Raw genomic sequence first — 144179 nt, 5'->3', positions numbered from 1 at the left:
GAAAAGACCCACTTGCAAGGAAATGGAGCACTGACAGCACCTGCACTTGAGGGGGGATTCCTGTGGGATGGCGGATTGCTGACATCAGGTCTGGCTCCAACCGGGTACCCAGTTCCTGGATTGTGGCACGGTCAAGCCTGTAGGTGATTATCAAATGTCGCTCCTCCATTGTCGACAGGTCCACCAACGGTCGGTACACCTGGAGGATGCCGCCATCTCCTCACATGTCCCAGCAGGCGGTGCCTATGAAGGACAAAAGCAAGCACAGAGTCAAACAACTCAGAGGTACGTACCCACAGTTTACACAGAACACCAATCATACACAAAAGGTGGCCTGTATTGGTGATGAGCCTAGGCCTAGGTATGTGTGACGCAGTTGAAAATGAAGCCATGTGGGCCCCTGAAATGGCGGCTGCCTGACCTGTAAAGTGGGACAATGGGATGTGACGTAACTGCGCTGGCGTTGTACACCGTCGCGGTAGGCAGTCTGAGACCGCGGCGCAATGCTGCATTGGTTAACACTGGACCCTATGGGTCCCAGGAGCCAATGACGATGTACGCCGGCGGTGATGGTATGCACCGCCGCGGACGTGACCACCATTTTCTATCTGTTCAATCACTCGATACCTGATCTTCGACAGGAGAGGACCTACACTGCAAGTGCTGCTGTGACCTCGGTCTGGAAGAGACAATGGCTCGAGTGTCTGGGGAAAGGGCTCCTGTCTTCACATCGGAGGAGTTGGAGAAGCTTGTGGATGGGGTCCTCCCCCAGTACACCCTACTCTACGGTCCTCCAGACAAACAGGTAAGTACACAGGGATCATGTTGTATGGGCTATGCCTGTGTGGAGAGGGCTGGATGTAAGAAGGAAGGGGACAGAGTGCTGCGTGCATGAAAGACAGTGAATGCATGTGCCACATGGCAAGGGTAGGGATGGGGGCCAACCACTTTGACGGTGCAGTTGGTAATTACTTCTCTTCTTCCCCTGTACATTTCATGTAGGTCAGTGCCCACCAGAAGAAAGATATTTGGCGTGCCATCGCCAAGGACGTCCGGACCCTGGGGGTCTACCACAGACAGAGCACCCACTGCCGGAAAAGATGGGAGGACATTTGCCGCTGGAGCAAGAAGACGGCGGAGGCTCATCTGGGGATGGCCTCCCAACGTGGGAGGGGTGCCCATCGCACCATGACCCCCCTGATGTTCAGGATCCTGGTGGTGGCCTACCCAGAGTTGGATGGGCGCTTGAGGGCATCACAGCAGACACAAGGGGGTGAGTACACTCTCATTCTGCTGACTTTGCGCGCAGTGGAGTTGTCTTGGTGGGGGAGGAGGGCTGTGGGTTTCGCTAGGCCAGGGCGAGTTCCGTAGGCAAGGCCCCTCCACAAGGCAGGCCCACCCCACCTCTGTAGACTGCCAAGTACAGCTATTCATGCCCCTGTGTCATCTATGTGTGCAGATGTCATCCATAGCCTTGTAGACCATTTCCCAGGAATTGAACAGTGGAGCCCAAGAGCGCGGCGTAGTGCAGGGGGCTTCTGTGTCTGTCTTCTCCGCCAACAGTAGCGGTAATCCATGCACTCAACATGTTTTTCTTCTGTCCCCCAGCCCCTTTTTGTGGTCTCCCTGTTCTTGTGTGCATTAGCATCATCAGGCGGAGGAGCAGTGGCACCAGAGCACGAGGGAGCTGCATCCCACATGGCCCTGGAGGGTGAGACTACAGACTCGGAATTCACCAGTGGGACGGAGGGCGAGGGGAGCTTCACAGCGGGGACAGGAGCTGACACCAGCGACACGGACACGTCCTCTGATGGGAGCTCCCTTGTGGTGGCGGCAACATCTGTGCCCTCCGCATCTACAGGTACAGCCACCACCCCCCCTACCAGCACCGCCCTCCCAGCAGCCCCTCTGCCTTCGCCCCGTGCCCGCTCACCCAGGAGGGTGGGCATCACCTTCACCCCAGGCACCTCAGGCCCTGCCCCAGTCACCCCTGCTGCCCTCAGTGAGGAGGCCATTGACCTCCTTAGGTCCCTCACTGTTGGGCAGTCTACCATTTTGAATGCCATCCAGGGTGCAGAAGGACAGTTGCAACAAACTAATGCATTCCTGGAGGGCATTCATTCTGGTCAGGCGGCCCTTCACCGAACTTTTCAAACTGTGGCCTCAGCACTGATGGCAGCCATTTTCCCCGTCTCTAGCCTCCCCCCTCCAACTTCCTCCACCCAGACCCAATCCCCTTTACCTCTGCCTATCCCAAGCACACCATCAGACCAGCATGCACACACGTCAACACACAAGGGAAGCTCAGGCAAACATAAGCACCACTCATCCCACAGGCACTCACACAAGCAACATACACATGCAGACACACCAACATCCACTGCCTCCACTGTGTCCCCCTTGTCGTCGTCTCCTTCCTCCCTCCCAGTCTCATCTACACTCACACCTGCATGCACTACCTCTTCAGCCACTATGTCCCTCACCAGCACACCCACCAGCACACCCCGCTCACGTGCAGTCACCACCCCCACTACCATTCACACGTCCTCTGTGTCCTCTCCCAGTGTGTCTGTGACGCCCCCTCCCAAGATACACAAACGCAGCCACACACCCACCCAACAGCCATCCACCTCACCACAGCCTCCAGCGCATGCACCTGCACCCAAAGTCACCAAACGTACACCTCCTACTACCACCACCTCTTCCTCCACTCCCAAACCCCCTCCAGCTACCTGTCCCAGAAATATTTCATGTCCAGCCTTGACCTTTTTCCCACACCTCCCCCACCCCGTCCATCTCATAGGTCCCAAAGTAGCACCTCAGCCACAACATCTCCGGGACCAGTGGTGCCTGTAGTCACCGGTATGTGGAGTGCACCGGCCACCAGGACAGCCAGTGTGGCACGGAGCCACAGCACAGCCAGTCCCCCACCTGTGAAGCATCAGAAGTTGGCCAGTGCCCGGCGGGAGAGGGGGAAGACTCCAGCCACCAAAGCCGCTCCCAGGGGTCCCGGTGGGAGTGTGGAGTCAGCTGTGACACCTCCCAAGGTGGGGAAGGGCCACAAGAAACCCGGCAAGTCAGGGAAGAGCAGCACGGCGGAGAAGACCGCCATCATCCCCGCTGCCCAGGAGGCCACCGCCAGCCCCAGCCCAGCTGCCCAGGAGGGCACCGCCAGCGCCAGCCCAGCTGCCCAGGAGGGCACCGGCAGCCCCAGCCCCGCTGATCCATGAAGGACCGCCAGCACAAGCCCCGCTGGGCCATGAAGGACCGCCAGCACAAGCCCCCCATGAAGGACCGCCAACACAAGCACCACTGGGCCATGAAGGACCGCCAGCACAAGCCCCGCTGGGCCATGAAGGACCACCCAGCACAAGCCCCGCTGGGCCATGAAGGACCGCCAGCACAAGCACCGCTGGGCCATGAAGGGCCGCCAGCACAAGCCCCGCTGGGCCATGAAGGACCGTCAGCACAAGCCCCGCTGGGCCATGAAGGACCGTCAGCACAAGCACCGCGGGGCCATGAAGGACCGCCAGCACAAGCACCGCTGGGCCATGAAGGACCACCAGCACAAGCCCCGCTGGGCCATGAAGGCCCGCCAGCACAAGCACCGCTGAACAGGGCACCGCCAACTCAAGCACCGCTGAACAGGGCACCGCCAACTCAAGCACCACTGAACCGGGCACCGCCAACTCAAGCACCGCTGAACAGGGCACCGGCAACTCAAGCACCGCTGATCCGGGCACCGCCAACTCAAGCACCGCTGAACAGGGCACCGCCAACTCAAGCACCGCTAGCCCATAAGCGGCAGGGGCACTGACTCAACTGGGTCCTTCAGGGGGTGAGTGATGCACTCTGGGCACCAGTCCCCCTCCAGAACCAGTGGAGAGATCCATACACTACCTCTGTTCTTCACAGGATGAAGCACTCTGGGCACCAGTCCCCCTCCAGAACCAGTGGAGAGATCCATACACTACCTCTGTCCTTCACAGGATGAAGCACTCTGGGCACCAGTCCCCCTCCAGAACCAGTGGAGAGATCCATCCACTACCTCTGTCCTTCACAGGATGAAGCACTATGGGCACCAGTCCCCCTCCAGAACCACCTCCACTTGAGAGACTGTGGCTTTGCACTCCCCAGGATTGAACAGTGGGCAAACCACCCACTGTAGAGACTTGAGAGACTGTGGCTTTGCACTCCCCAGGATTGAACAGTGGGCAACCCACCCACTGTAGAGACGTGAGAGACTGTGGCTTTGCACTCCCCAGGATTGAACAGTGGGCAACCCACCCACTGTAGAGACTTGAGAGACTGTGGCTTTGCACTCCCCAGGATTGAACAGTGGGCAAACCACCCACTGTAGAGACTTGAGAGACTGTGGCTTTGCACTCCCCAGGATACATCAGTGGGCATTGAGCCCCCTCGTGGATCTGGCGTTGTGCACTCATCTGGCTAGGGGGGTCTCCCCTTCCCTTCCCCCTGAGGTGCCTGTTGTATTTCTATCTGATGCCCCTGCAGTGTTTTCCCCGTTTTGATCGGGTATCGAGTGTGGGCCTCGCCCATGCATTTTGGGCCCAGTGGTCCACGGACTATAAATGGTGCAATACCTGTACTTGTATTATTGGTGTATATATTTGTTTATAGTGTATATATATATTTTGAAATACTGGATTTTAATAGATTACAATCGTTACAATCATTTCCTTTTGTCTTTGCATTCTTCCGGGGGGCTGGGGGTGTAACTGTAATGTATCAACATGTATTAGTGTGTGTGTTGTAGTGCGTGAGGGTGGGGGTGTTGCGTGTGGCGTGTCCCTGTTTTTTCCCTCCCCTGTGTCATAGGTGCAGTACTCACCGTGGTCTTCGCCGCCGGCGTTCGTGCTCCTGGTAGAGGAGCAGGAAGACTATCGCAGGTAGAATTTGGAGTTCCGGTTCCATGGTGTCCTCGTTCCTTGTGGGGTGTGTAGAGGTGAGCGTTTCCCTTCGAAATTCCTGTTTCCGCCGTGTTTTTATCCGTGGTGAATCCGCCCCGTAAAAGGTGGCGGATTGGCCTTTCATAATAGTGTGGGCGGTACATTGTCTCCCACCTGTCTGTTGGCGGTGACCGCCGCGCTGTTTGTTTGTACCGCCGTGGCGGTCTGAGTGTTAAAGTGGCTGTCTTTGTTGGCGGTTTCCGCCATGGTCGTAATTGCAATTTTGTTACCGCCGGCCTGTTGGCGGTCTTACCGCCGCTTTAACACCGTCCGACAGGGTTGTAATGACCACCTTTATCTGTTCCAGCAGTGGTTCTTTTATCTGACACCTTCTAAAGATAAGACAAGCCTTTCTTAATCTACAGCAGTCCAAGCAGAGAATGAAGGCCTCCTCTGACGCTCTCAATGACAGTCCCATTCCTATCAAGTGGGTGGCAAGGTTTGGCCATCTTCCTCATCATCTCTCTCTAAATAAATGTAAACTGCAACTTCATGAGCCCTTCAAAATAGTGCACATCACAAACCTAGTGGTCTTCCTACTTTAACTGTTACATAAATTAATAGGTAAATCCTGTCTTTCTTACCTCTTCAATGAAGACCTACATTCCTGATCCTTACCACCGTGTTTTCTCTCAACCTCCACCAGCCTTGGTGGATGATGTTCCTGAAAATGCATTTCAGGACATTTGTGTCTCTCGGTTCTCTTATTCCATTTACAGTTTTTGATTAATTGGAAATGGCATACTCCTAGCAAGAGGTCTTGGGAAGATGTTGCCTCTGTTCATGCTCCTAGCCTGGTTCACCAATTTTTTCAGCAATTCCCAGATAAACCCGCGGCCTCAGATAAGCCCAGGGCCTCAGGAGGGGGCATACTGTCATGCCATGTGTTGCTGCATGACCTGAGGCTCCCTCCCTCCCTGACATCCAGCGTTACATAACAGGATACCCTAAGCACTTACCCACAGCCTACAAGAGTACAGAGGAGGCCGTGGAGGACCATTATTTGCCTTGCTTGGATTGGAGGCATTTCTCTCCTTGGGGGCCATATTCTTGCTCTCTGTAGTTTCTTCTTCCCAGAATTTCTGAAGAAGGGTTTTTACTTACCCAACCCATCATGAAGGCTCTATCATATATTCTTGCCAGCATTTCCAAATCCATCATGGCGGCCTTGATTCTTCATCTATGCCACTTCCTGTTTTTGAGTATATAAGGAGCAGAACTGTGTTCCTTTTTGCGTCACAACACTCTTCGTTCCTGCTGGGATGTCCTCACTTTTGTTGGTGTATTTTTGCTCCTGCTGGCATATCTTTGCTCTTGCAGATGTCCCCTCGTTCCTCCTGGCATATCTTAACTCCTGCTGGTGTCTCCCCGCTCCTGCTGGTGGTTCTTGCTACTGCCACTTCCCTTCTGAACCTTTCTATTCTCCTGATTATTTGCATTCCACTAGCTTTTTCTGCACATTCTGAGCTTTGCTGCAGTCCAGGTCTTCTACCATCAGTATTAATCCTCGTTAGCCTCCTGGGAGTCTCCAATCACCATCAGAGGTGTTTCCCCTTCAGGGTTTTTCCTCTTGGGAGCTCCTTCTGAACGACAGTATCTGCTTAGACATTCCATTGTCAGCGGCATTGTGGCTACCAAAAGGCACCATTCCTCCCTTTAGAAAGACAAGGAAAGTCAAAACCTGGACTTACGGATTTTCCCATCACTCCAAGTATGCAAATAGAAGTGTATGCTAAGGAACCTGACAAAAACTGCATGACCTATTTCCAACCCAGTAGATTATGAGGATGATCAGCACGCAACACTCAGATGACCCGCAATAAATTTCTTAGCCACAGTTCTTTGACTAGGGGTCAGGTGAACGCTAGGCCACTCCCGCCAAATCAAAGCCCATTAGAAGTGAGTAATCATTTGGAAAATAAATCTATATACCCATACCGAAAACCCAGGCTAAAGTTCATGTACTCCAGTAAAGAGAATCATATGCTTTCTTCAAATCCACTAGGACGAGCACACTGCAGGGTTTGAGAAATCTACTCACCCACTTGATATGGTTAGTTACAACGTATCAGAGCAAGCTACTTGTACAGCCCGCTGGCCCAATATGGAAAAGATCAAGCTGGCAGAGAACAGGGTTTCTGTTCATTGAGAAAGTGAATGAGCCTTAAAGATGCCTTTAAACCTTGTTTTCTATTGTCACATTTGTTGTGCATTTAAAGACAGAGGTCAATTGACATCTTCTATCTTCTTACAAACTGTTAATTATTTTATCCTGGAGATTGGTGTTTACTTTTCTTTCTCTGCCTGCAAAGTTAGAGGTTTTTATAAAGTCAAGTGTCTGAAAATCATGCTGGGCACACAACATTTAAATAGTTTGTAAATGATCTGTACACATATTTTAATATATTGCAGTGGTAAGGAAAGCACTTTTTTGTAATTCTTAAGTCAGATGGAAACAAAGATTATAGAATAGGATCAAAGTAAATCAGAATACTTTACTTGGTGATGTACAAATGATAAACATTTGCTGAATCCCAATTTCCACACATTTACCTTAGTGCGCTATATTGTCTTATCAGTAGAATGGCATGTCTGTGATAATGCTTGTGCCAATTTCAATGGAAAATGTCTGTCTTAAATGATAAAGTGCTACCACATCATGATTTAGTAATAAAATTATTAAAAGTGACTGTTTTTAAATTTGAACTGAGAAATGTTCGAGCCCCACCCTGATGACAATGCTATTAGTGAACTATAAGGCAAGTCAGGGGTCACATGTACCCTATATGTGGGCTAGATTCTTGCCTATGATAACACAGCTTGAGACTAGTTTATGGATCAAGCGCATTACAGTTAAGTTGGGTAAATTACTTAGGGGCGTGCTCAGCAAGATGGCCGTTTGGTAGCACTAAATCTGAGCTCCTGCTCCACAGATGGAATCTTACATAATCCTCCCACCCGGGGGCGCATCTGAGCCCTGGACTGCCTGGGATGTGCTCTGTATACCCGAAAAAGGTGTGTTGTGGCTTTTTATCGTGCACCTCACTGCCTGGGATTCAACGTTTGTGTTGCCGCATGTGGGGAGGTAGGAGAGGGCCTGGAGGTGCCCAGCTGTAGACATGGCACCCACCCCAGAGCCCGCACTTTGGCCCGCTTGTGCTCCTCTTCCATTCAGGGATGAGGTGTCTCCCTCCTGGTGGAGGGAGACCTCCAGCATTATGCTGGTGGTGTGGATTTACAGGCACTGAGGTGCGGGCCCCAGCAGTAGACGGAGCTGCAGAGGCCCAATCTCCAGCTCTGGCATGCTGTGGCCTGACCCCCAGGAGCCGCAATTGCCTTGGTCCACGGCCTGGGGGAAGGAGCCTACGTGGACTTAACATCGGGGAATGGCATGCCCGTGATCAGAACTGCCACTTGCCCTGCCTCCCTAGCCGTCACACTTCGAAGTTATTGGGTGGGTCTGCCGGAGCCTCTCACAGCTGTGCTGGCCTGAGGAGTTGTGGGGATGGTGGGCCCTTGCCCCGGACACAAGAACCCCAAAGGGCAGTCAATGAGGATAGCCAGTGGGCGCTAATGGGAGTGGTTAGCACCCCACGTGAACTCTGATTGTCGCAGAGACAGTTAATCTTCGCTACTGAGGTATTCCCCAAAACATTAGTTGGATCATAGCAACAGCCTAGACATGAGGCAATCTGGACTGATTTGTTGCTCTTTTTGGGTCAGTGAGATTGCTAATTGTGGGCCCTTGGCGCAGACCTGAAGGGAGGCTATTACCATGCGTTTGCCACTTCCTATATTGCAGAACTCATTGCCTGTCTCCTGCTGTTGGCCTTTGGTAGAGACTGACAGAGTGGCTCCCAGTGGCCCAAAGGTGGAGACACTAGTTGCCAGACCTTCAGACGCTGTTGTGGCAACCATTAGGGAGCATTGGACCAATAGGCCAACATGGTTAAAGACACGAAACTCCATACCGCGTGGCAGTAGACCAGTTCATTACCCATGGAACCGTGGGGGCTAGCAAGTGGATGGCATGGAGGGACTACAGGAGCCACAGGACCCAATGGGAGCCTAGATCCTTGCAGCCATTGAGGCCTCAAGGACTGCAGTGCAAGAGAAAATTGAAACGATTGCTGTGGATGTAAATCTACTACAATCTGATGTTTGTAAAGTGATGGAGCAGACAGTTGCCAGGGAACGACAGGTTTGTGACCAGCAGACGGAAATGAAGGCTCTGAAAGCCACAGTGGCAACATTGGAAGCTCAGACGCGAAAACTGGAAATGAGAGCAGAAGATGCAGAAGAAAGATCTTGAAGGTGTAATCTGAGATTTGTGGGATTTCATGAAAACGCCAAAGGCACTACACTGGCACTGTTTCTGGAGGACTGGATAAGGGCACAGGTCCCGGACATTGGTTTGTCGCAATTCTTTGTAGTGGAGCAGGCCCACAGGTCGCTGGCCTCCTGCCACCAACAGTGGGTGCCTCAAGGACCCTCATTGCAAAGCTCCTTAACTACAGAGACTGAGACGCAGTTTTGCAGGGAGTGCACCATAGGTGAAAACTTCCCTATGACAGCCAAGTGATCCTGATATACGAACTGTCCAACAATAACAACAATCTTTCAACAGGGTCAAGCAGAAGTTAAGGGTGATGGGCCTCCAGCATATGCTACTTTACCCAGCCAAGCTCAAAGTGCTGCTCGGGGGGACGCTCGCACTTATTCAGGACAGCAGAGGACATCTGAGGAAGTCTGCTAAGTAGTCTTATTGAAGAGCAGACTAACACAGTGTTCCCCCGAGCTCGCATCCCAGCAATAACAAAACAAAGAGCCTGGTGAGGCTACATTCAATTCGCACAGGCACCAAATATGGCTGGCCCAGAGGGAAATGATCCATGACTACTCAGATGTAGGAGGGTTAATGGTATAAACTATGAAACCTGGGGAGACCATAACCGATTTTCTGGATAGAATGAGAGAATGATGTGGACAAGAGACAGGACAGCCATGGACTGATACGGGCCCCCAGGTTGTATTCTCTTACAATGTCCTCAAACCTAGTCTGCCCACTGAAATATGTAGGGGGATTAGACAGCATAGTGTGGCTAGACACCAAGCCCTGGTGGGAGATACAAGCTCATATATTACACTATCACATAAAAAAAACAAGAAAAGGGCAGGGAAAGACAGGAGCAAGCCGGGAGGGACACGTCTAAGTTGGTCCAACACAAATTGAAAAAGACCGCACTCGAGGGTGGCCGCATTGGCCGAGAGCGTGGCCCTGTTCTGACTGGAGCTCCACTGTAAAACCCCAGAAAGATTCAACCTAGGAATAACGGCAGAAACCGGGAGGTTGGCAGTAGCCAGACCTTATAGGATGTCACTATCACCACAGAATCGGCCACATGGCCGACAGATGCCCGCTAAAGGCATATCACAAACAGAAGTCGATGAGCTTGGGCCAGTCCCAACCAAGTTTCCATCCACTAAACCAAGTCCAGGGAAACTCAGATGCTACTTACACTCAGTGCAGGGAAGTCAGTCTACCGCCACAGCAACAGGGGTCAGGTAGTTGGACAAAACAGTGGCAATAGCAACCACAGACAGCAAACCCAGCCCGATAAGGACTGAGGCCACAACCATGGCAGGGAGAGGCAACTGTTTAGGTAAGCAATGTCTTCACACAAACACAGAACCAACTCTGCAGTAAAAGTTAACACCCCAATGCACACCTTAAAACTCACTGTACTAAACCTCAAAAGAAGGACCAACCAGACAACATTAGTGATTCAAGCCTTTATTTTCGTTCGGTAAGCTCAGGGCTACTGTGCATGTTTTGTCGAGCAGGTATCCTCACTAATGTCCGTCATTGAGGGTGCCTGCAGAAGCACGGGTCCCACTCTGCTGCTGATCCCAGGGGGGGTGGCTGGCCACACCCCAAGGGGAGGGCAGTTTAACAGGAGCCAGCATGCCTCCTCTACAAGTGCCTAAAAGCCACCTCCCCTCCAAGTGCCTAAAAGCAGGCACCCAGGGCCCCATACCCACAAGTACATTGGGTGGGTTCAATGACAAAGTCTCGGGCACCCAACCCAGGACCAGAGTTCTTTAATGGCGTGTGGTCCCAACAGTGCCCCCAGAAAGCTAGCTGCCTCCAGCCAAACGGAGGTCCACATTTTAGTTCCAAAATGAAGCTGTTCTTCAGTGTCAGAAGCCAGGTTCCCCACATGATTGGGATAGTGAAAACCCCAAAACCTCCACAGAACACACACAAATTCCGACAGATTGCGAAGCACCGCATGATGCTGAGTCAACAGGGGAAGGGCAGTTTTCACCAGAATAACAAGCCGTCCCAGTGCATTACCATCATTTGGGCAAAAGTCAACACGTTCTTGGCTTTGCACTGGACTCTCCATGCAGCGATATTTTGCCTCCTCATTCCCTCAAAGTTTTAAGATGCGGTATGAGGGATATGGGGTGCTGGGGAAAACGGAGACAGAAAAGATCCATCAGAGCTCTGAGCAGAATAGAACGCAGAGATATGCCCAACCCCATATCAGGCCTAGCAATCAGCCACACACAAGACAGACCCTACATGCACCCTCTGGAGGAAGCAATGGTCCCAATGTCAGACACTGAAATACTGGAGGTACATGGGGGCTGCAGGACAACTCTTCAATCCCCTCGGGTCCATTTGAAGATAACAGATCATGTGAAGCACCCAAAGACCAATAAAAAGAAGCCCAAAGCTAGTCCAAAAGAAGTATCTATAAAAAGTATGTAGTCAAGACAACTGGCGTCACCAGGGAGGGGCACGTCACACACCACATGCCGGGACTAGATCGGTATACACATGACCTCAGGACAAATTGAGATTGAAAAACAATGTTCAGTTGCAACGTGCCTCCCTTTTAGACATCACCCTGCGCCCAGGTAGCTAAAAGGATACCAGCCGCACCCATGACACCCCATACACACACTAGAAGGGATAGGATACTGAGGGGATGGCGACGCCCACAGAGGGCGAGTTAATAACTAAAAGCACCCATATGCCCCAAAATCACCCCATAAAAAATGCTTTACCGCCGTACACCCAGTCAGGAACTGAGGGTTGGAGGCCTAACAACCCATAAATCAACTCATAAAAATGAAAACACTCATGAACAATAAACCATATATATATATTTTTTTAAAGGTACCCCAATTGGGACCACCCTCCAGTGCCCCACGAAAAACTGTACGAATGAAGTGTGCAAAAAACACACCCCAAAGAAAAGCACAGAAACCTCTAAGAAATAATTGTCAAAACTGCATGCAAGTATGCAATGTTTTTTTTAAAATAACAAACGAAACCTAGCACTTATCCAACAGGTCTGTAATCGCTCCGCCAAGTGCACCACCTTTACAGCAAACCATCACTTTTTTAGCAGCCACATCAATAATCCCAAGAGGATCCAGAAGTCCAAACTGCTCAAATAACTTTTTTCAAACTGTTAAAACTAAGAAACTCCCATCATCAGAGGACCACAGACATCTCCCCCGGACTCATCTCAAGACCCACAATGTTCTATAAGTTATGTGATGTTGTACTTTTGTATACCCTCTGTTTATTAGGGGTGCATCTATTTATTGCCAAAGAAAGGTCTAGTCTAATGGAGTCTGTCTAGAAATTGTCATCGCGCTTGTGTAGCAATTTCCCCCATGTCACCTATAATTACTCCGCACTCCACATTAGCATTCCACAATCACAGCACAGCACCCTCTTACACAAAACATGGTATCAGCACATGACTGCTGTGGGTTCCAAAACACAATGCCACAGATAGGCCATTCTTTTCCAATACAACACCAAACAAAGGTACTACATGTAAAATGTAATTAACTGTAATACTACGTTTGTTGTTTACTATATCATATGACAATGTCAACAGATCTATGTGGGCTGCACTATAAGACTGTTCAAAGAGAGAATACAAGAACATATTAGGGCCATCAGAAACAATAATACCAACTGCCCACTTGCTGTCCACTACACTGTGCACCATGCGGGCTCTGAGATCCTTAACACTGATTTCCATGAGATTGCGGTGACTGGACCTACGGGGGGGGGACAGAACTCTGTCTCTCAGGCGAATGGAAACAAAATGGATCATTAAACTATGGGCTGTGGAAAGGGGCCTGAATACTGAGAGGGAATTGCATGTTATTCTTGCTGACTAATGTGAAGTAGTAGTATCGAATAGGTACGTAAATGGACAACCAGTTATTTATTCATGTACAATATGCGTATTCGTACCCATTCCAATTTATGTCCAGTGTTTCAAATGTCTTACAAGAAATTGACAATTTTCTTATGTAACCCGTTTACTCTGCCCACCAAAGATTAACTAAAGGTGATCTTGCAGCCCATTTACATCTCAGCATCCCACTTGGGTTTCAAATCTTGTTGTGTAATCTACTGTCCTCAACGATGTACATAGATTTGAGAACTTTCACCAATATTTTGTTTTTACAAATGCTCTCATATAGTATGCTGCGAAATGCATAAACACAATTGAGAATGCAATACTGTATTAATATGTAAATAGTTTAACTTTCATGACGTTGGTTCTAACTACTTTTGTTATCATTTACTAATTTTGTCTGTATTGATAAATTCACAGACCATATAATTTGAATTATCCTTTAGGACCAGATGTGGGATATTTAGAACTATTTAACATGTTTTGTTTACCATGTATATACTGACTGTTAATTGTTACACACTTTTACCATCTAAGAATATTCTAACCTTGGTCTTCCTTCTCTTACTCCTTGGATGCTTACTACTTTGGATTACTACTTTGTAGAATATTTACTCTGACTCATGATCTACATACATGTACATAGATTCGGTGACTGCTCAAGATCTACTCTCTCGTTAAGGAACAACACCTCCCTCTTCAGTCTTATCATTTGTATGGTTGTCTGGTAAACTTTGTGAATCCTTCTTCTGGTTTTAAATTTAAATCAGAGGGTGGCAGCGTCGGGATTTGGAAGCGCACTTGAGCGTTCCAGGTTGCTCAGGCTCAGTTAAAATACAGTTTCCCTCTTTTCTCTTTTTCAGGGGCCTTTTTTCACTAGTGATAAGACACTACATGAATTTAATTCATTTTGTAATGGTTACCACTACAATATGGCCCCCTGGGGACACCTCAGGTGAGTACTCTCTCTATATATCTACTGCTGCATGCACTACAATATGGCCCCTGGGGACACCTCAGGTGAGTACTCTCTCTATATATCTACTGCTGCATGCACATTTAAACGGTAGGCTCGTCAGCATCCTGGGGTTTACTTTGAATGCAGATGCGAGCGGTTTGAATCACTGCAGGTAGTCTTTACATAAGGGGGCCTTGGTATTTTGTCATGGATGGTTATATCTAATTAGCTATTCTATTTTTACAGAACCAGCTTTTCAAGGCTTTTTTTAACTTACGCAGAGGCCTTTAGTCTACTACTAAGAGGTAACCTTGCTTTACACGCACTGCTGGATCCTTAGTGTAATGGCTCTTTCTTGTTCGTTTGCTATACGTTGACCTCCCTTTGCGAGCTTTCTACGTTTTCTACCCCCTCACCGCCATCCTGTTCCTGGCGGTTCCGACCGCCAGGAACAGGATGGCGGTGAGGGGTGTCGTGGGGCCCCTGGGGGCCCCACATGCATTGCAGACACTGAAATTCGCGACGGGTGCAACTGCACCCGTCGCACCCTTCCCACTACACCGGCTCCATTCGGAGCCGGCGTCCTCGTGGGAAGGGGTTTCCCGCTGGGCTGGGGGGAGGCCTTCTGGCGGTCGCCCGCCAGCCCAGCGGGAAACACAGAATGGCCGCCGCGGTCTTTTGACCGCAGTGCGGTCATTCAGCGGTTCCCGCCAGGCGGGCGGCTTCCGCCACCCGCCGGGGTCTGAATGACCCCCTTAATCTCCAACTTGTTTCTCACTATACCACGACTCGTCATGGCACACTTAACAAGGTTGACGGCTTGGCGAACGGCATGTGATTGTGGACATGTGTGTGAGCACGATGAAGCATTTAATTACCAGCCTAATTTTTACTATACCGCAAACACATCTATCTGTAAGGGTCTGTATACTTACCTTAGTATACTGCGATTATTCACCATTTGTTTTATTACATTTTGGATTACAGATTTCTGTAATTTACTAGGATCACTGAGTTGCTGGTTTACAATGTTATTCTTACTTCAGCACCCTTGTTGGCACTTTATTGCACACGCATCAGGATTACAGGCTTATCTTACTATGTGACTTGATACAAATATGTATCCCTCCTCCTGCCTTTACACCTAGTTAGGCTTACTAGTGTATCTTGCTTTTTAGTGACTTCAAATTTCATATATTGCCCTCAGCTATGACATGCCTGGATGGCACTTGTTGGCACACTATTGTGCAGGCCTCAAGACTACAGGCTTACCTTACTATGTGACTTGATATAAATTATTCTTTCATTCTCTTGCTACTAGAGCTGGTTAGGCTGATTAGTTTATTTTATCTTTTAGTGACTTCAGCTTACATGAATTCTGCTCAGCCTTTACGTACCTGGATTCAAGAAAGTACATCATCTTTCTAATTTAGTCTACCCTTTGACCTGACTACCGTGCAATATCTACACAGGTTAGTTGTACCGCAGTTACTTTACTAGTGTCACCTTTAACCATACTCCATATCACTACATACTATTACATTAGGTGTTCTCCCTCTTTTTCTCCTATAGCAACAATTGATTCACACATAGGGATCAACCTATATTATTAGCTCTGGATGTACAATATGGTTCTCTTAGGCTAGTCTATTATATCCCTTGATAAACACTTGGAGTGTATCTCATCTCTTTGGGTTTGTTGCACATTATACTCTCTTTACGAGTCTGTTATTCTTGGTGCTTTCAGTATTTGGTAACAGATCTTCCACTAGGATCACTTTTGTTGTGAATACCTTCCACTCTCCCTTATTGCTTGGCACATTGAGTATTCTGCTAGTTCTTTCTCTGTTCACTTCTTGGCATGTGGGGTCTAATACTACAACCTTCTCTCATGTAAACACAAGTAAAAAAAAACATAATTCCTGTCTTTATATGTATTTAAACCTTACCTATATGTTTACAGCCTTGAACTTGCTGACCGCCGGGCAAGATGGCCGCCACTTAGTGAGGCTCTGCCTGGCCCGGGGCCGTTTATCCGATAATTTCCACATCCGACGGTGCTTGCGGGAGTGAGCCTGGCGCGCCCGGTTCAGAGAAACCCCTGGGCTGCCTTCGGCGGCTCAGGAGCAGCGGAGAGGTCGGAGCAGCGGTAAAAGGACGCAGGCGGGCCTGCTGACGGCCGCGCTCGCGCGGACAGACCGCAGTGCGGGCGAACGAGAGTGGAAGCCTCGGCGGCTACTGGGGGGTGCGACCGTGCGTGGAGCTGCGCAGGGCGCAGGGCGGGCGGACTTGAGGCCCGCGGCTGCCCCCGGAGGTAGGAGATCGGGCGCGGGACCGCGCCAGGGAGCCATTCGGCGACGTGGTCGCGTCGCGGCCCCACAACGAGCTTGGCCCTGGTGACGCTGGTGCAGGGGAGGCTCCGACGGGCCCTGAGGCGGTCTCTGGGCCCGGCGGCTTAGATGGGCGAGAAGGAGGCCCGTAAGGAGACTAGCCGTCGAGGCAATACCTTGAAGGGGCCCCCTGGGCTCGTAACTGCACTTGCTTGGTTCTGGAAAGTTGTCTGAACATTCGGGTGGGCCCCTTGGGCCGCCAATTCAGCGATGTGAAGTGAGGCTTGGTGGAGAGCGGTGAAGGCTGTGACCGCGGGGGCCCCAGGAGGGTGTACGAGTGGCGACTCCCGGATGGACAGTGTGGGCTGACTTGGCCTGCGAGGATAGGCTGATGCTCTGGGACCCCGTTGCTTGACGATCCCTGCTCCTGGTGCAGGAGCCCACGGTGAGCCCCACGCTAACTTGAGAGGTCTCTGAGGTCCGGATCTTCCTTCGCTTGGCTTTACTCACCTGGACCTGGTCGGAGGTGTTGGAGTAGGGTCATATCAAATCAAATCATTAACATTTATAAAGCGCGCTACTCACCCGTGCGGGTCTCAAGACGCTAGGGGAAAAAGGGGGGTTATCGCTGCTCGAACAGCCAGGTCTTTAGGAGTCTCCGGAAAGCGGAGTGGTCCTGGGTGGTCCTGAGGCTGGTGGGGAGGGAGTTCCAGGTCTTGGCCGCCAGGAAGGAGAAGGATCTCCCACCCGCCGTGGAGCGGCGGATGCGAGGGACAGCAGCGAGTGCGGGGCTAGAGGAGCGGAGGAGGCGGGTGGGGACGTAGAAGCTGAGGCGTCTGTTGAGGTATTCCGGTCCCTTGTCGTGGAGGGCTTTGTGTGCGTGGGTGAGAAGTCGGAAGGTGATCCTTTTGCTGACTGGGAGCCAATGCAGGTGTCTCAGGTGTGCGGAGATGTGGCTGCTGCGGGGTATGTCGAGGATGAGGCGGGCCGAGGCGTTTTGAATGCGTTGCAGGCGATTTTGGAGTTTGGCTGTGGTCCCGGCGTAGAGGGTGTTGCCGTAGTCCAGGCGGCTCGTGACGAGGGCGTGGGTCACTGTGTTTCTGGTGTCGGCGGGGATCCAGCGGAAGATCTTGCGGAGCATGCGGAGGGTGATGAAGCAGGCGTAGGACACGGCGTTGACTTGCTTGGTCATGGTGAGAAGAGGGTCCAAGATGAAGCCGAGGTTGCGGGCGTGGTCTGTGGGGGTCGGTGCGGTGCCGAGGGCCGTGGGCCACCAGGAGTCGTCCCAGGCGGACGGGGTGTTGCCAAGGATGAGGACTTCCGTTTTTTCAGAGTTCAGCTTTAGGCGGCTGAGCCTCATCCAATCTGCGACGTCCTTCATACCCTCTTGTAGGTTGGTCTTGGCGCTGGCAGGGTCCTTGGTGAGGGAGAGTATAAGTTGGGTGTCGTCGGCGTAGGAGGTGATGATGATGTCGTGCTTGCGTACGATGTTGGCGAGGGGGCTCATGTAGACATTGAAGAGTGTCGGGCTGAGTGATGAGCCTTGGGGTACGCCGCAGATGATCTCGGTGGGTTCTGAGCAAAACGGAGGGAGGTAAACTCTTTGGGAACGGTTTGAGAGGAAGGAGGCGATCCAGTCCAGGGCCTGGCCTTGGATTCCGGTGGAGCGGAGGCAGGTGATTAGGGTGCGGTGACAGACGGTATCAAAGGCAGCCGAGAGGTCGAGCAGAATGAGGGCGACTGTTTCACCGTTGTCCATCAGGGTTCTGATGTCGTCAGTGACTGAGATGAGGGCGGTTTCAGTGCTGTGGTTGGTTCGGAATCCGGTTTGTGAGGGGTCGAGCAGGTTGTTGTCTTCCAGGAAGGTGGTCAGCTGTTTGTTGACGGTCTTCTCTATTACTTTGGCTGGGAAAGGCAGAAGAGAGATGGGGCGGAAGTTTTTCAGGTCGCTCGGGTCAGCCGTAGGTTTCTTTAGTAGGGCGTTGACTTCGGCGTGTTTCAAGCATTCGGGGAAGGTAGCAGAAGAAAAAGAGGAGTTGATGACGGTCTGGAGGTGTGGGGCGATGATGTCGTCGGCTTTGTTAAAGATGAAGTGCGGGCAGGGGTCCGAAGGGGCGCCGGAGTGGATAGAGTTCATGATGGATTTGGTTTCTTCCGTGTTGATGTGGGACCAGTTGTTGAGGGTGATGGCCGTGGATGCCGGTTCGGTGGTGTTTGGTTGGGTCTGGTGTCCGAAGCTGTCGTGGAGGTCGCTAATCTTGCGATGGAAGAAAGTGGCGAGGGTTTCGCACAGATCCTGTGAGGGCGTGACGGCGTTGGCATTGGCGCTGGGGTTGGAGAACTCCTTGACGATGCTGAAGAGTTCTCTGCTGTTGTGTCTGTTTTTGTCCAGTCTGTCGGTGAAAAAGTTCCTTTTGGCAGCGCGGATCAGGTGGTGGTGTTCGCGGGTAGCGTTCTTGAGGGCGGTCATGTTGTCAGCGGTGCGGTCCTTGCGCCAGGCTTTCTCAAGGGCGCGACAAGTTTTCTTTGATTCTTTGAGGGTGTCAGAGAACCAGAGAGGTTTTTTGGTGTTGGTCTGTCGATGCGTGCGTTTGAGGGGAGCAAGGATGTCTGCGCAGTTGGAGATCCAGTTTGTGAGGTTGAGGGCTGCATCGTTGGGGTCGGTGGTGAGGGTGGGTTGGTTGGCGGCGAGTGCGGAGAAGAGTTGCTCTTCGGGGATCTTGTTCCACTGTCGACGAGGGATGGGTTGGGTGCGGAGGTGGCGGGTCTCGCGTCGGAATGTGAAGTGGACGCAGCTGTGGTCGGTCCAGTGTAGGGCGGAGGCGTGGCTGAAGAAGACGTGTTTGCTGGCGGAGAAGATGGGGTCAAGCATGTGTCCGGCGATGTGGGTGGCGGTGTTCACCAGCTGTTTGAGGCCGAGGTTGGCGAGGTTGGCGAGCAGGGTGGTGGTGTTGGGGTCGTTGTTTTGTTCCAGATGGAAGTTGAGGTCACCTAGGAGGATGTAGTCCGGCGAGGCGAGGGCATGCGGGGAGATGAAGTCGGCGATGGCGTCGCTGAAAGGGGCGCGTGGCCCGGGAGGACGGTAGATGAGGGATCCTCTGAGGGTGGTCCTCGGATCGGTGCGAATCTGAAAATGCAGGTGTTCAACGGCGAGAGGGGTGTCTTCGGTGGAGGTGGTGACGCTGATGGAGTCTTTGAAGACGATGGCGATACCTCCTCCTACCTGGTTGGTGCGGTCTTTTCTGGAGATCTTGTAGCCTTCGGGGATGGCAGTGGCGATGTCAGGGGCGAGGAGGCGTTCATCCAGGTCTCCGTGATGAAGGCGACGTCCGGTGCTATGGAGTCCAGGAGGTCCCAGAGTTCAACGGTGTGTTTGTGGACGGAGCGAGCGTTGACTAGGATGCACTTGAGGTGGTTGATGGCGCGTGGGCTTGTGGTTGTGGTTGTTGCGTGGTGGAAGGTGCGTTTACAGGAGTTGCAGGCGAAGGGTCCATGGGTGTGTTTGGGGTGAGCTTGGAAGCAAGTGTTGGAGCGTCCTGGGTTGAGGGCGTGGAGGGTGGTGGGGTCGTAGCGGGTCAGCGGGGCTTGGGAGAGCTGGGGACCAGGGGTCGTGGCGCTGGGCGCGGGACAGGCGCGGACGGGCGCAGACGAGCTTGCCTCTGGCGCACCTCCGGCGCCCCAGCGGCGCGGTCGTGCAGCGGCCGCCATATGAGGTAGGAGGGGGGGGAGGGGTCAGGTGGGGGCGAATGGGAGCTGGGGGGCGGGGGCGTGCAGGAGGTCGCTGCGGGAAAGCGCGAGGGAGGGGGGGACAGGTAGAGTGAGAAGAGCTGGGGGAGGGGGGTTTAAGGGTGGATGTGGGTGAGTGTTAGGAGGTTTAGGAGATAAGGGAGAAAGATAGGAGTAGGGTTGAGAAGATAGGGGAGGGGGGTTGTAGAGGTGGGTGAGGGTGAGAGGTAGAGTGAGAGGATAGGAAGATAGGTAATAGAGGGGGTGAGGGGGGGAGAGATAGGGAAATAGATAGAGAAAATGGATAGATAGGGAAATCGATAGGGAAATAGATAGAGAGATAGGAAGATAGGAGGAGGTGGAGAGAGAGGGAATTAGATAGTGGGATAGAGAGATAGAGAGATAGGTAGATAGGAGGAGTGAGGGAGGTAGATAGTGAACAGGTTAGATAGGGGAGATAGAGAGGGGGATGCGAGTGGGGGAGGGGGATGAGGCAGGAGCAGGAGGGCAGGCGCGGGGAGAAGAGGACAGAGGAGGCAGAAGAGCCGAAGGCAGAAGACAAGAAGAACAGAAGACAAGAAGAACAGAAGAACAGAAGAACAGAAGAACAGAAGACCGGAAGGAGAGAAGAAAGGAAGATCAGAAGACCGGAAGGAGAGAAGAAAGGAAGACCGGAAGAACACAGAAGAACACAGAAGAACACAGAAGAAGATACAGAAAATGAAGAACAGAGGGCAGAAGACCACAGAAGAAGATGAGGAAGAAGAGAAGAAGAGTGAAGACGGGGGAAAGAGGAGTACAGAAGAAGATTACAGATGAGGAGCGAGGAGGAAGAACAGAAGAACAGAGAAGAAGAAAAGAAGAAAAGAAGCAGGAGCAGGAGAGAGGGTGAGTATCGCGGGGCAGAGTGAGGGGCTGGGAGGGGGGGTACTTACTGTGAGGTGGGTCTCAGGAACTCAGGAACCTGGAGGAGCTGCAGCGGCAGGGGGAGCGACCTATGGGCAAGGCGGATCAACGTCAGGCCAAACTTACCTTCGAAGGGAGGAAAAAAAAGAACGCTGCTGCCAGCTCCCAGCCCTGTGAGGAGCTGAATGGAGGGGATAGCACTGAGGCATTGGTGAAGTCCATGTTTTTAGACCTTAAGGCCAGCCTGGCGGGCATTGACACCAAACTGGATCATATCACCGAACAACTTGATCGCATTAGGGTGCGCGTAGACGATCACGACACCAGGCTTGAGGCCTTGGAGTCACGTACGTCTGAGATAGAGGATGCACGCCAGGGTGACAGGGATCGGATTGCACGTATAGATCGAATCCTTGAGGTCATACGTAACAAGAACGAGGACTTGGAATCAAGATCACCTATATGTTTACAGCCTTGAAAAAATCACTTGTTGTGACGAAACACGCATTGGCTGCCTGTCTAGATGATGTATCATGCTCTGATGCACATTAAGAATTGCACTACTACTGAATAAACACTGGATTTATGGACTATTATTGACTCAACTTGTTGTTAACTACCTTCATTTCGATAAGTGAACTGATTGACAACTGTGCTGTGGTATCAATACTGGCATTCTAACCCAGTGGGCTTGGTCTCTCTATGGATGGTATCTGGGTAGTAGGATACCTGTTACCACATTAACATCAACCTCTATACATACTGCTGTAGCTTGTACTTTGCCCTTTGTTAACTCGTAATTAGGTGGGGCCATCTGTAGACTACTACTACCCCTTTAGTTCTGTTATGAAGTATGAAGTAGATTGAGTAGTTGAAAATTCAACTAGAGGGGTGAATGTTAATATTGGAAATTTTGATGTTGATGCGCACCATGATACTTTCACGTATCAATCAATCAATCAATCAATCAGAGCATTTGTAAAGCGCACTACTCACCTGTGATGGTCTCAAGGGGCTGATGGGAGAGGGGCTGCTACAGCTCAAACAGCCATGTCTTGAGGTGTCTCTTGAAGGTAAGTAGGTCCTGTGTCTGTCGCAGGTGGGTGTTAAGAGTTTTCCACGTCATGGTGGCAAGATGGGAGAACGATCTGCCACTGGTGGTCGTTCAGTGGATGCGTAGGAAAGTGGCAAGTGCAAGGTCGGCGGAGCAAAGCTGTCGGGTCAGGGTGTAGAAGGAGAGCCATCTGTTGAGGTAATCTGGTCCGATGTTGTGCAGTGCCTTGTGAGCATGGGTGAGGAGTTTGAACATGATTCTCTTGTCGACAGGGAGCCAGTGTAGGTCTCTCAGGTGGGCTGTGATGTGGCAGTGGCGGGAGATGTCCAGGATGAGGCCTGTGGAGGCGTTCTGTATGCGTTGCAGTCTTTTCTGGAGCTTGGCTGTGGTTCCTGTGTAGAGGGCATTGCCGTAGTCCAGTTTGCTGCTTACAAGGGCTTGGGTGATCGTCCTTCTGGTTTCAGTGGGGTTCTATATGTAGATCATCCAAAGCATGCAGAGGGTGTTGAAGCAGGAGGAAGTGATGGCGTTGACTTGCTGGGTCATTGAAAGTGATGAATTCAGGATGAATCCCAGGTTGCATGCGTGGTCGGTGGGTGTCGGTGTGGGTCCCAGTATAGCAGGCCACCAGGAGTCGTCCCATGCGGAGGGGGTGGAGCCGAGGATGAGGACCTCAGTTATGTCGGAATTCAGTTTCAGGCAGGTGTTCTTGATCCATTCAGCGATGGCCTTCATTCCTTCATCGGGGTTGGTTTTGGCAAAGGTGGGGTCATTGGTGAGGGAGAGGATCAGCTGGGTGTCATCAGCATATGAGATGATGTTGAGGTTGTGAGATCTGGCGATGTTTGCGAGCGGAGCCATGTAGACTTTAAAGAGGGTCGGGATGAGGGACGATCCCTGGGGCAAGCCGCAGATGATTTTGGTGGCTTCAGAGCGGAATGGAGGGAGAGGGACTCTCTGAGTTCTGCCGGTGAGGAAGGAGGTGATCCAGTCCAGGGCTCTGTCGCCGATCCCTGCATCGTTGAGGCACGTGCGTAGGGTGTGGTGGCCGACAGTGATGAACGCAGCTGAGAGGTCTAGGAGGATGAGGGCAGCAGTTTTGCCATTGTCTAGTATGGTCCTGATATCGTCGGTGGTGGCGATGAGGGCAGTTTTGGTGCTGTGGTTGCTGTGGAATCCAGATTGGGACGGGTTCAGAGTGTTGTTCTCCTTGAGGAAGCAGGTCAGTTGTTTGTTGACAATTTTCTCTATGACTTTTGCCGGGAAGGGGAGCAGGGAGATGGGCCAGAAGTTCTTGAGGTCCTTTGGGTCCGCCTTGGGTTTCTTGAGGAGGGCGTTGATCTTGGCGTGTTTCCAGGTCTCTGGGAAGGTGGCGGTCTCAAAGGAATTGTTGATGATCTTTCAGAGTTGGGGTGCGATGCTGGAGTTTGCTTTGTTGAAGATGTGGTGAGGGCAGGGGTCGGATGGTGAGCCGGAGAGGATGGTGTTCATGATTTTGATGGTGTCGTTGACGTGGGTCCAGGAGAGCAGGAGGCAGGTGGGTGGTGAGTCATATTAAAATGAAGTCACATCACTATTGTTGAATTTACCTGTCATGAACTCTCTGTCAACCCGACTCAAAAATACGTGGTCAGGCAGGCTCTGAGACCTAGGCCTGAGGTTATTGATTGACAGGTCACAGGTGTGGCACCACATAGCCGGCAGACAAATGCGTGAACCGGAAACTGTGATCAATCACAAAGATACATGCAGCAATACCATAATGGTCCCAGGAGATTAACCCCAATAAAGCATACATGGCCAGAGGGGTGTGCACATTCCCACACACCATAACGTTAGATGCCACATGTAATTAGGAACACTAACCAATCAGAACACAGCATGCACAGTAACACGCAGCGATCACCCGCCCTGTCATGCTGAACATCTGGACACGTCATCCACTCACCCTCATTGTGTCCACGTAAGGTCGGAGCCCACCTGCATTTGTTGTCAGGACCTTATTTACAACTCCAAGACAATTGCTTACATTCTTGACCAAGAAAGGAATGTTTAAATTGTTTTATGGTACTCAGAGAAATGTATAAAGCTACATTCAGATCAATTATACCTTGAGACAGCCATCAGACCCCGTTTCTGAAACTGTTCTCACGGGCAGAATGTTTAATTAAACAAACTGTTCCTGCTTTGCCAAATGGCTCTTGTCTTTCTCTTTTTCAAGGTAAATTCAAATTCAAACAAAATCAGGGTTCCCATTTCACAATCTTAGTCACACAGCAGACATAGAAGGGAGATATGTCCTATTGCACGGTCTACTGGATGGCATAAAAATGTGTCTCCTTAAAATCTACACTCCCAGTATTGAAGATGGTGCCTTTTTTTTTTCATCACTGGTGGCCAAGGTTTTACCGTACATGGATACCATCATTTGGGTGGGGGATTTCAATAGTGTTCTTGATGGCACTGTCGATAGGCACCGGCCCACGTTGGGAACCAAATCCAACATGACCAAACTATACACAGAAGGCAGTGTGTTGATGTATGGTGAGAACTCCATCCGACGGGTGTGGAATTTTCTTGCTACTCCCCCACGCCCCACGCCCCATGCTATAGTAGGCTGGACTGATTATTCTTGAGCACAGACAGTACGCTGATCGTCCAAGCGGTGAGTTACCAGCGGTGATTTCTTTTGGATGACACTCCTCTCCTATTAGAATGTGGACTATGGAGACACAAACCTTGTGGACCTCTGTGGAGAGTCATTGGGAGGGCTATTCTGATGATAACTGGAATTCTATGGAGACGCAGGCACTGAATGAGGTGCGTTTAAGGTGGTCCTGCGAGTAGAGAGCCTTGGATATGGCACCCTGAGGAAGCGGGAGTTGCTGGAGAAGAGGCCCATCTGGCCCACCTCCAGCAGCAGATGGTGGGATGGGAGGGGGAGGTGGTGGACCTCATTGATGCATACAGACAAGTTGCCAACATTTGGGACCGGCTAGACTGTCATGTGAGATGGGATTACCGCTAGAGAATGCACAGATAAGGGGACCGATCAGGGAGTATTTTGGCGTGGCTTCTAAAGCAGAAAAGGACACCCCGGTGATCCTCTCCTTGACCAGGGCAGACAGGACAATGGTTATGGGTAAGCAGCAATCAACTTGACTCTACAAGAGCATCTACCAGATGTATACGCGGTTCCTCTGGAAACAGGTTACCCAATATAGAGGTGTTTCTTGATAAGGTTGCAATCCCTCACTTGTCGGCAGAGTGCAGAAAGTACCTGGAGGGAGAGATACAATTGGGCGAATTACAAGATGTGGTCTGAGACATGGCCAGGGGAAAATGTCCGGGTGCGGATTGCTTCCCAGTGGAGTTCTGTCAAGCATACTCTGTTGATCTTCTCCCTAAACTCCTGGAAACATTCCTGGAGGCGAGCTTGAACAGAATCTTGCCTAAGCATATCTGGGAGGCACGCATAATTATGCTGCTTATACCCAGTAAAGACCATAGAGACCCAGGATCGTACTGCTCATTATCTATGCTCAACGTATATGTTAAGTCGATTGAGAAGGCTTATGGCAAAGCATCTGAGCCAGTAGGTTACCCACTTGATGCATGCTGATCAATGTGGCTTTATGCCACAGAGAGGCACCCACATGAACTTGCGGAGGCTCTTGCATGTATTGTCATCCTGACTGCGAGGGATGTGGCATGTTGGTGGTCTTAGACATAGAAAAAGTTTTTGACACCCTCTCCTGGATGCATTTATGGGAGGAGCTGCTGAGAAAGGGACTAAGGGACTCGGTTCACAATACAAGTCTCGGTGGTGCCTCGGAGACCAGGGCAAGAGATGCACTGGCTAAGTGGTTTTGTACACCTTTAACGTCAGAAGAGGAACAAGACAAGGGTGGTCTCTGTCCCTGCTCCTCTTTGCTCTTGCCATGAAACCACTGGCAATCTATCTGAGGCACAGACTCAGTGACTGGGGAATTTGACTGGGGGAAATGACTCACATAGGGGGTCATTCTGACCCTGGCGGTCATTGACCGCCAGGGCCAACGACCACGGAAGCACCGCCAACAGGCTGGCGGTGCTTCCTGGCCAATTCTGACCGCGGCGGTAAAGCCGCGGTCAGAAAAGGGAAACCGGCGGTTTCCCGCAGGTTTTCCCCTGGCCAAAGGAATCCTACATGGCGGCGCTGCAAGCAGCGCCGCCATGGGGATTCCGACCCCCTTCCCGCCAGCCTGTTCCTGGCGGTGTAAGAGGCTGGCGGGAACGGGTGTCGTGGGGCCCCCTAACAGGGCCCCATTAAGATTTTCAGTGTCTGCTTTGCAGACACTGAAAATTGCGACGGGTGCAACTGCACCCGTCGCACCCTAGCAAATCCACCGGCTCCATTCGGAGCTGGCTTCATCTTTGCTGGGGCTTTCCCGCTGGGCCGGCGGGCGATCTTTTGAAGATCGCCCGCCGGCCCAGCGGGAAAGTTAGAATGCTCCCCGCGGTCATTTGACCGCGGGGCGGTGTTTGGGCGGTTTCTGCCCGGCGGGCGGCGCCCGCTGCCCGCCGGGGTCTGAATGACCCCAATAGTGTCCATGTACGTGTTTGACACTCTCCTTTATGTGTCTGACCCTGAAAGATCAGTGCTGCACCTTTTGTGGCTTATGGCAGATTTTGCCGAAGTGTCAGGCCTTCATGTCAGCAGGCACAAAACAGTACTATTTCCTATGGCATCCTTGGCACTCTGAGCAGCGACTAACCTCCCAGAGGTGCGACTCTCCCAGGAAATTAATCATTTTCGATATCTTGGGATTCAAGTAACGCATGACTAACACATGCAATATGACTTGAACATGGGCCGCATTGCCGAAGGCCTCACTAATTCTGTTGCGTTCTGGAAGACCGTCTGTCTGGGGCAGGGTGGCACTTAGTAAAATGGTATTGCTACTCAAATGTCTCTACGTCATGCAGAAACCCTTTTGTATTCTGCTGACTGCTCTATTTAGACAGTTGGGGCGGGATGTAGGTTGATAGATATATGGAGAATGTAACTGGAAGGGAGAATAGTGACTGTGTGTTGGGCCCCTCGCCTCTTTCCTGGCCCCTGCCCCTCCCTGTGGACTACGGGATTTATAAATGGTATCACCTTGTGGAGGGTGAGTGCAGTCCTATGTCTGGATCCCTGGGGTCTTCACCCCCCCATCCCCACCCCCACATTTCCCTTCTGATTCCTTCCACTGCTCCACTCCACAGACGGACAATAATATATGATGTTTGTATTTCTAATCACTGGCAGAGTGGAGGACCAGCTGTAACAATACTGAAATTGTTTAAAATGTTAATAAAGAAATATATCAAAAAGTTGAGTAGATTACTCAAGTCACTAAACCTGCAAGTCTGGTAACATTTTTCTGATTTTTTTAGGCCTGCACTGGCAACAGTATATTCATGGGATGGAGAAAGTGAGATGCTCACTCATCAGGGGCATGTAAATGAGAGAAATAGGTGATGTGAGATACTGTAGTCATAGAGGCATCAGGGCTTCAATATAACCATGATTGTGGCCCCAAAGAGTTCTTCCTTCAGGGATTTGGTTTGCACTGGGCCACTGTACAGGTGCAAAGGGGCTGGGTCAGGAGGGAGGCACGTTTTCTGAAGAACTAGAGAGTACAGCCTTTCAGGCCAGTGTCTTTCCAGACTGCACCCCAGGTATGGCTTCCACAATCTATTCTGATTTGAAGAGCGGTCATGCATCTCAGGCTGCAGACCACAGAATATTCTCATTGGTAAGTTGCTCGATAAAGGTTTTACGGCTGAGGACTCTGACAAGGGATGGGCAGCATAAAGATGTTTATAGTCCTCTGCAAACACAGAGGTTACTTCTCCAGCATTTGAGACCAGTGATCCAGAGGAGGCTTTTACCACTACAAGTACATTAGTGGATAATTCTAATTTTGCTGGTCAGTAAAGAAGCTTGCTTATTTTATCTGTGTACACATATATATATATTTATATATATGTATATATATATATATATATGTTCCTTTATTGCCTGCCAGACTATTTAAGCCTCATCCTTGACATGGTCTTTTAATTCTAACCTAGCAGATTCCAGTTGCAGAACCAGCATGGCCTCTTTGGTGAAGGTTAAGTCATGCTTCAGACTAACGATTTTAGTTTTCAGGTTCAATTCCTTCTCTCCTTCTCGTCCTTCTCTCAAGCCTTTTTGCAGAGTTACTTTCCCCAAAACTACTACATTGAAGGCCTCCCATCTTGGCCAGGTAACAAGAAGGCTCTAAACTTAAGCTATAAATATGTCTCAATTTCCTACTAAGGAAAGCAGAAACATCCCCATGTACCAGATGTTGAGTTGCCAGATATCTCTGAGGCCCTGTTGCATGCAACGTTTGCACAATTGCTCGACAAATCACAAAGAAAAATAATCAAGCTAGGTGGCAAGCATTTAAGTGGCCGGCAGGAAAATAAAATCAGTGAGAGAGAGGGAAAGATGGGGAGCTGAGTATAAGGTGTCGACTCTTTTGACTCCAAGCCATGCGTCACACAGACCCAATGATGCTGCTCAGAGAGGGAAGTGAACCTCTATGCTGCAATGGCAGAGGTTCAGGCATATGTCCATGTCACTGTCTATCGTGGTGTTGAACTCTCTTCGTACCAAAGTGAGCCCATGAGGCATCTCAAACAGCATGTCACCCAGCACTTGCATAGTCTCATGTAGAAGAGTTCGAGGTGGGGCAAAGATGCTCAGCAATGTTCACGGAATACTCTCAAATTGTATTGTAATGTATTGTAAAGCACACTAAAGCCTTAGCATCACTGCACACTTACATGTATTTTAAATGCAGTGGCCCATTGCACACTGTACATTTTGGCCTAACTGTTCAAGTAAGCATAGCCTTGTTATAACTTTGGCACAACCCAGCATGAATTGCAGATTAAGCTAAACCAGCCGTTTTACCAGTTTGTTGCACCCCTTCTTCAAGATCTTGCATTGTTCCAATGAGAAGAGCCTGGCACCTGCTTCTTAGTGTTTACATGGAGTTTCTGTTTTATCATATGTCCTTTCGTGTGCTCGCTGTATTGAGAAAAATGGTAGAACTGTAGCACTGAAATGTAGAGAATTTAGCATTACATGCTGCATCAGATGACAGGCCAAATATATAGGCCCTCACTATGACATTGGCGGTAACTCCCACTTACCGCCATGCCGACTGCCGCTAACATACCGCCGCCGCGGCGGATACCCACCAACCATATTATGACACACACATACCAATCCGTCACTATACAGCCACACACACAAGTCCGCCAGACCAACGGTCAGTGATAAACTGGCGGTAGCAAAACCCACACCATTACGCCCACAGAACTACGCCCACAACATTATTACCCACGAATCAATGCGGCGGACATTCAATGGTGGTAAACCATTGGTGGTACATACTGCTGCGCTCAAAATACACACAACCTAACAAAACAACACTACATTGGTCAATTCAAACTACACACACCTTACACGTATACACACATCACACCCACACCACTATACAACGCACACGCACATTACCCACAACCCTTTACGAATACTAACCATTGCCAACAGAGAGAGAGACAGCAAGAGCACCCACACAACCAGAGCCACATACCACCATCACCTATACACCACCCATGCACCTCACAACACACCCCAACACATCACCCTACACAACCTCACCCACACCACTCACACCACACTCATGGCACCACAACAACACCCCAGGTTCTCTGAGGAGTAGCTAAGGGTCATGGTGATGGAAATCATCTGGGTAGAGCCACAGCTATTTGGATCACAGGTGCAGCAAGTATCCATTGCTGGGAACTTGAAGCTATGGCGGAGGATCGTGGACAGGGTTACCGCAGAGGGACAGCACCCCAGATCAATGGATGACATCAGAAAGAGGTGGAACTACCTACAGGGGAAGGTATGTTCCATTGCAGCAAGTCACCAAAAAGCTGTACAGAGGACTGGCGGTGGACACCCACCTCCTCTCCAACAACTAACAACATGGGAGGAGCAAGTCTTGGCAATCATGCATCCTGAGGGCCCGGCAGGAGTAGCAGGAGAACTGGACTCTGGTAAGTCAACTCTCTATTACTACCAAACCCCTACCTGCATGCCATCACATATCCACCCTCACTCCCATCACTCCACCACCCCCCACACATCTCACCATCACAACCCACTCATCCCAATGCCAAGCCCTGCATGCAACACAAATGCATGGACACCACTCACAGACCTGCATGGACACCTATCGCCACAGCATGCACACTAGAGAGAATCACCTAGCCCACCACATAACAACACAAGGAAAAGCTGCCAGGGCAAATCCAACCAAAGAGGGCAACTCACCGATACACAATATGTCACACACAGAAACAATAACACTTCATTAACATCCCCACAGGTAACCCGGCCAATGTCACCGGCGAAGAGGTGCCAGCAACATCCAGTCCCCCACACAGAAGAGGCCCACAGTGATGACAGCAGCTCTGGTCACCTGGCTCTGGATGACCAACCTGGTCCATCTGGGACCTCTGGACAGTCGGATACCCAGGCACACTCTCACACCACCACAGAGACTCCCCCCTCAAGAAACACCACCACAGCACCCACCCAGCGGGCCCATACCTCTGTCCCCAGGACACGTCAATCAACAGTGTGTCCACCACTACAGGTACCCCAGGGCACACCACAAACACAGGACAATCAGGGACCTGGGGTCAGTGGCAGCGGGCATACAGTTCAGGGGACAGAGGCACAGGACAAGATGGAAGCTGGGAGGACTGCTGTGTAACAGGGGGAGGACAGGCCCAGAGAACCGACCCTCCAGGAGGCAGTCACCACGATCCTGGGAGCATACCAACGTTCCCAGGATACGCTGGGCCAGATTCTGGACAAGTTGCAGGAGAACATGCGGCTGCAGGAGGGACAGTACCTGGGGATCAGGGAGGACTCAAAGGACATCAAGACCACCCTGGTCTCCATTGCAGGGGTGCTGGCAGACATGGCCAACAGTATGAGGGAGGCAGTGGCACACCACCGGGCCCCTGACATTAGCCAAACCACTGAACAGCCCTCCATCTCTGCTGCCGCTAGTGAACAGGAGGCCCCGCCACAGGACCAACAGGCCACCAGCACCCGTCCCCCTGCAGAAGAAGAACCACCCCGCAAACGTTCCCTGCGATCCAGACAGAAGCCAGAGACTATTGCCAAGACCCCCGCTAGGAAATGAGACTCTACTGATTGTTACCCTTGTGTCCCACTCTGTCACCTTGTCCAACTTGAACTGCCATTGCTCCACCTTCCTATGCCCCAATGGACAATGCACCTGTGATACAAATAGACTGGACTCTAACCTGGACTTTCCTCCACCATCACCCCAGCCCATTCCACTACCCCCTCTTCTTCAGAGCACTGCAATAAACACACTTTGATATAATACAATTATGGTGTATGTCAAATGTTTTCCAAATTAATTCGTTTAACCATGTTCAAATATTGCAATTCAACTGTACAGTAATGTTTACATTGGAAAGGCCTGTAGTTGGCTGCACTGACCACACCAGGAGCAATAGTGGGGCACCAACCTCTGCAAAAAAGAGATGCCAAAGGGTACAGTGAGTGGGCATAGAAGTAGGAATACATAGCCTGCCAGTGACAATGTCACCCATCAAACTGCCAATGAAATGTGTACTAACACTGTCTTCCCTGTGTCTCATTGGAATTATTGATGAATAATTGCCCTTCTGTTGTCCTCATCCTCATCCTCGGCTTCCTCATCTTCACTGTCCACAGGATCCACTGCTGCCACACGGCCATCTCCAGCCTCCTCCTCCTCCTGCAGAAAAGGCACCTGGAGGCGCAAGGCAAGGTTGTCCAACATACAGAATGCCACGATGATCTGGCAGACCTTCTTGGGTGAGTAGCACAGGGATCCACCTGCTAGATGGAGGCAACGCACCCTGGCCTTCAGGAAGCCGAAGGTCCTCTCTATAATCCTTGTTCGCCCATGTGCCTCATTGCAGCGTTCCTCTGCCCTTGTCCTGGCATTCCTGACAGGGGTCAGTAGCCATGAGAGGTTGGGGTAACCACAATCACCTGCAAATATCGAGGGACAACTGTTAGCCACACCATACCCATACACCAACATCCACTGGGTGGGAACCAGGGCTCACCTATTAGGCACACCCTTTGCCTCTGGAGTTGGGCCATCACATTTGGGATGCTGCTATTCCTCAGGCTAAAGGCATCATGAACAGACCCAGGATACTTTGCATTGACGTGGGAGATGTACTGGTCCGCCAGGCACACCATCTGGACATTTATGGAGTAAAAAATCTATCAATTTCTGAACACCTGTTCATTTCGCTGGGGGGGACAAATGCAATATGTGTTCCATCTATTGCCCCAATGATGTTGGGGATATGTCCCATTGCATAGATGTCAGCTTTCACTGTGGCCAAATCCTCCATGTGGGGGAAAACGATGTATCTGCACATGTGTTTAATCAGGGCAGACAACACTCTGGTCAGCACTATTGAGAACATTGGCTGTAACATTCCTGCTGCCAAGCCCACTGTCACTTGGAAAGAGCCACTTGCCAGGAATTGGAGCACTGATAGGACTTGCACAAGGGGGGAATCCCGGTGGGGTGACGGATAGCAGATATTAGGTCAGGCTCCAATTGGGCACACAGCTCTGTGATTGTGGCCCTGTCAAGTCTATAGGTGAGAATAATGTGCCTGTCCTCCATTGTTGCCAAGTCTACCAGGGATCTGTACACAGGGGGGATGTCTCCATCTCCTATTCATCTTCAGCGGTTGCAATCTATGGGGCAAAATAGGTCATTATCTCTACAATCCAACCACTACAGTTCAATGCATATTGTGATTGTAACATTATTTTGTTGCAGCTGTCCAAATAGTGCATTTGTGTACTGTGACGCAGTTAGGATCCATGGCCTGCACCCCCCCTCTGAAATGGTGTCTGCCTGTCCTGTGTGGAGAGACAGTTGAAAATGAGGGAATTCTGCTGACGGTGTGTGCCGTCGCGGGAGTCGGTCAAGAACCGCTGTGCAACTCCTCATCGGTTATCATTGGGCCCTATGGGGTCAAGTGGCCAATGGTGGTCTACGCCGGCGGTGACGGTACGCACCACCACGGACGTGACCGCCATTTTCTAGCTGTGCACTCGCTTGCTACCTGACCTTCAACAGGAGAGGACCTACACTGCAAGTGCTGCTGTGACCTGTGTTTGGAACCGACCATGGCTCGTGTGACTGGGGAAAGGGCCCCTGCCTTCACCTCAGCGTAGTTGGAGCAACTGGTGGATGCAGTCCTATCCCAGTACCGACTGCTGTATGGCCTCCAGACCAACAGGTGAGTACACTGTGAGTACGATGCATGGGGCATGAGTGCATGGAGTACGGTATGTGAAGGCCTCATGTGGGGGGGTTTGGTGGATGGGCCCTGGGCAGCGTAGAGCATGTATGGTGGGCCATGTCTGTGCTAATGGGTATGGGAAGGGGCATGGTGGGCCATGAGTGTAACAGGCATGACGGTCAGACTAATACCTTTCCCTGTGTCTATTTCCCTGCAGGTCGGCGCCCATCAAAAGAAGGGTATATGGCGTGTCATCGCCAAGGACGTGCGGACCCTGGGGGTCTACTGCAGGCAGAGCAACCACTGTCGGAAACGGTGGGAAGACCTGAGACGCTGAGCACGGAAGACGGTGGAGGCCCAGCTGGGGATGGCCTCCCAACGAGGAAGGGGTGCCCGTCGAACCCTGACCCCCCTCATGGCCTGCATACTGCCGGTGGCCTATCCGGAGCTAGATGGGCCGTTGGGGGCATCACAGCAGCCACAAGGGGGTGAGTACAGTGCCCTAATTTACAACTTAGGCCTGGTGGGGTGGTATCCAAATGGGGGTGTAGGCCCTGTGGCCAGGCCTGGCATTGCAGAGTAGGTCCCATGTTGTGCAGGATTCTGATGTGAAACTCCTCCAACCAAGCTAGTAGGCTTTCGGCAGGGGTCTGTGGGTCTCAGGTATGTTGCAATTTGCGTTAGATGTCCCTATCCATGGGCTGGTGACTAGCATTGTGACTGGTAGTGCATTGCCTAATGCGTAGGGCTGTTTCCTGTGTGTGAGCGTGTTGTGCTGGCTTGGCGGCCCAACAGAGATCACTCCAGGCTCTGGTCTCCTCTCTGAGAGCAGCCATTGTCCCGGTTTCCACCCTCCCCCTCCAACTTCCTCCACCCAATCCCATTCCCCTCAACCCCAACCTATCCCAAGCACACAGGCAGACGGGCAGGCACCCAGGACAACACACAAAAGTGAACATGGCAAACACAGGCACCACACTTTACCCCACAGGCACTCACACAAACAACATCCAGAATCAGACATACCAACATCCAATGCCTCCACTGTGTCCCCCTCCTCCTCATCCTCCTCCTCGCTCCCAGTTGCTTCTACACCCACACCTGCATGCACTAGATCCTCATCCACTACCACCATCACCAGCACACCTATAAGTACACACCCCTCACTGGCAGTCACCAACCCCACATTCATGCATATGTCCCCTGTGCCCTTTCCCACTGTGTCTGTGCCCTCCCTCCCAAAGTACACAAACACTAGCACTCAGACACCCAACAGCCATCCACCTCACAACAGCATCCAGCCCATGCACATGCACCCAAACACAGCAGACTGATACCTCCTACCAGCACTCCCTCTTCCTCCACTCCCTCCTCCTCCACTCCCAAACCATCTCCCTCTTCCCGCCCCAATGTCCCTAAGAAGCTTTTCCTCACCAACATTGACCTCTTCCCTAGCCCTCCCCCATCCCTCACGTCAGGCCAAGGTGGTCAAAATCCAGGCACGCACCTCAGCCACCCAGTCCACGGGCGCAGTAGTGTCCCCAGCTACTCCAGGTAGGAAAGGATCCTGGCCATCAGCCAGCCAGACAGAAAGGGTGCCTGTTCCAAGTGTGTCAAGGAAGGGCAAGGAGTCAGCCACAGCTGCAGGAAGGAAGAGCAAGGAGTCAGCCCCAGCTGCAGGAAAGAAGGGCAAGGAGTCAGCCCCAGTTGCTGGAAGGAAGGGCAAGGAGGCAGCCCTAGCTGCTGGACACGTCTAATACCCTTCTTTTGATGGATGCTCACCTGCAGAGGAAATACACACAGGAAAATAGTATCAGTCAGACAGTCCTGCCTGTTACACTTTTGGCCCACCTTACCCCTTCACATCACCATTTACACACACATGGCCCAGCACACAACCAATACGCTGCCCAGAGGACATCCACCAACTCCCCTACACAAGGCCTTCACACACACCACTTCATGCATTAATGCCACATGCATTGTGCCCACAGTGTATTCACCTGTTGGTCTGGACACCCATACAGCAGTCGGTACCGTCACCACCGGCGTACATCAACATTGGCCACTGTACCCCATAGGGCCCAATGTTAACAAATGAGGAGTTGCACGGCGGTTCCTGACCGCCTCCTGCAACAGCGCACAACGTCAGCGGAATTACCTCACTTCCACCTGGCCCTCCACACAGGTCAGGCGGACGCCGTTTCGGGGGGGGCAGGCCCTGGATAATAACTGCATCACAGTTAAAATTTGGACATACAAGACAATTATCACTGACCCATTACAAATTGACAGCATGCATTGTACTGTTGAAGCCCCAGTGTTCAGTGTGTAACCGGCTCCTCGCTCTTTTGTCCCTTAGATTGCTACCGCTACGGAAGAATAGGAGATGGAGACACCCCCCGTGTACAGACCCCTGGTGGACTTGGCAACACTGGAAGACCAGCACATTATCCTCACCTATAGACTTGACAGGGCCACAATCACAGAGCTGTGTGCCCAATTGGAGCCTGACCTGCTATCTGCTATCCGTCACCCCACTGGGATCCCCCCCTCTTGTGCAAGTTCTATCAGTGCTCTATTTCCTGGCAACTGGTTCTTTCCAAGTGACAGTGGGCTTGGCAGCATAAATGTCACAGCCAATTTTCTCAATAGTGCTGACCAGGGTGTTGTCTGCCCTGATTAAGCACATGTGCAGCTACATTGTTTTCACCCAGGTGAAGGATTTGGCCACAGTGAAGGCTGACTTCTATGCAATGGTACATATACCCAACATAATTGAGGCTATTGATGGAACACATATTGCATTTGCCTCCCCCGTCAAAATGAATAAGTGTTCAGAAATCGTAAGGGTTTCCATTCCATGAATGTCCAGATGGTGTGCTTGGCGGGCCATTACATCTCTCATGTCAATGCTAAGTATCTTGGGTCAGTGTGTGATACCTTTATACTGAGGAATAGAAGCATCCCAAATATGATGGGGCAACTACAGAGGTGTATAGGTATGGTGTGGCCCATATGGGATAGTGTGTGGCTAAATGTTGTACCTCGATATTTGCAGGTGACTCTGGTTACCCCAACCTATCATCTACTGATCACTGTGAGGAATGCCAGGACAAGGGCTGAAGAACGTTACAATGAGGCATATGGGCGAACCAAGGATAATAGAAAGAACCTTTGGCCTCCTGAAGGCCAGGTTACGGTGCCTCCATCTAACAGGTGGATCCCTGTGCTACTCAGCCAAGAAGGTCTGCCAGATAATAGTGGCATGCTGCATGTTGCACACACAACCTTGCACTGAGACGTCATGTGCCTTTTCTGCAGGAGGAGGAGGCTGGAGATGCCCGTGTGGCAGCAGTGGACCCTGTGGACAGTGAGGAGGAGGAGGCAGAGGATGAGGATGAGGATAACAGAACAGCAGTGATATGACAATACTTCCAGTGACACACAGGTAAGACAGTATTACTTCACATTTCATTGTCATTATTTAGAAATTCTTTGGCACTTGCATGCAGCTATTTCCCACTTCTATGCCCACTTACTGTACTCTTTGGCAATTTATTTTACAGATGTTGGTGCCCCACTATAGCTCCTAGTGTGATCACTACAGCCAACTACAGGTCTTTCCTATGTGCTCATTTACTGTACAGTTGAATTGCAATGTTTGTACCTGGTTAAATGTAAACATGCTTGAAAAATGTGACATACCCCATACTTGTATTTTTTCCAAGGGTGTTTATTGAAGTGGTAAGAAAAAGAGGGGCAAGTGCAATGGGATGGGGTGATGATGGAGGAAAGTTCAGGGTATTGTTACAGTCTATTTGTAGCACAGATGCATTGTCCAAAGGGACATAGGAATGGGAGCTATAGCAGTTCAAGGTGGACAGAGTGACAGAGTGGGACGCAAGGGTGACAATCAGGAGAGTCTCATTTCCTGGTGAGGGTCTTGGCAATAGTCTCTGGCTTCTGCCTGGAACACAGGGAACGTTGCGGGGTGGCTCCTTCTGCAGGGGGAGGGGTGCTGGTGGCCTGTTGGTCCTGTGTCGGAGCCTCCTGTCCTCTAGCGGCAGCGGAGGTGGAAGGCAGTTCAGATGTCTGGCTAGTGGCAGGGGCCCGCTGTTGTGAGACTGCCTTCCTCATAATATTGGCCATGCCTGCCAACACCCCTGCTATGGAGACCAGGGTGGTGTAGATGGCCTGCGAGTCCTGGTACTGTCCCTCCTGCAGCCGCCTGTTCTCCTGCACATTGTCCAGGATCTGGCCCATTGTGTCCTGGGAATGTTGATAGGCTCCCAGGATCTCTGCAAGTGCCTCCTGGAAAGTCGGTTCCCTGGGCCTGTCCTCCCCCTGCCACACAGCAGTCCTCCCAGTTTCCATGTTGGCCTGTGTCCCCTGAACTGTGTGCCCACTGCCACTGACCCTAGGTCCCTGATTGTCTTGTGTATGAGGTGTGCCCTGTGGGCCCTGTAGAGGTGGAAACACTGCTGATTGATGTGTCCTGGGGACAGATGTATGGGTACGGTAGGTGTGTGCTCTGGTGGTGTTTCCACATGGGGGAGGCTCTGTGGTGGTCTGTGACTGGGCTTGGGCAACTGACTGTCCAGAGGTCCCTGATGGGCCAGGTTGGTCATCCAGATCCAGGCGACCAGAGTTGCTGTCATCACTGTGGGCCTCTTCAGTTGGGGGGCTGGATATTGCTGGCACCTCCTCTCTGGTGACATTGGCTGGGATACCTGTGGGTATGTAAATGATGTGTTATTTTTGTGTGTGTGACATATTGTGTATCAGTGAGTTGCCCTATTTGGTTGTATTTGCACTGGCAGCTTTCACTTGTGTAAGTTGGTATGTGGTGGGCTAGCTGATTCTCTCTAGTGTGCATGCTTTGGTGATAGATGTCCATGCAGGGCTGTGAGTGTTGTCCATGCATTGGTAGTGCATGCAGGGCCTGGCATTTGAATGAGTGGGATGTGATGGTGGGGTGTGTGGGAGGTGGTGGAGTGATGGGAGTGAGGGTGAGGGTGGAGGTATGTGATGGCATGCAGGTAGGGCAGTAGTAGTAGTACAGAGTTGACTTACCAGAGTCCAGTCCTCCTCCTACTCTGGTTAGGCCCTCAGGATGCATGATTGCCAAGACTTGCTCCTCCCATGTTGTTAGTTGTGGGGGAGGAGGTGGGGATCGAGCGCCAGTCCTCTGTACAGCGAGTTGGTGTCTTGCTGCAATGGAACGCACCTTCCCCCGTAGGTCGTTCCACCTCTTCCTGATATCATCCCTTGTTCTTGGGTGCTGTCCCACGGCGTTGACCCTGTCCACCATCCTCCGCCATAGCTCCATCTTCCTTGCAATGGATACCTGCTGCACCTGCGCTCCAAATAGCTGTGGCTCGACCCTGATGATTCCCTCCACCATGACACTTATCTCCTCCTCTGAGAATTGGGGGTGTCTTTGTGGTGACATGGGTGTTGTGTGAGGTGTGTAGGTGAGGGTGTTTAGGGTATTGTGTTGGGGTGTGTGATGTGGGGTGCGTGAGTGGTGTATAGGTGTCAGTGGTGTGTGGCTCTGGTTTTGTCTGTGGTCATGGTGTCTGTCTCGCGCCAATTGTTTGTAGTCGTAAAGGGTTGTGGGTAATGTGGGTGTGTGTTTTATAGTGGTGTGGGTGTGGTGTGTGTATGGGTGTCAGGTATGTGTAGTTTGAATTGTCCAATGTAGTGTTGTTTTGTTTGTGTGTGTATTTTGAGCGCAGCGGTGTGTACCGCCAATTGTTTACCGCCATTGAATGTCTGCCATTGTGACTCGTGGGTCATAATGTGGTGGGTGTTGTTCTGTTGGCGTAACGGTCTGGGTTTTGATACCACCAGTTTATCACTGACCTTTGGTGTGGCGGAATTGTGTATGTGACTGAATAGTGACAGATTGATGTCTGTGTGTCATAATATGGTGGACGGATATCCGCCAATGTGGCGGTATGTTGGCGGCAGTCAGCATGGCGGTGAGTGGGATTTTACGCCAATGTCATAATGAGGGCCATAATGTCTCTAAAAATAACTTATGACCTATATATTGTCCTTTAAGTACCTGGTTTTCTGATGGGGGCACATCCAGTGCCTGGGAAGATCAAAAGGGGGCCCCGGTGCTCCTCTGCGTGAAACCAGTGCCCTCCAGTGACTAGAGGGATGAGGGTGGTGACACACACCCCCTCTGGATTAATGACGGGCCCCTCCAAGGGGCCCGGATCTCTGGGGGCCCCCTGTGCCTCAACTGGCCCTCACGAGGGGGGGGGAAGTCCCAGCCAAACTAATTGGGAAGGAGGGGGGTGCCATACCCCCTCCGATTTGTAATGGGCCCCCATTGGGGCCCACAATCTCTAGGGGCCCCCTGGGCCTCAACTGACCCTCCACCGAGGGGGGGCCAAAACCAGCCAAGATGATTGGGGCCACCGGTGGGGAGCCTCACCTGACTCCTGTGGGGGCCCCCAAAGGAGACCTGTGGTGCGGGGCCCTCCGACGAGGCTTCCGCTCCACCGCGGTCTCCAAAAACAGGCCAAGGGTTTTGTTGGGGCAGGGAGAGCCTCCGGCGAGGCTTCCTTTCCCCCTGCCCGTCCAAAATGACAGCGAGGGGCCTGGTGAGGCGGGCAGCCTCCGATGACGCTTCCTTCCCCGTCCGGCTTCTGGACAGAAGTTGCGGCCCGCCGAGCCCGTAATGAGCAGCAGGCACCAGAGTGGGTGTCTGCTTGTGCCCAGGGGGTGCTCCTCTAAGCGCGCTTCGCCCCGGGGGCATGGTAGGAGCGCACTCGCTCATTTCTTACTTAATGGTGCCCCGGGGGACCCCGCACAGCGTGTCACTCGAGCTTCTCCCAAAACAGCCCGGGTCGTGGCGGTAAGGTCCGGTGGCACAAAAATACGCTTTCCAAAGGTCCAACCATTTATGGCAACAGCGCGCCCAAGGCACTATAAGGCCTAGTTGACAAGCGATATCAAGCCCTAGGGCAATCAACATAAAGCGCTTTCCAAAGCGCTGGGGCGAAATGAAGCCCACCTCGTGTTTTTGGTGGATGCAGGGGTCAGGGGCCACTGCACCCTGCCCCTGGGGGACGAAGTCAAAGGTGCACAGTGCAGCAAAGCCCAGCAGCAGGCCAGCACAAGGTAAATGCAGGCAGCCAGCAATTTCTCCATATGACCAAGCAGGTCACAGGTCAGCACAGCAGCAGCAGCCCATGGCAGTTCCTGGGGAGTCATTCCAGCAGTCTGTGTCCAGTTCCAGGTAAGTTTCCAAGTGTCTCCCAATTGTGGGGAAAACTCCCCTATACTTATACTCAGTTTTTACAGTGTTTTACAAAGGAAGGGGAGAGGAGGTTCCAATCAGTTACAACTGGTTCTGGGAATGCCCCCTCTCTCCTCCAGCACAGGCTCCAAACATCAGTTGGGGGTAAACAACCATACTGTGTAAGGCCAGGGCACACCCTTTACAAATGCAGGTGTGCCCCGTCTCTCCCTTCTCTCAGCCCAGGAAGCCTATTCAGCATGCAGACTCCTCCACCCTCCCTGTGTACAGGCTGTCTAAAAAGTACGCACAAAGCCCAACTGTCACTCTGCCCAGACATGGATTGGAGTGAAGTTGCAAAACACCAGAGTCATAAGCACAGAGAAATGTTCACTTTCTAGAAGTGGCATTTCTGTAATAGTAATAAAAAATACACCTACACCAGTAAGCAGCATTTCTTACCACCATTACAACCATGCCAAACATGCCTATGCTACCCCTCATGAATCAGACAATACCCCCTACATATAAAGCAGGGAATTTTTAATGCAATCCTATGAGAAGGCAGCACTCACAGCAGTGAGACACCAAGTTAGGCTGTTTGTCACTACCAGGACAGCCAACGCAACCTGGCACATGTCCTGCCTTCTACATACACAGCACCCTGCCCATAGGGCTAGCTAGGGCCTACCTTAGGGGTGGCTCACGTATAGTAAAAGGGGAGTTCTGGGCCTGGCAAGTAAATTTAGATGCCAGGTCCCTGTGGCAGAAAACTGTGCACACAGGCCCTGCGCTAGCAGGCCTGAGACAGCTTTGAAAGGCTACATCAGTGGGTGGCGCAAGCAGTGCTGCAGGCCTACTAGTAGCATTTAATTTACAGGCCCTGGTTATAGAGATACAACTGTACAAGGGACTTATAGGTAAATTAAATATGTCAATTAGGTATAAGCCAATCCTACCAACTTTAGATGGGTGAGCACCTGTACCTTAGCACTAATCAGAAGTGATAAAGTGCTCAGAGTCCAAGAGCCAACAGCGAGAGGTCAGAAAAAATAGGATGAATTTGGCAAAAAGTCAGGGGGTGAACCTACCACAAGGGCCAGGTCCAACAGTGATTGAAAAGGCAAGCGCTGGACAGTACTCCACATGACAACCACATGCTTGAGGTCCAAGGGAAATATTTCTCCAGGGTCGGAGGTGGATCAAGGCCCAGTGCTGGACCAATTTATTTTGCAAAACATTCAAGCACGTTGAACTAAATTACTGTTAAGTCGAACATTTGTTTATCATGTTTGTGTGTACTGTGTAGTACTGTTTTTGATGGTTCAAAAAAAGTGCACAAAAGAGTCACCTGGTTAGGAGACAAGACAGAATTATAGACTCGTTCATTAGGTAGAAATGAGCTGGAGTCTTATAATTAAGATGGTCTGTGTAAAACGCATGTAATATAATGAGCGGTCTCTAGAAAGAAGCGCAGGAATGGGGAAAATAATGAGTGCTAAGACCTGAAGGACAGATGCTTGAATGATAAATATGTGTGAGAAAGAAGCTCTCTGATCTTTGGGTGTTAGTGCACGTTAATGTTCTTTCCTCTCTTTACGAGATTAGTTAAGAGAAATAATGAAGGACCCTTTATCGTACTTTCCTTTTCCTTCCCATCCTGTTCCAGGATATTAGATGTGGGCACAAGGCTGGTAGACCCTTTCTTGTTTTTTCAGGTGTATTAATGAAGGAGCAGTAATGGGGACAGAACCCCAAAGAAAGGAACTACTACCCACCCTATATACACCATTATTGGAAAGTCATGTGCACATTTCTGAAATAGTGGCCAGGACTCACTAAGGAGGATGCAAATAAATCCTTATCATAGCTGGTACCTTTGATCTAGGCAGGCTGTGCAACTTGAAGAAAAAACTGAGCACCCCTAAAAATATGACAGACGCTGACCAATGGCCCACTTTTTAAAATTAGTACGAAGAGGCCAATAAACATGAACATAAATCCCAAATCTGTGGAATAAAACAAGCCCCGCAGAACCTTGAATGCCAAGTAAGCCACCTAAGGAACAGAGTTAGGGTGTGTGCTCCTTCTGTCCTGCATCCATTTTATTTAGCCCCCTTCATAACTGAACAATAACATAAAGAAAAGAAGAGTGAGGATTTAAGAAAGGAGGATTTCCTAGATATTTTCCCCATGCTGGATGATGAAGCTGGGAATGCACCCACAGATATACCTAGAAGTGGGGCTGACCCACTGATAGTAGGAGTACAAAGAGATAACACACAAGGAATGCAGTGATGTGAGCAACTGACAGCTGGGTACTAGCCAAAGTCAAGAGAATAGCCAGATGGAATGCAGACTCCATTATCATGCAGGAGTCTAGACCAAGAGTGCATTCAATCTCAGCTAGGTGTAGAGATCCCTGCAACCACAATCGAACTATTACATAAGACAGTTTAAGGAGGGCCACTGATCAACTGGATAGCACCAGAATTCAAAGAGAAATGGTAGAGGCCAACCACCAATGTAGGGACAAAGACCTCATTATATTAGTTTCCGACACTCTCCTTCCATTAAGAGACTACCCTGCTCACAGGGGTAAAATTGTCGTGTAAAAGCCCTTCCCTTGACCATTAAGGATTTATTATGTGTTGTAATGTGTGATATAATGCAATAAGAAACGCATATGCAACACTACACTACTCTTGACAACAACAATCAGAAGCAATCACCTGGGGCTCGAAACCACATCTCAGTTCAAAGTCTCTGTGCGTCAATGGAAGAGCCCGGAGGGGTTGGAGGTTATATTGGTCGTGTTCTCTTGGAGAACAGCGTGCAGGAGACACACTACCTAAGGTAGCAAGGGATAACACCTACTCCAGTGGGCTATAATCCGACACTAGCCATGGTATCCTGCCTCAGCCTAGAATAATCTCAATTTTGCAGCACCACTCCCTGTGCAAGGGAGGACAAGCAAGCTCTCTGGTGAACTCTCACTGGCCGACAGATGTCTTTTAAAAGACTGGGAACCTTGGTCTATCTCTTGGAGTTTCATGAAGAAGACTGGTCATCACTCAAAGTGATGGTGCCGAGCATGAGCAATATGTATACTTTAGACAGAGTTCACATAAAACATTCCATTTCCCATTGGCCTGTGGCCACCAGGGCCTAATCTTTCTGTGCGTGAGTCTCAGAGGTCTAAAGTAATCTGCTATTTCCTGCCCCTAAGAGGGCACCCCGTTGTCGATTCGTAATTCCTGCACCAACCACTGGGTGGTTGTTATCTTTTTGAGTGTTTTTATGACCTCATGAGTGGATGTGTTGGTCGTAATATCTACTTTGGGATACTTTTAATATTATCCACCACTACTAACATGTAGCAGCCTTCAAGGGAATGCCAATCCCAGCAATAGCCAATAACCACTGGGAGCAGTGAATATCTTCTACAATGACAGGCGAGGAAGAATCGGTGCCCCCAGTCGGTTGGCACATCATGCATGTGTTGACCACCTGCTCAATCATTTCGTTCAACTGTGGAAACCATACCTTACTCCTGATTCAAAACTTTGTTTTTATTATCCCCTAGCAACCAATGTGCCCAAGCCAGACTACTTGCATGATGAGAGAGTGAGGGATCCGTAGGCGGTGTCCTTAGAGATGACACCCTTCTTCTAGCACTACTAATTATTACTTTACTTTGTAGAGGCCATCAAAGACATGCTGAAATTCCTGTAATCAGTGGCCACATGTGCTTTCAGGGCCACCCAGTTTCTACTTTGACTAGCTCTCATAGCTATCTGCAAGCAATCATCTTTTTCTGCTGCTTTCAGGATCTCAGTCAGTGATACTGGTAATGGTCGAGACCTTTCGATGATTAGTAAGAGTGTACAGTTTGGGTGGCAGTCTGAGCGTGTCAGGCAAACAGTCTGCAGGGTTCTGGGATCTTGGTTTGTACAGTATCACAAGTGAGTATTCCAGCAGCTGGAGCACCGACCTTTCAGTTCAGGAGGTGATTTTGATGCTTTTCCTGGAGGAGTGGGATTAGGGGTCTGTGGTCTATGTGTACTCTGAGCAGATGCCCATACAAATAGATGTAAATGCCTATATCTCCTATAGATCACAATAGTCTCTCCCTCAACTTCAGAGTACTTTTGGGTGGTGGGGGTGAGCACTCTGTCGGCACAGACCATAGGACCTGCTCTCCTCCTGTTAGCTTTCATCACAACACTATGCCCAGCCCTGTTGGGCTGACATCTACTGAGAGTTCTTTCTCTTCAGTCGAAATAGGCTAACATAATGGTAGTCAAAAGGGCCTCCTTTGTGTTCTGGATTTATTTTATATGACTCCTTCCACAACCAGGGAGAGGCCGTCTTGGTGATCTCTCAAAGGGGAGCAGTGATAGGAAACAACTACAGTAGTTGATCATCCACCGGATGTTTTGCAGTTCAGAAACTTGCACTTTTCTTTGCGCAGTATGAGATCACGATCTCAAAGCCTCTGGAATACTTTCTGGAGTCGGTGTGGTATTCCTCCAAGGATGGGACACATACACAAAGATATAATCACAAACATTGATGGCACCTGTCAGTCCTGATAACACCTCCCAGGTGGTGTTCTGAAAGACCTCCACATACTTGGGATACCTTTTGTACCAGTGGAGGCCAATGCATGTAGAAAAAAAATCACAGGATATTCAGATTTGGGGTCTAAAATTATTTGATGGTACTCAACCAAAGGCCCATCTTTAAGAACCAACATAATCCACGTATCTGATTTATTATGTTGTCTACTGTTGGAGTAATGTGCCTCTCCTGTTTGATTGACGGATATGGGAGTTGCATGTCTATGCAAAATGTAACCTCCACAGGTTATTTGGAATTCTAGGTCTCCACGATCAGTGAAACCTAGGGGGGTGAGCCCTTCACAATTTAAATGATGTCTGCATTTCCAGTTTCTGCAGCTCTTCCTCGACCTTTGAATGGAGTTGAAATGCCACCTGACGCAACATGTTGGGTTGGATGGAGTGGTCAATGTGCAGCAGTGTACCAACTTTCCTTTTATCCATCCTATCCCTTGCTGGTGGATGGCTGAGGTTGTCATATGTCTTTCGACCATTACGTTAATGAAGGCACCAGTGTTGATGATGGTCATTACCAGCCAGTCACTAACCCAGTATCCGGCGCCTCATTAGAGAATTGGTTTTAAACGAGACTGGTCCACAACACACACTATGGGTACTGTGCTTTCCCCTTAATCGTCATCCATGTCTCCCTCTCCGTAATCATCTGGCGTCCATTACATGAGCTCACTGTCATTTTCTGGAGTACTTTTTGTGGGAAGGATGTCTGGCACAGGTTTGCTAAGTGATTTGGCTTCACACACACCTGACAATTCTTTAATCTGGCTGGCCTCGCCCCTCAAAGGTGAAAGTGTCCTTCACAATGCCTACAGGGGCGCGGTCTATGTTGCCCTTCATCGCAGGGCTGTACTTGACGATCTGCTTTACTGGCTCCAGCATCCATGTACAAGGCTCTTGCTTTTAACAGTTCCTTAGAACACTCTAGCGTCAAAATGTCTTCCAGTCCCAGACCTCCTCCTTAACTGTCTTTCTCAATTCCAATGGGAAGTCCTCCATGGTGATGACAGTCTAAATCCTGACAACAGGTTCTGGGGACTGCAATTCAAACTTGGCAGTGGCCACCTGCATTTCAGTCCCGACCCGATCCTGCATGTAATAGCTGACACAGTTGAATTTTCAGAGAAGATCTTGTCCTACCAGGTGTACATGGCTATAATAACAAATCACAAACTGATGCTGTCCTCTGATGTCTCCTATTTTACCTGAAGGGGGTCAGTGATTTGGTTGGTGCGTTGTTAGTTTGTACTGCCTACAACTTAAACTTCTTTTCCCAAGAGGGGTAGCTTAGGGACCTCAACTGTTGGACGAGTGGTTGCTGTGTCTATTGGGAAAGATACAGGATGTCCATTAACCTCTCAGTCCACGTAAGGTCCACTCTGATCCACTTTCAGGACTGCTCCAAGCATGCACTCCTCCTCCCCACCTCAGGCACTGTCATTGGCCCGACTGAGATCCATGGAGGTCTTGAACATCATGAGGACTTGACCTCCTTGTGTCATCATCAGATTCCGGAATACTCTGTGGCTTGGTTTGAGGACTACCCCCCTGCATCAGCATTGGGTTGAAAGAATTTGACAATAATTTGGATTTAGGGAACTTCAGAGCAGCCATAGGGGGTCTTGGTACTAGGGGAAGCTCATCCTGGCCTGCTGAACCACCCCTTGAACCTCTGTAACAATCTGGTCTGGATTATAATGGCAGTCCTGCTTCCAATGCCCCACTCTCTTACAAATGAGACATTGGGTAGTCATCTTTAGGGCATTTATACTGGTCCCTGCCCATCCCACAGGACATTCCCACTATAGTTTAAGAAAACTTCCTGCATTACCGTTCCAAAACTGGGGTCTAGCTCAGGTCCCTGGAACAGAACCTTAAGTTCCTTATCCCTTCCTTTCTGTGCCAATTGTGTTTGGGTTATCATGTACATCTCCTTAAGCCCTGTTCATTTCGCTTCCAGCATGTTACTAATATATCTTGCATACTGTAAGATCTTGTCAACCAGTTTGCTCTGCCGGCAAAGGACACCTTGTGTGATTTGATTATTAATCTCTGGTCTTAGCCCTTACATAAAAGGCGTGAGGAGCCCTCCCATGTTGTCTCCTATGGGGCCATTCATCCCGCTGTGCTCCCTATACACCTGCATCAATCTCTCAACGTAAGCATATACCAATTCTTTGGGCTCTTGAGAAGTCCTAAAACAATCTTGGGCCAACTCACCTCCTTCTGGTGAACCTTTGCCTTTGGCTGTTTTATGACCTCCTCATAGTTGGATTTAATGGTGGGGGGAAAGGGCACTCGTCCCTGCCACTCGAGGCGGTTGCTGGGTTGGCCAATCAACTGTACACCCAAATCTTCCCTCAAACTTTAGAGATGGTCACAATCTGTTCCATCTGGTTATATCACTTGTCAGGATTTTCTCTGAGCTTTGGAAGGGTTTTTGTGAAATGAAAAAGGTAATGTGGGACCATGGGAATTGTAAATAGGCTCCTCCTTGTAATTTCTGCAAGGGATACCCCTTCTTGTTCTTCAGCTCCTTCCTTGTCTTCCTTTGAACCCTCTCTCTTCTACTTCACAGTAACCTTCTCTATCCGGGACTACAGCTCTCTAAATTTCTCAGATTCACTCCTCTCTCTAATGTTTCAAATCAGTTCTCTCACATGGGTTCTTAACCCCTTTAATTGTAACATTCTTAGCTCCTTCTCAACCATTGCCATCCTAGCATTCTTTTGCAGCTTGTTTTGATGAGTGATATCAATTCCACATTCATCCGCCACCTTTTCCATCCTTGTGTGCACCTTTCTTGCCACTCTTGCTGCCTCTTTGCTCATATAATGCAACTCATTCTCCCCATAAGGTCCTTGATAATTCATCCTCCCATTTCCCTCAGGATTGTCCTCAAACTCAGTTTTCAGCTGCATGCGGTTTATTCATTCTGAAACTTGCCCTATGACTGGCGAGTTACCTGATACATCTCTGCAAGTTGTTTGATCACCTATCCCACCACTAACTGCGTTCTTTTCTTGTAGGGGTACTAATTGTGTCCCTCAAGGCCTCGACGTTGAGTCCTGTGGTATACTCGGGATAGGTTGACTCAGGATGGAACCAACAAGTCAAAAGGAAGGTGGGACTGGGAGATTAACAGGTCCAGTGTACACTCTCCCAAAGCGATATATTGAAAACATAAGGTACACTGTTCCAAAGAAAAGGAAACCACAGGTCTCTCAGGCATTCGTAAATGCAGAAGCAAAGGCCCTCACATATCTGTGGGATGTCATGCTTCATCACTGGGCTTGCTCCACGTCAGACCAGCACTGCAATGTCTGTAATATGGTCAAAAAAGCAAAAAATGTGTGAATCATTACTCCCGAAAAGGCTTTTTGGGAACGCGGCCCTGGTATAGGTTTCCGGTGCATGATTACCCTTGCTAATAAACATTGATAATCTACAGGCCTGCTTTTTCCCATGGAGCCCTGTCCTTAGTTAAGGATGGTTTCTCCCAGTTTTTATCTATTTGACATAGAACTGATGTGAGTAATGATTCACACATTTTTAGTTTTTTTGACCTTTTTACCACCAAAGAACAGAGTGTAGTTTACACTGGAAGCCTAGGAGAAGGTTATTTTGTCTAGTCCTGATGAAGCGCCAAGTGATCCGTTTGGACTTTGTTAAGGTGCGAAACATGTTGACTTTTTGGTAGCAGTTAAAGACAATTTTATTTTTCTACTCTTTTCGGAGAGTGTGGGATCATTATTTCCTTCTCACTCTACATGGTTTTTAATCTTGACCGGCCCCTTTTTCACTTAATAAAATGTATGTTTTGATTAGGTGACCAAGCCAATTTTATATACATTCTTTTCTCTCCAGCTCTTTTTTTCTGTACCCAATAGGTTTAAATGTATTCCTATTTTGCTATACTTTGGTACAGATTTTCACAAAAGCTCTCCGGCAAAGAGCACCTTCGAGGGGCTTGTCAGAAATTGCAGTGCCGGTCTGAAGTGAAGCAAGCCCAGTGATGAAGCATGACATCCCATAGATGTGTAAGGGCCTTTCCTTCTGCATTTAGGAGTGCCTGAGAGACCTGCGGTTTCCTTTTCTTTGGAACAGGTACCTTATGTTTTCAATGGTACCAACAAGTGCCTCAGCCAGGGGTGAGACGCTTGGATCAGCAGCTATTAAACTGAATGAGGCTGTCTTTCACTGAGGAGTTTGTCAATAAAGGTGTCCTTGTCCTCCTCCTCCTCACTATCTGGGTCTGTTTCCTTCTTTGATTTTTCCTTTTGCTTCTCCTCACTCTCTATCAAGGTGTAGGCTCCAACAGTCTCAATGACTTCCTCTCTCCACCTTCTCTGCCTCTCCTTGTCCTGCATGCTTCTCCATGGAATACTGCTAAATATAAATGCAAATTTCTTCCTTTTCTTTTCACTTGCCATTTGCTCCCAAAGGGTTAAGGCTTCAAACTGTGTGTGCCTAGACTAGGGTTTTAAATTGTACATTCTTCTCCTCAAATTCTCGATTCAAGGGATGTGGAAATTACCACTCAATGTGAATCGGAGTTCCCCAGCTTAGGAAGTATTTTGGTGCCCTTGACTTAGCCACTTACACTTGTGTAACCCTTCCTTTGCCACCATTACCCTGGCTAGAGTACCTTTGGAAGGAAACTGTTCCTCCTTATATACGTACCTCTCTTTCTTTGGCAAGGGATTCCCCATTCTAGCAAAGTCTTACTCACTCCTTCCTTCAATCTCTCGCCTTGTCTGCACCAACAAGTTCACAGTCCATCCTCCAATACAGGAGTGTCTATGTCAAATGTCACACTATCAAAGTACGGCTACAGCGTCTGCCAGCCAGGCAATGTGCGGCCCCTTAGTGACGCAATGCTCCGATACCACAAGCAATTTCTGAGCCGATCTACAACTTTTTCACCAAATGTCTGCTTCGACTACACAGAAGTTTCTATAGCAATAAGAATGCAAGATACTTTCACTAAAAAAAGTGAAAGCCTAGACCTTTGAAAGACATTATACTCAGTATAATGTAAATGTACTATGGAGTGAATGTTCACCAAGCTCAGTTACTACACTAATACAAGAAGATTATACCTCTATCTTAGTGTAACTTCTAGCGCCTCACAGCACACTTCACCTAGCAGGCAACATCAATAATTTAATGTTCAACTTGAGGTACCTCTCTTTATACCCTATGTGTATTGACTCCAACATTCGTCCCATTCAAAAGTCCAAGAATAAAATCAAAATCACAATAAGCAGTGTTTCTACAAGTCTGGGAATCAAAGCCACATAACAGCTACTCTGAGCTATTTTCACAACCCATCCACTGCATTCCACCACAATATGCATACCACAATTCACAACATACACTATGCCACAACTACTTTGTCCACATTTTGCATGCCTTCCCTATTGATACTCACATCTTTGTTTCTTCTCTGGCCACCTCATTTTCTCGGTACCAGGATCGAGTTGGAACGGGTCATTTAGATCTCAGGGGGGAAACGCCTGGACCATGAAGGTGCAGTACTCAGTTCTACAGCAAGTTAGTTTGTCATTGTTGGGTTGGCTCCAATAGGACCCATCACCTCTACTACCAGATCTGTTGGTGTGCAAACTTATCCTAAAATCTGACTCATGAAGCACTCCAATGGCTAGGAGTATGTGTTGTGTAGTCCCAATACAGATTTTGGTAATCCCTGACTGGAGCTGTTAATTCTGTTAAGTCAAATAGGCTCTGTACCAGGTGATAAACATTCTTGTAAGGATGACAGACATAGGGGGTCATTCCAAGTTTGGCGGGCGGCGGTTGCCGCCCGCCAAACGGGAACCGCCAATTGGCCGCTCTGCGGTCAGAAGACCGCTGGGGCCATTCAGACTTTCCCGCTGGGCCGGCGGGCGCCCGCCAAGGGAGCACCCACCGGCCCAGCGGGAAAGGGCCTGCAACACTGAAGCCGGCTCCGAATGGAGCCGGCGGTGTTGCAGGAGTGCGACGGGTGCAGTTGCTATGCAGACAGTGAAAAGCATGCTGGGGCCCTGTGAGGGGGCCCCTGCACTGCCCATGCCCATGCCATGGGGGCATGGGCAGTGCAGGAGCCCCCAGGGGCCCCAGGACACCCGTTCCCGCCAACCTGTTCCTGGCGGTAAAAACCGCCAGAAACAGGGTGGCGGGAAGGGGGTCAGAATCCCTATGGCGGCGCTGCTGCTGCTTGCAGCGCCGCCATGGAGGGTTCGCCCAGCCGGGGGAAATCCGGCGGTAAACCGCCGGACCCGGTTTGCCGCGGTCGGAATGGGCAATGAAGCACCGCCAGCCTGTAGTCGGTACTTCCGTTGCCCGCGGCCCTGGCGGTCTCTGACCGCCAGGGGCAGAATGAGGGCCATAGTGTTGTTGCCTCAAAGATTAATATAAAGAATTAATAGGCAGTTTACATAGAACATGCTCTAAGTAAATTCAGTAGCAAAACATACAAATCACAAGTACATAGAAACTCAGTGAAATCCGGCATAGATTCATTTTCTAAAGGTGGGAGAGGTGTATCCTAAATATAGAACTCTACACGTCCTTTTATAGGACTTTAAACAAAGACATTCATCCATTTGCATACAAGTACACGATTGTCAGAATATGTCTCAATAGGAAACAAGTGAAAGGAAACATTTCACTATAGACATTGGAATTATGAGATTGTGAGGCGGCATCCATTTTCATATAATTTTAGATTTGCTGGATTTGCTACATAACCCATCAACTGAAGCATAAACTGCAGATTTTAACCCAAAAAAATCTTCCTAGATCAAACTGTTTAAAAGTTATTAAAAAAACACCAACAAGTGTTGTTGCGCAGTGGAAAGCCTTTTGACTGGTTGTCACCTTTCTGTTGCTTATTGTTGTATTTGCAAGTTAAACTGATACTAATGAGGTGCAATCAATGCCCAGTGTTAACAAGTGTAAAACAATACAAAATAATGAAGTAAAATGTGCTGTATTATGCAACTAATTTCGCTTTTCCTGCTGCATGATTTACTCAACTCTGCCCCATAAATTGGCCCTCCCCGTCATATAATTCCAGTTGCCCTGACTATAACATACATTTCCAGTTTCTCTCATGGTGGTAATGCGTAGGGTCTATAGACATTCTTGCAGTTTATTCTAGCAATTCAGTTGATACATTGTATAGCAGTAGCCTGGGACTGTTGAGATGTCCTTGGGTAGGTACAGTGGAAGAAATGTCTGGGGACATTCTCTATATGTTAGTAGGAGTATCGCAATTATTTATTTAGAAGCCAACACATGAAATTTTAAGAAGGCAATGGAAGATGAGACACTGTAAACACAATCTAGGTTAGCGTAATGCTATTTAATGATGCGTTTAATGTGCAGGGAAAACAGCTCTTAAACCATTATCGCTTTCTCGTGGTTGTGATTAAATGTTCTTCAATTACAGGCCCGGTTCTAGCAGGTGGGCCAGGCCCACCCAAACATGACCTTTGGCCCTCCCAGTAACAGCAAAAGAAGCCACAGAGAAAGCACCTATTAAGTGCTTCCTCCATGTTGGCAAATGTGATTTTTTTGTTTCACTTTTGTTTACTTTAATTCTATGTCAGGACCAGAGGCTTCGGATTAGGCTTTCTCTTTCTTTACTGAGAAAATATAGCAGCCAATCAACACAAGTAACACAAAAAAACTACATATCCCAGCAACCCTGGAAGTCCACATTATCCAATCCCAGACCTGTACACCATATAAAAGTCTCTGGTCCAATAGTCCTTCCTCTTTCTTTGCTGCTTGCAGCCATGAGCTAAGTACCTGTAAAAATTGTGTGACACTAATTATATTGTTAAAGTTCATGTGACTGTTTAGGGGCCGTGGAGTGAGAGCAGGAGCTAAACTGCACCCGGAACTGGTGCTCCCAGTCTTTGAAATACGGCGCACCGTGCTTGCTTGCCGCTTGGTTGGTTCCCTTGGTAACGGGTCCATGCAGTGACCGCGGAGGTGCTGAATGCTCCTTTGCGCATCGGGGACATCCTGAGGGATGTCCCCGTTGTTCCGGCTTTTTAAGCCGTATGAGTGCTGGAACAGAGAGGCTAGTCCTCTCTCGATTTCTTCAAAACACGCACACGTGCGCTGAGATCCAGGATTTCCGATTTCGGATCTCACTGGCAGGCGCATGTGAGGTCATACAGCAGTTTTCCCCTGAGAATGCCTGAAAAGGCTATAAAAATGGATTTAGAGCTTTGCCCAAGGGAATTTGGCAGGTACTCCCTCCCCATCTTATTGGGCCCGTTTTTTGAGAGTTTTGCTCTCTCATTTAATTGGAGTTTCTCCGTTTTGATACCTGCAGGGGTGATTCACCACCATTGAACTCCTTCTTAGCTCTTCATCTCTACTGAGATGGCTTACTACGCAGAAGAGGATGAATATTATCAAGGTAAGGCCGAGGAGCCCTATGAGAATCAGATGGAGGAAAGATTGGTGTCGGCCCTAGATCATCACGTGCAAGATAGTGTGATCAGGCACTTGTAAGGGCTTTAAAACCCTTTAATCAGCCCTTAATGCACTTTGGACAAAGGGAACTGATGGGCGGTAACTCTGATAATAGGAAAACCGACAATCCTGATGTGGATCGAACCTGAATGGTTCCTAGAGGACATAGATCCTCTACGGAAATTTTGTCCCAAATGGCCTCATCAGTCCTTAGAGACCACGAATATGAGCAAGGTATCACTGACACTTCTAAAGGGTTGTCTTCACATGGACTGTTGTGGCTTGAGGATTCTTAATCTTCCACTTCTCAGTCTTCGGACTCAGAGAAAACGCGTGACAAACCCAAAAGTTCGGGTAAACGGAAACACAAATCACATCATTCGACAGAAGAGTCAATGGTTCAGAGGAATCTTCTATTTGATGCAGAGAGTATTGTCCATTCGAGATCTACCAAATGGGTTCCCTCAGTCGAGGTTGCGCACTATGTTCAGGACAGATTGCACAGGAGCTTTGATAAAGACGTGTGCAACACTTTGCGCTTAGAGTGACCTCTCCCTTCCCTAATTGGCAAGGTAGCAGATACCCCGGAGTTAGATCCTAGTATGGCCACTTTTCTCAAAAAATTCTCAAAGGGCCCTAAAAAGGGACTGGCACTGGTAGTAGGAGAGGCTGCCAGGATAAAATGTTTTATATTTCCGGTCCAATTACAAAAATCCTTCAGTTGGCGGTGTAGGCCAAGGAAGATAATTCCTCCTTGGACCCGGAGGAAGTTTTGGAATGGGCACAAAGAGCCATTTGCCTCCTTGGAAATGCCAATTACGCCATGTCTACGGAGCGGCGCAAGTCGTTTTTGATGAGAATTGACTCTAAGTTGACTTGGCCTCTTCTGAACTCAGTTCGATGGCTAATGTCCTCTTATTTGGTGAGAAATACGTGAAGGATCTGAGTAAATATGTCTCCACTTTCTCCACCCTTGTTAAAGCTCAGCTCTCCATGAAAAAGATGTATAATAGCTGCCTTTTTCTCAGGGCCGGATGCTATAAAGCCCGAGCGCCCGGCTGTGGATCCAATCAGGCTTCCTCCAATTACTCACAAAGAGATCGTGGCTCTTATCAATCCTCTTCTGGATTCTACCCCTCCCACAGGCTGGACAGAGGTCATTCCTATCAAGGCAGAAATACAGGCAATTTCAACAACCCGACTTGGCAACAACAGGTTAGTATCATTCCTTATTCCAAAGTGATTTTGGGGACAGATTAAAAGAACATCTTCAGGCCTGGACCCAAATATCTCAGGATCCCTGGGTTCTTTAGACTGTTCAGGGCTACCAGTTGGAGTTTTACTCTCCTCCCAGGCAGACATTAATTCCTTCTCCTCTTCATTTTTCCCAAGCAGAGAACAATTTCATAGACGTTGAGGTTGCTTCGCTGTTTCAGAAGCAAGCAATATTTCCGACAGATTTGCACCCAGCAGGATTTGTGAGCACAATTTTTCTTGTGCAAAAGAAAAGAGGAGGGCATTGATTGGTTCTCAATCTCAGAGAGTTCAACAATTTCATAATCTATTGTCATTTCAAGATGGAAGGTATTCACCTTCTAAGAGATCTTTTGCAAGAAGGGATTGGCTTGAACGGCTAGACCTGAAGGATGCTTATTTCACTGTACCGGTTTTCACTCCACATCGCAGATTCCTGCAGTTTTGTTGGCGAAACAAGTGATTCGAATTTGCGGTTCTCCCCTTCGGTCTGTCCTCGGCCCCTTGGTGTTTCACCAAATTGCTGCGGCCTGTCATGCAATTTCTTCGAGAAAGAGGCGTTTGTCTAATTGCTTATCTAGATGACATTCTCATTATGGCTCAATCCCAAGAATTAGTTCTGGTTCATCTAGACTGGACCATTCAAATTTTGCAAAATGTGGGATTCTGTTAGATTCAGACAAATCTATCACTGTACCGTCACAGGACATAGAATTCTTAGGCTTTCAAGTCGATTCAGTCAAAGCACAGTTAAAACTTGCACTCACGAAATGATCTATGATCAAGAAAAAGTGACGGAGAGCCCTTGCCTCTCCGAGTAAATCACCGAGGACTTTAGCAAGATTGGTAGGGCTTCTAGCCACGTCTATCCAAGCGATATTTCCGGGTCCCTTGCACTACAGGGCCCTTCAACGCCTAAAGATATTGCATCTTCGCAGGGGTCTGACCTATGCGGAGCAGATTTCTCTGACAGACAAAGCCCGGACAGAAATATACTGGTGGTTGCAACACATATAGATGCATGGAATGTCAAAGCCATTTTTGCCTCTGTTCTGGAAATAGTCATAGAAGCGGATGCCATTCAGTGGGGATGGGGAGCACGATGCGGGATTGTAGAGACGGGGGGCAGGTGGTCCCCAGAGGAGCTCTCCCTTCACATCAATTGCTTAGAGCTGACAGCAGGAGCTTTCGTGATTCCTCCCCACAAAGCCAGTTGTTGCATACTATTACGGATGGACAACATCTCGGCAGTGTGATATATCAATCGACTGGGCAGAACCAGGTCGCGAGTTCTGGGGGAGATTGTCAAGGAGTTCTGGCAGTTTTGCCTTCAACATCAGATTTCAGTGATGGCGGAATCCATTCCGGGGTGTTCCAATGGGATAGCGGATTGGAACTCTCGATTTTTGAGGGACGGCAGTGACTGGAAGCTTCACCGGTCTGTATTCTTGGCTCTTATGAGACAGTGGGGCAAGTGTGCGTCTTGCCTCAATTCTCAACACCCTCTCTTTTACAATTGGAGACTGGACCTATCGGCCCTAGCAACAGATGCATTTCTTCAGGTCTGGACAACATCTCTTTCGTATGCCTTTCCCCCATTCTCCATGATTCAGAGAGCATTCTCTCAGGTTCGGAGACAGGGGGCGGAGATCATTTTAATAACTCCTCTGTGGAAAGCTCAGGTGTGGTTCCCTGTGGCGATGGCACTATCATGTGCTCCTCCGATTCTTCTGCCATCATTCCCTTCCTTACTCCTGGATCTGGGTCTCCTCTCTCATTCTCTGATAATGCAGGGCTTATTGTCCCTCATGGCGTGGAGAATCTCAGGGGACGCAGGCAAATGCCAAATGTTTTGAGAGAAGCTAACTTCTTTTTGTCCCAATCCTGGGCGCTTTCCACCCACAAAGATATGAGGCTTCCTGGAAGCGATGGTTGGGTTGGTGCGGTGAACAAAGTGTTGATCCCTTGGGGCCCCACATTAAAATGATTGTTAATTTCTTATCGGAATTGGCAACTCAACGGTTGGCTTATAGGATTATCAATAATTTTAGGTCGGCTTTGTTAGCTGGACATCCTCATATTGAAGATAAACCGGTGGGGGAACACCCTTTGGTTTGTAAGCTTTTAAGGGGAATCCAGATGGTTAAACCTCCTCTGCCTAAATATACAGCTGTATGGGATGTTGATATTGTGCTTTGTTTTCTATGAAATTGGCCACGTAATGAGGATTTATCACGCAAACAGTTGTCGGCCAAACTCACGGTTTTATTATGTCTCATTTCATGCAGAAGGGTTTCAGATGTGAGAGCCCTGGATAATGCAGGCAGAGTATTTACTCCTTCTGGAGTTTTCTTTTCCATTTCAAAACGTACTAAGACTGCTTCTAGATGTGTATTTTATCCAGCATTTCTGCATCATCCTAACCTGTGTGTGGTTAAATGCATAAAAGCATATGAAGACTGTACTCATGAATTTCGTATAGATATCAGAGGACAATTACTCATTTCATTACAGAAACCTTTTTCTCCTGTCCCTTCAGCCACATTGGCTAGGTGGGTTAAATTTTTGATGGTGAAGCAGGTATTGATGTCTCCTCATTAGGAGAGCACTCCTTGAGAGGGGCTATGGCTTCTAAATCTTTTGGAGCTGGTTCTCGTTTAGAGGACATTATGAATGCTGCAGATTGGTCTTCTGATAATACATTTAAGGTGTTTTATCATAAACCCATTGTAGATGTAGCTTCAGTGGTGGTAGATCGGCTTTGAACTAGTGTAATCCGAAGCCTCTGGTCCTGACAAAAACATAAAAAAAATTCTAGCTATTGCGTCAAGAATTTTCAATTCTATTAAGGACATGGAGGCGAGGATTATCCCACCCTGTTCTGATTATACTTACAAAAGTTTCTGATATTATTTAATGTTGAAGGCATTAATACTGATGATGCATATTTTGATATTGGCATTCAATCTAAATCCCCCCCCTTTTTTCAATATGTTCTATGGGATATTACCAACATGTTTTTTTTCTCCATTAGGAGCTGATAACAAAGGATCATAAGGATCGGATGTTTCCTTAACCAGAAGGATCAGAGATTAAGGCGTTTGATTTCTTCAGAGTTTTCCTAGGGGACTGTAGACAAAGTTGGACTCTGTCTTCATCTGTTCTTTTCGTTGGAACTTTGGAGAATCCAGTTGGAGATCAGGTTGTTTTGTTCTGTTTATTTGCAAAGAAAGAGGAAGGACTATTGAACCAGAGGCATTTATATGGTGTATATAACAAAAAGTATACTGTTCCAAGGGTGTCTGCCTATGTTAATCATCACGGGCAATTAGTGTCATCAGGAGTACCCTCAAGCATCAATTACGATGCTGAGCATCATCATCGGGTTGACTCCTCGCCGGACCGGCACTGCAATATCCGACGGGCCACCACTCGAAAGTGGTAGGCTCTATGACCGAAAATGATGTTACTGATCAAGTAGAGTCAGTGAAATATGATAATGTGTGGTGATAAGAAAGGAGAGTAAACGGTGTATTAAAATTGGCTCTGAACACCAAAATGTCTTTAATACTATATGTAGGAGTCAGGCCAAGATTAAAAAATTGAATCAAGGAGTCTAAAGGGGAGTAATGTGCCCCACACTCCTTAACATAAAGTGAGGAAAGGAGGAGAACTGCTCAATCCTAACATTAAGGGGTCGACATGTTTCACGCCTAAATGGTCTGTTAAAGATCCAGCGGCGTTTCTTCAGGACCTTAGAAAAGATAACTTCTCCTTAAAGACAAATAACAATAAGTGCTGGAAGGTCACTTACAGTGTATGCATTAAATAGTCGCTGTCAGTCGTCTATTAGGTCGCCCTGAAATAAAAAAGACACACAGACAGACATAGAGGACAGCAAAATATGCATTGATATATACAGGTGAGTCAAAAAGCCCAGTATCAATACAACAAAAATTCAATGAATCCACCAAATAAGAGTCCGGGCATTGGACATTTGAGATAGACGGGACTTTTCTGTCTATGGCTGGATACTTGCATGTCGACTATCTGTTTTTAAAGACAAGTGTGGGCCATGAGCTCACTTGTAGTTCAAGTTGGGGTAATGTACCGAATTCCACCTTCATACTACAATTTTTACAAAGTGGTTTTGGACTATGTGACAAGATTAAATGTATGATCAGATCTGTTTAACAATACTTTTGACTTAACTGGTCCCTTGTCTATACTTTGTACCCTTCTTTTACTTACCTTTGATAGAGCGGTTCCGTCTCTGGTCGGGATTTTAGCGTCCTCATGAGGCCCTTTCTCAAAATGGGATGGTAAGCCCCTCTTTTCCATGCTGAATGAATTTGATCACGTTTTTTGAGCGACAATGGATTCATTGAATTTTTGTTGTATTGATACTGGGCTTTTTGACTCACCTGTATATATCAATGCATATTTTGCTGTCCTCTATGTCTGTCTGTGTGTCTTTTTTATTTCAGGGCGACCTAATAGACGACTGACAGCGACTATTTAATGCATACACTGTAAGTGACCTTCCAGCACTTATTGTTATTTGTCTTTAAGGAGAAGTTATCTTTTCTAAGGTCCTGAAGAAACGCCGCTGGATCTTTAACAGACCATTTAGGCGTGAAACATGTCGACCCCTTAATGTTAGGATTGAGCAGTTCTCCTCCTTTCCTCACTTTATGTTAAGGAGTGTGGGGCACATTACTCCCCTTTAGACTCCTTGATTCAATTTTTTAATCTTGGCCTGACTCCTACATATAGTATTAAAGACATTTTGGTGTTCAGAGCCAATTTTAATACACCGTTTACTCTCCTTTCTTATCACCACACATTATCATATTTCACTGACTCTACTTGATCAGTAACATCATTTTCGGTCATAGAGCCTACCACTTTCGAGTGGTGGCCCGTCGGATATTGCAGTGCCGGTCCGGCGAGGAGTCAACCCGATGATGATGCTCAGCATCGTAATTGATGCTTGAGGGTACTCCTGATGACACTAATTGCCCGTGATGATTAACATAGGCAGACACCCTTGGAACAGTATACTTTTTGTTATATAGGCTTATATGTAGGGAGCACGTATACTGGACCTTTAACTCTCCCAGTCCCTCTTTCTTATTAGCATTTATATGGTGTTCAGGTCTGGGATTGGATAATGTGGACTACCAGGGTTGCTGGGATATGTATTTTTTTTATGTTACTTGTGTTGATTGGCTGCTATATTTTCTCAGTAAAGAAAGAGAATGCATAATCCTCCCTCTGTGTCCTTAATAGAATTGAACATTCTTGACGCTGTAGCTATAAAAGTTTTTATTACCAGTCAGGGGTCAATGACAAATCTCTAGAATAAATGTTATATATTAATATTTTTTTAATAATACCTGTTTTACTTGTGAACTGATAGGTAGAACAATACCACCTATAGATTATTTTCCCTATTTTTCCACTGCCTGAGACAAAACTCTGGGCATGCCCGTAAAAAGAAAACAGCCCAGTGGTGAGCTTAGCTCATGTCTGAGGCAAGTTGCAGTGGGGAGGTGGGTGATGGGGAAGAGGAGACAACCTGCCAATGATGCAGCAGGTGCAGTGGCACCAGAGCCCAGGTTGTAGGCTACCTCCAGAATTGTCGAAAATTTGACACACACTGGCCCACCCAAACGCACTCTTGGACCATCCAGATATAAATTCCGGGAACCGGGCCTGTACAATTACCAATGATAAGGATTGCTACCACGAGAATTGAATAGGAGGGTAGTTAAGTTGCCAAAAGAAGAAAACTAGGCGTGAGCATGAGAAACAGTTAAACAGTACCAGCCTGTGCGGGAGTTTCATGAAAGTTTACTAGTCTACTCGGCTAGCTGACTTCTCTTTCAGAAGGGCGAAGGGGTCTACAGTTTCATGCAATTAAATTGAAAGTTGTGTCGGCGCGTCCACACTGCACGTATTTTTTAATATCTACGCGCGAGCGCTTTTTTTTTCCTTTCGATAACTCTCATACATCACGCAACAGAGCTTGCTTGCCTCTGTTTTACCTCTACAAACAACAAACATTTCTTTCCGACACATCTAGAGTTTTCTCGGCCTTTCTAGTGAGCAGGCTGGCACCGCCTCCCTGTCAACTTCATCCAGATTGCTCCGCCCCTCTTGACTCCCAACCAATGGGATCCAGGTTTGCAGCATCTGTTTTCTGAATGGCGGAAGTGAATGCTGGAAGGTGACGCATGCGCGCTCGTCTCCGGTCGGTGCCGGTAACCTGACATTTGTGTTGTTAATGCTTTGTGTCGCTTATGTTTAGTTGCTTTTCTCTGTGCTGCGGACCATGGAACTTCTGTGTTACAACAAGGGTTGCGGGCAGCGTTACACGCTGGAGCAAAACAAAGATGGTAAGCGAAGGCTCTTTTACCCTTATCAGGGTTATCCATCGTGCTCTCTACTCATCCCTGCTTCCTCACATAACTACTCATTGTCGGACCTCACTCCTACTCCGCTACTGGCGGCCTTGAACACCCACTAGAACTTTGCTACACTAGCTCAGTTTTTTTTCTCCAACTTCGCCCTACCCCGTCTGCTGTGTCCCACCAATTTAACCATTGACCCCTTCTGTAAACTTTGCTCACTTCTTTAACTCTTTCGTCCATTTTTTTTTTTTTTACTCTTTCCCCCTCCTTTAACTCTCCCCCTCCCGTATGCCTGGCCACTCTCTTTATAATTCTTAATTAATGGGCCTGCACTTGTTGCCTTCCTTGTGAAATTAAGGAGAAAAGTGTTTTCCTCCTTTCCCTCACTCCAGCGATTTCTTTCCTTTCTTGCCCCTTCGCCTCTCCATTTCTTCCCCCTGCGCTTTCCTCCCTTTCTTGCCCCGATACTCTTCCCTTTCTTGCCCCGATACTCTTCCCTTTCTTGCCCCGATACTCTTCCCTTTCTTGCCCCGATACTCTTCCCTTTCTTGCCCCGATACTCTTCCCTTTCTTGCCCCGATACTCTTCCCTTTCTTGCCCCTGTACTCTCTTCCCTTCCTCGCTCCTGTTTTTTTCTCCCTTGCCCCTGTTTTCTTCTCCCTTGCCCCTGTTTTCTTCTCCTTTCCTTGCCCCTGTTTTCTTCTCCTTTCCTTGCCCCTGTTTTCTTCTCCTTTCCTTGCCCCTGTTTTTTTCTCCTTTCCTTGCCCCTGTTTTTTTCTCCTTTCCTCGCCCCTGTTTTTTTCTCCTTTCCTCGCCCCTGTTTTTTTCTCCTTTCCTCGCCCCTGTTTTTTTCTCCTTTCCTCGCCCCTGTTTTTTTCTCCTTTCCTCGCCCCTGTTTTTTTCTCCTTTCCTCGCCCCTGTTTTTTTCTCCTTTCCTCGCTCCTGTTTTGTTTTCTCACTTGCTCCTGTTTTGTTTTCTCACTTGCTCCTGTTTTGTTTTCTCACTTGCTCCTGTTTTGTTTTCTCACTTGCTCCTGTTTTGTTTTCTCCCTTGCCCCTGTGCTTTCCTGCCTCCCTCGCCCCTGTGTTTTCCTGCCTCCCTCGCCCCTGTGTTTTCCTGCCTTTCTCGCCCCTGTGTTTTCCTGCCTTTCTCGCCCCTGTCTTTCTCGCCCCTGTGTTTTCCTGCCTTTCTCGCCCTTGTGTTTTCCTGCCTTTCTCGCCCTTGTGTTTTCCTGCCTTTCTCGCCCTTGTGTTTTCCTGCCCTTCTCGCCCTTGTGTTTTCCTGCCTTTCTCGCCCTTGTGTTTTCCTGCCTTTCTCGCCCTTGTGTTTTCCTGCCTTTCTCGCCCCTGTGTTTTCCTGCCTTTCTCGCCCCTGTGTTTCCCTGCCTTTCTCGCCCCTGTGTTTCCCTGCCTTTCTCGCCCCTGTGTTTCCCTGCCTTTCTCGCCCCTGTGTTTCCCTGCCTTTCTCGCCCCTGTGTTTCCCTGCCTTTCTCGCCCCTGTGTTTCCCTGCCTTTCTCGCCCCTGTGTTTCCCTGCCTTTCTCGCCCCTGTGTTTCCCTGCCTTTCTCGCCCCTGTGTTTCCCTGCCTTTCTCGCCCCTGTGTTTCCCTGCCTTTCTCGCCCCTGTGTTTTCCTGCCTTTCTCGCCCCTGTGTTTTCCTGCCTTTCTCGCCCCTGTGTTTTCCTGCCTTTCTCGTGCCTTTCTCGCCCCTGTGTTTTCCTGCCTTTCACGCCCCTGTGTTTTCCTGCCTTTCACGCCCCTGTGTTTTCCTGCCTTTCTCGCCCCTGTGTTTTCCTGCCTTTCACGCCCCTGTGTTTTCCTGCCTTTCACGCCCCTGTGTTTTCCTGCCTTTCTCGCCCCTGTGTTTTCCTGCCTTTCTCGCCCCTGTGTTTTCCTGCCTTTCTCGCCCCTGTGTTTTCCTGCCTTTCTCGCCCCTGTGTTTTCCTGCCTTTCTCGCCCCTGTGTTTTCCTGCCTTTCTCGCCCCCGTGTTTTCCTCCCTTTCTCGCCCCCGTGTTTTTTTTTCTCCCTTTCACGCCCAGGCGCTTTCCTCCCTTTCTCAGCCTTTGTGCTTTCCTCTTGCACTTTCTTCCCTTTCTTTCCCCTTGCACTTCCGCCTCTCTCGCCCCGTTTGCCTCCGCCTCTCTCGCCCCGCGCGCTTTCCTCCCCCCCTGTCGCCCCATGTTTCTTAGTTAAGTTCTGTGGTTTAGGCACAGGTAAAAATAGCTTCCTTTCTCTCACTGGTGTAAGCTTAACTTCAGTTAAGTGTCCCTTTTAGTCAAAAAGTAACAGCAGATGTGTAGGCACATGTTCAGGCTTAATTCGCTTGTGAAGGCTCAGTCCCATGTTTTTACCTGATGGCTTCTGTAGCAGATTGGCAATGCAATGGAAGAGAATCTGCTGCTGCCCTCAGCGCATCAGCTCTTAGAAGTAGGCCATTCCAGGAGCCTTTCCCGGGACAAAGGTCTTGGAGGTAATTGGTGGGGCAAGCCTGTCCAATGCTTGGTCTTATAATAAGTGGTTCTCCTGACCATCTACATTGGCATCATGGTGTGAGAGTTGCATCCTCCGCCCCAATCTCCTAGATCTTCTCTGACTATTACAGCCCCTGGGTCGATTAAGGTTTCTCGCTATATTGTGATGTCAGATGTGTAGAATTTAATAAAATATCTACTTGTCCATGGGACAGGTTACTTCATAAATCAACTTGTCCTATAACAATATCCGCTTGTCCTTTGGTGCCATGTAGTGTGGCGACAAATTATGGCAGGTTTCTCATTATATAAGGGCTCTGATAATAGCCTCACTGAATATGCCAGGACTTGTACTATAGTAGGGTTTGAATACTAGTAAATCCCTTATTTTTCCACCTTTTCACAGATGTACATACTGAGGCTGTAGTTAGCAGTAAGCAATAGTTTCAGGTTTGGAATACTCTTTTGAGTCTGTGTAAACCTACAAACTTGCACTTTTTTAGGGTTTTTTACAAGCTCTTCTCTAATTGTTTTTCATACTGAGAAAGCTTTAAAATTTATTCCTGACAGTTGGAGGGGAGGGAGGTGTAATTGGGGGTTAGTCAACTTGTAAATGCTCAAGAGATTTTCACATGAGCATATCTAGACATACATATTTTGCTTGAGCTAAAATGTAGTTCACAAATATTTTCTAGGAGTACCATTTCCTGGCCAACTTCTGTAAATACTTGGGAATTAAGGAGTTGTAAATCCGCACTAATGCAAGGACATATACCATGGGTGCACTTTTGTGACTTCCTTTAAGAATTGGGCCCCTAATTAGGGCTAGTGTTAACCAAGACCCTTTTTTTTTTTCTCTCTCTCTCTCTCTCTCTCTCTATCCCTCTCTCTCCCTCTCTCCCTCCAGCATTTTGCTTTTTCACAGGGTGCATATCAGCACACAAAGTAGTTTTGTTCAATGCCAGGAACTACTGTGGCAATGTGTGCTTTTTGAGACCAAAACATACTTTTGACATTGTTTGATATAATAGTGAGGGCCCGGCAACTCCCACAACAATAACGTTTTACAAAAAACGCATTATCAAAACCAAAAGACTATTGGCCAAGGTCGAACCTACTGACTTTGACAATGCTTGTTTATTTTCATGTTTCCCGTAATCCTGATGAAACTGGATATATTTTTTAGAAATACTAGCATGCATCAACACCTTTTACTAAATGAAGCTTCAAAGAAATGGTACTTAAATTTTCACAGCAGTTTAGCAATTGCATTTTTTTAATGAACATTTTGATTTTGAAAACTAAGAATCCTCAGTATTGTTTTCAAGCGTCCGTAAATATTTGTAACTAGTCAGAGAGCATTTTGGAAGCATTGTACCCAGCCTTATATTGTTCAGCTTTGCAAACATGTGTACACATTTTAATACTGGAACTACTATCAGTAGTGATGTCCAATCTTACAACATTTCCTTAGTGCATGCTTACCCTAATTAGGAATTATGGTATTGATCTCACGCATGCCAAAAGTCATACTGGAAGAAAGTGCAGCAGATATGAATGATTATACTTTATCCATTCTACAAAAGTATTTAAATACCAGGTGCAGACGGTACATATAGCAAATGCGGTTAATTTACAAATATATAGATTGTTCATCTCAGTCTCTTAAAAATGCTGAAATCCATGATCTGTATTATGGCCTGGTTATACCACCTTCAGTTGCAAAATCCAAAGGACCTCAGTCCTGAACAGCACAAGCTCTTTATACCCCTCGTCAGCCTTGTTTGACTCCCTGTCAAGCAAGTAATTTCATTTCACAGCTAATATTCTTTTTGTGGTACAATGCATAATGTATGATCATAGATATTAAATGAAAACATTCCTAATAGTCATTATATATTTCTAGGTTGTTTCACAAAAGGGTCTAATTGTGCTGCTGTTCACATAAATAAGTTTGCAACCACAAGTCAGATTATAAGTTTTGATTTCCCTAATGTGTATCAACTGCAAACTAACGTAGGTGCTGCTGCTACCATTGTCAAATCCTTGTTTCTACCCATTTATACTTTGACCTTGAATATCTGTGATTAATCAGATTTCTAGTTCCTTATCTGGCCAGAGGCAAGGATCATGCTTTCTATCTCCGGTTTGTTCTCTATGTGCAGGACAAGGTAATAACAAAATCATAACAAAACTATGTTTCCCATGAGAACTTGTAATAACAGTAGTACAAAAAACAGCCAATCATAATTATTCGTGGTCCATGAGGTCATCTGTCCAGTGAGTTTTCCCCATCTTTCTTCCCTGCTCCAGCAGCAAGATAAGTACGCCTCCTCATTTGGGTTTTGTTTTGTCAGAATTGCTGGTTGTCTGTTTTTAAGTGTGCAGTTTGCTAATGACTATTTAATGCTCTGTTTAAAGTGGTACTGCTTGTGAGGCCTCAGTCTTAGGGCAGCACAGTGCAGCGCAATAGGCAGTTACCTTTACCTGTGAGGGCAGAGTACCACAGCGGATGCAGAACCGGCATGCTTTGTGGTTTAGTCCTCTGACCACATGTGGGGTGTAAGTGCAGTCCTGTGAGGCTGCTTCTTTTCTACTTGGCTCCTTCCATAGCGATGCTCTGCTTCCTTAGTTGGGCAGCACAGAGCTGTACAAGATTTGCTTCTGAAGCAAGGGAACAGATTATGCCCAGGCTGGGGTCTGTATTCTGGTTCTTGTGTTAGATGCCTTGTTGGGCCTCCCTATTTGAGACCATAACTGCAACATAGCTTGTAGGAGGCCTGCAACAACTGTAGTGTATTTACTGTGGCATAGTCTTACAAAAACTCCATGCAAAGAGCCTCACAATTGTATGAGGAGGAGGTGGAAGAGATCACCCCTTGGTATGTTAATATTTCAGAGATAGTTGCTATCTCAGTGACGAAAGTGGCAACCAGTGACCTGGAGCCTTTTTTGGAAGCAATTCGTACTGCTGGCCAGACAGAACCCCTCCATTGGGAAGAATACCTAGACCTCCTAACAGGAGCCCTTGGACCTTGTAGGCAGCAGCCACAGTATTGCCAAGACCAAATGAAAAGGGGAGTGGCTGGTGAGGAAGACACCATTGATAGGCTATTCAAAGCTTTGTTTGCATGGTCCAAAACTGCACAGGAAGACAAAAGGGGCATAGACGACCCAGCCCAAGGAGGATAATGTGAATGTGTCACTATTGGCTTCAGCCCTGACCCACTTACGCTCCTGCGACTGACAATAGCTCATGTGAGGTATTCCATGGGTGATCAGACAGTGGTACAACTCAGGCTGGCCTGGGTGCCTGGCTCCTGACCCGAAGCGTCTTAAGCCAGATGACTAAAGTCAGTGGGACAAGATACTCCCTGAAATACTGAACATTAAAGATGCCTTTCACCCCAGTTCCTCAGAGTAGGCACGAGCTGACAAGCTGGTGCAATGTGGCTGGTGCCTCAGTAGGCCTCTCGACAATAAGATCACAAATTAACTGAGGGCTGAGTGCCCCAGAACTACTCTAGGGGGCAGTTTGGCCACAACACCAGAGGTCGATGATACAATGGCTAACATTCTCTGCAAATTTGTTAAGGACCTAAAGAAGGGTATTGGCATCCCAGGCCTAGGTGCTAGATGCAGGGGGTTCCCTCACAAATATACTGGACATGACTGAGGAGGCCAGACACTCTGGCTCTTAGCCAGAAACGTTAACAGGGTGAGCTCAGATAGCAGTCATACTCTCGGAAAAAGTAAATTGCACAATTTTACCTAGAGACCCAGATCTCTCCCTATCAAAGTAGACCCCTAAGCTGGGGAATATGCCTTGTCTCGGAAGCAGTCATCGTGCCCCAAGAAGGCTTGTTTGGGTACCTATTCCTCCAAGAACTAAGAAAATATGCCCGCACGTTCTCATCCCTGCACACAGCTTAGGCATTGATTAAGAAGATCTTTAGACAGACATTTTTCAGATGGTCAGAAAAGTATGCTTATCCAGCTGTTTCCCCGGCCAAGGTCTTCAATGGGAAGAGCCATCAAGAAGAGGCCAGTGGCAAGACCACAACCTCTTGGGCAACTACCTCCCTACCTGTGAAACCAGCCGAGGGCACACGTAGGGAGTCCGTCAGGGGAATTGGTGACACTACTGGAGGATACTCCAGTAAGTTTGATCTCTTCCCTCGGAGGTGAAGGTAGGGGTGAGATTGGCCCTGTATGTTCACAAATGGCAAGAACTATCCAATGACGTCTGGTTGCTCCAGACAATAAAGGTATTCCAGATAGTTTTACAGTTCACTCAAGTAAAGGCAGAAACTGATGATGACCATCTTCTTGAGCTCAGGCTCCGAGCTGGTAGACCAGGAGGTCAGTGCAAGACTCAAGAATTGGGCAATTGTTTCTTAATAACTCGTCCGTGAGGTTTCCTGAGCAACATATTTCTAGTGACAAAGAAAGACAAAGGGTATTGGCCATTATAAATCTCAGTGAATCTTCCAAGTGATTGGTTCTCACCATTTCAAGATAGCGGGAATCCAACTCCTCATAGATTATCTCAGAACAGGAGCCTAGGTAGTGCACCTGGATCTGAAAGATGCCTACCTGACAGTCCCCATTTCTCTCCCTCATCACAACTTCCTGCAGTTCATTTGAAGAGAAGTGGTCTTGAAGTTCAGGGCACTCTCTTCGGTCTGTCTTCAGCTACTTGGTGCTTTATGAAACTGCTATACCTGAGAATGGATTTCCTCAGAGTGTGGTGGGACTTATCTTCTATATCAACCACATCCTGAGCATGGCCAGTCAATCCTAAAGGCTCAGACAGCATCTATGGATGGCGACATCTCTTCTACAAGACTTTGGCTTCATGATCAACTAGGAGATATTGCATCTGGCACCATCACAGCAGATAACCATCCTGGACGTCATGATCTACTCTTTCTATGAGATCCTGAAGCTTCCCAACAAGAAAATGGGTAGCCTCAGGAAAGAGCTCAAATGGAGTATGTTGCATCTCAAGATCTCCTTTCAACAACTAGCCTGCCTGATAGGTCTCCTGTCGCTGTCACTCAAGGCAATCTTATCAGGACCACTATATTACTGATTTCTCCTGCATCTGAAAGCCTTCCATTTAAGGAGAGGTCTCATGTACTTTAGATTGATAGACCTCTCAGTGGATGCCAAGAAAGAGATCCTGTGGTGGCAGCAACATTTTGAGACTTGGAACAGGGGGACAATCTTTGGGCCGGCTCTGGATCTAGAGTCTAATATCAGCAAGTTGTGCTGGGTTACCAGCTTTGGCAATTCTTGTATATAAGGAAGGTGGTCAGAAGAGGAGATGACTTCCATATCAACTGCATGGGACTGTTGATAGCGTCTTTCATCACCAAATGCTGGAAAAAAGGCAAAGTGAAATGCTGTGTGCTACTGAAGATGGACAAGATCTCAGCAGTGCACTACATCATCCACCTGGGAGGAACAAGATTGAAAGCTTTCTTGGCTTTTGGCAAAATATGTCTGGAATTTTTGCCTGGAGATTAAAGTTCCTTCTCCTGAGCCAACAATGCTTATTGTAGACTCCAAACCACTCTTCTTGGTTGCCACACCAAGAGTCACACTTGCAGTGTGACTGACAGCACAGGGCCTGATGGACCCATGACCTGTCAATCACACTGAAAGTATGATGTTTGGCATTGCTGTCTACAAGAGCATTGTCATGCAATGCTCCATTGAGAGCTGTGAAGCTGTTGAGAAGACCTGCCTATACTCCAACGTAGCACCGCTTCACAGCACTTCAATGCACAGGGCATGATTACTTGGCGGAATGTTCCTTGACGGCCAAGATATGCGTATCTTGTGTATATTTTTATTTTTATCGCTCCAAGAGTCTGAAAGTGTAAACAGCAGCGTCAAACCATCAAAGTTCCATGGCAAACCATCATTGGCAAAGCCCTTAGGTCTCACTTGTGTAAAAACTATTGGCTTTGCCAATGTGTTTCAGCCATGTTGCACCCCAGCATGTCTGCTGTTCAGCATGGCTAAAGGTTAGTGGTGCAGAGAAAAGTCACATGCAGTGTCATTGAGTGGAATGGCGAAGTGTGGAGTAGAGTGGAGTGGCAAGGAGTGTTGTGTATTGAGTGGCATAGTGTAGAGTGGCATACACTGGAGTGGCATAGTGTTAAGTGGACTGGTGTATAGTGCATTGGTATAGTGTTGCAGAATATAGTGCAGAATATAGTGCTCTATAGTGCAGTGGCATAGAATCCAGCGGCATTCAGTGCAGTGTCATAGAGTGTAGTGGTGCAGAGGGCAGTGGTACAAAGTAGAGTCGCATGGCATAGAGTGCAGCAGCATTGAGTTGAGTGGCATAGAGTGCAGTGGAGTAGATTGGAGTAATGTAGGGTAGTGCATAGTGGAGAGGCATAGAGTTCAGTGGTGGAGAGTGCAGTGTTACAGAAAAGAGTGTCCGGGCCAGGAGTAGCATGGCATAGAGACCAGTGGTTTAGAGTACAGGGTAGAGTGCAGTGGTATATTGTGGAGTGACATAGAGTGCACTGGTCAAAAGTAGAGTGGTGCAGGGTAGAGTGCAGTCACGCATACTGGCATAGATTATAATGGCGTGGAGTAAAGGGGTCTAAAGTGCAGTGGTGCAGAGTACATTAGAGTGGCGTACAGTGGATTGACGTAGAGTGCAGGGGCATTGAATTGAGTGTTACAGAGTAAGGTACATTGGTGTAGAGTGTATTGGTGTAGAGGGCAGTGTTGCAGAGTTGCATAGAGTACAGTGGCATAAAGTGGAGCTATGCAGAGTAGGTTTGTGTGGCCTAAACTGGAGTGGTGTAGAATACAGTGGCAAAAAGTGCAGTGGTGTAGAGTAGCGTGGCAAAGAGTGCATTTGCATAGAGTAGAGTGATACAGAGTAGAGAGGAGTAGCATGAAGTGGCAGAGTGCAGTAGAGTAGAATGGTGCAGAGTGGAGAGGTGTGAAGTGGAGTGATGCAGAGTACAGTGTTATGGAGTGGTGCAGAGTAGAATGAAATGGCATAGAGCAAAGTATGTATGCTATGGTAGCACACTACCATTAGACAACACAATTTCAATTGAAATGGCCATTATATTTGCACAGACATAGTTTTACTAACAAAACTATACAGTGCGCAATCAAAAATAGGTGGTTTAATACATTCTTGACCATATTAAAGTATTTGTTTCCAGCACACTTCAGAAATAACAATAAATAAATAAATGTGCTTCATTTTTGTTCCTATGTTCTGATATATTCTGAAATACTTAGACAGTTCATTTTAATGTTGTGTGCTAGAAGAAAAATCTCTTTCCTATCCCCAGTATCCAGCAAGTTTGTCACATACATTTCCTCGCTTTGAAGTCAGAGAAAGAAAAGTAGACAAGCACCCTTGGAAGACAGCTCCTGAATGCACAGCAAAGCTGACAAAGATAAGAACAAGATTTAAAGGCCTGTTTACAGAAAGGGAGTTTGTTGAAAAATACAGTAAACATGGTTTAGGCAACAGGAGAGACCAATAGAACCTGGAGTGCCTAAAGCAAATAACGCCAGCAAATGGAAAGCCAGAAAATATGAGTTACAAACTACAAAGCTAATAGTAATCAAGGGGCGGAATGCATTCCTAGGTCAACTTTCTGAAAGTCCCCAAGATGTCTCTGGTAGGCTGCAACCTAAAAATGGAGGAGGAAGCCTTCACAAATGAATCTACACTTGTGCTCTCAATTATAATGCATTAGAAACATGTAAGATGTACAAAGCTGTATAAACAATGGCAATATATAGTGTCCACACTAGGACCTACTAGTATTATATAGGGTCAGTCTTGAGATTTGTAGTTAATTCACAAATTCATTCAACCTGCATTTAATATTAACTCAGTCTGATCTTGTTTCATAACATTTTTTGTTTTTTCTAAGGGCTGTAAATAAGGCACTCGTTCCAAATTAGTAACTTAGTGTTTCTCTAAGGTGAAGGAAAGGCAGATTTTTCCAAGTAGGGATTTCAACGTTTGACCCACAGGTCACACCAGCTGTCAACAGTGAAACTTTAACCCCTTAAAGTCATCACTGCTAACATTTCTGCAGAAGGAAAATGCATAATCTTGACCTTTTAAGTTATGAACATCGGTATGCTTGCCACCTGATGACGCTTCTTATTAGCGCCTCACACCAGTACAGCACCGTATTTCCTTACTGTAATTAACCGGTTCGATGGTGAGGATGGCTCCAAGATGTCCTCTTGTGCTGAGGACGGCTCCAAGAAGTCCTCACACGCGAGGCAGGAAATCCCTATGGTACAGGCACCAGAGGGATTTCCTGTAACTAAAACAAGCTCGAGAGCTGGAAAGGAACTTCTGCAGCTCTCAAGGCTGTTAGTTTTTTAATTGAAATGATGATCAGCGCACTTGGCACGCTGTCGCCATTTCAACGAAAGTGAAATGAGCCTATCAGGTCATTGTAGGAGGCTGGCTCTCTATGTAGTGTGCAAAGCTGGGCGCACTGTGCAGAGAGTCCGGCCAACCACATGTTGATTAACAGAGGTAAAAACTAGACCACCTAATGCTCTAATTTTTATGGTAGCTTGGTAGAGCAGTTAGGCCAGTATTGGAGAAGTGCTAAGCATTTCTTGTACTCACAGTATCAATACATGAAGACACACACTCAAAGGAATACCTCAAGATCATTTTACAGAAAGACTTCAGATTTGTATAAAATGTTTAAGACCAAGATCATCAAAATCTGGTAAGTACTTTTTTTAAGTTATGATTTTTTAAAAGATTATCAAAAATAGTCTTGTTTGTGCCTAATTACACACCATAAGAATCAATGGGAGAAAACGTTAAAAATACATATAAAATCAGTCAATACGTTTTTCAGTGCTTCCTTTTGTTCTTATGTCAAGGCCGTGAAGAACTCCTGTGGGCCAGGCGGAGGAGTTCGGGCAGTTCCTGGTTTTGATGGAAAGAGCTGCTGAAAAGTAATTGGAGCTGTTGCAGGACCACTGTGGGGGACCACTTGGAAAAATAATTTGCAGGTGAACTTGACGGTGAGTCCAGTGGGTCCACATGGAGTGTAGAGGTCACAAGGGCTGGGGGAACCTGAAGGCACAGCTTGTTCTCCGATGCAGAGCCCAGGGAGGCCAGGTACAGAGCAAATAAGAGAGCCAAGAGCTGTGCTCAAAGGTACTCTTGGAACTGGGAGGCAGGTCACTTTGAGTGTGGATTGCAGGGCCAGTCTGGGGGGTGGTTCATACGTGTCCTGAAGTCCCTCGACTGAGGCTTCCTCCTGGTCCTTTTGGAGTACAGAATGGACTTTCCTTCCTGGTGTCCGATGTTGAGTGACCAGTACTTTGGGCTATTACATGGTTCAGCCACTGGAGGTCACAGTTCCACCAAACTTAGCACACTTGCAGGTTTTGTTGTCACTGGCTGTCAGATGAAATTTGGTCCAGCTGCGGCATCTGGTTCCTTGGTCAGTGAACTGGACTTCACTGTTTTTTTGCTTCTTTGTTGCAAGAAGTGATGCCTTTACTCTGGAGGGAGATCTTTGGAGATTTTCAGAAGAGTGGAGGTCCTCTGTAGAGTCCATCCGATGTCCAAGCAATCTCTCGAGGCAATTGTCGAGTCCTGGGTGCAGCAGGCAAGGTTTGGCGCCTTTTTTCTTTCTGCAGCAGGATTTCAGTTCTCGAGCTTTGGGTCCTCTTTCTTGCTGGCCATCTTGTGTCCTTGGAATCTCATCTGAAGGTCTAGGGGTGCCCACTAAATACTGCATTTAGTGGACACTTATGGAAGTCGCTAGTAGTGACCAATGGGTCATCTACTTTAGGGTGACTACACCCACTATGTGACCACTTCCTGTGTGTAGAGGTCACTTCCCTATCCTCGATTCGCTGTTTTCCAACCATGCAAGATGGAGGAAAATGAAATGGAAGGGTCACCTCGCATGCAACACCTTAGGGGTGGTGCAGGCGGTGGGTTGGCCAGTCCTCCTGTCCTTTGTGCATTTTCCTGCTTTTGCTCCTGTCAAAAGTGGAGGTTACCAGCAGGTGCGGCCATCTGCTGCTAGCAGCAAGGCTGGGGGTCGTGTTTCAAGGGCGGCAAGCCCTTTGAAGCTTACTGGCAGGGCAGTGCACATTCCTGGGGAGGGAAGTGTAACACCTCTGCCCAGGAATGGCTTTGTTTTCTAAACCCAGAAAGCAAAGGCTCCTACCCCAGGGTTCCAGAATCTTGTCTGGTGGCGGCAGACTGGTTGTGGCCAGCCAGCAACCATGCCAGGGTTAGTTTGCTTTTGCAATAAATCCAATACTGGTACCAGTTTTGATTTATTTTTCCTTCTTGTTTGATATCAAACAACCTAGGGTGCAGAGTGGCCATCATTTAGCTGTGAAACTCATACTGACCACTGTCCAGCATATGCATTTATAATGGCTTCTCTGTTCACTTACTATGTCCCAGGTTTGGCAAGGACACGGTAGGGGCATATTCCTCATGAATCTCTTCGACACATGCATTAAGTGCACCTTGCCTTTGGACTGGAAGTCCTGCCAGAGGGGTAGCTTACCTATACAGCATGCAGTGTGTAGTAGACATATCACATAGGCTGTTTGCCATGTCCGTTTTGCACGTAAGGATTGCACCATGACTCTCACCCTGTAATGGCAGTGCTGGGTGCACTTGGATGCTTGGTCTCTGAAGGTGGCACAAACTGTTCCGCTCCCCTCAGGGGCCTATCCTCAGTGCCCCATGTCCTGGGTACCTAACAACCATTTACTAAGGACTTATAGTGGCTGCCAATTGTGCCAGAGCGTCACAGCAGTTTTGGGAAAGAGATCTGGCCCGGGGAACCTGGTGAGCAGTGGCCCTGTGCAGTAACAACTTAGAAACCACATCAGATACCGGGCAAAAAGTGGGGGCTAATCATGCCAAAAGAGGCACTTTCTCACACTCCGGTTTAGAACATCAGCTTCACCAGTACTTCTGCTGGAGACCAGACTTGAAGAAGGGGGAGATAAGTGCTTTTCTGCAGTATGGAATACGTAGACCAACTATGCTTTCCTGTCATCTTTAATGATTACCATAGTGTTCTCTCAGGTGAGGAGGCAGATGGTGAACATAGTTCTTGTGATTCCGATTTGGAGATCACAAGTGTGTTTCCCAGTTTTTCATGGTACATTTATGGGATTCACCAATCCATTCCCACCACCCCCTTTCTTCAGGACATTCTGCAGAATATACAGGGCATTGTCTCCTGGTGGAGAAAGATTCCAGGACCAGAAAGATTCCAAGCAGATTACAGGAAACAGTCAATCCTGGGCCTTTTTGGGACAGACTGAAAGCCTTGCCAGGAAATCTTGGCAGCTAGTACCCTCAATCTAAGTGGGCCTGACGGAGTCTTGATTCCATGGGGGTCAGAGCTCGTCCATATCTTCCTCTGTTGAGGTGACATCAGAAGGCAGAGCTTACAGGGCAGTACATGTATACAGATCAGCCATTTCTACAATCCATGTGATGGAGGATTTGTAGAAGAAAACTTCTTAGTTTGTAGACTCTGAGGACGCCTAAGTGTTTGTGCTTGTGGGACATTTCTCAGGTATTGAACTTGTTTGTTTCCTGGCAGCTTAACAATTTTCTCTTGAAGAAAGAATTTTCCAGGTAAGCTAGAAATGTTACCATGCCTGGTTTCTTGTAGGTGTGTTTCAGATATTCAAGCTTTGGATATCTCCAATTCAATGTATAGACCTCATTTTGTTAACTTTAGAGTGTCTAGATGTGCTATGGGAAATACCAGCGTGATATCCTATTCAGTATTTGGGTACTCAACAAACTATGGGCCCGATTATGAGTTCGGTGGACGGGAAGGCCCGTCTGCTGATCTTCCGCACTGGGAGGTTGCCGCCTTACTGGCAACCTCCCTGCCAGCCCTATTACAGCTTTCCCGCTGGGCTGACGGGCAGAAACCAAGGTTTCTGCCCGTCAGCCCAGTGGGAAAGTGGCGACGGCATTGTCGCCGGCGTGTGTTTGACCCGGCAGCAATGCTGCCATCCGCAGGGAGCACCAGCACCCTCGTAATGCACACTGTCTGCAGAGCAGACAGTGTGCATTACGAGGGTGCTGGGCAGAGGTACCCCTGCACCTGTTCTCCGCCAGCCTTTTCATGGTGGTGAAACCGCCATGAAAAGGCTGTCAGAGAGCCAGGTCATAATCAGTAGGGCGGCGCGGACTTCAGTGCCACACTGGCTGATTATGATCTGCACCACTGTCAGGAGATGGAGGTCGTTTGGCGGTCTGACCGTCAAGCTCTTAATTTGGTGGTGAGACTGCCAATCCGGCAGCGGACATGACTGCTACCACAAGTTTGGCGGTCTATTGACTGCCATACTCGTAATGAGGCCCTGTGTGTTGTGCAGCCTATCTAGCATGTGAGAGTATGACAGAAGTATACAGGCCCCAGATATTTCAACAATTTCTCTTGGCCATTTCATCTCCCACACTTGCAAGATGGATGAGGTGAGAGAGGCAGGCCTTTACGTATTCATATTCGGAGACCGCTCAGCTAGAGGCACCATGCCTTCTAAAGCATTCACCTTGGCGGGCATCTGAAGGATATTACAGGGGTGGAGGACTCATCGTCCGAATCAACCTTCAAACATTACTACTTTAAGTCAGTTGGGAATGTGGCATCACTTATAGTGAGCAAGCTTTGAACTAGCATAGTTCTTGCCTCATGTTCAGGTGTAGAAGAAAAAAAAAATCTTAGCTAGCGGGCAGGAAAGGTGTTTTTTTTTTTTTTTTTTTCTGTGAAGGAAACACAGGCAATGATTATCCCATCTTCAGAACAAGTTTTTGTGCATGTTCTTTACATTATGCAAGAATGGAGCAGAAACAGGAGTAAGTAGGAGGAAATATGGCTAAAAGGGCTGTAGTCGCAGGAAGAAAGAGGACGAACTCCTTGGACAGGCGACCTTAAGTTGAGTGATTGTGACTGACTGTTCTTTGTACAGCTGTTAAGCCAAGTTATCATGGGAAAAGTTGTTTTATTATGTTTTTGTTACATTGTTGCTGTTGGTGGAGTATAAAGCAGAGATAGAAAGCATAAAACCTGCCTCTCGGTCATTCATTTTTTTATTTATTGTGGTTCCCTCATCTAAAAGTGATAGATGTTTTTCCTCTTAGATTTACTGATAACAATGTCTCCATTTAGGAGATGCCAAAGATGAGGTACTTTGCTGTTCTTCTGCATGTCTAGTTTGTATGTGGTAACTAAGTTGACATTGCCTTTATAATGTTTTTTGGGTTATGAATAAGTGCTCTGTTCTGCCTATGCTGTTGACCCTTTATTTGCCTTTTCATAAGACTTTGTACTTGTTATCTCTATTCCAGAACTTGTCCTCAATAGCTTGCTTGCACTTCAGTTTTGCTTCTAAGTCACAATTACGTTCGGTCTTCTATGGGACAATGGCAGAGTTGAGATGAAGTTGCAGTTTAGAGGTCAATTAAATAAACAATTCCAGACTTTAAGTACAGGCATTTATTGTAGCTAGATAATAATTAGGATATGAAGGCTAAAGTTAAAGGCATATCATAAGACAGCCAACATCTCCTGCATAAGTTTGCAAATAATCTTTAGATCTTTAGGCTGGAACTAAGATGAACTGGCAGTTGCTATTAAGCATGACTGAGCAATGTTCAAGACTTTGTTTTATGAGTGGCTTGCATTGTGGTTCATTCCTGTGCAGGAGAGTAGAGGCAGCTTGATGTAGGATGGAACACTCAAAAAGGTGGTGGGTTATGTGAATATCACCATTTTTAGAAGAGAAGTCAAGTTTTGTATACAGGGAGTGCAGAATTATTAGGCAAGTTGTATTTTTGAGGATTCATTTTATTATTGAACAACAACCATGTTCTCAATGAACCCAAAAAACTCATTAATATCAAAGCTGAATATTTTTGGAAGTAGTTTTTAGTTTGTTTTTAGTTTTAGCTATGTTAGGGGGATATCTGTGTGTGCAGGTGACTATTACTGTGCATACTTATTAGGCAACTTAACAAAAAAAAAATATATACCCATTTCAATTATTTATTATTACCAGTGAAACCAATATAACATCTCAACATTCACAAATATACATTTCTGACATTCAAAAACAAAACAAAAACAAATCAGTGACCAATATAGCCACCTTTCTTTGCAAGGACACTCAAAAGCCTGCCATCCATGGATTCTGTCAGTGTTTTGATCTGTTCACCATCAACAATGCGTGCAGCAGCAACCACAGCCTCCCAGACACTGTTCAGAGAGGTGTACTGTTTTCCCTCCTTGTAAATCTCACATTTGATGATGGACCACAGGTTCTCAATGGGGTTCAGATCAGGTGAACAATGAGGCCATGTCATTAGATTTCCTTCTTTTATACCCTTTGCCAGCCACGCTGTGGAGTACTTGGACGCGTGTGATGGAGCATTGCCCTGCATGAAAATCATGTTTTTCTTGAAGGATGCAGACTTCTTCCTGTACCACTGCTTGAAGAAGGTGTCTTCCAGGAACTGGCAGTAGGACTGGGAGTTGAGCTTGACTCCATCCTCAACCCGAAAAGGCCCCACAAGCTCATCTTTGATGATACCAGCCCAAACCAGTACTCCACCTCCACCTTGCTGGCGTCTGAGTCGGACTGGAGCTCTCTGCCCTTTACCAATCCAGCCACGGGCCCATCCATCTGGCCCATCAAGACTCACTCTCATTTCATCAGTCCATAAAACCTTAGAAAAATCAGTCTTGAGATATTTCTTGACCCAGTCTTGACGTTTCAGCTTGTGTGTCTTGTTCAGTGGTGGTCGTCTTTCAGCCTTTCTTACCTTGGCCATGTCTCTGAGTATTGCACACCTTGTGCTTTTGGGCACTCCAGTGATGTTGCAGCTCTGAAATATGGCCAAACTGGTGGCAAGTGGCATCGTGGCAGCTGCACGCTTGACTTTTCTCAGTTCATGGGCAGTTATTTTGCGCCTTGGTTTTTCCACACGCTTCTTGCGACCCTGTTAACTATTTTGAATGAAACGCTTGATTGTTCGATGATCACGCTTCAGAAGCTTTGCAATTTTAAGAGTGCTGCATCCCTCTGCAAGATATCTCACTATTTTTGACTTTTCTGAGCCTGTCAAGTCCTTCTTTTGACCCATTTTGCCAAAGGAAAGGAAGTTGCCTAATAATTATGCACACCTGATATAGGGTGTTGATGTCATTAGACCACACCCCTTCTCATTACAGAGATGCACATCACCTAATATGCTTAATTGGTAGTAGGCTTTCAAGCCTATACAGCTTGGAGTAAGACAACATGCATAAAGAGGATGATGTGGTCAAAATACTCATTTGCCTAATAATTCTGCACTCCCTGTAGTTGGCAAGGCTATAGAAAGAAGAATAAGTGATATTAGTTACAAGATGTAGATTTTACTATGTTTATGACCCAGTGTATGCTGTAATCAGCATAAACGTTGTTTTTCTGGTTGATTAGAATATTTGCAGTTAATTCTTAAAGTAATTGTTTTTGTTTCTTTCAGATTCCTGTATATATCATCCTGGCGTGCCTGTGTTTCATGATGCATTAAAGGTATGTGTGTATTAAAGGTATATGTCCAAAAGAGTTCCTCTGTTTGACAAGGAAGGGTCCATGGTAAGATGTAACTACCCTTTGTTTATGGACCACTCAATCGTGCATATTTCCTGCCTATGTGGAATAATGGATAACTGTGTTTTAGTACGTCTCATTTTCACACACTCGCTTGCTGCACATTATCCAAAGGTGAAAGTAGCAGCACAGGTCCAGTGGCTATTGGAATTAAGAATGCACTTGTATGAAACAAATACTTAGTCCATCCTGCCCCTACCACTGCTACAGTCATATCTGTCAATCAACTAATCCTTTGCAAAAGTTCAAGTGAAGTTCCTCTAAACGTCTACAGTGAGCCTCCTCTTGATGAAGATTAAAGTTAATGAAAATAATATTGTTAATGCATTGAAGGATATGGTTATCTTCTAGGAAAAATCTTATTATATATTGTACAACAGAACAGCTCACCTGTATGAGTTAATTGACTGCGAGTGGGTCTTACAGAAACACTTTCAGTTCCTCTGGTCAGTGCTATTAAAAAGGCCTGTTCATTTGTGTGTTTCTCTGGCTCAGGAACCATACTCATGAAGTTTTTTTTGTATGATCATCTGCTTTGGAAATCGATTACCATGTCACTCTTGTTTCTTTCTGACAGGTCCGAAAATCCATGGCCCAAACAGAGAAACACGCATATGTGCTATTGTCACCTCATACTTCGCAAAACTGTTTATGTAGTTTTCACTTCTTTTGTCTACTCAACACATGTATTTGTGCACACTTAATTTAAAGAATTTTATTGTGACAATGAAAGATCTGATAACTAAACATAGATGCCTTGGGTACAAGAACAGATGGAACAAGATGTTTGCCATCTTTTTAAACTGAGTGGGTTAAAAAAAGCTTAAAAAGCTCAGAAGCAAAAGTTCACTCTCCTCCCTTACCTCCTACCCATCATGCAAAGCACTAACCTACTGAACAATATGCCTACTTGAGGAATGTGGAATAGCAGTTTTACTGAGTCTACACCAAATACTGAATTTATTGAGATGAAGCTCGATGATGGAGCTTTTTGCGATCCTGTTCTAAAGTGGGTTGTCCTTTAGAGCTTGTTTTGGTGCCATCCAAGGAGACGCTGTGTGGTATTTCAAAATAAGAGATTTTCCTATAAGTGTTTATTTAGAGAAGTCTTTTCCAAATTTTGAAGTCATTTTAAAATGATGGTTGTGTAATCGGTGTTTATTTTTGCTTATAAGTTTACCTACCAGTCAGTAAATGTTAATCCTACTGGCTATTAAAGAAGGTGCTGATTGTCAATGCTCTGTTCAGGAGTGTATTTTAAGCAAGGTGTTTTGAAGGTCTGCAACATCCTATTATCCCAGCATTCACTGTAGAAAGAATTATCACTGTTATACAATCAGACCAACACTAGTTGAAATTGTCAGTGCTGGTACAAGTACGAGTAAGGCATTTAGAAGTTTACGTTTTGTTAAAAAGTCACTGACTATTATATGTTGTAACTAGTAAAAAAATGTTTTACCTTATCTGCTAGTTTGTCTTGAATCTTAGACATACCTGCTGCTAACGTAGCATGTGCTGGAGATAACCATTTTAACAGCAGCTGGAAACACCTTCCATATATTATTGATTTTATTGATAAAGGAATGAAGGAGATTTTCAGAAGATCAAAATGGGTAAAACCCTTGTTTCTAGTTTGGCCCCAGTTTTGTTTTGTACGTAGCAGTAAGACTCTCCTGTATTATTTCAGTAAAGCATGGATTCTGTTTTATCCTGAGGTGGTTGTGGTGCTTATGTTTTACTTTTTAAATGACTGTGGAGAATCTCTGTTAATGGCATATATATGCTAATAATAAACCTTTTACTATCCAGAGTTAGAGTTGCAGCATATTCTTTGACTAAAAGTAGTCTTAAATATTGTGGCTTCCAGTACTCAATTTTAATGCAACCATGAGAATGACAGCAAAATTAAAACCTTGCGCTCCTATTTAAGCATTTTGCTTGATGCATATGAGTGTAATTAGAACCCCTCCCTTTTAGTCTGCGAGAACCGAGATAAACCTTCTATATTACCAACTGCATTGCTTTTCACTCGGATCCCAATTTTTCATCAAGTTTCCGAAAGTGCATGTAGATTAGCAGTGCCTGACTCAACTACCAGACAACCTCAGAATCTGTTAAGATGACTTGTATTTTATAAATGTATTGGCAATACATGTGTTCAAGGTAACTGATCAGTTTCTTTTACTGAAGCAATCTCATTTATACTGCGCTAATATATATAACAGTTTGTTAATGTGTTGCAAATTTAAATGTGTGTAGAGTCATTATGAAATTCTTAGTAAAAGAAGTCCACAGTTAAACAAATGAGTGCTGCAAAAGTATATCCTTATGGTAGAAATATAGGCTTTTAACTAATATTGTTTGGATAATCTGCGTATTTTGTTATTTTAGGGCTGGTCATGTTGTAAGAGAAGGACAACTGATTTTTCTGATTTCTTGAGCATTGTGGTAAGTGTTGGTGTTTAATTTTTTAAGTTTGAAGAACAATTCATATGGTGCTCTACTTTTATTTCAAAACTGCTTTGTGTCGCGGAGAGGATTATTGAATTGCATTGTTTCTGTCCTTGTTTCACATCACCCTACATGAGAAATTATTCTACTGTCTGCTAAACCCCACATTGTTTTGCATATGTTCACCTTTTTGATTTTCTTCTTGTGACTGAATCCTACGTGTTTTGTGCAAGTGACTTTCACTTTACATGTGTGTACTGCACTTGTAAAGCATATTAAATATATTTGTCTTGTCCCATTACAAGAAACAATATAGCCCTTTTCTAAGGTTAATTGTAGTGTTTGCAACAGAGCAGAGTCAAAGCATAAGCACATGCTTGTTTGTCAGGTGTCTACTGCAAAAACCAGCATTTTCATTGTGATGTGGTGTTTCTTATGTGTGAAATTAGGTTTGTCGATGCAAAACTATAAATTCTTCATCAAGGTTTTCTCTCTGGCAACAATACCCATTTAGGCTGCCTCTGTATACACATGGTGGATCCTAGAAGACATTTTATAAAATATCCATGTTCTCAGTCTTGAAATATGCCTCTTGAAAGCAACATTTTTTGTCAATTTTCTTAAATCTTCTCATTCAAATTAAGCCTACTAAAGCGCATTTGTCTAAAAGCACAATTCTTGGAGTATGCTTTATACAAACAAAACCAGAACGGCAATGTAAGCATAAACTGTGAAGTTGACCCTGCTTCTTTTAAGAATATTTGTAACTGAAACATCTCAACATACTCAATAGGGATTGGACCGCTTCCCTTTCTGCGGTCACGTTATCCTCTTGAGTAAACATGAGGTACCCAACGACAGTGTAGCCATGTTACTAAAACGTTTGAACGACTGCTCTGGCCTTCATAGAAAACAAGGCAATATCAACAATGTACAAATTGCGCCCTTCTCCAGTACTGGATCTTTCATAGATTCACATGCTTGAATCATTCCCCGTTGTCGAAGTGGGAGTCCCACTGTAACTTAATAAAACAGTATATGTTTTTATACATATATATATATATATCACTGTCATAGGCTATAATTGCAATGAAAAGGTCATGTCCTTTTATTAAAAAAATAAATAAATAAAAAGGGACCAAAATTGAACTATAACACAACAGCACCCTCTAGAACACTCCCAACAGAGGCAGTCCCTCAGATTTTCTACCGCACGTCGTGTGAAAGGAGTCTCCCTGAACTGTGCTCAGGTCATCAGCTTTTGCTTCTTTTTGGATCATCCTAGATTATATTTCCTGTTTCATTTCTCTAACCCTGGCACTAATATGTCAGAGTAGCAGAAAGCAAGGTAAAAGACTACTTAAAAATGTCTTACCTTTTCCTCAAAACCTGTCATGTTCTGAGCAATGGGGCTATTATTGGGACTACAGAATCTTAAATCTGTCACTAATAGGACAGGGCGGATTGCTTCACCGCACAGGAGAGGTCTGAGCGAGACGTTGTGCCAGGCTCCCCAGAAGGCACGCTTAAAAGCCATAAAAAGACTTATTATGAGTCTTCATAAGGCACTTCTCACAGAGAGTGAAAAAAATTGAAAAAGACCCTCAACACCCTTTTCAACTCTGTCACTACATCAGAGAGATCCTCATAACCCTACAACAAGGCATCTAAAAACCGCCAGTAAAATCATCATTCACAAGAATTACGTTGAAGTAGTTGATGACCATGTTGACTTTTATTACCTCGCCAATGATGTCCTCGCCTATGAAGTGCCTCGTCTATGATGGCCTCATCTACAGTGGCATCATCTACGATTGTCATCTATGACCGCCTCATCTATGATGGTCGTCTACGACAGTCATCTACAGTGATGGTCTACGACAGTCATCTACAGTGGTCTGTATGGCCACATTCATCTACAATAGTCATCTACTACGGCCTCATCTATGACGGTCGTCTACGCCGGTCATCTACAGTGGTAGTCTACGCCGGTCATCTACAGTAGTTAATCAACAACAGTCATCTACAGTGGCTATTCGACAACAGTCCTCTACAGTGGTCGTCGACGACTGTTATCGATGAAGGCCTCGAGATGATATTCGTCTACGATGGTCGTCTGCGATGGCCTCATCTATGATGTTAATCTACGGTGATCGCCTACGATGGCCTCATTTATGATGGTCATGTATGACAGTCATCCACGACAGCCTCATCTGTGATGGTTGTCTATGACAGCCGTGTGTGTGTGTGTGTGTGTGTGTGTGTGTGTGTATGTGTATGTATATGTGTGTGTATATATATATATATATATATCACACACACAATGGCAGTATCATCTACGATTGTCGTCTACGGTGGCCTCATCTATGATGGTTGTCTTTGACAGCCTCCTCTATAATTATCGTCTACGACAGCCTCATCTACGATGATCGTCTACTGTGGTCATCTATGATGGCCTAATCTATGATAGTCATCTATGATGGCCTAATCTATGATAGTCATCTATGACGGCCTCATCTATGATAGTCATCTATGACGGGCTCTTCTATGATAGTCATCTATGACGGGCTCATCTATGATAGTCATCTATGACGGCCTCATCTATGATAGTCATCCATGAGGGTCTCATGTACGATGTTCTTCTGCGACAGCCTTTTCTGATGTCTCTTACTACGGCCTTGTCTACAATTACCTAGTCTGTGAAAACACATCTACGGTGGCCTAGTCTCGGTATGCTTTGTCGACGACGGCCTTGTCTATGACTGCATCCTCTACGACGGCCTCGTCTGCGGTGAAGGCCTCGTCAGCAACAAACATTGTCTACATCAGCCTAGTCATTTACATCTGCCTCGTCTAATTTGATCATAATACAAATTAAGACGAAAACACGTAATTGTCAACAAGAACAATCTTGAGGGGCAATATATGGAGCAATTACACCACTTCGCCTCCAACTGCAGAGCGTGGGTCAGGTCCATGTAGCTCTAGTACTAGAGCTTCAGACCATACTACACCCGCAACTGGTGGATTCCCTCACCAGATTAATTTTGGAGGTTTCCATACGCTTCGTTGCTAGCAACCAAATACTTCCAGCTTCCTGTAGCAAACAAGAAATTAGTTTGTTTTTCTTTATGATTTTAAATAGGAAAGCTGTAAAGCCTATTCCAGTTGCTGATATATCCAGGAGGAATTACAATCATGCAATAACACTGCCATTCATAGTTTCACAAGGACACGTTCTCATCTAGGTCCAGACTATTGTATGGGCTGTCAATTCACTGGCCATACGGGGCAGGTATAGCCACCAGATGTGGTCAGACATGGCCAATAAACAAACTGTTTGCCGAGGGGAGGGGGGGGGGGGGGGTGAGATATCGGCATAGATTGTGCTATAGTTAAAGCTTCAATAGGATTCCCTCAACTGGCTGGGTCAGTGGTCCTTGGCTGCTATGGTTCAAGGCCACAACATTTAAAATTTAGGGTTCAAATATATCTAATATTTTTATAATACCATTATGACAATTTGTTTGCCAAGCACGTTGACGACTCCTTGCAAGCAGGCAAGGCTGACTCTTGACACTACACGATCTTTTGGGGCTTTACAATTTTAAAAGAAACAATCTTTAGAGGGACCCAAGAAAGACAATTATCCATTGATAAGTATCTGACTTAGCAGCCCTCTAAGTAGCCCTTAGGCTAGCTTAACTACAGTGACAACGTCCTGGTGCTGATTACACCATCTGTTGAGAAGAACAGTCCTAAAAATGTTGTCCTCTATGGCAGAAAATAGCAATGGACAAATAAGTCCTGGATCTCGTCACATAGATATATGTTGCAGTTTACCCAGATTCTGACCCACTACTCCAACAAAACCTCATCACCATCTCCTTCGGAAAGAAGTGCTAGCTTTTCAGATCAAAGGTTTCATAGAGAAAGGCCCACATTCTCAGCAAGGAATAGGCTTCTACTCTTGGTTTTGCCTCATAAACAAGAAAACAGAGAAGTGTCCATCCATCATACGCCTCCAGAAATGAACAAGTATTTCCGGAAACAATCCTTTTGTGTGGTCTCCTTCAGCACAGGATTTATATATTTTGCATTCCCAACCACTCACCAGAGTTCTTCTACTTGGCTTCGGATCAGCTTTTTAAGGAAGGGTTTCCCCAACTTCGACAACTAATTGATAAAAGCACCAACGGCATTTCAAGCGTCCAAGGCCCCAGAGGCTTTAAGTCTCCTTGTGAATTATCAGAGATAATCAACTCCTCCATCAAAGAAGATATTGTCTTTTCAATTAGCTTTTGGGCATCAAGACCTCAGCGATCAATAGGATCCTTCTTGTACGCCTGAAAATAAATGCCTTACAGGAGCAGCTACAAGAACAATAGATAGATTCAGTCAAACAAATAATTTGAGGGCCTACTGAATTTTCACATTGGTATGATGGATGCTATAGTCTCAGACTATAAATGCTTCCCTGGAAGCTGATGCAGTCATCTGTAGAACATCTAATTTGAGGAGAGTCGTTTCTGCTCCAGAAGAGCATACATATCACTCACCTAGATCTCAAAGCTATCTGTTTGGTCTCCAAACTTTCATGCCAATGTAGCAGAGTCTTCAGTGTTAGTTCTCAAGGACAATACCACCAGCATGCAATACGTGAATAAACAAAGCAGCACAAGATCTTTGGCGCTGTCCAAGGAAGACCAGGAAATCTGGTGTTGGCTAATGACACACAGGATAATTCTTCAGGCCGAACATATTTCCTGGACTAGGAATCTCATAGCAGACATGCTAAACAAAACTGGAAACAGCCTGCAAGAAGGGGAATTTGATCATTCAGCTCTAAGTATGATCTTCTCGTTCTGGGGCAAACCGGCTTTACATCCCTTTGCAACAAACAAAACCTGCACATGCCAGTTCTGTGAAAGTTGGCATCCACATCTATGATCTTGGAGGAATGCCTTTCGATTGATTGTCCAGGATCTATACCCATCTTATTTCCCCAATACATTCAATGCCAAAGATTCTCACCAAGAGGAAAGCAAAGCAGTGTTGTCTTGTCCTGATAGCCCTCCAGAGGCTAGTGCAGCATTGGTTCGCTGAGATTCTCCTACTATCAGAATATAACCACATTCACCTACCAATATTCTGTAAGCCTTTGACGATAAACTAAGGTCAGGCCCTACATCCTGACCTGACTTCACTCCTCTTATGCGCACAGCTCCTAAATTCCATCAATTCAAAGGTCTCAATATTCCTCAGGACTGCAGGTGTATTCTCTCGAAGTCAAGGAGGAAGCCACAATAAAGACATGTAAACATTAATGGAAACATTTCTGCCTGTGGCTCCAGAAAATCAAACCTACATCCTCTGCTTGCATAATCTGGCAAATAACTATCTTATCTCCTCTCACTAGCTCAGTCACAGTTGGTAATTGCGTCCGTTAAGGTACGGATTACAGCAATATCAAGATATAGCTGTTCAACACATTTTCTATTTCTACTCTTGCAGAATCATCAAACAGATCTATTCAGTGTTTTTGTACAGAAAGGGATGCTTCCTCGGACTGACACCTGAACATACTTCTATTTCGACTCATGAAGAGTTCATTTTAACCCATTCGCAGATTACACCTCATATTTCTCACATGGAAGGTCATCTTGTTACTAGCACTCATCACGAAAAGTAAGGTAGAGGAGATGCAGGCTTTCTTCTCAACTCAAGAACCTTCTTGCGTCTCACAGGCAATTTAGTACTTCTCTGAACTAAGCCACAGATTTATTCCCACGGTTCCTTCAGATTTTGCCTCAATGAACGTATAATATCTGGACTTCTCTCCTGAATTCAACATCACCAGCTGAGAGGTCTATTTATACTATCTGTATCAAGTGATATCTCAAATTTGTACTTACATCTCACTAAACAACTCATGTGAACTGACCAACTGTTGGACTCGTATAGTCACACTCATAAGGGTGCTCCGTTCACAATGGCAACCATTGCTGAATGGATTTCAGCTGCAATCCAGTTCTGTCACTCAAAGACTAGCAATTCCCTCACAGAGAAAAGTAGGGTGCATTCATCTGGGGCAGTTTCCACTTCAACTACTTAGTTTGCGTAAGTACCTCTGGAGAAGATATGTTGTGATGCGACTTGGAGAATTGTGCATATAATTCATGCAGCATTATTACCTGGAATTGGCACAACGCAGTCATATAGTGGTTAGATAGTTTTTACTATACCATTTATTTCATTAAGGGGAGCCTCTTTTGGTTCCAGGTGTTTATGTATTTCATGCAACTGTTAATGTATGATGTGTGTGTATGTATGTGTGTATGTATATATATATATATATATATATATATATATATATATATGTGTGTGTGTGTGTGTATATATATATATATATATAATATTGCATATATATTGATTATATTGCATATGAAAGTTATGCATATATTTTCTACCCACCATCTGCTATTCGCGCTAATACTATAAGATATACAAATGCAGTGACTGCTTGCTACTCTGATTCAAGCATGTGAATCTATGAAAGATCCAATACTGGGAAGAAAATAAGTGACTTAACTGTAACTGCAGTTCTCCAGTATTGATATCTTTCATAGATTCACATGTGACCCACCCTCCTCCCTGGAGAGGTTCCCTACAGTTCAGGATTATCTATTCCCACTTGTGCTTGAAAATCTGAGGGACTTGGCCTCTGTTGGGAGTGTTCTAGAGGCAGTGCAGTTACAGGTAAGTAACTTTATTTTTGTGCCACCTACCTATCCTCTCGGGGCAGAGAGTATGAAGGAACTTATTTTAGGTGCAAGAAGTATGTGCAGGCAATCACAAACTAAATGAAATGGCATACTGATATCTGCACTATGTCATTGAGCTGAAGTGACATAACATAAAACCAGTTGTTTAAAAATGTGCCGGAAATGTTCTTATGCTGTGTTTTTTTGCTGTTTGTGCACAATACTGCTTGTTTTCTAGAACTGACACTGCTGACCAGATAGAAAGGAAAGATTAACTGCACAGAACTGACCACCTCTCTTTCTACCTTCTACTATTTAAAAAAATATATATTTATACTTGGAGCAACTGTTTGTATTTATTTCCCATTCCTCTAAGGTTACAAGGAGTTTGTGAATTTAGCCTTACTGTGTAGTATGATTAAAGACCAGAAAAATCTGTTTTAAATGAGTGCTTTACAAGTAAATATTTTCTTATGCAGGGGTGTACTAAGGGTCCTCATAACCATGAAAAGCCTCCTGAACCTGTAAAACCAGAAGTCAACATAACATCTGAGAAAAAAGAGTTATCTGAACTGAAACCTAAATTCCAGGAGCATATTATTCGTGCTCCAAAGCCGGTAGAATTGATCAAAAGGCCCAGGTATGTAAGTAGTCATCTTAGTGAATAGGTATCTTCCTTTGAGATAGCTTATGCACTGTGCCCACATCTTTTCAACATTACTCGTATGTTTGAAATCACTCTAAACATATTCATCCCCATTCTGTTCTCTTGCTAAACATTCCCCATTCACTGTTCTAAGCAATATTCAGTTATTTTGCTAAACATTTCCAGATTTGCTTTTGTCCGTTTACCTCTAAAGTAATTTCCCACTTAATTTCACTTGTTTTCCTCATATTTTTCTTCCATACTTAAACTGAGGTCCCAGAGATGTCAATAATTTACTTCTCTAGTATTGATCTTTCATGGATTCACATGCTTGAATCATCCCGTCGTGGAGGTGAGAGTCCCACAGTAACCTTAAATATACATAGCAGTAAGTGTATTACATTAGGCCTCAATGGCCTAAACAGGCACTGTTATAGCCTATCCATGTTCTTTTATTAAAAAGAACCAAACCTGAAGTACAACCAATCAGGCGACATCACCCTCTAGAACGCTCCCAACAGAGCCTTTTTCCCTCAGATTTTCTACTGCATGTCGTGTGAAGGGAGTCTCCCTGAGCTCTGCTCAGCTTCTTTTTCTGCAGCTATTCTGACAGGAAAATTTCTTTCAGCCTTCTTGGATTTCCAGTGGACAGGATGTCCCACCTAACTAAAAAAGGTATTTTCAGACATTGTGACAATTGTGGGAGAAAAAGACTTCATATTGATGACCTCAACAAGAAGTGCAGCTACTGCCTACATCCAGACCATAAGGTGAGAGATTGCAAGATTTGTTGCACCTTCATAAAACCCTGAAAGACAGAGAGGGTAGACTTTTGTTATGGCTACAAAAGCAGAATGCTATGGTATACCCTTCTGAGGAGAGTGAGGCCTCCACAGACTTCTCAATCCCTAAAAAGGCCTTAAAGTAAAAGACTTTCTGCAGAACCTCCAAAGAAAGTTTTTAAGAAATCTAAACACTTTTCTTTAGAAAAACAAGAAGGCCAAGAAAGCTCATCATCATTGTCAGAAACCCAGTCAAAAGCCTTAAAAAAGGGTCACTCAGAACCTACAACACCTTTGAGGGGAGGGGGGGGGAAGCACCTTCAAAAAGTGCTTCTCTGTCTTTATCACCTATGGGAAAACCAAAAAACACTCTTGAGACTCTGACAAAAAAAGGCTCGTCAACGACCATGTCTACAGTAACGACGACGATCATTTCAATGTTCACCACAAGTGTCCCCTATGATAGTCACGTCATCACCACTATCGTCGACGACGATCATAACAGCTCAAATCTACAAAAGGGCACCATTGACGGCTATTCAACCATCAGCTACGCACGCGTCGACGGGGAAATAGTTGACGAGAGACAAATCACCTAAGACTGTGTTGACATCAGATCAGTCGACGAGACACAAATCGAAGACAGTTCAGAGGGACCTGTTGACGCAACCATCCACAACGCAACCGTCGATGACATGTCCATCGACCACACTCATCAACGACTCACACAGCGACGAGAGAAGCGTAGACGACTGATCGGACTATGACAACTACATGAATGTTAACGTTTCTCCCTCTATCATTGATAACTTAAGAAAGAAAGCATCTTCAATCCTACCAATGCATACCTCCCCAAGTAAGGTATTACAGTATCCTCCTCAACACCTATTAGATGATGATGGATATTCTCAAGAGAATGGAATGTTTGGAGTGGCCAACAGTCTGTCACAACTTAACGTCAAATGTCAAGACCTGGATGACGATGAGGATGATCAATATCAGGACAACTATTATTCAGCAAAAGTCCAACCAGATCCATCGTATTCTGCATGTGGTGACACAGACACCTCTATCCCTATGCCAAGGTCGTTAGTGACAGATCTTCAAAGCGTTGCATGACTACTACAGAAGAGTTCCACCCTCAGTACCAGCAACTCCAACCACACAGCAGTATGACCTAAAAGCAGGACTGCAAAGCCCTATCCCTAGCCATCCAAGGACACCGCTCAGACCAGATATGAACATCCCTTTCTCACAGCCACCTCAGGATGACCCTCAGTCCACAGATGAAGAAAGGGAAGCAAGAGAAATACCTGAAACCACTCCTAGTGAGTGGGACGAACACCTGATTCCTACGTCATCACCACCGTTTTCAGGACCAGTGGATTAAGCCCCGGACGACATAGGGTGATTGCATAATTTAATGGAAAGAGCGGCTAAACTGTTCAAACTGCCCATTCTGATTGTTTCCTGTATGACTTTAAGGAACCATCAAAAAAGTCAGTTAGAGCCATATCTATAGCTGACTTTATATGGCAGAAATGATTGAAAGCAATGAAAAACCTAGCTACAATACCTTCCCAGATCCAACGTTTGGGGAAAAAGTATAAAGCCCCGGAAGATTCTCCAGCTTGTTTAACTGAAACCCTTCATCAATATCTATCATCCCCACCAGATAGAGAAGGACGCTGTCTGGACAACATAGGAAAAAAGTTCTCAGTAGCAGCAATAACAGTCAAAGCTGCCATTTCGTTAGCCATCCTAGGCAGATTTGATCGACAAATGTGGGCAGACATGTCCTCTTACATTGACCTTTTGCAGAGAACGCTAAACTAGAGGCAAAGAAAGTGTTGCAGGAGGGAGAGCGGATCGCAGCCGAAGTGATTGATTGCGCGATCGATATCTCACTGACTGGATTTAGACAACTAGAGGGGGCAGCAGTGTTGCGCAGACCGGGCTGGCTGAAATCTACCTCTTTTATGAGGTACAAAGCAAAATACTTGACGTGATGGGGAATGCCTCTTCAGCAAGCATGTGGATGAGATGTTACAATCTATACAGGCAGATACAGACGTGGCCAAATCCCTAGGTACGTTGCAGTACAGAAGACAGCCATTTCAAGGGGCTAAAAGCAGGTTAACTTACTCCTTTCGTGGTGGTTTCCAATCATATAGACCACAATATCAAACTGCTCAAACAGGCTTTCGACAGCAGTACGGACAACTGCAGCAACAATACAGATTACCACCTACAGCTGCCTACAGACACCCCACAAGGGAAAGAACTGCTGCCCATGGCAGAGACAAAGGCAGAAAACAATGACCCCGCATTCATACCAGCCCCACCTGTGTTTCAATGATTACCGCCATGGTCATCCGCCGCTTCTCCGTTCCGCCCGTCAGGGTGGAGACGACGGCTGGGCTGGAGACCTGGGTCTCCAGCCCGGCGGCCGTGACAATGCCGCCGCCGGTATTCTGACCCGGCTTACCGCCGTGGATTTCCAGCGGTAGGAACCGCCATGAAATCCATGGCGGTAAGCACTATCAGTGCCAGGGAATTCCTTCCCTGGCACTGATAGGGGTCTCCACCACCCTCCACCCCCACCCCGACTCCCTCCCCTACACCCCCCAACACCCCTGCCACCCCCCAAGGGTGGCAGGACCCCCCTCCCCACCCCGACCCCCGACATTACCTTACACATACACCCTAAGTATGGTAACGCTTCAGGACATTATGGGGCTCATTACAACCTCGGCGGTCTTTTCACAAGACCGCTGAGGGACCGCCGTGCTGAAGACCGCCAGTGGTGGGGGTTTTCCGCTCGGCGTATTATGACTGTTGGGAGCTCCACATCGTTTTTCCGTCGGAGAGCCGCCAACAGCCATAGTGACGGGCGGCGGGGAAGTGGAGGTTGCTCCACCTCCACCGCCACGCCAACAGAACACTGCACAGCGAATCACGTCCTGTGATTCTGCGCGGCGGAGTTCTGTTGGCGTGGCGGTGTCGGCGGAGCTGCCCCCATGGCTCCCGTCCCCTCCCAGAGGATCGACGGAGCAGGTAAGTCGATCGTCCGTCAGGGGAGGGGGGTGGGGGGGTGTTGTGTGGGTGGATGGGGGTGTGCGTGGGTGTATGTAGAGGGGGTGTGTGAGTGCGTGTATGCATGCGGGGGTGGTGCGTGTTTTGGGAATGAGTGCATGTATGTCTGTAGGTATGTCGGCATGGTTGTGTGCGTGTATGTTTGAATGTGGGTGTGCGTGTCTGTGTGTGTGGATGTTAGCATGTGTGTCGGTGTGTGCATGTATGTGTGTTGGTGGTGCCTGTGTGCGTGTCTGGTGTGTATGTGTAAGGTCATGTCGGGGGTCGGGTGGGGGGGGTCCTGCCACCCTGGTGGGGGGGTGTAGGGGAGGGAGTCGGGGTGGGGGATGGGGGGGACCCCCATCAGTGCCAGGGAAGGAATTCCCTGGCACTGATAGTGCTTACCGCCATGGATTTCATGGCGGTTCCTACTGCTGGAAATCCACGGCGGTAAGCCAGGTCAGAATACCGGCAGCGGTATTGTCACGCCCGCTGGGCTGGAGACCCAGGTCTCCAGCCCAGCGGTCGTCTCCGCCCTGGCGGGTGGAACGGAGAAGTGGCGGATGACCATGGCGGTAACCGCCATGGTCGAAATTCCCAAAAAAAGACCGCCAGCCTGTTGGCGGTCTTACCGCCGCTTTACCACCGTCCGCCAGGGTTGTAATGACCCCCTATATGCCTCTTGAACACAGGAGATCACATGACATCTCTAGACCTCCGGGATGCGTATTTCTATATCCCAATACATCAAAACCATCGGAAATTTCTCAGGTTCAAGGTAGCTGGTTTGCATCTACGGTTTCAAGTCCTTCCAGTCGGATTAAAATCGGCCCCCAGAATTTTTACCAGAGTGCTGGCTCCCAGTAGCAGCTCACCTACGTCAGCTGGGGATGCAAGTCTTTCCATAGTTGAACGACTGCCTCTTAAAGGCATCCACAAGAATTCAGGTGGTAAAGCACACATCCACTTGCCTCCAGTTGTTCAAAACTCTAGGCCTTACCATCAACTATCGCAAATTCCATCCCACAAAACAGCTGAATTTCCTAGACGTGATACTAGATACTATCCAAAGCGAAGCATTTCCATCTCAAGAGAGGCAACAAAAGATCTCCAAAATGGCTCAAAAGCTATCAACAAAAAAGTTTGTTTCAGTTTGGAATTACAAATCATTCATGGGAATGAGTTCTTAATGTATTCCACTGATCTCAAATTGCTGACTGCACATGCGACCTCTACAAGAGCAACTAGACACTCATTGGCCCCAAGTGAATGGCTCCTTCGACGATCGAATTCAGATCTCATCGGAAATTAAAACTGCCATGTCTTAGTGGGGAAAAACAGTCAAACTTATCGAAGGGCCTTTCTTTTCTTCAACAAGTACTCACCTTCACAATCTATAGATAAGTGGCAACTGGACACAAAAGGACAAACAGCTTCACATAAACAAACTGGAGCTGAAAGCAATAGATCTGGCACTGAAGGCTTTCTTACCAAAAATACGAAACCCAAAACTTCTCATCAGAACGGACAATACCACAAGCATGTTTTACCTGATCTAACAGGACGGCACAAAGTCCTTGGAACTTTCACGTCAGGCTCAGAGCATATGGGAATGGGCCATAGAAAATCTAATTTTTCTGAAAGCAGAACACCTGCCAGGACAAGCCAACCTCCTAGCAGACTCTGAGCAGGACATTCATCCCGTATCACAAGTGGCAACTCGACCAACAAGTTCTCAACCAAGTTTTCCAAAAGTGGGGCAAGCCGAATCTGAATCTTTTTGCCACATACGAGAACAAGAAATGCCCATATTACGTAAACTGGCTTCCCCAAAAAGGGTCGTGGGGAAATACTTTTTTGATGAGATGGTCAGGAATCTTTGCCTACGCTTTCCCCCCGATTCCGCTCATCTCCAGAGTGATCAGCAAAATGAAAGCAGAGGGATTCAGTCTCCTCCTAGTTGCACCCAGGTGGCCCAGACAGGTCTGGTTCACAGAACTCCTTCTGTATTCGGAACAACCACATGTTCTACTCAGACATCAGCCCTACTGACCATGCAACAGGCCAAGTCAGGCATCCAGATCCTTCATCTCTACACTTATCGGCCTGGCTCCTGAATTCAATGAATACTCCACCTTGAGCATCTCATCGGAATGTAGAGGAATATTATCTGAAACCAGAGCAGACAAAACCAAGAAGACCTATAAACTTAAATGGAAGCGTTTCTGTTTGTGGTGTGTTACGGAAGGAGTCCCCCCTACGTTATCCCCCCCAGAACAAAAACTTCCCTATTTATTACATTTAGCAAAATGTGGAATTTTTTATTCCTCAATACTGGTACATGTGGCAGCAATTTCAAGATTCCGCCGCCCTCAGCAGACCTCCTCACTATATTCTGCGAGGATTGTAAAACAATTCCTCAAGGGCCTTTTTAGAGTATTTCCACCGGTGCGTAAACCTCCACCGTTATGGTCTTCAAACATGGTTTTAGGACAACTCCATGAAGGCCCCTTTTGAACCAATCCACAGGTCAGAGTTAAAAATTAATCTCTTGGAAGACATCACTTTTACTAGCTCTCACATAAGCAAAAAGAGTGAGTGACATACAAGCCGTCACCTTTCCTTCAGTTCACTCCAGGTGGTGTTATACTTCAAACAAACCCTAAGTATATGTAAAAAGTACCATCAAACTTCCATCTAAATGAGCCAGTGGTTTTAAGAATGTTTTTTCCTAGCCCACAGACATTTGCGGAGAAAGCTCTGCATTCACTAGATGTAAGAAGATGTTTTTTATCTTAAAAAAAACACAGAGCATTCAAAAATCAGACCAGCTATTCGTAGCATATGGAGATACAAGAAAAGGCTCTGCGATATCTAAGCAGACCATTGCCAGGTGGATCAGATTAGCTATACAATTTTGTCATGCCCAGGCAGGGAAGCTGCTGCGCAGTAAGGTTAAAGCCCACTCTACCAGAGCGGTAGCCACATCAGCAGCTCTATTCGCAGGAGTACCCCTGCAACATATTTGCAGGGCAGCAACATGGTCCAGTCAGCATGCACTTACAAAGCACTACTGCCTGGATGAGAAGAACAAAACGGATACAGCCGTTGGGCAAGCAGTGCTAAGACATCTATTCCATTAAGGTGAGCCTCTCTGGTTATCCCACCTTCCAATTGAAAGGTATGTGATCTATACTTGTCTGAAGTTATAATGGTTAATATTGCTATTATTGTTATTTATATTATTATTATAATTATTATTGTTCTTATCATTCTCAATACATATGGCTTTCTAATAATAGCTGAATGTAGCATTATTCCTATTGTTATCGATGTTATGGCTAGAATAAATGATGTTACTGCTCGCTACTCTAATTCAAGCATGTGAATCTATGAAAGATCCTATACTGGAGAAGAAAATTGGTTACTTACCTGTATCTGTAGTTCTCCAGTAATGGTATCTTTCATAGATTCACATGCGACCCACCCTCCTCGTCTCAGAGGCTTCCCTTATTTCGAAGACTATGTACTTCACACTCTGAAAAATCGGAGGGAAACGGCCACTGTTGGGAGTGATCTAGAGGCTGCTGTCGCCTGATTGGTTGTAGTTCAAGTTTGGTTCTTTTTTTATAAAAGACCATGGATAGGCTGTAACAGTGCCTGTATAGGCCTTTGTGGCCTAGTGTAATACACTTACTGCTATGTATATTTAAGGTTACTGTGGGACTCGAACCTCAACAACTGGGATGATCCAAGCATGTGAATCTATGAAATATACCAATACTGGAGAACTACAGTTACAGGTAAGTAACCTGTTTAGTTCCTTTTAACTCTTATTGAATTCTGTGTTTCTTCTTTTTGTGAGCTTCCTTGCCTCATTCGCATTCTTTTGCCCACTGATTTGTTATTTCCTCCACTTTCATTTCTCTTAAACTGACTTCCCTACTTCGTTTCCCACTCATTATTCATTCCCTGTCCTACCTTAATGTTTCATCTTTTATGCCATTATTTGGGTTTTTGAAGCTCGCTATGAAATGGTCTAACATACTGAAGGGTGATAACTACGTGATAATCCTGTTGAAAGGCTAAATAAAGATTGCTGGAAGGTATTCTCCTCTTTATGTGTAGATTAGTAATGGATAAACAGTAGTCTGATCAGTCTTCTTAGAATATTGGCGACTAGGTGCTGAGCAAATGTGTGTGAATGTCCTAGTAAGGTATCAGACAGGTGTCTGGTTACACTGAGAGCAGAGCACAGGAAGGCAAAGGCTTGCAGTGCTCTTGATTTCCCACAGCCGCCCAGCTCTGAGATGAGTACAAGCCTTTCACAAACAGTGTTTTGTTCCCGTTTCAACTTCAGCTGAGTAGTTTGATGACCAGAAGAAGAGCAGCATTGCCATGATTAGGAGTTCATTCACCTTGTAGCTAAGATTAATCCTCAAGTATGTAAAGATTCTCTGCCTTTATAGAGAAGAGGCTCTGATCTGCTGTCACTGGCCTAGAAGAAATTGCTGTCAGTTTGGACGCTAAACTTGTAAACAACCCAGCAGGAGCCAAAAGCGCTTTCAGCACAGCTTACCAAGATCTAAGTCCATGACTAGAGACTGGCAGACTTGTTTGAGCAGTGTCTCCTTCTACTTATCAGTTTCCCATGAAAATAATCCCACGTTTCCCATGTGGTGGGCTGAACGCGCGTACAGTACCTCTCTTGAGGATCTGCTATGCCCCATGTGCATTTAGTAAAAAACTGTCGAAATATGGTGTATGTTTGGGATATATTTTCTTAAGGCCTTTGGTTTGCCATCCTGGAAAGTAAGCAAACATTGAGACTATTTAAAACATTCCTCTACGTCCTCTGATTTCAAAATCCTTTCCAGTGTAAAAGAAAACCAGACTCTCGGATAGCTCATAGAAGCCTAACACTTCTTACACAGATTAAGAGTGAAAATTGTAATTTTTCTTCTGAAGTCTTATACCCCTTCTTAATCAATTCATTGAGAAGGAAGAGGGAATCAACTGTTCGGTGATCTTAAGTAACAGAGGCCAACAATAAATCCTCAACTTACTGTACTAGAGTAATACCACCTGTAAGGACCACAGTTTTCAAAATCTTCATTAAAGCTTGGGCAAAGATCAAAGGAGACTCCGTAAAGCCCGGAGGGAGTCTCCACCACAACAGTTGAGATTTGTTGCATGTGAAGAGCAGTTGTCACTCTTCATGACTGGGTATGGAAAACAAGGCGGGCACAAATCAATCACCATAAATCAATGGGCCTTAGTGGGACTACAAGAAAAAATAGTGATGGGGTTAGAGGCCACAGGGATTCTAGGAATAACCACATTTCTAGTAGTTCCAGATACCGCATGTATCTGTACACATCACTCTTTTCCACCTTCTTTGTGTGAAGAATGGGCGTATTACACCTGCTAACAATCAGGTTGATCTATATTTTAATATGTAGTTGTGTTTTACTTTGAAAGATAATTTCTTTGATATATTTGTGTTTCAGCCCAGATGAGCCTATCACTAGATTGCAGTTGAAAGTATCGTCTTCGCTGCTGCAAGCATTAGATAAACTGAAACTGTGCACAGAGACTGAGGAAGAGCAGAATGGTAAGAAGTTAACATAAGATGCATTTATTAATGTGGATGTCTTCCTTGAAGTTCAAAAGCTTTTTACTTGTGGATACTCTCAGAGCATGGGTATAATACAGTCTTGTCTCAAACGGTTCATTCATGCATAACTTTTTTTGACCAATCCGCAGGATAGGTAGGAGGAATTTTACAATATTCGATTTAGATGGCCCTCGTCCACCATAAATTATGTTCATTGCGGTAATATTTAATCAGTACATTTTTTATATTTATTGCAAAACATTTCCTAATGCAAAGGTACTTATTTGAAACATTTTCACTAAAGGCAGCCACCATGTCAAAACTTACTAAGTGTCTTTTCTACAGTGACCGAAAGAAAAACCTTTTTATATGATCCCAGATTTCAGCTCACTTAGTTTTACCTCTTAAGGACAGCACTTATCATTCTTCTCCCTGCAGTAGGAGCAGGTACTCAAGGCCTACAGTAGGGACCCTAGCATTTATTTTCACACAGTTCTTATGAAAGGCAAGCACATGCCTGAGAACGGATGTCCTCAGAGACCTCAGAATTGAAGGATGCGTGCCACTGAATCAAAGTTAATGATCATTGTAACTCTACATTCTAGCCCAGCATGGTCTGCCTAGGACAGCAGATGCCAGACTGCCCATCAAGATGCTTCTGCCCCTTGTGATCAGTCACCTTGGTTGTCATGTGGCCACTGGTTACCATAAGCATGATACCTTTGTTTAGAAATGTTTTATTTCAAGCAGTTGATACAGTGTGTGTGGGGGCGGGGGGTTGGCAAAGCATTGTTCAGGAGGTTATGGCACAGTTGGTGTTAGGCCAGTTAAACAGAATTCATAGCAAGGGTTCCTGCTGTCATTGGAACACCAAAACAAGGTGCTATAGGTTGTTCATTGAATTGTCAAGTACCTTCTCTTTCAGTTTTTGGCTTTCAAGAGATAGCAAGGGCAAGGCATATTCTTTGAGGGTGGTGTGGGCTAAAATGTCTACTGCAGCGGTCATTCATTAAAGGTTCTGTCATGTGCATTAGAGTTAATTTATTGTTAACTTTAATATTTTTACACATTACATTACAAGTCTGATACTTAGCATGAGGAGGGTATGGACAGACAATCAGGAGTACAAAATAACCACAGAGGGCCTGTAGCCAGGCGAGCACCTGCTCGCAAAGCACCAGTTTCTGTATTCACAAGTAGTTTGCCATCCCAAATGCTTTGTTACTGTGTCGCGATTAATCCTTTGTGACTGCATTCTTGGCTGAAAGAGGTAGTGTGCATCTTACAGTGCGGCAGCTGACAAGGGCCTCACGAAGTCTGGTGGCTTTTTAAAAAACAAATGTGAACTCTTCTATACACTTGTGCTACTGACAAACAAATGTGAGCAGGGACAAGGTTGCTGAATTCCCCTTTCCGTTGCCACACTGGTCTTTGGGATGATTTTGTGAGCTCATTTGAGGGTCGTCTCTGGTGGCTCCCTGCCATCACAATGGGATGCCTGTTTGAGAGGAGCAGTTCTGTTTTTATAGGGGCTTACAGTGGGTGATAAATCACAGACTGTGATTGGGTTGCTCTGACTGGTTCAGCTCTGGCACCCATGGATAGAGAGGAGGAGAGGTTGAGCTTCATGCATTGGTTTCTGAGGCTTACAACAGTGAGGTACCACCAATTTAGGGTACCACGACTGGACCTTGGTTTTGTTCTCCAGTTGCCTTTTACACTACGTGCTACTTCATCTCCAAGACTGTACTCATCATTCATTTGTGAGCGGTCCACTGCTCTTCTGGCCCTGCTCTGCCCCATCCCACTTCCCACAGACCCCAGGGTTCTCCATACCCCTGTACCACAGACTGGTCTCCCTACCCTGTGGAACCCTATGCTACTTCCATCCCCATTCCTCCCACAGCCAAGCCGTTCATTGCACACTTCAGTTGATGCCGACTTGCTCTGGCCTTTTAAGTCCCTAAGCTCCTTGTGTCCTTGGGGTGTTCTTGCAGACTACAACCACTAATAAGACCAGTTGAAATATTCACTGCATATGTCCTTGCACCTTTTCTATGAGGGTGGGAAACTCACTAGTGAGCCCCATGTTGTAGCTGTTCTGTGCGTGAGGGAAGTTTATACTCGAGGCCATGTGGCACCGCAGTCTTGCATTATTATCGCTCCGAGACGGAAGGACAAACTCATACTTGGCTTTCTTGCAAGGAGAGGTCATCTCGCTGTGAGAAAGGGTTGTTTATATATATTTGTATCATTATTTGAAACTTCTGAAAATATTTGTTCACTGCAACCATATAGAACCATGTTTCATAAAGTGCACGTTCATGGGGGAGAATAGCAAGCCAGAGCTTGCTAAATTAAACAGCTTGGGAGGTACTGTCCTTGATGGAGAACTATGGTTTGAAGTAACTAAGGCTTTCCACAGATGTGTTCGGTATTTGCAAGTCGCAGTATATTAAGTGAATGGAATAAAGATGAAAGAACTGGTGGGGTGAATGGAGCAGCAAGATTTATTCAAAAGTAATATTCACAGGACAGCCCAGAGCCTGCTCCGTAGACAGCTCTCTCTGGGAGAAACTAACAAGCAAATGGCCCCGCGCACCAAAATTGTTCCAGTGAATATCTTCCACGCAAAAATCATTCCGAACACCGCAGTAACTCTACTCGGCACCACCGCAGCATTATGCGACTTCTGTTTCTCTGCCGTATGGTTTCATAAACGTTTGCAACCAAACGAGTTAAAATCCAGTCCACTGCTGGGGGTTTCTTTTGTGATTTAATTATCTTGTTTTTTAAAAACAAGTTCTATGTTGAGAAAATTAGATTCCGACAGTTCTAAAAAAGTTTACTTTTATTTCCACAGGAAATGACAATGGAGAGGTAAAGATCGGAACCTCATGTAAAAATGGGGGCTGCTCAAAGGTACAGTTATTTTAGAGTTTTCGAACCTTGAGCTATCAAAATATTTATTTCAATTATACTATGGCCAAAGCACTTATAACTGCATTACTTTTAATTTGTCATTTTGTTTTGTAAATAGTGTCTCCAGTTACCTATCTAAATGTATGTATTTAATCTTCTCTTGCTTTGACCTTTTGATTTTATTGAAAAATTATTTAGCGAACCTTCTTGATCTAGTGGTCTGTTGCTGTCTTTCACATTTTCTTCCTCCCGCTTCCCAAGTTTGAATTGTGATAGCACACAGTCTTGTTTCATGAGGCATGTTAGTATCTTTATGAGCTGGCGTTGTTAGGACTCTGCCCTAACTTTTCTCACTTAACACGTATACATTGTAGGCTATGGCACAGTTTTGTGGTCTTTTTCCTTGCCTTCAGGGATTTGGTGCTTTTCCCTCCGAGGGGGCCTGTTAGGGCCTTTGTTGCGGTTTACACCCGAGGTCCCTTTCTGCTCCTAAGTTGAAAGCATTCAGTGGAACGAGGCATAGGGAAACCCTATGAGGAGAGGCAAGCAGTTTTACTGCTAAAACATACATTCTTGTTGCCTAGAATTACTCCATGTTTGGAGCTTTAGTTCTATGGTTTTGTCTGTGTTCCATCTTTCTCTCTTCAGACCTCAGAGATAGCGCTGCTATGTAGGCATCTTCCTTCTGCTTACATTCTTTTGGTGTCTAGCTCCGAAGGATGGTACGGTGACTGTTCTGCCCACTTTCACCACGTGTTGTATGTGGTGGTGTTCCCTTTAGCAATGCTTTAGTTTGCAGGTGATGGCTGAATATGTTGGTCCATCCAGGATGATTGATATGTGGTCAAGGAACAGTTCTCAAAAATGCTAGGTTAAGTTGCTTTCTGGAAAGCTAGACGTCCAGATTTTAAGTCATTTCTTCCATTGTCTTTTTCCATCTCATACAAATTCTAACAGACAACACTGCATAAGTGCATTACTTAAATATGTGAAGGTATCATGTCAAGGATTCTGGACCAGATGTTTGACATACAAAGCATTCAGCTAATTGAACTCTTTGATGCTCATGCGTATGGACCATGTTCTCTGTATTGTTCATCAGAATTTCCTCTTGAGATGCGGAATACTTCTTGTCCTCTAAACCTTCCATCTACATTATGACTTTCTGCAGTTCAATGTTCTGCCCAGACTGGCTCCGAATGTATAATGACATTGGACAGAAATCGTTCTGCTTACCGCAGACCAGAAGAGAATGTCTTGATTTAGATCTTCAATCTTCTGTTTGTCATAGTTAAAGATGTGAATCCTGAGCCAGTAAGCACTAACTCTAAAACATACTTGGTGATTGTGTGGGAGACCTTAAGAGTTTACTTTCGTAATGAGATTTAGACACAGTATTTCCTCCCAACTATTCCTCTGTAAGGTGTTTATATTCAGGAGGATGGAGCAGGTTTACAGGTAATGAACCAGAACAACATTTAACCTTTTTAGAGCAGACATGTCTTCAAGCTTGCAATTTTGCCCTTTTCAGGAAATCAACAGGCTAGATTTGCTTTTCAGCCATTTTCATATTCTGCAAACTACGGAACGAATCTCACTGTTTCTTCTACTTAAGTAATTAACACTCTTAAACAGTTTTTTATAATTTGTTTCCCTCCAGTTATATTTCAAATGCATTTGTTTGACCTTAACTTAGTATTTGTACTCATGTAACTATCCTTTTTAAACTGTCTCTCCTGCAACTCTTCACACTTAGAACATTCCTATTGATTCTTAATTGACTAGGTGGGAAGGAAATATGTAAGCACTCACTCTGAAAGTATTACACAAATGTGTTAACCCTGACAAATCAGTTTTAAGAAGCCTACCTTCCGAAGTTTGTGAATTGTTTTACACCTGAAGATATACTGCCATATTTCTATCCACCTTTGCATTCATGTAATGTGAAAAAATGGTTCCACTGCCTCGACCCCCCCTCCCATAAGAGTTCTTGACATCTGTGTAAGAGATCAAAAAATTGAGGACTAACATTTAGCTATTATGGACCACTTGACACAAGAAATGAAAATACAGTGAGCAAAGACAGTCTTTTGTTTTATCTTTTGTGTATGGAATCTAATTTTGAACTAGTGCAGAAAGAACCACCAGAAGACATAAGAACACCTTCAATTAGAGGGACATTAGTGTCTTGGACCATTTTGTCAAGAGAGCTTTTAACTACGATAAGCCAACATTCTATTGGGTTGAGCGATTTAGAGTGATATGTGCTACTGTTAGTGGTTAATGGCAAGCTAACATAGACAGTTGGTTTAATATAAACCTATTTTAGGGCTTTTGCAATGTATAAACATGCCCCCAGTTTGTTATAATCACTGTAGGCGGAAATCCATAGGAGGTAGGTGGACGGTACATGCAACTTTTGTATATTACTACGTTTTTGAGAAAATGTGTTTGGTGTAATGTACATGGGATACCTACACTGCAAGTCAGAGGGTGCAATGTGAGTGGGAGGGGAGGAATCTATTTGGAGGTTTATTGCTGTTGGTTTACTTTATTTAGTAGTGCAAGCAAATATAACCCCATTTTTAAACAGGCACAGTAAATCATGGGTATTACACATTACACGCTAGTGCATGACATAGGCTAGATAAAAAAATAAAATAAAAACATGTCTCAAACTGTCACATGTTTAAGTTGGAATGTCCGTCTGTTCATTACCTGGGAGAAACTAAGATCAGTGTTAGCCTATTTGGCTAGAATCAAAACAGATGTAGTCAGGCCACAGGAGACCCACCTGACCCCTATACAGCAATCCCCCTTTGCAATTAAGTGGGGTTCATGTAGTGTTCTATTTTCATTCCTAGAATGCTCATGATGCTGACTTGGGGAGATTCCACATTCTTTGTCGTGCAGTCCCCTGAAGTCAGTTGAGCCAGAGCCTGTCCCTTAACGGACCTGTTCTTCCGTCCTACTTCTAAATAAAGGATTGTACCTTCTTGGCTTGCGAGTAGTCGTTACTTCAATTTGGCGACAGGATCCAGCTTTATCTACCGGCAACATCTTTGTCACCGTTTTTATCATTTGGACGCTTCACCACCGCCTTGTCTATACTTTGCTGCTGCCTTGGGGGCTATCGACCTGGGACGGATCGTGGAAGTAATTATACTTGTTAATTTTTTTTTATAAGAAATTTTTTTTAAAATCCTTCCTCTGTTTTTATTTGGTTCTTCGTGCCCTACCCGGCCGTTGGTGAGCGCGTGCAGAGCGGCGCGAGCAGGGCAGCGCGAGCGTGCTCTTTTCAACAGACACGCACGCACAACGCACGTTGCCTGGGCAACGCGACGCTTCTTCCACAGCGTGTCTCCTTAGCTACGGGCACGCTAAGGAGACTAACACCGCTTCCGCTAGCGTCTCCAAGGAGACGGAGACGCTAGCCAGATTAACGTAGTTTCCGCTAGCGTCTCTAAGGAGACAGAGACGCTAGACTTTAAATATTATTAAGAGAAGAGAAAGACTTGGAAGAATTTAAAAAAAAAAAAGAGGAATAAATAAACAGGAAGGAGGCAAGGAAGGAAACATTTTTGAAGGCAATTTTTTTTTTTTATTGCAAAATAACATTCTATTGTGAAGATTTGGAACAGGTCCGAGAAGGGAAGGATATATTTTTTTGTTTTGGTTGTTTAAAAGTTAATTAGTATTATTTAGTGGCATTTAAAGTCATTGCATGTGCTTTATAATTAGCCACTGACATGGCGCAGGCCAATTTTACAATTGTTCCCCCGCAAACTTTTTGGGCTATGGGCAATTCACCACCTATCAAGTGGTTAGAATGGAAAGACTATTTTTTAAATTATTTAGCTGCCATTGATAACAAGATGCCTGCAGAACAGAAAAAGAGGATCCTATTGCATTCCTTGGGTCCTATGGGTCTAAAAACTTTTAATAAGATGCCCAAAAACACCATAAGTGGTGATATTTGTGTTTTTAATGCCTCTATGCTAGATCTTGACAAGTATTTTGCTCCAAAAGTATGTATGGGAATTGTCCGCTATAAGTTTTTCCAACAAAAACTGGAAAAAAATGAGCTTATGGATGACTATGTTGCAGACTTGAAGAAACTTGCTCTGGACTGTAGATTTGGAACAATTCATGACGAACTTATTAGGGATCAAGTAGTCATGCATTGTTGTAATCAATCGATTCAAGAAAGACTTTGGATAAATGGTGATTCTCCTCTGGAAGACATCTTAGCTATTGTAAGGAAAGCAGAGATCTCTGAAAGAAGTTTATATGAAATAAAATCTACAGGGAAAAATGAGGACGGCATTTATAAAGTGATTAACTGCAAACCTGGAAAAAACTTTCAGAGTGGGGAAACTGAAAGGAAATGTTATAGATGCGATAACAAAGATCATTTGGCTCACTCCAAGTTGTGCCCAGCGTTAAAATTAAAATGCAATAAATGTGGAATGGTGGGCCATTTTGCCAAAGTATGTAAAAGTAAAAAGAAAATAGTTAAGTGTATTTATGAAGGTGATTATACGGCAAAGAGTGATACGGAGGAGAAAACTACGGATTCCAGGGTAGTGGATGAGGATAAGAGTTTCATCCTCAATATAACGGAAGTAAACACTAAGGAAAAACCAATATGTAACATGGAAATTGGTGGAGTACCAGTTACAATGTATGCTGACTCTGGCTCACCGTTCACAATCGTGAATGAGGATGTGTGGAACAAGTCCTTTGTAGTGAAGATTGGCAAGCAACTTTCTCCGCCGGATATTCAGCCAGAGAGCTACACAGGAGAAAAGATAGACCTGTTAGGTTTTAGATGGTTGGCATTCTCATTCAAGAACAAGAGTGCCAGAGGAAAGTTATATGTAGCTAAGAGAGGGCCGTCTGTTCTAGGGTGGAAGGATCAAGGACAGTTGCAAATGATCCTGGATCCTAACAGTAAAGAAAAGGTGTTAATGGTGAATGATGAATGTTCGGTGACCTCTGTGATGGAGACTAAATTTCCCAAAGTTTTTCACAAGGGTTTGGGAAAACTTACCGGTTTCGAGCACAAGATCATATTAAAGAAGGAAGCTCTACCAAAAATTCATAAGGTCAGAACTGTGCCGATCATGATCAGAGAAGAAGTCTCCAAGGAGCTGGACAAATTAATTTCAATGGATGTGATTGAGCCAATTGAGAGTTCGGAATGGATTTCGCCTGTAGTAATAGCTCGGCGCAGTAACGGGAAAATCCATTTATGTGTAGACTTAAGATACTTAAATAATAATATCCTGATTGATCGGTTTCCTCTACCCAAGATTACGGAAATGGTTTCTAGTCTTGAGGGAGCACGTTGGTTTTCTACTATTGACTTGTCTGCGTATCATCAGATTCCCTTATCCGAGGGTTCCAAAAGATTGACAGCCTTCATCACACCCTTCGGATGCTTCCAATACAAGAGGATGCCCTTCGGTCTAGCGTCTGCAGCAGCTGTTTTTCAACGTCTAATGCACAAACTGTTTGGGAAGGTTAAAGGGGTTATGTGTTTCCAAGATGACATTTTAATTTTTGGGAAAGATAAGTGCATGCATGATGAGCGACTGGAACATGTGTTAGAAGTTTTGGGTGATAAGGGGTTAGCAGTGGAATTAAGTAAATGCAAATTTGCGAAAAAGAGTGTGGAGTATTTGGGACATGAGATTAGTGGTGAGGGTGTTAGACCTAAAACTTCTTTGGTGAATGCTATAATCGAGGTGTCTCCTCCTGTGTCTAAAGATGAGGTAAGATCTTTTTTGGGCATGGCTGAGTTTTGTGCAAAATTTATTCCGAATTTTGCCAGTAAGGTTTACAATTTAAGATCTTTGCTAAAAAAGAATTCACCTTTCGCGTGGAGTGAAGCGTGTAATCAGGAGTTTGAGTGTATTAAATGGGAGTTAAGCAAGGCTGCTTGTTTAGAAAGTTTTGACCCTAATTTGGATACATTTGTTACCACAGATGCAAGTAATAAGGGCTTAGGTGCTGTTTTGTCTCAAAGGAATTGTAATGGTAAGGAAAGGATTATACTTTTTGCTTCCAGATCGTTATCTCCTTCAGAAGAGAGATACTCTGTTATAGAGAAGGAAGCCTTGGCCTGTGCTTGGGCTTTAGAGCACTTCCGTGCATTCGTGTGGGGTAAGGACATAACCATTCGCTGTGGCCACAAGCCTTTGATTAAACTTCTTACAAGTGAAGGAAGTGTAATGGCTTCTGCTAGAATCTTAAGGTTGTCTATGCGTTTAAAGGATTACACTTATCGTATGGTGTATGTACCAGGCAAGAGAAATGTTTTAGCGGATGGCCTTTCTAGATTACCTAGTTTGCTGGAAAAAGGTGTTGATGATCCGTGGTATGAATGGAGTGTGGCGCTTATACATGATTCTGGCAGCCCTGCACTGAATGAAGATAGTTGGAGGAAGGAAATGCAGGTAGATGCTAGGTTACAGTCCCTCTTAAATTTCGTTTTGAATGGATGGCCTAAGAAGGATCTATTACCTGAACTATGCAGAAATTTTTGGGAAGTTAGGAACGAACTCTCTGTTGTGAACAATGTTCTTTGGAGAGGTGATAAGATAGTTCCTCCTTCTGGTATAAGGGAGGTGATCTTAGAATTATGTCATGAGGGACATTTTGGCATCGTTAGAACCAAATCTGTGGTAAAAGAGCTGTTCTGGTGACCTGGTGTTGATAGATCGGTGGAAAGATTTGTCAGAACCTGTCATATATGTTCTACGGCTGACAAAATTTGTGTACCCTTAGACCTCCTATGCAGCAAGCATTCATTCCAAGACAACCATGGGACTATGTCGCTATTGATCTCTTGGGTCCGGTGGGTGATTCTCAAGAGTTTGTCATAGTCCTTATTGATTTGTTTTCCAAATGGCCAGAAGTTGGCATTTTAGAAAAAGCAGACACTGTAAGCGTGTTGGAGTTTTTGGATAAGATTTTCCTTGCAGAAGGTACCCCTTCTAAATTGTTGAGCGATAATGGTGTACAGTTTGTCAGATGCTGCAAGAAACTATTTTAGGAGAGTGGGAATTGAACATAAAACTACTTCTCTGTACAATCCCAGTGGGAATGGAGCGGTAGAAAGATTCAATAGAGTCATTAAAGGTATAATTCAAAGTGCTATGAATGGTGGAGAGGATTGGCATATTGCCATCTTTAAAGCTGTGTGGGCGTATAGGATTACTGAGAATGTTACTACTGGTCTCAGCCCTTTCATTATTATGAGGGGAAGGAGCCCAAGATGCAAACATAACCCTGCTTGGTTGACCAAGACTGGTATGCAACAATGGTCTGTGGAGAATGTAAGGGAATGTTTGAATAAATCTCTTGAGAAAAGCTCCATCATGTTAAGTCTGTTGATATTAATATTGGTGATTTGGTTAGAGTTAAGAAACCCTTCAAAGTTAAGAAGGGCGAGAGCCAGTACTTTAATCCTGAACGTGTCATGGAAGTTTTGCATAACGCTGTAAAACTGAGTGATGGTAAGGTGTGGAATCTTAAACGTATTGTCTTACTTAGGAACGGACAGGAATTGGGATGTGGTGGAGTTCACACTAACGATAAGGAGGGTGGAAAGGCTGAATGGTTGGAAGATGAAGTTATGAGTCACAATGTGTTTAATAAGAAAACGCCTCCACACGTTCTTGGTGATCGTGTTTTGTGCGAGGAGGAAGATGTGATAAGGAATTCGGTTGCTGAGTCGGAAATTGGGAGTGGAAGTTTATCTGGTTGTGTGCAACAGTGTGAGCCTGTGGAAAGGAAAAGGAAAGTGATACCTCCTGGTTGGTTGAAGGATTACGTGTTAGGATACTTAACTGACGTTTATGATTTTCATGTTTAAGTTTTTTTTTATCTATTGTTCTGTTAATTGTTTTTTTTCTTGTTCCATATTTTCTTGGTATAAGAAAAAGAAGGGGGATGTGTAGTGTTATATTTTCATTCCTAGGATGCTCGTGATGCTGACTTGGGGAGATTCCACGTTCTATGTCGTGCAGTCTCCTGAAGTCAGTTGAGCCAGAGCCTGTCCCTTAACGGACCTGTTCTTCCGTCCTACTTCTAAATAAAGGATTGTACCTTCTTGGCTTGCGAGTAGTCGTTACTTCAGTTCAGTTCAATGCTTTGTTTCTTTGAGCTCCTATACTCAGGCAGTGGCACTTCTGTTTCGCGTCAGTCTTTATTTGGTCTTTATATGTTAATAGATAAGGCCTATAGTGATGCCACCAGAAGTCCCTTAAATCAAAACAATTTCAGCATCATAATCAAAGAACATCATCAAATATCTCAGGACTCCATAATCTTCACGCATCATGACCTATTTGGTCCTGAATAACCACACCATTTAGTAGAGTTAGAAAATGTATTTCCCTAGATCAACAATGCTAAAATCTTGTAAGTCAATCTCAAAATGAACTGATAGACATACATAAATAACACTAGTTGACCAAATCTTCTATAGAATCTCAATTTAATCAGCGCGTTGATTTTCACACCTTCTAGGGTCACAGTACAAATCAGTAACAGGAATAACTGTTCGTTAGAGAGGGCATACGTTTAGTTTCAGCAAATGAACAAATACAAATTATTTTAGTAATAAGTTGTCAGCATCTCCAGTGTCTATCTATCCTTCAGATTAGACTAGCATGTCTGGGCTTCATGCAAAACAGTTTTAGTCAAAATTAATTTGGTAAAAATCATCTAACTATGGCTCTAACAAATAGCTGATGGTACATAGAACAACTAATAGTATCTGCTATCAAGACAATAGCATTTTGTTATACCTCTCCTCAATATGGATCGGCAAGATGCGATTCTCTTCGCGAGCACCTCAGTCTGGTTTTCTTCCGGAAAGGACATTGAAAGGGGAAAGGTTCAGACACAGGGTTCTTAATGCAGTCTGAACCATACAAGCAATCTTTAAGGGCAGCATCAAATTATTTAGCTATCAAGATTTAGAGTTAAAATTAAGAATAAATTAATCAGGAACTGCTCAGCTCCCACACAGAATGAGCGTGAATGACAAAAATGCCAAGAAGAATGAGCACTTCTCCTCTGTGCAGTCCGACTAAGTTAAAATCACCTAAAGAACTTCCCACATCACCATTGGTCAGAAAATTGTATGTTTCAGTCAATAGAATTAGAGCTTAAGTTCAAATCTATGATATAACTAAACTCTCTTTCACTCGTTGATGATTGGTTCTTCTTCCGTTCCAATCGTTAGACTTGTCAGATAACTTTCTAGTATCCATCCATACTCTAGTCAGGGTGTCCATTGTTAGTTCCTGGGGACATCGCTGTCTCACGCATCAAGTCCACACAGTAACAGTACTAATACAGAACACTCAAGCAAACATATTCTCATGACAAAGTGAAAGACTACTGCTACATGTTTGGTCAACTTCAGCTTCAACAGTACAGCTTTATTTTCTAAACATGAATTCACGATTTTATTCAGACATTACAGTTTAATATGAGGCTGTGCAATACTTCGGCCCAGACCTTGCTAATTGAAGGCCTACAATTAATAAGCAAGTACATTGCATCAAATCTTTAATATAACATACTACTACAAAACGTTTATACATATATGCTTCTGAATGAACATTAGTATGCATTTAATGAAACAGTACGTACTTGTGGCAGCCACTTGAGTGGGCACATTTTCCAAGTCGCACATTATTTTTTATGTTAACTAAGTTCTATGAAAATTCATAACTCGTAGTACATACATATTAATTAGGAATAAGTTCACACTTCTAATGAGAAAATCTGTTTACTTTCATCTGAAAAGTATGTATTCGGACCCTGATTATAGGGCATTGCTGCTTGGTATGCCCCAAATGTCAAAACACACTAGTTTTTTTGTAGATCAGTCAGTTTTAATTGACATTGTGCTTCCTCATCTCTTTTGTGTGAGGAGTGACTTAAATGTAGCTTTTGATGCCCACATGGATTGAATAGAGCCCTTGTCCCTGTATCATGTTGAATGGGTATGCCCCCCTCCCCTCTGTCTGTAAGAGGAATATAATTGGGTGGGTGCATGGACATACAAATATGGCCTCGACAATGTATGCTATTATTATTCCACTATACGTGACAGCTGCCCACGGCTGGACTACTGTCTGATCAGGACTTTTTTGTCCCACTGGTTACTGGATATTAATTTGAGCCGCCACACACCTGCTCTGATTACTCACCAGTGGTTATGGAGCTTGTTATTCCAGTGACACTTCCTTATTCTGCTAACTGGCAATTTCAGTTACTGGCATTGCAAGATACATTGTTTAATGAGGAACTCGGTGGCTTGATAATTAAATATTTTGATAATAAATTGGGCTCACATAAGCTGCATTCCACGACCTGGGAGGCCTCTAAAATCTGTATTCCAGGAATGGTGATGTCAAAATAGGCAGGTGTTCTTAGAGATATTGGAACCAAATAATTAAACACACCAGTGATCTAGATTAGCTGGAAAGGCAACATTCAGCTGACTCTTGTGGCAACACCCTGGGTGAAATAAATAAGCTATTGCTTCAGTATACGGACTGGGCAGAACAGGAGATAAAGTACCTGGGAAAGTGTGCAGTGGCACATAGTTAAGGGCAATGGATCACCCAAGGAGGATGTTACTTTGAGTGTTGAGGGCATGGAGTCAAAAACTATTACAATAATCTAACACAAGATGGAGCTCCACTCTCAACCAAGGAGGATATTATTAAAGTATTTGTCTTTTACTATACTTGACTTTATACCTCTAAGGGGAGGACTCTGAATATCTGGAGGATATTGCCTTGTTGGGTTGGGGATGAGCTGAGGAACCCATTAATTGCACTCTTGAGTGTTGTGAAAATTATCTAGTTATTTGAGCAGCTCTTACAACCTTAAAAAATATTGCTTTTAATTTCAATATTATCAGTCATTTAACTACTCGTACTGTTTTTTCTTTTAGACATTTGAAGGGCCACAAAGCAGTGATGAACTCTGTATGTTTCATTCTGGTGTGCCTATTTTCCATGAAGGGTATGTATGTATTGATAAGATCTATGGTATTTAATTTGAATGTTGGTTAAACAAAAATAATTATTATGTGACCATTTGAAATAACGGGACACAATTCTTAGAGCACTGTGGTATTCAGTGGGCCCATTCAGGGAATATATATTGAATATTATATTGTTTATGTGTTGTTGGGACAGAACGTCCTCTGCATGGTAATGGGCACACACCCCTGCCTTGAGTGCCCCGACTGTACAGATGTCTGGTTCTCTAATGCCGATTTTTGTTGTTAAATGCAAACATGGATCATGTGTGTGCCATGACATATGCCTATCTCATGGATTGCAGACTTGTTGGACCAGGAGTACCCAGAGCACTACCCTCATAGACATGGAAGGCTACTGCCTTTACCAGAAGTTAAGCAGTATGAACACAGTGGTGGCAGCATACCGTGTTCTGATAAGTAGGAGTGAACAGTTCCTTTTTAACTATGTCACTGAGTGAGGTCTGCAGGCTCACTCATTTGAAGTTTTGCTGCTGTGTGCTTACCTTACCCTTGGCCTACATCTGTTTGGTGTGTAGTGCTGCATAGTGCATTTGTGATGTATATGTAATGGATGTATTTGTGCCTGCATTGCCTGTAGGCTTAATGCATGTGCTGGGTGAATGTATGCCTTTGAATGGTACAATACATGGAGGACTCTGGGAGACTCAGAGCTGCATAGTGAAACATGAAGATTGGAGAAAGAGGAATTCCCCCCCCCTCCCCCCCCCCCCCCAAAAAAAATAATAATTGTGTATTGCTGAATTCTTGCAAGCTTGGTGGGACACACTGGAGAAGTGTGTCAGGCTTCACAAGTCCACTACAAAAAGTGTTCTTTCATTCAGAGAGAGGTCACAAGAAAGGAGTTTATGAACACCTCAGGACGGGATGGGGCAGATAAGAGAATTATGAAGTGTATGGCTGAGGTCTTGGGCTAACCTTATGAATCATATATCACTGTCTCTGACATCCATAGGTGAACTCTACTCACTCCCATTGCCTGTGTTGTGGGGCTTTGGAGTCACTCCTGCTGTGACAGAAGAGAGGGTAGGGGAGAAGATACTTAAAAAAGGAAGTAGTCACCCAACATTACCTTCAAAGACTCAAACTTTAAATCACATTTGGTGTCTGGGAATGGACTATAAGAAGGGAGGCTTGAGACCCCCAAAGATTGTCAGCTGTCAAGCAGCCAGTCCTGCTATGCAAGGAAGAGAAGCACTGCAAGACTTCTGTCCTTGACAAGGACTGGGGCCAAGGCCTGCTAGCCACACAGCTTGGTGTGGGGATATCACCCAGGGAAACCAAAATCACCTGCCTTGGAGCACCACTGCCTGTCTGCTTGCCAAGACCAGTCTGCCATGTGAAAAGAGGAGAGTGTTGGAGGGAGCAAGGTCCAGCGTTAAATACTGTTGAGTGGACTCCCTTCATGAGGTGTGGGGAGGAGCTACTGTATCTGACGGGTCATTGCATATGTTCAGGAAAGTCGGCGACCCTTGTATGCCAGAGGGGAGCTGCCATGATCATCGCTGTACTGAACGGGCCGTGGCCTGTGTATAGTGAGTGTTAGAAATGGGGTTTCTGGTTGGCTAGGGTATGCACCTCAGCCAGGCAGAACTTACCCACTCTAGTCAGGGCAAGGGAGTTACACGTCCAAGATAACACCTGCTCACCCCCTTGGTAGCTTGGCACGAGCAGTCAGGCTTAACCCGGAGGCAATGTTTAAAGCGCTTGCACAACACACACACACACACATGTGACGCAATATCCCCACCACAAAGGAAACACAACACCAGATTATATGAAAATATACTGTATTGTACACAACGTAATTATTAGACCAAACATCACATATCAGTACTATCCTGCTACCTTAGCAGTTGTCAGAACGTTACACATTAGTTACTCTGCAACCTAGCAGTAGTCACACATAACACACAGGTTACTCAGTATTCTGCAACATAAGCAGTAGTCAGGAAAACACATTATTACATCACAGCACTTGTCATAAGAATATCATAAAATGCCCATAGTAGGAACATTAGAAAACATATGGCAAGTTAGAAAAACATATTAGCAAGCATGTCCATAAAAGGAACATTTGCATACACATATGTAAAAACATCAAACAGAGGTAGGTAATATATGAATCAAACAAAAGTCTGTAGAAAGAACTTTGGATTGCAACTATACTGGTCCTTTAAACAGTACCTGGTTGGATGAAGGCACCTCCAGTGCCTAGAAGGCGAACAATGGGGCCCCCGGCGCTCCTATGTGCAAAACGGGGGCCTCCCTTATACTCTGGGGTCAGAGGAGGGCGACATGCAACTCCTCTCTTTTATAGACAGGCCCCTCTGGGGACTGTGATTACTGGGGGCCCCCCAGGGCCTCAACCGGCCCTCACGAGGGGGGCCAAAGCCAGCAAAAACAACTTAGGGCAGGAGGGGGGCACCACGCACCCCCTCTGGTTTAATGACAGGCCCCTCTCGGGACCTGCGATCTCTGGGGGGGCCCCCCTGGGCCTCCAGTGGCCCTTCCACCAAGGGGGGGGGGCCCACAATAATGCCCGTTTTACCTAACAGCAGAAAAGGAGCGTCCTGCTCCTAACGCAGGGGGAAGGGGGCACTCCCCGCGCCTTCCCCTGGTCCTGCCGTGAAGCCACAAGAAGATCGGACCCCCCCCTGGGGCCAGAGCAGACACTCGCCTGCACCCGATGCGGTGCGCGAGTGTTCTTCCAGCTTCCTGGGCAGCTGCGATGATCTTATTTAAAGGGGCACAATGCAGCAAGGAGCCTACGAGCTCCCAAGGCTCCATAAGCGCGCTGCAATCAGCGCTATGGCAGCCGCAACCATGGGGAAGCACCCCTCTTGAAGAAACAGATGCAGGGGTCAGGGGTCACAGCACCCTGCCCCTGGGGAGCAGAATCTTAAGACAAGGTCCTCAGGTGGAGGGCCCAGCTACAGGCCAGCACAAGGGAAAGGCAGCAAGTGGCAAGTCCTTCACAGTGACCAGGCAGGTCACAGGTCAGCACAGCAGCAGCATTCCATGGCGGTTCCTGGTGAGTCCTTTCAGCCTTTGGTGTCCAGTTCCAAGATGATTCCAAGAGTCTCCAAATTGTGGGGAAAATTCCCCTGTACTTGTAGTCCGTTCTTACAGTGTTTTACAATGGTAGGGAGAGGAGGTTCCAGCCAGTTACAACTGGTTCTGGGAGTGCCCCCTCTCTCCTTTCAGCACAGGCCCCAAACATCAGTGGGGGGTTAACGACCCTATTGTGTGAGGCCAGGGCACAGTCTTTACAAATGCAGGTGTGCCCCGCCTCTCCCTTCTCTCAGCCCAGGAAGACTATTTAGTATGCAGATGCACCTCTGTGACACCTCCACCCTCCCTGTGTACAGGCTGTCTGAAAAGTATGCACAAAGCCCCAACTGTCACTCTCCCCAGACGTGGAGTCAAGCTGCAAAACACTAGAGTCATAAGCACAGATAAATGCGCACTTTCTAGAAGTGGCATTTCTGTGATAGTAATAAACAATACACCCACACCAGTAAGCAGTATTTATTATCACCATCACAACCATACCAAACACGCCTACGCTACCCCTCATAAATCAGACAATACCCTTTACACATAAGGCAGGGCATTTCTAATACAATCCTATGAGAAGGCAGCACTTACAGCAGTGAGACACTAAGTTAGGCTGTTTGTCACTACTAGGACAGGCCATGCAGTATGGCACATGTCCTGCCTTCTACATACATGGCACCATACCCATAGGGCTAGCTAGGGGCGTACCTTAGGGGTGACTTACATGTAGTAAAAGGGGAGTTCTGGGCCTGGCAAGTAAGTTTAGATGCCAGGTCCCTGTGGCAGAAAACTGCGCACACAGGCCTGAGACAGGTTTAAAAGTCTACTTCAGTGGGTGGCGCAAGCAGCGCTGCAGGCCCACTAGTAGTATTTAATTTACAGGCCCTGGGTATAGAGATACCACTGTACAAGGGACTTATAGGTAAATTAAATATGCCAATTAGGTATAAGCCAATCATACCAACTTTAGATGGGAGAGCACCTGCACTTTAGCACTGGTCAGCAGTGAAAGTGCTCAGAGTCCTAGAGCCAACAGCAAGAGGTCAGAAAAACCAGGAGGAGGGAGGCAAAAAGACTAGGGAGGACCCTGCGTAGGGCAAAAAGTCTAACAGTGAGGAACTGGCGACCTCCATATGCCAGGAGTGGCCACCGTGAAGTGAGCAGTGATCACTTCAGTGCCAGGTCAATGCCCGTGTGTAGTGATGGACTGGAGAGTATGCCAGTAGGGACTGCCAGAATGGACCGCTGTGGACATTGTGAGTACCCCGTAGCCTGTGTGTAATGGTGAGCTGGCGACCTCATATGCTAGGATGGGCCACAATAAAGGAATCTGCTGTGCCTTAATCGGAGTAGAGGAGCCACCAGTCACTGTGGCTTCACAGCCGCATGTGTGGAGTTTGAGAACTGCCAAGAGCAACCCACCTAGGTGGCTTTCAGTGAACACACCAGTAGGGGATGCACTCAGGCACTCCGGTCGCTCGGTCCTGCAGATGCAGGTAAGACTGATTTCAGCCCAATCGCCCCCGGGTGTGGAGGGGAGTTTGCTTGCTAGATAGGGCTTTGGTGATGGAAGTCTTTTGACTTTAAGACAAAGATGACGCACAACTCTTGAGACCTGGGCTGTTAGTGGGGCTTAACATGGCTTTTACCTATAGTAAATTGGGAATAACTTATCAGTCGAGCGAGGAGGGAGTGGGACACACTGAGCTGCCTAAGAAACACTAGAGCCCTGACTTCAGGGAAACTATGGACGTTTTTTGTGAATGTGTTATTTCCCTTTGCGTTGGTAGCGGTAAAATAAAATACTACTTTTATTTTCTTCATAAAAGTGAGAATTTAGCAGGACAATTTATTGCTGCTGCGCATCTATTTAGCTTTTTAGCCTGTGTTCATCTCCTTTACCTACCTCACTACCTATCCACTTCGAAGGAGCCTTGGACTGCTCAGACCACTTTATTACTGAGCTTCAAGTGCTGAAGGAGTACTTGGCCCAGTTGCTAGTGATCCATAGTATTCCCCAGGGCATCAGGAGTAAAAGGCCTCAACCCTCACGGTTGGGCCCAGTATCCCCTGCCTCCCCTGTGGCCCTCCAAACTGGGTACTGGCATGTCAAACTACTGCTCTTAAAAATGTGCATTAATTAAGTGCGGTATTGCAGATGTGCAGGGACCCAGATACCTCAATAAAAGATTTCTAGTCCTGGGCCTTAATGTGAAACCCAAATGTATTTGAAGTGTTTTAGAATTATTTTGCTTCCATTGAGTTGTTTAGACTAACTCCTGATACCAGTGATTTGTTTGTTTAAAGGCCAGGATGGGAAATAGTGTCTGGGATGACCAGGAGTGTTATCCTACTTCACGGTACATCACGTATTAAGTCTAATACTCCTTTGTCACTTTGCATCCTTGGGGATTATCGTACGACCCACTATTATGATCAGAAACTACTTCTACAGCAAAGCTTTACAAGCAGGTATCTGACTCTAGTGTGTATCATACACAATACAGCCCTATCCGTCCCCATATGCGTACTTCACTAATAACTTTTTCTGCTAATTGGTGTGGACCAGAATTTAGTTAATTTGTGATTCTCCTGGAGCTTTCCCCTGTTATGCTATGGATCAGTTGGCTGTATTTCCACCCATCCTCTTCTTACTTCAACTAAAATTAGCTAGCATTAGCGTTTCAGCGAAAGGCGTAGCAGCAGGTGCTGTGCACCGGGCCCAGTTCTGTGAGTGTGCCCTTCTGTTACCCCCCCCCAGTTGTAGCAATCTTTTCATAACCAACCGAGGAGCGAATGGGTCCAATTTCAAGCATGTGCATTAGGGCCCATTGCACCTATAATGCACCACAAACTCTGGATTTAATCCATACAGGTTGTGCAGTCAGCCTTTGGAATCAGCTGACCTGCATAGTGTCTGCAACTCATGTTTTAGGGAATAGTCATTCACTGCTTTCTCACACTGTGTGCTACCATCAGTGCAAGGGCTTTGTAAAACTGGATGGCTCGTATAAAAGGAGAGGATGCACCTATTTCTAAAGAGTTCACGGCTGTCAAAAAGAATCTGGAGTGTAGCTTGTGGTATGCCAGGTTTTTCCGCCCATATCCAGTTGGTCGGCTTTTAGCTTCCCCTTTGTGGTTTTCCATTGTGGTTTTGTTAATTTTCCTGTGAGACATATTTTCTGTCCTTAGTAATTTTTAAAATAACTATGTTGATGCCTTCGCGGCCATATGATTAGATGAAGTTAGCTTTTCCATTAGTTGCACACATTCTTATCTTGTAGACCTCGTTATTTTAAGGGGAGGATGTAAATTATTAGTAGGATTTGTGGTTGACAATAGCGCATTGATGGTATTTGGATCTTCTTTTTGCATTCCTCATGCCATTCCAAAGAACAAGATATTATCTCTGATGACTGTAAACTTTGAACTCAGTATTGGCTAACCCAGCTCAAATTCTTCACTCCTGAAATACTCAAGTCTTAAATTTTCCTTTCTAAGATTTTGCGGTCATTGTTAGTTCCTTATAACTTGTAAAAAAAAAATTTTTTTTAAAAAGTAATCAGCTGCCGAAACATAAAACTTCCCCATCGCCTAATAACATTTCACTTTTTACCCTTACTGATTCAGGCATCAATCAGATTTCCATTGCGTTCAGATTGGAGAATGACTTTTAAATGTTAAACTGTGTTTCAAATGGAAGATGAGATGGTGACCCAGGAGGAGCACACATTTTGCATTGCAGCTAGCCACGCTCTCCCACCCACATTGTTTTTCCATCACTTGTGCCTCCTAAAGACCTGTCTCCCACCCAGTCTAAGTAGTGGCAGGCAGTTCATGTGTTTACATTGGTTATCATTCAGAGATCTGTACCTAACACACAGACATACTAAGGATCTAGTGGGCAAAATGTAATGTACTTTTGGATAGTATTGGCTGTGGACTGGCTGCCATTGTTCTTGTCTTTTCGGAAAACGGGGTTTAACATAGTTGTAAGGAAGCATTTACATCTTTGACATTGAATAAAGAGATTCAACTTTAAAAGTGAGTTTCTGTGTCAGACTGATATCTTGATTTATGTATAAGACACAAACTTCACAACCATTGAAACAAAACTACTGATACTGTGTAGATATTGGCCAATAAATTATAAATTTGATAAAGTAACACCCTCTCCTAAATTACCCATCTTGTATAAAACACTTAATAAATCCAGTATTATTGTTTCACAGGCTTTGATATTAAACAAAGTCTGCTTCATTTATTTGACAATATGCACTTATATTTTTTAGGATGAAATTTTGGAGCTGTTGCAAAAGAAAGACATCTGATTTTAACACATTTTTATCCCAAGAAGGCTGCACCTCAGGACAGCACATGTGGGTTAAAAAAGATGCTGTAAGTATACATCGCATTGCTGTTTGTGAAATGTTTTAAAGTTTTGTAACTGTAAAATATTTATTTTGTGCTAGTGCAAACCATTTCTTTACCTCCATTCTTGTGTAATGTCCAGTTATGATATTGGGGGTTCAGGGCACCTTTATACTGCAGAAGTTAGTACTTCAAAATTCTTTTTAACTGAATCGACTGCAGGAATTTTCTCAAATTCTGTTTTCTAGTTTCTCTGATATTGAAGGCCGGTGAGGACAAGGGGTGTGTTTACCTATGTCTGCTCATCAGGTTGCTTTACCTTCCTTTTACATCAGTCCTTGGTGCCAGGGGTTGTGAATAAAGTGGTTTTGTGTCTCCTTAACCCCGACTTATGCTACCTTAAATGACTCACTTAAAGCACCACATCAAGCATTTTGTGGTGTAGCACTATTTTTGCATGGGTCATAAACAATCATTGAAAGATACATTTGGCAGGTTTGCGATGTCCACATGAGTTATGTGATTTCTAGACTCAGACATGGAAGATCCTTTTTTATGTTCTAAGTGCCAGCATCCATTCCCTGTGACCTTACCTTAGGCCCAGAGTTCATACCCTGAATGTTCCCATGAAGGACTTGGCCTGACATTGGTATATTCTTAAAATGGGTCTTGCATTACTTGCACTAGAGCATGCTCGAGAACTTTGCTGTCAAAGACTAGGAGGTCACTATACATGGAGCCTTGGAGTGTTCATGCCATTTTACAGCAGTTTTAGTACAGTAAGATTCTAACACGTTTACCTCACCCAGGTACCAGCATAGCTTGCTAGTCCAATATCATTGTACTTGATTCCAGGGTCCCTTCACACCATATGACTGTAGGCACTGCAGTTTGAGGAATACTAACTGATCTCCTGAGAGTTCACTCCTTCTCAGTACCTTACAGAAGAGAGGTATTCAGGGGTATTCAGCCTTTCATGCCTACTGTAGTGATTTAACGCACATGGAATCACTTTGCCGTCCTTGGCTCCAGAATATAGGACACATACATACACTCCTGTGGCATTTTCACAAGCCCAAGATAAGTTCCAGATATCTCCAGATCAAAAAGTTTGAGTTTCACGAAACGTTTTGCCACAAAGGACTTTCTTTCTCAAGGAGCTTTCAGTCATGCTTTTTCAGAACCACATCTTCTGGTCCTAGCTAAAGTGACACCTATCCAGCTCATGTGCTCCCGTTTCCAGGCCGTACTTCAATTCTCAAAATAATCCAGACCTCTACTCACGGGTTCTCTAAGTCTTGGTTAGGAATGAGAATGCCTTCTCTGTTAACAATAAAAGGGGCAATCTAAATGTGATGTGGTTTTCCAAACCATTGTGAGTGGCACCAAAGATTCCCTTGGTGAAAAGGCACTATAATCGTTGCCATTCAAGAAGAGATTTTGCCTCAGAGTTGTCTCAACTTGCCGGAAAATCTAGACAAGATCTATCTAATATTACCAAGCTTGCAAATGAAGTTTGGGAAGAGCATTAACTATTGCAATTTTGAACTTGGCCTGTGCAAGATTTCAATAGTATGTCCAACTTTGTTTTGTCCTGCAACTTTGATAACTGCTCCTCTCTATGGTGGACATGTTTGGAGTTTTGCCGAAGCACGCATATTATTTTCAATATAGAAAACATAGGCTCTTGGCTCTGCTAGTGCTTTTTTATTATTTTTTTAAATGACTTCCGTACTTTTTCGACTAAACATCCTTTTTTCACCTTTTCGGTAATATAGATGTTTGAATGTAAATCTGCAATAAACACCTCTGTCCACCTATCTTTTTCGAGTTCTTTATCCCTAAGCAGGCCTGTTTGAAGAGTTCAGGCAAACTCAGTTTTGGCATTCAAGTGACTGCTTTTAAGTCACTGGCATGTCTGTAAATACTCGCCTTTCATTATAGCAACAACAAGCTGATGGAAGGCATGTATTAATTAATTTCATCCACTGACAGTCGCTCGGGCTGCATTGCAACCGTTCGTTTTTCATTTAAAAAAAAACCAGTAAGTCCCCATTGTATCATCTGATTAAATTCTGACCTAATTTCCAGATTTCTTTAATCTTTTCCCTTTGTTGATCCTTTGCTCCACCGTTTCAAAGCCCATTCTCTATTATGCCCAGTCTTCTCTCAAAATATTGTAAGCTCTTTTAAAGTTTTTGTTTGTGTGTGTGTGTGTTGTGTGTGTGTGTGTGTGTGTGTGTGTGCGCACGCGCACACACACCTCTTTCCACGTCTCGTCCACACAGGATATGGGAAGCCTTATTCAGTGGGAAAACGGTTGAGATCCCAGAAGAAGTGGCAGGAATTTATGCAATTTATATCCAAAGTCCTGCTTGAGATATGCATACTTTCATGATTCACAGACAAAGAGGCACATACACAGCCATCTCAGGCCAGGCCATAAGAAAGATAGCTTTGCTTTTGAAAGCAGAATGGAGAGATGTAAAGCTCTATCTTGAGAGGCTTAGCACCTTTGGGGATTTGTCATCTGGGGCAAGCACTAGTGGTTATCATCATTTCTCAGCTATGTGAAACAAATGTGATGTGATGTTACAGTGCCGCTCCATTTCACAGCATCTCGGAGCTGATGTCCATATTTCCAGGAAACTGAAAAAAAAATGTGCACCAGCCAAGCACACCGTGTGTCCGAATAAGGGATTAAAAAGCAAACATCCTTTTATTTTGGAGCACGAACACCCTGTTGCAAAATCAACAGCAATCTCAATTTCTCATGGGCAGTCGATTTTTCGATGGTTACTTTCGAATGTTTTTGAAAGCCATTTGTAAGTATTACCAAAAAAGAGGCCAAGACAATATTACACAGCACTGATCGCTATATTCAGTACAAAGTTCACTTCAATAGTGCACGAATCAGGAAAGCCAGACCGCTTAGCCTTCCACCCAGGAGAAACTCCTTGAACAATTAATCAATAACCGATTCAGCACTTAATAGTTTCCAGCAGTCTATATGGTTGTCAAGTAATAAACTGAGAATTTCACAAGACACACAGACTCCTTTGTGTTCATTCTTGAAAGTGTTTATTTTTTTTTTAGTTTTTTTTTTTATCCACACTCTCCTTTCAATGAACAAAAAAAATCTTCATTTTATTACAGCATAGCCAACACTTTTCGGCAAACTGACTTCATCAGGACTACACAATACATGCAAAATATACTTTTAAAAACAATACATACGTAAAAAAATAGTACGAATACAATATTTGATGAAAACAAATATTGTAATTATATCAAACGCTGTGCGTCTTGTGAAATGCTCACATTATTACTTGTTTTGTTAACCATATACATTGTTGAACGCTATTTAATTGCTTTTTTCAAACATCATTCTGCTTCATACTCTATCCAATAAATTTACTTTTTTAAAATGTTTGTGTTAGGAAACTGCTATGCCATGTTTTTCATTAGGCTCCATGCCAAAGCAATCAGCGAATTGGATCTTTTAGCTAATAAAATGTTAGAATCTGAGACTTTTAGGATAAATGTTGCGTGTAAACTGTAACTGAATAGTAGCACCAGGCCTAGTGCTCTTAGCTAAAAAAGTTAAAAATAGAAAGATCTCATACATGACACAGACTCCCATAGCAACTACGGCATGAATGGGAGTGAGGCATGGAGGTGGGATGGCCAGAAGGTGACAGCGCCTTGTATGAATTGAACTACCTTCGACCATACATAATAAGGATATTGCACCTTGAATTTCTATATGTGGTGTCCTGTGTCTATCTGGTCATAGTACTACTTGGGTACTTCCATTGTCCTTATTATATATGGTTGAAGGTACTTTATCTCTAAAAACGTTGTCATTAGCACAGTGGTAGTTGCACTCCCAGGTCGATGGCCACCAGTTTCACTACTGGTGAACATGGCAAGGGAGCAGAGGTGATTAGGGCTCATCTAAATAAAGGCCATAGTGTCCACCTCGCCTCTTAGGAGCTGCATGCTTTCTTTGATACACGTAAGCAAAAAGTAAATACAGTGATCTTGAAAACATGCATTGTTTGTGTGATAACGATCCTAATCTTCAATAAAAGTGTGTTGCTTTGTGAACCTTTAATTTTTAACATTACTTCTATTTTCAGGGTAAAAAGGTGGTCCCATGCAGGCATGATTGGCACCAGACTGGAGGAGTAGTAACTGTTACAATATATGCCAAAAATGCTATTCCTGAACTTAGCTATGTTGAAGCAAATAGCTCAGTGGTATGTGTTTTGGTTTAATCACTCGATTAATTTTACAGTAGATACTAATGGTCACAAAGGTTTTTTGTTTAATTTTTTTTTATTTCTTTCTTTAAAAAAAAAAAGTTTGCCTCATACCCATTTCATGTTTCTACCTGCAAAAGTTCCCTATTTTCACCTGTTCCTGAACCTAAGTGAATATTCTGAGTAATTAACTTCTTAGGGTTCTGCTGTAAAAGCACAAATGTAATAGAAATTTACTTAGGAGCTTAGAAAATATTACTATGGATAATACCTCTTTTTGTTTGCTTTCTAAAGATGTTGGTGTATCTGCTGTACTGGTATGGTTAGAGTAAACTAGAATATTATTCAAATTTCATTGTCTAGAAACGTCATTGAATGTGTACTCAAAGCAACATTTCTGGTTACGTATTCCTGGTGCTTAGTGCTTTGCTCTTTTCTGGACAGCAAGGATACTTTAGACAACGCAGTTTGGTTACGAGTCTGTCTTGACTTGATTAGACATTTCACTGGCATTTGTTCATGGCACCATGATTACTAGAGTAAAAGAGTTCAGGCTACTTAGTCCATTTTGGTTGTCTCAATGCATCATTTGTACTTTACAGCGTTCAGCACCAGGAATGTGGTGTCCACCAGGACTCTGCACGTTTACCATACCTTCTACAACTTTGTTGCACCTTTGGCCGTCCAACCACTCTTTGGGCCTTCAGGTTTATACCTATGAAATACATCTTAATTTTGAATGTAATAACGGAATCAACAATGATGGTATAACTGGGTTTACAGAGGATGAGGAAGTAGTTTATGGAAAATTGGCTAGTTCTAAATGCCAAAACAATTGACATGTTGGTGTTTGGTAAAAGTGTAGCCCTCTGGAACGCAACTTTTTGACAAAGAAGATGTACATTTGTCTCTCCAAGTCAGGCGATAAAGAGCCAGAGTGTAAAATTTGATGCAGAACATGCACTGCAAAACATTTGTAGTTGGCTGTTATCATCAAAAAATACTTCTCTATTTTCCAATATCTACGAGAGGAAGGATGCTGTTTGTAGTTGCCATGTGATATTGCAGAAGGCAGCCAATTGTTAGTCCCTCTCTTTTCAGATCAGCAAGGGCTTAGTCAAAATGATTTCAATCACCCAAAATCATGCCACTAGACATTTTTGTAGGGCTGCCAGATTTACTAAAGCACCCTCCTATGCAAAAACGTTTAATTGAGTTTGTACTAAAGGACAACTCTTGTTTTAAGATTCTCTTTTTGATTCACAAGGCCCTATTTAGTAAAGCACGACAACAATTGGATGGGGTGACCTACACCACAGAGGAACCTACAGTTTGCTGATAGTAATGGATTTCTGTCCCTTTGTACAAGAAAGCAAGATTTGATGGGAGAACTGTCTCTGTTTTAGCTCTATTCAATCTTTGTGTTATTTTGGGAAAAGCCTAAAACATGTTTTTATTTCTTAATTTCCTATTTGTCCCTATGTAATAGATAGAGCCTGTCCAGTTTCTCCATAGCGTCTCAAAACACTTGGTGATTTAGTTGCCACCCACAGAGAACTTGTTAGCTCGACAAAGGCAATATGCATCATTCTTGGATGAGCACATTGAGGCTTCTGTAATGTACAAAGAAGCTGAGGTGCATCATCCTTGGGTTCAGCAGGGTACTACTGGGGTGTGCACTTTACAAGAGCTCAATGGTCCCCAGTGCCAGCATCTTGGTGATGATCATCTTCATGTGTTCTGTACTTTTTTCTGACATTTGATGTGTCTTCAGGTTGACAAGCTTATTGTTGCCTGTGTCGATATTTCAGCTGCACCTCTGCATAAGATCAGTGATTAGGGGAAGCAGTCTAAAGAAGTACTGGATCAGGCACTTAGTCTCCTCTCTTTCCTTGGGTGTCAAAAGGGTGAAGTTAGTTAGATTCTCCTCAGCTCTCACCTCCTTTTGCCTGTAAGCAAGGATGTCTGCAGTCTCCACCTGTTGGTGATAAGGCTTGAGTCGTCTCATGTGGCAAACAGAAGACTGCTCTTATGTTACCAAAGCCATCGTAGTAGTTGACCACATTAATCTTCAAGAAGGCAGTCCACGTATTGATCTCCTAAGTGTGAAGCTTTAATGGTTTCATAATCCTTATCCAACTTCCTTTGGTCGTACTACTTTTTTGATGAACCTTGTTTTTTGCTTGATGGTCCTCTTTTTATGGAAGTCCAGCATGTGGTCTATTGCATCACCTGTGGTAGACCTTGGGTTGCTTTCCCAACCCACCTTAACACAGGCATGACGCCCGGAAAGAGTATGGGCAATATAAACTGGCAAGGACTGAAGGCTCCACCATTGTGTGGCACCTCTTGTTAGTCAAAAAGCCAGTGGAGTAGAAGGATTTCCACTTCCACCCTAGTGGGCTTCTAGAGTACCAGATATGCTTCTGAGCTTTTTGTTAAAAGGATCAACCAGACCATGTGTTGAGGAAGAGAAACAACAGTCTCTACGGCTTGTCCCGTTTGGGGAACCGCTTTCAGAAAAACAATCATGGTGCAGATTCCCAATAATCCAAAGATCACCACAAGTACTTCTGAGGGAGACTGCCTCAATGAAGGTTAACTCAATAAGAATGTACTTGTAGCTTGATGTATTAGGACGATCCAAGGTATCGACAATGCCCATCCCTACCCTCTCAAATTGAACTGGTACCAAGGAAGCTGTGTTGTACACTCCTTGCTTAACAGATACTAGGCATCGGAGAATGTACTGGGGCACACATGGAGTTGCTGGGCCTCAAGAGTTGGGGTTGCATTCTTATACTATTGATGTCCTGGGTCCTGACCTCATTCATAACTTGAGTACACCCCTTTATAACCTGACCCTCATGGTGGTAGGCAAGCAGTCAAAGGCTTATTTGAGGTGTGGGCATAGAGACTTGAAACTCAACAATGAACACAATAACAATTAACAGTTTCCAGTTCAATGCTTTTAATTCTGAGAAGAAAAAAGGACTGCAACTTTATAGGTCCATCCCGGTAGTTGGAGGGCATGCACATTAGTGGCCAGGCACTTCCTCAGCTCCAGGCATTGCAGATGAATCATATGCAGGCAAAGTTGGCTTTGTAAAGTTCAGTCTTCATCTTCTGTGAATCCCCCTTGCCAGGCTGCTGCGGTTGAGCTTCCTCCTACAGAGGTGATCTCCACACCCCTCTCACTGCAGGCCAGACAGACGTCTTTCCAAAGCAGACCACAGCCCGTCTTCAGCAAATAGTTACAGACGTCTTCCGGTAATGTCACCTTTCTAAGAACCTGACTGTCAGTGACACCAGTCCTAGGTCTTGGAAGTTGCCCTGATGCTTTGTGGAGTGCCACCTATGCACTCCATGCATACGAAATCCTGAAATAATCTATCTGGTTCAATCCTGTCTGTCTTGTATTACTTCTCCAGATATGGGAGTTGATTATCCATTCTTTGTTCTGCACCTAGTTTGGGTGGCTCCCCCACACTGTCTATCCCTTTTCTGAAGAACAGACAGTCTTTATATTCAGGTGATAGTTTAGCAGCAAGGGATGTACGATGGGAGTGCTCCAGAAAAAAGCACACAAAATTATTACAAAGTGAAGCTCGCACACCGTACAGCTATCAACCTTTCGGGAGCAGCACCTTTGGGGCAACAAAAGGGAGGCTATGACCTGCAAATTTAATGCTGCCCTACAAATGAAACCACTGTACCCACCTCCCCAAACCTTTATTCCTAACTTATTGGAATGCTCCAGAAAGGGACAAAAAGCAGGACTCCGCTCAACAGTCACTTCTGTAGGTAGTGGGTCTATATGGTCCCACACTGCAGAGACTGTTGCTTCACAAAAGCCTCAATGCCAGTCTGACAGTTAACCACCCTCCATCTTATTAGCCATTTAGTCGGTGGCAATCCACAAAGGATTCTGCTAAAATAATCTTACAATCCGCACACTCCATTGACTCACAGTACCATATACCAATTATATACGTGTGTTGGTTTAATACAGAAGGAATGTAGCAAAAGGAGCCACATACATAACTTGGGTAGAGTTTTAGGGTCTAGACCACTCGCCAATGCAGGCAACAAGTAAATAGGCCTGCTCTACATATATGATTCAAATATGTTTATTACACCTTTAAACCTGCACCAGTGAATGTTGCTTAGGCTCAACCCTGTGGCTCAGTGTTGATTGAAGAGCCTGGACTTCATAGTGTAGATAAAATATGTTGCCTTCAACCCTTCTATGGCTGTTATTGTTGAATATTGGTGAGCGTGCGGTTGCAGTTGAGGTACTTCAGTTACATTGAAAAAAATGAGTGTGGGCACATCCTGACTTCTGTGAAAAGCATTACTTCAAGAGTGTTCTACAAGGCAGTGGATTTTCTAAATTAACGATATTTTGTGGCTCTAATAAATGGAAAGAGGTTAATACAATTATAGTTATAGCTCGCCAGTTAATGGCTTTTGTAAATTAAGCTAATCCAATCAGTGTGTTTCACAATAAGTATATTTGTACTTCCTAAAGACCATTAAGAATCCAAATGTAAACAGTGTTCTCTGAAATCATTTCAATCCTAAGAGGCTGTATCTTAATATGGTCAGGGATTTGGAGGGAGGACCTCAGGAACATAATGGTACAGTTAATGAGGAATGCATTTCACACGATGGAAATGAGCAATAAGAGTGCCGGAGTAAGGAGCGCTTCTTGGACGCTGTGATATGCAGGTGGGGATTACACAGTGGTCATGTTTGCAAGGTCCCATTAACTTCTGCTGACCGACTTCCCACCAATGACTACCAGCACAGACCCTTCTCCTATTCCCAAAGATTGTAAGAGTTGCTTTGGCTTTCTGCCTATGTTCCTGTACAAGGCAAAGGGCATGTGCCATTTAGATGATAAGACTTAAAGTAAAAGCTGTTTTGCAGTGGCAGTTCGACAGTGCACAGCCAGCCAAAAAAGGATTGTAAACTTTTATAATCATTATTATTATAATCATGTATGTAGCGCCACCCCTAATTCACTGAACTACATTATATGTGCTAGGACAGTTGATCAGTGATCTACCACAGAGGTTCCCAACCTGTGGTCAGGGGACCCCTGGGGGTCCGCGAAACCTTCTCAGGGTGTCCGCGACTGCCAAGAAAATTAAATTTTTTTAACAAATATTAAGAAATTAGGTCCCCTGCTTCCAATAATGACTCAGGCGGGGGTCCCTGGATTCCAATGATGATTCAGTGGGGGTCACTGGGTTCCATTAATGTTAAAGTGGGGGTCCACAGGAATCAAAAGGTTGGGAACCACTGATCTACCAGATTTCGAATTTGCCATCTCCTCACGCCTCTGCTTATTTCATACTTCTCTGAATTTCTTTAGCACTTAAATAGTTAACTAGTAACCCACTGTACAAAATAACTTGTTAATAAAACGGAATAATTGCAACAGTCTTCAGTATGTTTTTTGTATTTTATGTGTCAACAAATCACACAATGATTGTTTAACACATTTCTGACTTTTATTTTAGGTAACAATCCATATTATATTTGATGGAGAAAAGGAATTTCATCAGAAAGTAAAGTTGTGGGGGGTAAGTTATTTGTTATCCACTTGGTAAAACAAGCCAAATCACACAATGGCGTATTTTGTATTCATTAAACCCTGTTATCATGGCTACATAGTCCAGTACAATTTAATACCCAGTCCATCCTCTGTTAAGAAATATTATTTTAGCCACTTGGCATCACCAAGTAAATTTTGGCACACGAAAGGAGTGTGCTCGCCATCCAGAGTCACCACTATCTGACAGCCGCTTGGGGAATGGATCCGGTCATGCCAGTCACTAAATGTCGAAATTGAAAGGGAATCTTTTTCTTGTTGTTTTCTGTTTCAAAAGATGAGGCAGCAGCAGTAGTACTCCTACTCTACATAAAGTCTACAAACAAGATTTGCAAAAGGTGGAATGCTTGCCCTTTACCAAGTTTACTTATAAAGCTCACAAAGCAGATTGGAGGTACTTCAAAGACCTACAGGATATGTATTTCACATCGAAACACCAGATTTAGATTAGGCAAAAATCACTTCCAATCTAATGTTCTACCATTTTACCTGTAATCCTACCAACAGATTGTTTCCAAAGGCATAGCTGTGTTGATTGTGGTGGCAACACCTTTAAAAGGGAAAATGGTTTTGATCTGTTAGTAGTTAGAGAAGTGACTCACCATTTCCTTCATTAAAAGGCTCATCATGTCTGGACTCTGTGGTGTTTGCCATCTTCATTGAGGCTGTTTATGAATCATCTTTGTATTCATTCTTTAAATGTGTTTGGCAGGAACGTGATTTCTTATCATGCACCGTTCATCCTCTAAGGTACTTGAAAACTTTCAGACCCCACTGGGCTGCTGGGGGTGGAGGTGGGGTACAGGGTAGTACAGTCTTGTTGCACTTGCAGCCAGAACTTTTCGAAGAGGTAGTATGGAGGGGCAAGAGCTGAGAACTCCAGAGTCAACCTGACACCATATTGCCCAGCTCGGTGCTTATCTTTTAGTTAAAAGAAAGTCCTTAAATGTCACAACATAACTAAATACTGCTCAGTCAATAAGAATACCAAGTACATGGTTGCAGTTCCCATTTTCAGTAAGGCACTAGGCCCCCAGCCTCTTTTTGGTAGTCTGTCCCAATTATAAAAGATATCTCATGACTACGGCCTCAAGTATACTGTGCGCATATCATTGATTACTTCAAATGCCCCACTGATCAAAAGCAGGACTGAGTTAAAGCCTGTTTGTTTTTTTGTTTTTACTTAGCAAAAGGTCTCAAGTCCCCCCACAGACTTGTTTGCACCTCCTAGTCTTTTGTGTCCAAATGGACACTGAGCCTTGCTTTTCTCTGCTGGTGGTGATGCAGTTCTAGGGGTGCTTGCTGTGGGTGCAGTTTGTGGACCAAAACTCGCAGCACCAGCTTCACGTCTGCCAGTGCTACAGTTGCGACCACATGTATGTTGGAACAAGGACTGCATAATGAAGTCAGAGGAGCAGGCCTACTTAACAGCAATGGCTGCCTCCTCTGTCTGTAATGGTGTGACTTTGGCATTTGCGAACTCTGAGTCAATTAGGATTTTCACTTCAGCAGCAACTCCTCTCAGTAGCGGAAGTACCAGTCTTTTGGGCTCACAGTGGGTGGATGGTTGCCACAGACATGCTTGTTTCTGCAAAAGTCTGCTCAGAGAGCCCGAGAAACCCCTAAACTCACTTCTTGTTACACTTAGCTGCCTGTGATAGTCTGTTTTCTCAGGGCGCACCCTTCAGTGGGAGCACACTGGGCTTCTCTTTCTGGACATTATCTCCTTCTGCAGGTCCAGGCATAGTCCCTCCATCTTTCAGCAGGCAGGTGTCTACTCACTGTAGGCCACCTCCTATGTCCTGCAGCTGGAAGTGCATGCTTCAAGTGATATCCCCTTACCTTTGGCTAACTAATTGTCAGGCAGACACCAGCCTGGTCACACAGTACTCTACGGAGCACTTCCTTCCTTGGTCAAGATGAATTTGGAACTGGAGTTGTTTGGTTCCCACTTTTATATACATTTTTCAGACTGGGGATGTTGATCCACACTCTAAGGGTTACAGAAATGGTTTGAGTTGGTACTCTTTCAGATGTAATTTTCCGGCCGTTCACAAACACATTGTTTGCATGAAGTGATGGTTCTCACAGCAGGCAGCACCCGGGCTGGCTCTAAGCAGGAGTATTCAAAATAGGGGTGCAGTGAAGTGAGTTCTCTGCACCGGTCTTCAGCTTTCCTAAAGCCATATTCTAACAGACAAAAGGACGGACCATGTCTATAACCTTTCTCACCATGAAAAATAAAAATTGCAGTATTACTCCTACCATCTACTAAGTGGTAGTGCTGAGGCAGAACTAATCACCAGCTATTTGCTAATAAGGCCCTCTTTGAATTTCAAACTGAAGCTGTCTCCATCCTCTTTCACGCCAGGGTCTGAATTTCCTCCCTCCAGCCACAGGAATTCAGGCTTCCACAATCTGAGGATGCCGCCGTCCTGTTCTCCTCCTCCTCCATCTTGTGCCATTTTAAACTGAGGGCATCCATAATGGATCAACACTTGCCCCAGAATTCAGACCCACATAGTGTCTGTCTGTCTGTCAGTCAGTCACGCACCCCAGTGCCTCCAGCCTCTATAGCCCAGTGATATTCGCATATTGACAATGATATAGTATTTGTTAGACTAAGTAATGTAGTCTCAGAGATAACTTGATCGTTCTCAACTAAGAGACCTTGACTAGATAGGTAGCCAATTTAGATTTAACAAAATAATGGTGTCGTCTTTTTGAGACCCTGCTTATAGCTAGGTTGTTCAGCATGGTTAGCTTTCCTGAATGCCTCAACGGCAGCATTGAAGGTCGATGAAATTAACAGTGCCCCTTGAGGAATCTCTCATAGCTTTTGCCGAGATAATGTAGCTGTGTGCTTCTCCGGTCTGATGTGTGATTTCATATCAGTTACATATTTCACTTGCCCCTTTCTTCAGTAATCATCCACGCTCACTGCAGCATGCCGCATGTGACGTGGGTCTCACAATTTGACATAGACCCCATTACGGATCCAGATAAGACAAATATCTGAGAAAAACATCCTGCCCTCTGGAATTTAATACTTGTTTTTCTCTATCCCAACTCGCTATTTATATTGAAGGACTGGTCACTAATCTATCCTGATGTCGATGAATGATAATGAACCTCACATCACAGAAGGGTTATTTATTATAATACAAGTTCTTCATTGTGGGTATCTTCAGATTCTCGCGCAGTGTCTGTGAAAGGAGCTCAAAATAGTAACAGGCATTGGCAAAGCCAGTAAGTCTAGATTTTATTTTAAGGAAAGTGCTTCTTCATTCATTGGTTCTTTTCTTTCTGTGGTTGTCTGAACTTTTAAGTGGGCGAATGTAACAATGTGTCAAAGAGTAATTGAATGAATGGAGGAGTAAATGGGTGGATTATTGAGTGCAAATTTAAATGGATGGATGATGAATGGGTGAGTGAATAAATACACATATGGCTGGGAGAAAGATAAGTGCAAGTATGGATGTATAAGTGGTTTGTCAGATGAGTGCATTGATGGCTACGGTCACCTTGGCAGGAGGCAGCTGTCTTCCATGCATGTCAATGCTGCTTACTCTCTCTTGCACTCGTTTTTTAATTGCTACATGTCATGAGGCTTTCTTTTGTGATATGTCTGTCTCCTGCCTCATGCTCATTCACTCCTTGCATGCATCAGTGTCAGTCACAGTACTCCATGGCTGTCTCTTACAGTTTGGGACACCACATTTCTGTTATTTCCCTATACTCTGTCCTGAAAACATGCACCAATGTAGCACGTTCAGAAGCATCTTCTTACCACTAACACTAATCAGCTGATGCTCAAAATATACCTCCTGTTTATGCTTATTCACTCCTTGCATGAATCGGTACCAGTAAAAATATTCTATATTTGGACTCCTACAAATTGAGACACAAATCACTTCTTGTTCAGTGATGCCAAGTCTAATTGCTGGGCTAAAGGTTCAGTTATGTACACCAAGCACATAAGCAGTAGAAACAGATCATCCAGATGCTCAGTGGATTGTTACCAGTCACCAGCCTACACTCAAAATATGTGACCAGGCAACTTTGCCTAAACAAGAATACCAGCAGACCACACATTCAGAGCTAGACTAGAAGAAGAAACCTGATACCACGTACTCAGAAAAGAAATACTGATCAGAAGTGCACACTCCGAATACTTAATAAACTGGACATAAGTAGTCCCTAAACGTTTCCAGATAATTTCAGTATAATTTGTGCTCCTTCTTGAATACTCCTTTTTTTTTTTTTTTTCTCCTTTTCATTGTCGTTTACTCCTGTTTTGAACCAGTGCAATGCAAGCACTCCATAGACATTCTCCAACAACTTGACACTAAGGGGCATATTTACAAGAAAGTGACGCATCAGCTATGATGCACCACTGTTCGTGCGCCCCCTAACGTCACCATGAGGCTCAAGCCCATTATGTGTATTTAAAGAATTGATAAGTCTTTCTGGACGATGCAGGACATTGTAGGTTTTAACAGAGCTGGCAGTCATAAAGACAGAGTTGTAAGTGCCTAAGCTGCCTGTGTATGTGGTTTTAATTAGAAAAGAGAAACCTTGTCTATTTTCTTTTTTCATTCAGCCAGCTTCATAAACATTTTTCAAAACCAAAAATAACAAACTTAAAGGAATATAATAACTAAGGAAAATAAGCTCCAGAGAAGACAATTACACATTTTATTGGCATTCAGAGCATTCACTAATCGCTGTGAAAGTATGAGAATAATTCATATAGTCAAATATCTAAAAAAATAAAACTGAAGATGCAGTAACAGCTTAGGTGAAAATGGAAGATAAGAAGTTAAAGGGGTATGGAAATGTAGGTTTATTTTTTTTTTATTTTTTTTTTTTAACCATGATTCCCATTTTTTAATATGTTCCTGATCCTGCATGGAAAACTAACATTCACAAATAGGAAGTAGATACCTGTGAAGGAGAGCCATGGTTAAAGGCAAGTAACTTTCAAATTACTTTTTCTTAACTGTCATGGGAAGGTAGGATTCGTGTGTTTGGCTCAGGTAGTCATCTAGGCAGAAACCAGGTCTCACTTTCAGGACACAACTATGTTTTTGTTTTAAACAATTTTACATTGGGAACCAATCACGGTAAAGGGTAAAGACATGGGTACTTCGTCCTATACAGTCAGCAGGTCTCCGACATTCTTCTCACAAACGTTTACCTTTAACTCATCCCCCTATTCAAGACTTGTTAATTAGGATCATTGTGAAGGCCGACCATTCATCTCACTTGTTGCTCCAACCTGCTGTAATTGTAATAGTAGAATGATCGATATATATAGTTCAAGTCTAATAGAGAAATTATTTGGAGCCTAGCCAGACTTGTCTCCGGCTCCAACAGGTGGTCGACCAGAGGTTGCCTTATTCTCTGAAACGTATCGCATTGATTATCCAAATTCGACATTATTGTTTCCCTAGATAGTACACTCTAAAGTTTCAGATCCCAGTGAGATATTGTATGGGCTTCTATCTTTTCCCCCCTGCAGCTGAGTTGCTTTGCGGCTGTTCAAGATGTTAGTCCTTTTATTCATGCCTCGTGTTCTGGGGCCCATTAATCCCTGAAGAATCAATGCCAGGTCCTCAGCGACTGTGTAGCCCGGTATTTGTTTGTTCCAGGAGAGAATTTCCTTCCAGAAGTACCCACCGTAGGACCGCCATACATGGAGGGAGTTTCCTCTCCCTATAAAATCATCTCCAGCACTCTTGTACGTTTTGGTAGATCTATTTGACCCGATGTTATGTTAAGTACCAGAGGCACATCAGTTTGTCTTTTTGTTCTGTGCTCCACATTCTTGTGTTACTTATTTATATCTTCCCAAAGTTGTGCCCATTCTCTGTCCACAATGTCTTTCCCCAAGCCCAGTGTGTCTGTTTTTCGCTAGTTTTCAGATTTTTGTAAATGTTAGCAACCAACCTTTGTTTCCGGGACACGTTTTTATGTATTTCTCAAAAGATGTTAGCTGTTTAGTTGCTCTATTCACTTTTGGGTGTGACGCCCAATGGCGTAGTACCATAAAGGTTAGTCTATCTATTTCAGCAGTCTTGAATTCGGCTTTACACTGTAGGAAGGATTACACACTACCTTCTGCATTTGTCTCTGATTAAGGCAGTCACCTTCTCTCCATCTATGGAAGGCTGTCCCTTTGTTTGTGGGAGTAAAGTCTGGGTTCAGATGCATCAGTGTGAATGGGGAGGGTTAAGTCGTAAGCTCTAGCTTAGTGTCAGTTCTGTGCCATGTTTTCATGATTGTGTTTAGAATTTCGTTGGCATAAGCATTCTCAGGCCTTGATTTTTTTGGTAGCCATAGAACATCCCACAATGGTATGCCCATTCCTGCTTGGCACAAATCATTTTTAGAAATTTTCTTTCAATAAGTATGGCACTAAGCTGTGTATACTTATTTCTTTTACGATCTCAACAATGATACATTTCAAATTAGTGAAATGACAGAAGATTATTTTCTTGAACTAATTGGAACATACGTTTGATCTTTTTTACTTCAGGTAATTGATGTGAACAGAAGTAATGTAACTATGACTGCTACAAAGATTGAAGTCACGCTGAGAAAATCTGAACCCATGACATGGGCCAGGCTGGACCTGCCAGTGCCTCCTGTAGCAGAGGAAAAACAAAGTGATTTAATTGTTGATGAACAACAATGAAAAGGGCTCTTGTGTTTTGATTCTGTGTAAGATCAAGTAGAATAGACATATGATGTATGATTTCTTACTTGAGAAAACAGATATTTTCTTTTTGAATATTGAAATAATTTGCTTAAAGTAGAATTCTCAAATCTTTTTGTAAAATATTTATTCACAGTGTTGCCTGCATCATCGATGTGATTAACTAAAAGTATGTACATATTAAACTAACAGAATATTTTTACCAAAAATAAGCATGTGACCAATTCTCAGTTCGTGGATCTGCATGCAGGCACTGTTGCTCACATTATCTATGGCGTATGAATTACATACTTTTGTGAGACAAACCGTTGTAATTAGTTTCTAAAGGCAAATAATTTTACTACATCTGAGGTCAGAGTATTATACTTGCTGGAGAGATGTGATTATTAACATCAGACTGAAGTAAATGTCACGTTGTGGGTGGGGAGGAAGGGGCGGTCATTCAAATGCCACCATGTTCAACAAGATACAGAGTGGTTCCTAGTACTTTTTCGTTAATTGTATATTCTATTTGAGTTCATTTTCCCACTGTTAACTAGCAGCACAACATGTACAGTTTGTGGCTAAAGAAAGGCAGACTTCTAATATTGCAATTGAGTATTCATTTTCCCCTGTGGCTCATTTTCGAAAGCCGTTCTCTGCTTTTTCTAGATTACTTCTGTGGAACATGGTTTTGCAGTGCATTCAATTAGCTTAATAATTAGCTTTTTTTTTAAAATCTGCATGGCATACATGGTTTGTGTTTTTGGCACTCTTGTCACGTCATTCATTGGACCAAGTTGTATCGGTTTTTAGCATTCAACAAAAAAAAAATATTAAATTATTCAGTTTCTAGAACAGCTTGACTTGCTTCCAACTTAAAATGTTAGCTTATGTAATAGTTTCTTTTATCGAATGTTAATTGTTCTTATAGAAAAACAACAGTGTTGTTGTTAGCCCTGCCTCACAATTCAATGCTAATTGGTAGTTTTGTTTGTAAGTAATATCGGTTCAGGGAACAATACTTACTCTATTGTGAATTCCTTAATCATACACACTTTAATTAGTCATAGCTGTGAGATAGTGGGATTACTACATTCTCCCAAAATGCAGTCCAAAACTCATAACTCTGTTCGTGCAATGTGTTGGATGCCATTCCTGTTTTGTGTGGTATGTCATAGATCTGCATTCATAGAGCTGAGTCATTTTTTAATATCCAGCAATGTGTTTTGGCCTGATCAAGTCGGGTTTAAGCTGAAGTTTCGACCAGGCAAAAAAAAACCTTTTTCCAAGCCTAAACCTTCCTTTTCGTCACATATATTTCACCCCTAGGGTAGGTCCTAAACCTCCCACCACCCACTCCGACTGTCATTACTGGAAGCTGGGTACCCTGGACTAAACATTGACGATGATTTAAAACACAAAACAATACTCCAAAAAATGCAGAAACAAGCATTCATGAAGCACATACACAAATGAAAACACATTTAATTTCCAAACAAGTATGAATACAAAATAGAGCATGTAATTTTAATGGGAAGGTTGGAGCTTTTCTAAATACAACTGAAGCCACACATTGTCCATACTTTATACTTTTTGATGCACCTGCACTGCTCCCACAAATCATGCTCGGGATACCAATTTCATTTTTAGCCTCCTTGACATTTACTGTACGTTTTAACATTTTCAGTTGTACATTAAGCCAACTTATTTATATACACTTTATTAGTCTGTTAATGTTATTTAATTTTCTAAGCAGTCGCGGACCCCCTGATGAGGCTTTGTGGACCCCCTGATGAGGCTTCGTGGACCCCATCGGGAACCACTGACCTAGATGTTGAATGCAAGGTGTGTGTTCTCTCTAAGAAACGGATCCAAAACACATTTAATTAATTTATCATTTTGGGAGTAGAAAACTGCACTAGTCGAAATTGCGAGGTCCCTGATATCTTTTACCAATAAAAGCCTTTTTTTGTCAGGCTCCAAAGCTTGATGTCTTTTTCCCAGATGTCATTCATTATCCAATGGGGGGGGTCTTGAAAGAACACCAGAGCTGCTCTATGTTAACTCTTCAGAAGATCTGTATATTCTGACCTAATGCCAAAATCATGCTGGAAATGTGTATACATTTTAATTTTCCAAGGGAAGACCTATTGGTGCTACACATTAATCACACTTTTCCTTGCATTGCTGTTCTAAACTGTTTTTTTTTATGTTCCTGTAACCTGCACCGCTCCTTCATGCAAAAAACTAGATTCCCACAGAGACTAAGTACCTTTTCTCTGCTTTCCAGACCTAATAGTACTGCTGAGAGTGAAAGGGCCCTGCCTTCGGCTCCACTTTATGAAGGTTTTGGGTTTTCATTCATACTATTCGCCCATGTCTCATTACTTCTTTTTTTCAGTAACTGATCCAAGCAGATGCCAGGCATTTTCCCAAAATTTAAAAGTCAGGTGTGCAATTCCTTTTTTTTTTTTTATGAAAGCTACGTGGAATAAGAATCACTTTCTGAATTTGTCTAGATTTCCATTCCCCAAACGTTAATTACCCAATTATACCCTTCCCCTCCCCCCCAATATATTTCACACAAACAGAATTACCCCTCTGGCAACAGGTATTTGTGGAACAAACATACTGAAAATACTGTGACATCCATGAAGTGCTTGTTTGTGGCAGCTCTTAGATGAACTCATAATAACATCCTCAGGCTAAACATCTTTGACTGATTCTACTGCACCGCAGACTTCTAATATACAACCTTAGACCGTTAGCAAGACCTCTGCTTGGAGATAGATTTTCTCTCATTTATATTGGCAGAATTCCCTTCTGATGAGTTCCCGGATGCATACAATACTTTGATAGTTTTTCACACCACCGTAGGGCTACCTATGGTGAAGTAGTAAAGAAATATAATCTCTCTGATCTTATCACAAGAATGCATAATAAAATTGTCTTTCCCTGTACCTTGTGGTGTGTTGCCATTGATGAATCTTGTGATCCAAAAAAGCTGTTCCACCGTGTTGAGCATATTATTCACAAACTATAAGCCCATAGTGCAAATTGAAAGGTATATCTATACCTCTTCGTTTCTTCTCATTGCTGTCTAGCATGTCACTTTCTCATTAAGGCAATCATTGCCTCAATTTCTTAGGAGTTTGGAATCTTATTCAGCTCTCATAGCCTTCTAATTTTTGCCTATGGATCCTATGAATTTGTTAAAAAAAAGAAGAAAAAAAAAAGAATTGTGACGCCCTCTTCTCTCAGCAATAATATTTGTGGGTGTCAGGTGAGATGCTGCTGCTGTCCCGTCGTAGTCTACGAGGTCTGTCACTATTTCAACCCATTTTCCTATTGAAAGAATGAAAACAATTCCTTTAGTCAATTCCCAGTTTAAGGTACAATTTGTGACTTCATTTCAAGAACTGGCGAACCAATTGGTACCCTTGGGAGCCAACGAACATGCTTTGATCCTTCTTGTCTTATACTTACAGGCATCTTCTCCTGGGATTTGCCTTCATTACTATGTTACAGCTGATTATCTGTGGAAAGTAGTGGCTTCCTGTTCTTTTTAAAAGCCCAATATTTGACAAAATTGAAAGAGCTGTTTCAATGAATATACAATTCTGAATGACAGAGTGACCCTTGGATCTGAGTCTACTTCTTTATAGGGTTATCATGATGCACTTTACCTTCCAGAGGCTGTTCAGAAAATGTAGCTGATCTGGTTTACCTGACTCAGATCTTTGTATTGGGAAACTTTAAATCAGAAAAGAACAAGAATCATTTGTTAGTCAACTTCTCTTTTTTCCTAATCTTTAATAGATTAATTTTAAGTTGAAACCTCTAGTTTCTAAGAATTTATCATTGAGGTTCCTTAATCGGAGCTCAACCATTAATTAATTTGTTCTCTTTTACTTTTTTTTCTCTGGCTGGGTATACATGTTTAATATAACACAATTTTTCCTTGTCCAGAAATTGAATTTAATGTAGTGTTATTTGAATGCTTATGATGAAATGTGTCAGCTGTATGATAATGCAGTCTTTGTAGATAAATTAAGTCATTCTACCAGTCCGGCAGCCCCTTTGAGATTTCATTACCTTAACAATAAAGTAAATGTCCCCCTTCCCAGCTCTTCTGTACGAAAATTAGGTGGAAAGTTGTAGCATAAAAGAAAGTTATAAAACCAGGACACTCGCCATACAGATTAAACTGACCACTTTTGAGAAAACACAATTTAAAATAGTACCTATCTTAAAAAGGTCTTTTGGTTTAGAATGGTAGTATATGTGAGTGGTTGATGCTTCCATTCCCACAACTCTCCTCACCGTGATTGAATTGGTCCTTTATAAGGGCCATGTTTTCCCTTCTCCTGTGAGTGCTGAGGCAATCCAGTCCAAAGTCATGCCTTGCAGCTGCAGTAAATACTCCTTGTCCTTTGCAGCTAAATGCTCCCTACAGCTAGAGGCGGAGTTACCAACGATCTGATAGTCTTATGAGACATCACAGCACATAGGGTTGGGTGGCACCCTAGCACGCATCAAGGTGGGAAACGTACACTGCAACAATCTTGTGTTTCCCTGTAAACTAGGATTGATAGACTAATTAGTTAGATTTAAAGGATATGTGCAATGTGCTTCATCTTCGTGTTCAGCTGCACTCCACAAATCATAAAGTGCGGTTTCCTTTTTAGGTCTGTTGGAAAAACAGCTTTAGTTGTCTCACCAGCCTAATGTATTAAAAAAATGAGAAATAAATAATACATACCTAGATACATTCACAAAAGGTATTTTGGGAAGCACTTGTGATCCATTGATCTTCCATGTGATGCTTCCACGCACGAATGCAACAGATCATTTCAGCCATTTTCTCACCTGAACTATGAGTGACGACATTTACCTAATCATATGTACTCATTTATCAAAACGAAGGGTCCCACACTGACAATGCTTGTGCACCAGTATTTTGCCAAATTTATTTTCTTTAAATTTTTTATTCTTGTTTTATTAGTCATGCCTGTGTGTTTAAACTGTTCACTGGTTCCATCAGTTTAAAGCCATGTATACCTTTTTTGAGCCAAAAAGAATCATATTGTCCTGCTATGTGCATTATAACTAGAAGGGTTTCCATTCCAGATCTAAGAAGCGCCCTTATTTTATTAAAATATGTTGTGATGGTTATGTGTTTTCAAATACAATTTTTTTATTTTATTGCAAGCATATTGCTACTACATTTAGGTCACCTATGCTTGCAAAAATACAAACAAAAAAATGTCTAAGAGGCTTCCCGAACATATTCGCTTTGCCTGTGCTTTTCAGTAGTGAGTCTGTAATGACATAATGCACGCATAACCTTTGTTGTGCGCTCTTTTTTATAACTTCTGTTTTTAAAAACTTGAACAAAATAATATACTTGATATTAATGCATTGAACTTTTGTTAAACATTTTTGACAATCTGTATATATTTCCTTGATTTAGAATAGCATGTGGGCCTGATGAAGCATAAGACAGAGTAAATTGTAAGACCTCAAGCCTGTTTGTACTTTTGCAGTCTATGTGCTTGATCCCTGGCAGCTGTTCCCTATTGGCAGGTCCACTAGTACTCCCAACACTTTTCTGTGTTTTGGTCTCTCAATCATTGAAGCTTTTTGCTATCCTTCTGAAAACTGGATATCTGAAGTGTGTTTCAGAGTTTGTTTGGAGCCCTGCCCTGTCGAGAGACAACCACATGCTTCTGCAGGCCCCTTGCATAGTGTAGCGTCATTTTTGATCTGACCACCTGTCATCAGTTAATATTTTCCACTCTTCTGTGTTGAGGTCCTGGTCTTGGGAGAGAAGGAACTTAAGTACAATGTTCTACTGTACCCTTTTACTGTAGTGCCCATTTGGTCATATGTCATCACAGAGGTAAGTTCTCTGTTTGACTTAATGTCAATCATTATACCTTTTTTAGTTCCTTTTTGCCAGTGCCTCCCTTATCTATCATTCTCGAAAAAGGACGACAGCCCGGTTCTGGGCAGCACCTACTCATCTGTGCCCCATCTTGACACCTTGAGGGACTTTGCTGAAGCTAGTTATGGTCAGGGAGTAAGGGCTTGCCAAGTCGTTTACAGCCCTAACAAGATGCCCTGCCTGTACATAGAGCAAGATTGGAGATGTGTGCTGGGTGGAAAAGTAATAGTAAGTTCTCGGTACTCTTGCATCTCGCAGTTCTTCGTCAGTAACCACCCATTGGCTTAGCTACATAGCCCTGTATGTATTAGTTCCTGTAACGGGCGTCTTAAGGAACTAACATAGTGAGGTTGTGTTTGCATGTTGAGATAGTCTCGAAGAGATGCTGCTCAGTGCATTCCTTTGATTTTAATTTTTGTGGTATGCTGCGTACCACAGCCTATTCTGTTAGGTTATACAGTGTTCCTTGTGTTAGAAGAATAGTGGCATGTATCAAAATGTCAGTGTTTTCGGGTTATTGTTTTGTTCATGTACTAGAATTCCTCCTCAGGACCACTCTTATTCCTTGTGGACACATTTCTTTTTAGTAAATTCTTTACATTCCTTATCTTTTCAGCACCATTTTAAAGCGTGGTAAATGGGTAGGCAATATCCTTAGTTCTTCTGCCTTGATTGCTTACAGACAAATTATGTTTGGATTTAGATTTCCCGATAGCTGGACACTGATTGTTTTACAATGATCACACATTTCACAATATATTCTGTTGCATTGGCAGTACTACCTAGTTGTCAATGGAGTAATAGTGAGGGAACAGATAGGGTAAGAGTCTTGCATGGTTAAAATAGTTCTATTTGAACAGCTTTCTTTTATTGATTAGTCAACGGTAGTAAAATTAGGAAGATTTTTCATTACCTGGTGAAACATTCTGGGTTTGTTTTATTACATTACCTCCCCTCTATAAGAATATTTGATGCAATTTGTTTTCCTGTGAACCTTATTACTTGCA

The 144179-nt window shown here is 45.1% G+C and overlaps 1 protein-coding gene across 1 annotated transcript; it reads left to right on the top strand.

Annotated features, from left to right (window-relative positions):
- Positions 1 to 61465: 61465 nt before the first annotated feature.
- CHORDC1 (cysteine and histidine rich domain containing 1) lies at positions 61466 to 138080 on the top strand. The gene is made up of 11 exons (XM_069204014.1): positions 61466 to 61666; positions 79724 to 79773; positions 82243 to 82299; positions 89546 to 89706; positions 99080 to 99183; positions 102050 to 102108; positions 113096 to 113166; positions 120559 to 120664; positions 124780 to 124899; positions 130431 to 130493; positions 137064 to 138080. Exons 1-11 carry the CDS (start codon positions 61603 to 61605, stop codon positions 137220 to 137222), a joined length of 1014 nt encoding a protein of 337 aa, XP_069060115.1. The 5' UTR covers positions 61466 to 61602; the 3' UTR covers positions 137223 to 138080.
- The last annotated feature ends 6099 nt before the right edge of the window (positions 138081 to 144179 follow it).

Source organism: Pleurodeles waltl, chromosome 8, assembly GCF_031143425.1.
Source record: "Pleurodeles waltl isolate 20211129_DDA chromosome 8, aPleWal1.hap1.20221129, whole genome shotgun sequence".
Classification (NCBI taxonomy): Eukaryota; Metazoa; Chordata; class Amphibia; order Caudata; family Salamandridae; genus Pleurodeles; species Pleurodeles waltl.
The sequence above is the reverse complement of the archived record's forward strand: the minus strand, read 5'-3'. Positions and strand labels throughout refer to the sequence as shown.

Excerpts from the sequence above, each read along its gene's own strand:
- CHORDC1 (XM_069204014.1), top strand. The coding sequence starts at position 61,603 with ATGGAACTTCTGTGTTACAACAAGGGTTGCGGGCAGCGTTACACGCTG. Across the intron at positions 99,184-102,049 it reads GACTGAGGAAGAGCAGAATG|GAAATGACAATGGAGAGGTA; the intron begins GTAAGAAGTTAA and ends TTATTTCCACAG. Across the intron at positions 120,665-124,779 it reads TGTGGGTTAAAAAAGATGCT|GGTAAAAAGGTGGTCCCATG; the intron begins GTAAGTATACAT and ends TTCTATTTTCAG.